Source organism: Gouania willdenowi, chromosome 1 (assembly GCF_900634775.1).
Source record: "Gouania willdenowi chromosome 1, fGouWil2.1, whole genome shotgun sequence".
NCBI lineage: Eukaryota > Metazoa > Chordata > Actinopteri > Blenniiformes > Gobiesocidae > Gouania > Gouania willdenowi.
In genome coordinates, this window is record NC_041044.1 from 14,828,682 (window position 1) to 14,972,860 (window position 144,179).

The 144,179-nt window shown below is 39.7% G+C and overlaps 7 protein-coding genes across 15 annotated transcripts in view; 1 reads left to right on the top strand and 6 right to left on the bottom strand.

Annotated features, from left to right (window-relative positions):
* Positions 1–2,327: 2,327 nt before the first annotated feature.
* On the bottom strand, positions 2,328–15,422 carry LOC114469684 (E3 ubiquitin-protein ligase RBBP6-like). The gene is made up of 15 exons (XM_028457429.1): positions 15,288–15,422; positions 14,001–14,549; positions 12,582–12,681; positions 12,009–12,048; positions 10,709–10,747; positions 10,512–10,600; positions 10,295–10,391; positions 10,069–10,202; positions 9,793–9,965; positions 8,456–8,559; positions 8,144–8,364; positions 7,596–7,916; positions 5,442–6,736; positions 5,261–5,343; positions 2,328–2,412 (listed from the first exon to the last, which is right to left on the bottom strand). Exons 2-13 carry the CDS (start codon positions 14,164–14,166, stop codon positions 6,019–6,021), a joined length of 2,202 nt encoding a protein of 733 aa, XP_028313230.1. The 5' UTR covers positions 14,167–14,549; positions 15,288–15,422; the 3' UTR covers positions 2,328–2,412; positions 5,261–5,343; positions 5,442–6,018.
* Positions 15,423–18,899: 3,477 nt separating this feature from the next.
* Positions 18,900–28,914, bottom strand: LOC114469693 (E3 ubiquitin-protein ligase RBBP6-like). Of its 3 annotated transcripts, XM_028457449.1 has the most exons (8): positions 28,704–28,914; positions 26,018–26,082; positions 25,804–25,875; positions 22,182–22,297; positions 21,830–21,963; positions 21,538–21,710; positions 21,312–21,415; positions 18,900–21,220 (listed from the first exon to the last, which is right to left on the bottom strand). In XM_028457449.1, the coding sequence occupies exons 4-8, from the start codon at positions 22,287–22,289 to the stop codon at positions 21,122–21,124; spliced, it is 618 nt and encodes a 205-aa protein (XP_028313250.1). In that variant the 5' UTR covers positions 22,290–22,297; positions 25,804–25,875; positions 26,018–26,082; positions 28,704–28,914; the 3' UTR covers positions 18,900–21,121. The 3 variants fall into 3 exon arrangements, with proteins under 3 accessions (XP_028313250.1, XP_028313258.1, XP_028313242.1); XM_028457457.1 differs by lacking the exon at positions 26,018–26,082; XM_028457441.1 differs by lacking the exons at positions 25,804–25,875; positions 26,018–26,082.
* A 32,322-nt stretch (positions 28,915–61,236) lies between these two features.
* Positions 61,237–79,556, bottom strand: LOC114471248 (cytochrome P450 3A40-like). The gene is made up of 13 exons (XM_028459932.1): positions 79,396–79,556; positions 79,039–79,132; positions 77,616–77,668; positions 68,544–68,643; positions 68,343–68,456; positions 67,996–68,084; positions 67,727–67,875; positions 67,511–67,638; positions 67,247–67,316; positions 67,005–67,165; positions 65,243–65,469; positions 61,993–62,155; positions 61,237–61,745 (listed from the first exon to the last, which is right to left on the bottom strand). Exons 1-13 carry the CDS (start codon positions 79,464–79,466, stop codon positions 61,668–61,670), a joined length of 1,497 nt encoding a protein of 498 aa, XP_028315733.1. The 5' UTR covers positions 79,467–79,556; the 3' UTR covers positions 61,237–61,667.
* Positions 75,024–101,174, top strand: LOC114471231 (cytochrome P450 3A30-like). 3 transcript variants are annotated; one of them, XM_028459912.1, is made up of 15 exons: positions 75,024–75,202; positions 79,892–80,048; positions 80,154–80,247; positions 83,159–83,211; positions 83,406–83,505; positions 96,572–96,685; positions 96,778–96,866; positions 97,321–97,463; positions 97,538–97,662; positions 98,401–98,476; positions 98,602–98,762; positions 98,864–98,931; positions 99,210–99,368; positions 100,522–100,684; positions 100,757–101,174. In XM_028459912.1, exons 2-15 carry the CDS (start codon positions 79,978–79,980, stop codon positions 100,862–100,864), a joined length of 1,524 nt encoding a protein of 507 aa, XP_028315713.1. In that variant the 5' UTR covers positions 75,024–75,202; positions 79,892–79,977; the 3' UTR covers positions 100,865–101,174. The 3 variants fall into 3 exon arrangements, with proteins under 3 accessions (XP_028315713.1, XP_028315705.1, XP_028315721.1); XM_028459904.1 differs by having other exon boundaries at positions 79,931–80,048; XM_028459920.1 differs by lacking the exon at positions 96,572–96,685 and having other exon boundaries at positions 79,931–80,048.
* A 2,772-nt stretch (positions 101,175–103,946) lies between these two features.
* On the bottom strand, positions 103,947–110,489 carry gpank1 (G patch domain and ankyrin repeats 1). 2 transcript variants are annotated; one of them, XM_028450026.1, is made up of 5 exons: positions 110,228–110,489; positions 109,228–109,665; positions 107,239–107,380; positions 107,082–107,157; positions 103,947–104,582 (listed from the first exon to the last, which is right to left on the bottom strand). In XM_028450026.1, exons 2-5 carry the CDS (start codon positions 109,648–109,650, stop codon positions 104,141–104,143), a joined length of 1,083 nt encoding a protein of 360 aa, XP_028305827.1. In that variant the 5' UTR covers positions 109,651–109,665; positions 110,228–110,489; the 3' UTR covers positions 103,947–104,140. The 2 variants fall into 2 exon arrangements, with proteins under 2 accessions (XP_028305827.1, XP_028305819.1); XM_028450018.1 differs by having other exon boundaries at positions 110,285–110,488.
* Positions 110,490–112,962: 2,473 nt separating this feature from the next.
* On the bottom strand, positions 112,963–121,343 carry LOC114472118 (zinc finger protein 585A-like). Its single transcript, XM_028461230.1, has 2 exons — positions 121,162–121,343; positions 112,963–117,426 (listed from the first exon to the last, which is right to left on the bottom strand). The coding sequence occupies exon 2, from the start codon at positions 117,315–117,317 to the stop codon at positions 114,204–114,206; it is 3,114 nt and encodes a 1,037-aa protein (XP_028317031.1). The 5' UTR covers positions 117,318–117,426; positions 121,162–121,343; the 3' UTR covers positions 112,963–114,203.
* A 4,388-nt stretch (positions 121,344–125,731) lies between these two features.
* Positions 125,732–144,179, bottom strand: part of sdk1b (sidekick cell adhesion molecule 1b) — a 410,315-nt gene continuing 391,867 nt past the window's right edge. For 3 of the 4 annotated variants that reach the window (XM_028444442.1, XM_028444426.1, XM_028444451.1), the window contains 9 exons: positions 139,185–139,371; positions 138,958–139,095; positions 138,717–138,878; positions 136,495–136,620; positions 135,887–136,051; positions 133,080–133,217; positions 127,941–128,064; positions 127,733–127,862; positions 125,732–126,100 (listed from right to left, as the gene is read on the bottom strand). In XM_028444442.1, the coding sequence (XP_028300243.1) occupies positions 125,795–126,100; positions 127,733–127,862; positions 127,941–128,064; positions 133,080–133,217; positions 135,887–136,051; positions 136,495–136,620; positions 138,717–138,878; positions 138,958–139,095; positions 139,185–139,371 (1,476 nt within the window). In that variant the 3' untranslated portion in view covers positions 125,732–125,794. The remainder of the gene's footprint in view (positions 126,101–127,732; positions 127,863–127,940; positions 128,065–133,079; positions 133,218–135,886; positions 136,052–136,494; positions 136,621–138,716; positions 138,879–138,957; positions 139,096–139,184; positions 139,372–144,179) is intronic. The other variant, XM_028444434.1, reaches the window with a different exon arrangement.

Consider the following 144,179-nt stretch of genomic DNA (forward strand, 5'->3'; position numbering starts at 1 on the left):
ACTTATCACAGACACACCTTGTTCATATTGTGATTGCTTGTTATTTTTTTTTCATTTCTGGTTCACAAACAGTATGTAAAACAACATTTAAAGGTTAAATTTAATGTCAAATGTTTTGTAAAATGTTTGTGTTTTATATGTTGTTCTTTCAAAAGTAATAAAGTGGTGAAACATTCAAAAAACTAGTGAATTACCCTAATTGAACCATTACCTGTTAGAGGTAAGGAACACCATTGCACTAAATATTGATAGAATAGTTATTAATGGAGTTAGTAATTAAATATTTATAATGTTTGTTAGGATTTTTTATGTTTTGGACCTTTTTTGGATAATTAAACATGCATCGGATCAAATTGCTGTTCCTGACAAATGAACATAACAGGAGAGTTAAATGGACTTACAGTGTTTATTGCATGTGCTGGAGCAAACACTCTTCTGTCATGTGAGCAGTCAGTGATGTGTAGTGTGGCACTGCAGCATCATCTGCCACTTGACATCCTCACAGCAAAGTATCGAGGGAGGTGTGTGTAAAAGATGTTGGGGATAAATGTTGCTTTGCTTTTACATCCCTGGTGATAACAATGCTAATATTACTTCTTTGGCTCAACAGATGTGAGATTATGTCAGACACTGTTCTGGAGAGTAACCTCACCTCCTGACTGTGATCTTGTGGGGTTTCCTGAGGACAATGGCTTTTGTCATTAGCTTTGCTGATCTTTCTCCCATTGATTGTGTTGCTCTGTTGCATAATGCTTATGTTGCACAAATGCATCTCTTCCCTGATATCATTTCAGTTTATAGAATTAAATATGCTTTCCAATCATCACACTTCTGTTTTTTCATATCCTCATACATTAATACTGACAGTGACGATGACTGACCTAGATGCTATTTCAGGATGCTTTAATACAGTGGTTCACAAACTTTTTTTGTCCCTTTTGTCTCTTTGCAATTCTGTCAAATCATGTGTAGCTCCTTTTCATATCACAAGAACTCCTTCAAACTTTCATAATCTGTTTAATTTGTGTATCAGCTGGTTCTCCTAAACTCCAACACGTGACCTAACGCTTTATCTACAAATTTAAAATACTACGTGCATTAAATGAAATAAATTAAAAAAAATCAATGCAACTTTCATGATTACTTCATTAGTAAGTAAATATTGTCTTTTTTGTAGAATGCTATAGTCTCCTATCAGAAGTGTGATTAAACGGCCTCTCTTGCATAAATTAATTATGTTTCAATAAATTACAATAAAAACAATATTTTATTGAACAAGATTAGTGTTAGTTTGGGATTAATTTGACAAAAAAGCATAAAAAGGAAATAGGAACATTTTCCTATGATTTAAAAAAAATGGATTAATAAATGTTTGAGTACTAGTAGCCCCTTCAATGTGCTCCCGTACCCCTGGTTGGGAACCACAGCTTTAATTGGCATTTGGCTTAATCTTTATTTTAGTTTTTAATCAACATAATTCTAAACTTGTATTGTTAATCAGTAAAATTTACACCAGTGATTTAAAATCAATAAAGGTCATTCATGTTATACAGTAAAAATAAATATTTTAAGAAAGTAATGTTTGATTTACATATCTCAGTTAATTTTTAAGTTGTATTTCAATTAATTTGTGATCTAGCTATGGTTATTTATGTTTTTATTACAGGTGGTTTTTCAAAAATGGATGATTGTGAATGATAGTTTTTTGGTGTACTGTGTGTCTTCTGTGACCTGAATGTGTTCTGCTCTAAGGTCTGTAGTAGATTAGCTCCTTCTGTTGTTTTTAAATACAATTCTCTGCATGTTGTCTTGTTCAGTGGTGAGTGTGTACTATATAAACTATTTATATACTGTATGTACATTTTAATATGATACACTGTACTGTAAAAATGTTTCATTTAGATTTATGAAGAATCCTTCATGTACCTCATTATTGCAAACCAAAACACAAAAAACAATGGCATTCTGTTTCTAAAACAAAGCCCCTTCAAAATAAAAGCCACAATAAATATATTCTTATCCTGGAAGGTAAGTTAGTTTTCTATTGATTAATCTACACACACCTGTTTGATCAGACCAGGGGTTCTAATGACATTTTGCTACAGATCAAGGAAGCTAGTCTAGATCTGACCACACCTGCTAAGATGTTGCTCTGATTATTCCAACATTACTCCTTTATTATTCCTCCATTAGCATCTAATATTAGACTGAAATACAAGTTCCTTTCATTACACTGAGAAAACACCAAGAAAACACAAAATGTTAATAGCATCAGCTCAAAACATTTTTATTTGATTTTTAAAAAGAAGTGAGAGACTAGTGACTGGGCTGGATGAGGGCTGCTCTGCAGTGATGGAGGAAACATTGCCCTGATCTTTTTCCAAGTCTGGCTTTGTTTCTTCAGTTGATCTTCTATTTAAAAACAAAATGAAAAAGAACACACTTTAAGAAACATAAATAGTGTTTGAGTAAAGGACACCAAAATCAATTTAAAAGGAAATTTTACAAATATGAAATTACTTCCAAGTAATTCAATAATATATTGATAGGTTTACAGCTGAAAGACATAACACTGATGAAAAAAATTACAATTAGACAAGGATATCGAGTTGTCTCAATTTTAAATTCTATTCATAAAACCTTTATTGGCATGACAAACATCTTTACGTTGCAAAAAGCAAGTGTGACATTGAACAATGTACACACAATAAGACATTGAAGAAGCATAATTTACATAGCACAAAAATAATAAATGGTAAAATAGGAACTTTATTAAGTAACATTTATGTCTGACTTTCTTAAAGCTGCAGTATGTAGAATGTGGGGACGTTTCCCCCTCCCCTCTTTGTTTTGAATCCTTGTGAATGCGCACAACTGTGGAGCCCTTAGCAACTTTTCACTCAATAGAGACGAGTGACAAATGTAGCGACGTCATCTTGTGTTATTGAAGAGTTTTCTGATGTTTTAGTGACTCTGACATGAACGCACATGTCACTCTGTAGTTACTCAGAGCCGAGTGACAACCACCACCACTTGCGCATCCAGATTGTAAATAAATTGCATCTGTTTTCTCCACTTTTGATAAGCTTCTCTTAGGTTTACACGCAATGTATCCTGTCTGTTCTCACTCTTCCTCTGAAACCAGTACGTGGGGCAGACCCTGCACAGTAGTGTTGTGGTTGTCGAGACCGGTCTCAGTCTCGAGACCAAATTTTAAAGGTCTCGTCTCGGACTCTGAAGCATTTTGACTCAGTCTTGTCTCGGACTCGGCCTTGTCACAAGACCGTTCAAGACCAGCACTAATTCCTGCTATTTTTAAACTTTTTTATAATGTGATAACACGGAGAAGAACAGGATAAAACAATATTTTATTAATTCTTTAATCCACCTCGTATAATGACGCAACCTCCCTAATGTGACTGAGTGACGTGTGTGACACACTCGTGTGTGTGTGTGTGTGTGTGTGTGTGTGTCTGGCTACGGTTTCTGTTTGGACCGCGGAGCAGAAGGAGATATGAACCAATCACCGGTAAAAATCCCAGTAAAACTCCAGAAAACAATCACCAGTAATAAATATTATCTCTCTGGTAAAGACAGTAGCTCTAACAACTGGTAAAAATGATAAACTGCTGATTTTACAGCCTGTGAATGCAGTACGGGGATGCATTTACTCCTCCTCTGGGTCCTAGTGCCAGCCGGCTGGTGAAGCATGTTCCGTTTACGGAGGTCCGTGTGTGTTTAATAAGTCCGTGTGTGTTTAATAAGTCTGTGTGTGTTTAATAGGTCCGTGTGTGTTTAATAGGTCTGTGTGTGTTTAATAAGTCTGTGTGTGTTTAATAGGTCCGTGTGTGTTTAATAAGTCTGTGTGTGTTTAATAAGTCTGTGTGTGTTTAGTAGGTCCGTGTGTGTTTAATAAGTCTGTGTGTGTTTAATAGGTCCGTGTGTGTTTAATAAGTCTGTGTGTTTAGTAGGTCCGTGTGTGTTTAGTAGGTCCGTGTGTGTTTAGTAGGTCCGTGTGTGTTTAGTAGGTCCGTGTGTGTTTAATAAGTCTGTGTGTGTTTAATAAGTCCGTGTGTGTTTAATAAGTCCGTGTGTGTTTAATAAGTCTGTGTGTGTTTAATAAGTCCGTGTGTGTCAGCATGTTTATGCCTCTGTCCATCCACTCTTTTCATTATATCCATGTCTTTTAAGGCTTTTATTACATAGTATCAGCTGTTGTCCGGGCCGCCGCCATCTTGGATTATGTCGTCACCAGTGCGTCATCACCACAAGTTGCACATGCCAGAATGACTCAAAAAACTGTAAAGAGGTCTTATATTAGTCTATTTTCTTTTTAAAGTGGTGTTTTTTGTGGCTTTAGACTCCAATTACATTTATGTATATAATATCTTTCCTACAGTATAAACAGGTTCACAATATAACTATTTTTTATAGCTTCTGTTTCCACTGTATCCAGAATAATTCACTTTCACAGTTACAGCTGGAAACCTTCGTTAATTGAATATCCTAGTTACATTACAGCAACCAAATTAAACTATATCAATAAGTGAATTAATAAAAATAACCTGTGTAAAGGCTTTTTCAAACTAAAAAATTATCTTGTGAACTCTGTGACCTGTTGACCTGCACAACTCAAAGAATCAGAATCAAGAATCATTATTACTTGGTAGAAATGTTTGTAAACACTTGCTGTACATTCAGCTGACATAAAAATCTTGTTTTCAAATATGTAGAATAATTGTGAATTTATCAGTAGCAGTTTTAATATTTTAGTTAATTTTTTGCAGGCATCTTTTTTGTCCGTCAAATGTATTTAAAAGAAACTAAAATTAAAGAGAGAATGTTATTTAACTGTTGAACCTTGTCATAATTTTATTTATTTATAGATTTTTTTAAATTGAAAAAAATAATGTTTATGGTCTTGGTCTTGACTCGGCTCCTGAAAGTCTTGGTCTTGTCTTGGTACATTCTGGTCTCGGGCAAGTCTTGGTCTCGGATAGTGTGGTCTTGAACACAACACTACTGCACAATCACGGGGATTCGCGAGGATGCAAATCAGTCCTTTCCTCCTGAGTACGTTTGTGCTTCTAGACTGTTGCTTCTCCACATTGATCTGACTTTTTCCTTTTGCTTTGCATTGTAACCATTGCGCCTAATGCCAGGATGGAGACTTCTCCTGCTGGAACGTCCACCATTTTACCTTTACTACGGAGGACGTGAGCGTTCATAGACTTTTTTTTTTTTTTTTAATTTTACTTACTTTACAAGACAATCTTTGATGTTGACTCAGTGCTGCCTCTTCCTCACAGATCTGTTTAACTTAATTCTCCTCAGAGGTTTTACCTGCAAGTAGAAACAAAAAAAGATAAGAGTGTCATGACAACTATGTAGCATAACATTTAGTTGAGAAATGTGGCAAAAGTTACAGATTAGAGTCTTACTTCAATGTTCATAAGAGCTTCAATAGGAATATGATTAGGATCACTCCAGGCCTGTCAGAAGGTGGGACTCTGTGGAAGTGAGGGTGATGAGGGGCTTGTTAGTGGGAGTTTGCTTCACTTTCCATCACAGGGCCATCAACTCTCCTCAGCTTTCCCGGAGGTGGTCCGTGCGAAGTCCGACATTCTTCTCCAATCCTCCTTCGGCTTTCAGCTGGGGATGGAGGATGGTGAACAAGTTGGAGGCCATGTTGGTTGGAGGGAGGCAGTGAATGAAAAACACCATCCTGTGGATAGTCTCTTCTGACCCTCGTGTCTTGTCCAGTGTGAGACCCATCATGAAGTGGGGAGTGTGGTGGATGGAGGCTGTGGGCGGCCAGTGGAGGGGTTTTCACTAGTGAATGTCTTGCACTAGAACTACTATTCTTTTCTTTTCTGGGTGTGGTTGAATTGGGGGCATCTTCTGATATGTGTTTATTAGGCTTTAAAGATTTTGTAGCAGCTGCAGAAGATGAAGACGACTCTTTTTTGGTATTGAATATTTCTCCAGTTCTTATCCTAATTTTATCATTCTTTAACTTTAAACCTTGGCGTTGGTCTTTCCTTTGGAGGATTTCTCTTTCTTTGCTTTGTCAGGCTGAGCTTTTGACTGCTGTAATGATTCTGATTCATCGGCCTTTCTCTTTTTCAACATCTTGGTTTGTAGGTTTTTGTTGCTGGACTTGGTAGTAGATGAGAAAGAGGATGGGGGAGGAGGGGGCACAGCTCTTCTGTCTGTTTTGTCTCCTCTGTCTCCTCTGTCATCTCTTCGTCGTTCTCTCTCATGAACTGAATCATTTCTGGGTAAAGATGTCCTTTGATCTCTTTCCTTATCTCTACTGCTGTGACCCTTGTGATGCATTGAGGGCTGTTGATTGTCATCATTTTTGAAGTACTTGCAGTCTGCGTAGTCCTTCTCCCACCGTCGATACCTTTCTCTGTCCCAGCGGTCTTGGCTTTCAGGACTCTGACCTTTTAGTTCATACGGTGGCAGTTCTCGGGGAGGTGGCTTTCGTCCACCAGGGCTGTGAGCCCTGTAGCCAACAGGTGAGCGAGAACGTGATCTAGATCTATAGGATCCCCGATTGGAGAAGGGGGACTGCGGGAACCCAGAGCGCTGGTAGGCATAAGACCTTGAACGAAATATTGTCCGTGAGCGTCCATAACTGCGCCCATTGCGTCTGGAAAATGGGGAACGTGAGTAAGACCGACCGTCTTTGTGGAAGCCTTTTGTGACCTCATCAAGTTTGGAGGTAGCTCTAAAAAAAAAAAAAAAGAAAGAAAAGGAATGGATCAACTATTTTATATGCATTGAACATTTACATTTTGCATTAGTGAATTGAGTCAGAACCAGCAGTTAAAGCATTTTATACAGAATATACCAACTTGGGATGGCCCTACCACTTTAATAAATCACCAAAACTAGCATTTTTGACCAATCACTGTCTGAATCCTCAACTACACCACTTCGTAGGTTATCATCTTTCATTCCTGCTGTTTTGCAACATTTACTGAGAAATATTACAGTGAGAGAACAGAAAAGCCACTTTGCACAGGGTCAAATATTTGAGTGAGCAGGACGTTCATCAGTGTGAATTCTAGATCTTTAGCCGTGCAGTTAGAAACCACATCCACTAAAACTACTGTTAACCTCATTTTCACATTACCCTAGAAATGACCCACAGAGAGAAAGGACATCTTTTTTTTGTGTAAAAGAACAAATAATCAACTTTTAGTCTTGAGACTTTGATATTTGTGTTGTTAGCACAATTTTACTGTTTCTGAGCTAGATCTGGGAGATATGTTCTGAAGAGAGCGTTATTTAGCACTATTTGTTCACAACAATGTGCTAAGCAGAATTACACATGAATGAGCAACCATTTATGATGAGCTAAAGTAGAAGAATGTTTAAAATGCAGGTAAATAATATATATTTTTAAATGTCTAAACGTTTGTTTTTAATGGTTTGTTTTGCAACAAGACAACAGGAACAAAGCTTTTGAAGTGAATAAAAAGGCTAAAACTGTTTTTCTGCAAAGCAACTGCAACTTGAGGTATGATTCTGCTCCTAACATTCAGTGGACTGTCTGAGGCTTCCAAAACTAACAGGTTACTCACTTTTCCATCCGGTGATGTCTCGGTTTGTACAAATCCTCCTTTGAACTGGAAGGCTGAGGGAGGGGTGGTGGAAGACAGACAAGTGGGGGCTGGAAACCAGGGGCCCACCATGGAGGATTAAACACTGGGTGTCCAGAAGCATAGACGGGCTGAGGCTGGTAACTAATTATGGGTGGTGGGATGAGGCCAGGGCCTGAGGAGTATGGTGGGAGGTATGGTTGTGGTGGGGGTCCGTAGAGGGCTGGGGAAGGGTACAGAGGAGGAACGGGTGCAGGAGGTTCCACTGGTTGGAGGTGACTGGAGAGATGCTCTTCTCTGTTCCTGTACATGCATGCAAAAAAAAGTAAAATCATCCACTCACTGTTTAGCTTTGCTCACATCTAAATACTAATATATTGGCTTTTCAAAGTAAAATGTTTTTTATGCCTAAGCTAAAATTTGCTAGTGTCAAACATCTATTAAACATTGTTAATGTTTCTGAAAGTAGAGAACAAGTGATTTCTGACTAAATGCTTTACAAACATTACAGTTAATGTACAGTGACTGACCTGCAGCTTTGAGCTGGAGAACTGGTAGTTGTTACGGTGATGGGTGGTGTGGATGTAGCTGCTTTGGCTGTAGAAGTCAGTGGGATGTTGACCTTCAGTGGATCCAGTTGTCTTGAATGTAGCCTTGATAGCTGTGGTGGTGGTGGAGGCAGAGCTGGGTGGTGCACCTGTGCACGACTGTGCACTGCGTATGTCGTCCCATTTTTATAGTTGTTCACAACCTGCATGAATCATCACAGAAGCATTTTATTATATTGAACACTGCAAAGTCAAGTAAATAACAATATGGTAGTGTGTGCGTCTCAGGTTTACCTGTCGTAGGAACTTATTGGCAATGAGATTATCAGGTGAAACATCAGACTGTTTACATGTGAAACAGACGTGATCCTCCGAGTCCAACAGGGCAGTTCGGATACCTTGAGACAAAACACTCAAAATCAACTTATGCGTTAAAGGAGACACATCATGCTTTTAAATCCTTCCTTTTTACATATAAATCATACAGTTGTGGTCTATATAAAGCAGAACTGCAATGCTTGGGTCTGAATTCCTCATTGTTATAGCTCCACAGGCCCCTTTTCTGCCACTTTTCTGACGTGCTTCTGAGAGTAACTCGTTTTGGTGCTGTCTCATTAAATGCAAATGAGACACTTCATACCCCGCCCCCTCTCCAGGTTGCAGAGGTGACACTCGGTTCAACTCCACCCTGTTTGGCCATTTTTGTAGTTTGATAGAAGAGATACATTTGTCTAGCGGTGCAGAAAATGTTTATTCACACGTTATTTACAAAATGTCAACAAAATGAAATGACTAATGAAAACTTTAGACTTAAATCAAATCACGTAGGCCATATCATCAAGGATCTAAAACGAGCACACAGCGCTAACATATGAAGACGGTGCAACTGCTAATGCTAACAAAACAATGACAGGGACGTCTTATCACACTTTTTAGCGTTATTTACAGCTTACCGAAGTGCTCTGTTCGTCGTCTCCAAAGATAGAAGGAACTGACCCCTCAATCAGACAGAGTCTTTCGGCAAATCCTTTATACTGGAGTAGCAGTCATCCTTGAAGTGCTTCACGCACACAAAAATGACCTTACCCACAGATGTGGGTACATTTCCGTGAAAAATAAAACTCAATCAGGCACTTCGAAAAGGTTCTGATGCTGGGAGACGGTGTAATGAAGTGTGTGGATTACTACATCCAACAACCGAACATTTTGACTTATCCTCTCGTAACTGCGGCATCCTTGAGCTTGGACTACAAAATTAAAACGATAAATAAAAATGGCGGATTGCTCGAAGTGTTGGGCCTGGAGTCGATGTCCTAATTTGGTAGTTCCGCTGCAAATACTGTGACGTTATTGTTCAAACAACGTAATAGAGAATAGAAAAATCGAAAACAGATTGAAAAATATGACCAAAACAGAATATAAAGATATCAACGGAGCACCTGAAGAGACTAATTTGAACTTTTCTGTACTTCTGAGCACTCTAAATATACAATAAAATGCATTTAAGGGCTAAAAAAATGGATTTAGCATGGTATGTCTCCTTTAACACTATAACATGTTCACACATTATCTCGCTCAAGGGTCAACTATGGAAATGTTATACAGTTGGTGAGAGGCAGCTTTTTACTCACATTCATCACAATAACTGTTTCCACAGCAGGGTATCAATACAGCATCTATCATGAGTTTGGTGCAGATTGGACATAAAAGGTTGTCTGGAATTGGATCAATCTCCACTTCAGATGACGACTGCTCATGTGGGACAAACGGGGGGTGCTCCTTTTTGCCTTTGGCATATGCTTCACTGTAAAAACATTTCATTATTTTAGCAACAAACATTTACGTAAGTGAAATAAACATGGTGCCATTATATTCATTATTTCTGAAGGCTTCTGTTAAAAACCTACGCATCGATAGCAGGTATTACATATTCCCCAGTCACGGTCAGCATGGCTCCTTTGGTGCCTGGCTCTGCTTTCACCATGAAGCTCTGAGGGACGCCCTTGCTAGTTTTCACTCGTGTAAGTTTCTTGTTCTGTGTCTGGGAATCATGAGGAAAATAAATAAATCATTTATTTCCCCTATAAAAGATAAAAGTTTTTCAAAAAGCACTGAAAAAATTATGATAGTTACCTGCTGGAAAGTGCAATTGTGGATGTAATGACCAGCCTTTCCACAGCGATGGCAGGTATAGTTAGCAGGTGGAGGTCCGATGGTCTTCTTGGAATAACTGGACAGAGTTGAGTTCAATTATTATCAGCATATGTTATTGTGAAGTACAATTCTGTGTGCTTACAATATGGTCACAAGATTTTAAGGCCTGCTGATGAAAAATAGGTAAATTACTAACTGTATAGGGTCATATTCATAAGATGACTGATACATCATGGCTTGAATTTTGTCCTCTTCCGATGCATTAGCATCAACCAGATTGGCAGTCTACAAAGAAAGGAAATATCCAAAAATCAGAGAGACCAGGATAAGCCCAGAAATTCAAAGACACTTCACAGTTGTGATGCAGAAAGATGTGAACACGTTAAACAGTACCTTGGTTAATTGGGCGAGAGACATAGGAGAAGAATCCATCTGCAGGAGAATCAGAATACATATATTAATGTCATTAATGTTTCTAGCAGACATTGTTGGACAGGCATTTCCCCTCCACATCTGTGTCCAGTCCAACTCTTTTTGTCTTTGCAAAAACTTTAAGGATATTCTGCAGAGTAGTCCATTTTAACACGGCACATTGAAGCAAGTAATTTAGTATATATTAGTATTAGTATATAGTATATATTTACCAATTGTTTTGTCTTGACAGATTCTTTAAAATAATAATATAAAAAAAGATTACACGTGTACAGTGTTTAACAAATATTAGTCCAACTGTCAAAAAAGAGAAAGAATTGGCTTCAAGTGGACTTTGATTGCACTTTCAATGTTTTACTGTTTGGAATGGAATATTTCAAATGATGTCTGGTTTTGTTGTTTTATATTGTTCAGGAATCCAAGTACCAGTACATAATTTAAACATCAAATAAATCTATTTTAGTCGTGCTTACAACAGGAGGAATTTTTTGAGAACAAAAGATTTTAACATAAAAAAAAATATCTATAAATTCCATAAATCTTGGTCCACCAAAGATGATTTTGAGAGAGATTGAAATTGAGAGATTTAACAATACTTGACCTCTTTAGATGATATAAAGGGACAATGAGTTTAACACACTGCTTTAAATTTTATTTTATTTTTTTTGCAAAATACCACACTTTAAAATTGATGTCAACTAATATATTTGCCTGTTATACATTGTGTCCCATCACAACCAATAGCAGACATGGTAAAACAATCAATATATTTCATCATATATTAAAATCATTAGATTAACACAATTATCACAATTAATTACAGCCAAGATGTACAGTATGTTGTCAGAGCATTAAAAATATTTTCACAGACAATATGACATCAGAAAAAACATTCCATTTACACTCTTGAAATACATTTGTTTGGCCTGAAGCAGGCTACAAACCTTTCAATATGAATTACAACCATCAACAGTTAAAAGGTTTTTCAACATTTCAACATATAAACAAAGGAGGTGTGTTTTTATTTTATTCCCATGTCATTCAACCAAAAATGTATTGAACCATAAAGAAAGTGAACCAACCTAGAATAGCATTTAGTCAACAACACACAGAACCTGGACACTAAACAAACCAAAAATATCAAACTTGATGTGTGTTAACAGGATGTTCTGTAAAATTGCCCAAGAAGCAAGAAAGAGGATGAGATAATAGAATGGATGAGGTGAGACAAAATTATTGTTTTGGAGATTGTTTTACTTACGGGTCTGAATGATTCCATCACAGCTGTTTCAGAACGATCTCTGCAGAAACAAAAGAACACATCGATGCAATCAGACAACTTCATGGTTCTACACTAATTACTGATAGCATGTTCTTGAATTTGTGGTCATTTCTGAAACATTGAAATGTGATTTGTGGGAAATGTATCATTATTTTGTATGAAAGACTTCAGGTTTTTTTTTTTTTTTTTTTAAAAATGTGTGCACTAGACAAAGAACAACCTAAAAATGATATGACGTAGAACAGCTGATTCAGTTCTTCTTTCTTACATTTTCGTTTATCTAACACAATATGAATGACTTAACCTTCTGAAATGGAAATAGCAACTGTATAAAACACAAACTAAGCCTTCAAAAGTCTACAAAACTCAAAAGTGTAAACTGACACGTAATTTACAAACTAAAACAAAACTGGGGACATTTTAAAAAGAGAATGTCAGAGGTTATAAACCTGTCATGTTGGGAGCAGCATATTTTTTTTTTTAAATCATAAGAAATGTGTGTGAACAGAAATTTCTCGATTTAATCTTTTGATGTACAAATAGTATACGTACACAATGAACGTCTTGCCAGCTGGTATCACTCCACCGATCGGCGCACGACGGACGATGACAGATGAGTGTCTTGGGATATGAACTTCATCATCTAAGTATTCTGTAAAAAGGAAAACATTACAAAATATTTAGCCTTGACATTTCTCAATATTTAGAAAGTAGTGTTTTCTTTGTGAGTAAACAGAAACCCATATTAAATAATGGGAGTCCCCTATGCTACTTTCAATCAATAAACAGCAAGATCATAACTGTGTCTTCTTAACCACTCTGTGATCTTTATTTGTAAAGACATCATTTTCTAAACAAAGCTAATGATATTTTACCAGTTTAGGAAGCTTATTAAAATAATTACACTGCATATTTACACAGTAAAAAATGCTGAAAACACAGATGATGCTACAATCAGAAGAGATTTAACAATACTTGACCTCTTTAGATGATATAAAGGGACAATGAGTTTGACACTGCTTGAAATGGTTCGACTGAACTATTGTGTAACAAAAAGTGTTTTTAATTAAATTCCTGTGATTTCTATTTAGGGGTGAGGGGGACAATTATATGATCAATGATTTGTGGAGTAAAGAAATATTTTTTATGAAACGACAACCCAGATGTAGCAATATTTATCAAATGCCAGGTAGAATTTTGAAATAGTCCAATAGTTAGTGATGGGACGTTCCGTATCGAGTATTCCATGTGGTGTGTGCATCAAGGCTCATATCGATGCCATATACCGTGACGTGCAAAGACTCGCCACTAGTCAGACTCCATCCTACTCATTTTTTTTGAATGTGTAAATGTTTTATTGAAAATTGAAATCTTACTTTGTGTTTTTAACTTGTTTTGTGACATTCCTTTTATTTTATGTGTTGTTTTTGTTTACAGATGTTCAAAAATATATCAATCAAGTGTCTGTTGTGTGTCAGGGAGTTGGGGTGACAAAATGTTTCACAATCACTTTCACTGTCTATACTCCACCTTTAAAAAATATTTCTATTTTCCATAATGCCAGCATTTTTCATTCAAACAATACTTTTCATAAACAGATATTTCTTTATTTTGCTGACATTTTTATTTCACTTTTTTTTTTTTTTTTTTGCAAAATACCACAATTGATGTAACTGATTTATTTGCCTGTTATACATTGTGTCCCATCACTACCAAAAGCAGACATGCAATATATGGTAAAACAATCAATGTGTAGTCAGATTATATTTCATCATATATTAAAATCTTTTGATTAAAAAACAAACGTAATTTCAGTTTAGAGCCTACATACTAATGTGTAAAGATGAAATTGTTAAGCCATTGCTTTAATTTTTCATATTAATTTCAAGATATTTCTGAAATTAAATCTGACGCACATTCCAAGATAAAAAACAAACAAAGCATTGCATAGCAAGGGTTAAGGTTACGTACCTTCTAGAGTCTGTGCATCTGTGATCTGTAGGTCACAGTGTCTGGACTTCAGACGTTCCTTAGTCATGATCTGTGTCTTTAACTCAGTGAGAGTGATGTGCAACCCACTGAAAGTGACAGTTTTATATTCCAGTTTGGAAGAAAACTTATAGTGAATAAACGACATTTTTACGCGTCAACCTGAATATTAAAACAGTTTCAACACTGACCACAAGGGCCAAATCTGATCACTTTAATTAGAAAAAACAAAGTCCTTATATGTTTGCTGAATACAAAGCGGACAATGGAGTCCTTGTGTGGTTCAGATAAAAATAACCGTAGAGACAGGCCAGACCACCAGTGAGTGGTACCGCGTACTCCTTCAGTCCGTCTGCAAACAAACAAACAGAACACAAAGGACAAATCTGATCACTTTAATTACAAACAAAATCCTTATAAATTTGCTGAATACAAAGCGGGCAATGGAGTCCTTGGTTTGATTCAGATAAAAAGAACCGTAGAGACAGGCCAGACCACCAGTGAGTGGTACCGCGTACTCCTTCAGTCCGTCTGCAAACAAACACAGAACACACCAGTGTCAGAACATCCAGGAAAGTGCGTAAATCTCGATAATGTACAAGCTGTACACAATCAATGGTCCGTAGTGTAGTGTCCGTGACGGAGAGCCCAGACCGCCGTCCTGTGGTAGTGAACAGCGGCTCCGGCCTTCCGTGACACTTAGTCCCACAGACAGCGACTATAGTTCGGATAATGAACCACAAAACGTCAACAGAGCTATTTCAAACGTCTACAGAGTCCGTGACCACCATTAGACACCGAAAACTAAAGCAAAAGTTAGTAAACTACACCTGGAGGTTAGCGTGCAGACCTAACAATGCTAAGCTAACGGCGTTAGCCAGGTAACCGTTAAATGTACCACACAATCCACAAGTCACGTTATGGAGTACGAATCCTCTTAAATGCACAATTATGAACATCCAGGACAAAATAGAAGCTATATTTCCAATTGAATCTTCAGTTTTAATCCGTAAATGCCACCTTGATAATCCGGAACGTTAAACCTCGCTCTCCGAATGTGAGCAAAGCTTTACAAAAATCACTGACAAGACATTAACCTCAGGAGAAAGTGGGGTCGTCAAATGATTAATTTGCACTATAGTTCACTTCGTAATATCACAAAATTAGTCGTTAAAGTTTACAATATTACAAACAAGCAGTATTTACTAACTTTATTAATTAATTTCACGGAGTTAGTCGTTAAAGTTTACAATATTACAAGAAACTCACCTTAGTCAGGAAATGAGGACACTTGTCTATATTTGTGTGTTTGCGGGATATTAAATTGTTTGCTGTCTGTTTAGTTTATTAGCACAAACTCAGTCGTTCTTGAGAGACTTCCAAGCAGTAACTGACAAAATGCTAGATTCAAACGCTGCTGCTGTCGTTTAAATTTGCGTTGTCATGACTCCGACTGGAACAACGCGTCAACGTAAACGATGACGTCATTGCAAAAAGTACATTGACTCCCCAGCTAAAGGTCTCATACATAACTTTTGTGCCTCATTAAAATATGCCTGTGTTAGATATATTAATAAGAATATTAATGTGCTTGTGTTATATATTATGTATATTAACGTGCATTGATATGACTGAATATATTCCAAAAATCAACTACAAGCAACAAAAAAAATTGCAGGATTTTATTAAATATTTGAGAATTATTTTAACAATATGAGATTAAAAATGCTGCCATTATATGATATTAGCATGGGGAAACTGTGAACCCTGTGTCATTGAATTAATGTATTTGGAGGTGAGATACCCACAAGAGAATTATTTGGTAATTTACAAAATGATTCATGTTTTCTCTGCAGTCCTGCAAGCCAAATTAGATGCTCAAATCCAGTGATTCTGAACTGGTGGGTCGGGACGGAAAAGTGGGTTGTGGACCTGTATACTGGGTGGGTTACGGACAGCCGGTCAAAAATAAATAAATACTTAATGTCTCTCATGTTAGGCTTGTATTTTATTTTTGAAATAATCTTTTGTTTTGACAGGCATGCTGTGAAATGCATGTTGTACAGGAGTATATATAGATTTATGTTTTTTAAAAAAAGCTTATACATGTGTTTTGAACAGCTATTTTTAAGAAAACTAAATTTGGATGGTTGAATTCTAAAAAAAAAAAAAAAGTGAGTCGTGATTTAATAACTGTGGCAAAATGTGGGTCCCAGAGTGAGACCATTTGAGACCCCGACCAGCTGAATATGGGCCACTGACCTTGAAACAAGTGCTTTCCAGCATTTGCACAATAGAAAATGTATTGAATGAAAATGTATTTTAACAAAGTAATGTAGAACAAAACAAAGTAAATTTAACATTTATTTTCTATAGGTAATTTCTTTTTTCTTTTTAATCCAACCAATTATTCTTCAGGAGGACGAGGTTCTGTTCCTCTTGGCTGAACATCACCAGATGATGGCGTGGGAAACTTTTAGAGGTCACGTGTTACCGTAAGGCTGTGCAGCTCCATAAAAAATGGTTGGAGCTGCCTGCAAGTGTATCAGCTGCTTATTGTGCACTTTTTGCTGCACAGTGGTCCTTTCCACCTCTGGGATATTGCTGACATATACAAACAAAACTAATAAAATAAATGTTCTTTTATTGACCTAAACTAATGGGTGTGTTTTTCTACCTGGGTTACACATGCATCCCTCATTCACATCTCAATTTAACAAAGGAATTTACACACAAAACATTGCCTTTCAATATCCTAGTAGATCTAACCCAGAGGCCAAGCTCTATTTAATTGAAAAGATGACCACATTCTCTGCTTTCAATTTTTTTTTTTATTAATGAACCTTTTTTTTTTTGTGAAACATTTGAACATCTTTTTCAAAATAAAAGTGAATTATGGGTTAAGGTTTTGTTTATTCAGACAAGGTTTTAGAGGAAGTTTTATCTCCTGACATGCTTCGACTGTCAACTGCCAGTCTTCCTCAGAGGTGATTGCTCTGATGTATTCCCATGAGTTCTCATAAGGAAAGCATCAAAGCATCTTCTGATCACTTTCATGTGTCCTGAGTTCTTGCTGGGCTTGGCCAACCTGAGAGTTCTCCCAGCCTGGCCACGCCTCCTGTCACCTGATGGTTTTTGGAGAAGAGAGTCCCGTGTGGGAGAGTAAGAACGTTCCCCTCATCCCTGTTGATGTTAAAGCTCAATTATTTTTGCATTGTCCCAATACATTACGTGATTTTCTGTTCTGCAGTGGTCTGATATTGCAGACTTGAGATTTTCCCGTTCTTGTGAGAAACAGAAAATCACATCATGGATTGGGACAATGAAAACATAATTGTGACAAAAGGAAATAAACACTGCATCAGGGAGGCCATCAGGAAGCGAAGCTTTAACATGAACAGGGAAGAGGGAACATTGTGTAACGGGGCGTGGCCAGCCTGACAGAACTCTCAGATTGCCCACGCCCAGAAATAACTCATGAGGACACATGAAAACCATCAGAATATGCTTTACTTGTGAGAGAACTCATAGGGATACATCAAAGCAATCACCTCTGAGGAAGACTGGCAGTTGACAGTCGAAACGTGTCAGGAGATAAAATTTCCTGAAACTTGTTTGAATAAAGGAAACCTAAACATACAACAATTACTAAAAGTCAATTGTCCAGAAAAGAAATATATAGAAACACTGCTCTCACTGCTCAGGAGTGTTTTGTGGCGTCAGCGTCCTGGATGCCCTTCGTCCTCCTCCGTCTCTGGCTCACATGAACCACTGTGACAGTGCCCTCTCTGTTTTCTGCTGAGTCGCCTGTGCCGTCAAAGAATTCTTCTTAAAAGGGTTAGGGTTAAAACAAATTTGGTTAATAGTATGTGCCAACATTAAAAATTTGTTCTTTTTACACCACATTTACAAATAAATTATGGTAAACTAGAGGGCCATATTTGCAAAGGACATACTTGATAATTATAGATTGGAGAATTAAAAATAGGTGATTTTCTGATGCAGAAAGTGGAAGACTGCATCGATACAGCGACATCAGAATCAGAAATGTTTTATTTGCCATGTACAGTTTTAAGGACAGTACAAGGAATTTGACTTGGTGGTTGGTGCACAAAACAAGCAACAAAACAAAAAGAAATAAAAGAAATAAAAACAAAACAACAAAGAACAACCCAGCAACAATAATAATAATAATAATGATAAATATAAAGGATGAGGGATAAATAAAGGATAGATAGAGAATAAAGGATAAATAGGATAAATATAAATATATATATACAGTGCAGCAGATATCAAGCTGGTGGAGGTGGTGATCGGGTGGGGTGGGGGTGGGGGGGGGGGGGTTCAGTGGGTGACTTGGGGTGTGTTCATGTGGATGGTGGCAGAGGGAAAGAAGCTGTTTTTGTGTCTGGAGGTTCTGGTCCTGATGGACCGAAACCTCCTACCAGAAGGGAGAGATTGAAACAGTTTATGACCGGGGTGGGAGGGGTCGGCCACAATCTTTCCTGCACGCCTCAAAATCCTGGAGGCGTACAGGTCCTGGAGGGAGGGCAGATTGCAGCCGATGACCTTCTCTGCAGAGTGGATGATACGCTGCAGTCTGGCCTTGTCCTTGGCCGTAGCTGCAGCGTACCAGATGGTGATGGAGGAGCAGAGGATGGACTGGATGATGGAGCTGTAGAAGTTCACCATCATCTTTGTTGGCAGACTGAACTTCTTCAGCTGCCGCAGAAAGTACATCCTCTGCTGAGCTTTTTTGATAAGGGAGCTGATGTTCAGCTCCCACTTGAGGTCCTGAGTGATGATGGTCCCCAGGAAGCAGAAGTACTCTACAGAGCTCACTGTAGAGTCTCCCAGGGTGAGGGGGGTGAGGGGGGCTGGGTTCTTCCTGAAGTCTGCTATCATCTCCACTGTCTTTAAAGCGTTGAGCTCCAGGTTGTTCTGGCTGCACCAGGACACCAGCCGGTCTGTCTCCCACCTGTAGTCAGACTCGTCTCCGACATGACTCGACATGACATAATTGATGGATCAAATGTAATTTTGCTTCCTTATTATGGGTTTGCAGCAAGACAATAAAGTTGTGAAGTTAAAAAAAACATGACGTCACATTGCAATGTGGGAAAGAGTCTAGCATAGTATGATGGAGGGAAGCCAAAAAAAAGAGAGAAAGTAATAAAATCCTAACTTAACAATGTGGATAACTGGACACATTTTGAATTTTATGAAAATAATGGGAGAACCCTGCATTTACTTTCCTGATACAGACGCTGGTGAATCTGTAAAAAAAACCCAAAGCCAATTATGCTGCACGTACGTGTTACCGTATTTTTTAGACTATAAGGCGCATCTAAAATCCTTTAATTTTCTCAAAAATCGACAGTGCGCATTATAATCAGGTGAGCCTTATAATCAGGTGCACCTCATGCATGTATTAATTGGTCAAAATGTTTTAGTACAACTTTGGTAAACTATGAAGCTGCACCGCTTGATGGATTTTTGGCGCTTCAGGGCTACCGTAGTCAGGTGCGTCGCGGAGTGATATGTAACGATACTGTGGATTTGTGCAAGAAGACTAAACTGAAAAAGTGAGTGTAATGTTCTATATTTTATATGTTAAACCTGACCAATGTTGAGAGTTAATGTTAATGAGTTGAATAAAGTTTGACTTATCTGTCTATTTTTGTTTCGCTTAATGCGCCTTAATAATAATAATAATAAACCGGTGCGCCTGATGTATGAAAATAGACCCGGTCAGACCCGTTCATTGATAGTGCGCCTTATAATCCGGTGCGCCTTATAATCCGAAAAATACAGTAACTGACTTCTGTCTCGACAGACTGTATTGAAGAGTGATGCTACGTTAGGTGACCTCAACGACTGAAGAAATTTTCCCCACGTCCTGCGAACGAGAGCTGCTCAGTTGATCTAACGAGGAGCAGCTGTTTCATGGGTTGCACACTGTCAGCTCATATAGTTCCTATACATTTGGATGTATATCACTACACCCATAATGCTTTGCAACAACAGGTTGCGGCTTCAAAATAAAATACAGACGAACCAATGCTGACTATGTAGAAATTATTTTAACATCTTAACCATTTATGCATTAATATTACAAATTAATTATGACATTTTAATGACTATGTAACCCGCATTTAGTCAAGGTGCATTATTTTGAAGGGTCCACTTCCTGTCTCACTGCCCTCAGCTACCATTTCCCTTAAAACATTGTCATTTTTTATTTTATGAACTCTGCTTGAGTATTTTGAAAGGATTATGAATTGGAAATGTTTGATTGTGATATTAAGTGCACTTATGAACATGATTGATTACTATAGTAATTGATTTTGATTTAAAAATGATTTGTGAGTTATGTTAATTTGAAGTTCATGGAAATGATGTTTTTGTTGTAATGTATCCTGTAACACATTTTAATCATGGACATTATCTTGCATGTGTGTTCATGCATTATTTTAAGTTTGAATGTTGGGTTACAGTAATCTATTAACCTACTTATTGTTTTGAAAGAGAAACTTATTTGTGTTTTTGGCCTTATAGGTCAGGTTTTTTTATATGGATGAAATCCTGAACGAGATCAACTCAACAACTGCTGAACGCAGAATGACAAGCCAGGATGCGGTAGGATAAATCCAGTTCCTCCCTGCAGTCCTGTCATCTTCCTAGATTTCCACAACAAAAAAACCTGCTGGATTATATTTTTTTTCCTTCCTTACCCTGTCCCCACGTGCCAACCAGCAGGGCCCGTACGGGGCAGCCGGTACTTTGCCTGGACAGCCCAGTCTGACATCTAAATACTATTATGTTGGCTTTTCAAAGTCGAATGTTCTTTATGCCAAAGCAAAATTTGCTAGTGTCAAACATCTATTAAAACATTGTTAATGTTTCTGTAAGTGGAGATTAAGTGATTTCTGACTAAATGCTTTACAAACATTACAGTTAATGTACAGTGACTGACCTGAAGCTTTGAGCTGGAGAACTGGTAGTTGTTACGGTGATGGGTGGTGTGGATGTAGCTGCTTTGGCTCGAGAAGTCTGCTGGATGTTGACCTTCAGTGGATCCTCTTGTCTTGAATGTAGAGGCCTTAACAGTTGTGGTCGTGGTGGAGGCAAAGCTGAGTGGTGCACCTGTGCACGCCTATGTGCACATGGTATCTACTGTTATTCTTATAGTCGTTCACAACCTGCATGAATCATCACAGATGCATTTTATTATATTGAACACTGCAAAGTCAAGTAAATAACAATATGGTAGTGTGCGCGTCTCAGGTTTACCTTTCGGAGGTAATAATTGGCAGTGATGCTATCAGGTGAAACATCAGACTGTTTACATGTGAAACAGACGTGATCCTCCGAGTCCAACAGGGCAGTTCGGATACCTTGAGACAAAACACTCAAAATCAACTTACGTGTTAACACTATAACATGTTCACACATTATCTCGCTCAAGGGTCAACTATGGAAATGTTATACAGTTGGTGAGAGGCAGCTTTTTACTCACATTCATCACAATAACTGTTTCCACAGCAGGGCATCAATACAGCATCTATCATCAGTTTGGTGCAGATTGGACATAAAAGGTTGTCTGGAATTGGATCAATTTCCTCTTCAGATGACGACTGCCCATGTGGGACAAACGGGGGGCGCTCCTTTTTGCCTTTGGCATATGCTTCACTGTAAAAACGTTTCATTATTTTAGCAACAAACATTTTCGTAAGTGAAATAAACATGGCAGTGCTGCTTTAATGTGCCAATATATTCATTATTTCTGATGGCTTCTGTTAAAAACCTACGCATTGATAGCAGGTATTACATATTCCCCAGTCACGGTCAGCATGGCTCCTTTGGTGCCTGGCTCTGCTTTCACCATGAAGCTCTGAGGGACGCCCTTGCTGGTTTTCACTGGCTTAAGTTCCTTGTCCTGTGTCTGGGAATCATGAGGAAAATAAATAAATCATTTATTTCCCCTATAAAAGATAAAAGTTTTTCAAAAAGCACTGAACAAATGACATTAGCATCAACCAGATTGGCAGTTCACAAAGAAAGGAAATATCCAAAAATCACAGAGAGACCAGGATAAGCCCTGAAAATTCAAAGACACTTCACAGTTGTGATGCATAAAGATGTGAATGCGTTAAACAGTACCTTGGTTATTTGGGCGAGAGACATAGAAGGAGAAGAATCCGTCTGCAGGAGAATCAGAATACACTGCTCGTGGGACAAACGGGGGGCGCTCCTTTTTGCCTTTGACATATGCTTCACTGTAAAAACATACGTTTCATTATTTTAGCAACAAACATTTACGTAAGTGAAATAAACATGGCAGTGCTGCTTTAATGTGCCATTGTATTCACTATTTCTCATTCGTATCAATACAGCATTGTTGCTCTCCCCCCCCCACCCCGAAGGAGATTGGAATCAGAGCTCCAGCAGAACTGGTGCGAAACGTACCTCTAATGACTTTGTCCTTGATAAAGACATAACTGACGTCAGATCTGTTTTCAAAAGTGTATTTTATTTTATTTCATTTCCTTTTGTTTTATTTTATTGTTTCTCGTAGACATTAAATAAAACTGGGTGTATTTACAGCAGCTGTGACTGTTAAATAATAGTTTGAATTTTTCTTTGCACAAGCAGTTGTGAAAGACCTAGACATAGAAAGAGCAGATTCCCTCACCAGGAGAATCAGAATACATATATTGGCCGCGTTTCCCAGATTCGATTGTTCTTAAAGGCTTAAAAAGTCTCTTAAGAAGGGTTCGACTAAGAAGGAGCGCCATGATACAGGTGTTTCCCAGACACGTTCTTAACTGCCTTCTTAGGAGAACCTTAAGATCAAGCCAAAGAAGCTTCTTAAGAAGCTCTTAGTGAAACTGTTCACTGCGGTGGTGCTGAAACTGAATCAATCGATGCCAGGCAAATTGATCACCCACCTCTTTATCAGCGCATAAGTCACACACAGCACCCTGTGGTCCCCCCACACAGGTGCAATTAGGCTACACATGTATCGTGTGTGTATTCTCGTTTTTCTCACTTGGTGTGGCCCAATCACCGGGAGAACACCAACAAAGTGGGGCCATATTCCCATGTGGGACCCAAAATCATGGACCCCACCCTGTTTATCACTTTAAACAGCTCAGGAACTTCCCCTGATAGTCCCTGCATTTTTTTTCACTTGGCCCAGAAGATATTAAAGTATGGGTAAGGATGTGTGCTTGCGACATCCCCCGGTGGTCGGAGTTTGCCACTGCAGCAGATATCATTTCAGCAATGAGAAGCCTCAAAAACTCAGTCGTAATCTCGCGGGATTTCATGGGATTTGGCTGTCATATTGTTTCTAAAGGCAGCACACTAGAGCCGTATAAGTTGCGACAACAGAAGTCCAAAATGCTTGACCATCACGTAATTCATGTACGACTGAATTTGTTCCCTGAAGTTAGTGGCGGGCCATAACTGGGATTTTCGGTAATTTGTCATCAATAACTGCATTGATTGACAATATGTATACAGTACACCATCATATGTATGTGTATATACAATATATGTTTATGTAGTTACATAAATATTTTTTTTTTTCTCCTAACGTAAATTTGTATTAATTAGTTTAGCGTACCTGCTTTTTTGACATAGTTAAAGCCAACATTCATTTGGTTAAAAAATGTGAGCCTCCAAACTCTGGGACCTTGATTTCCAAATGATATGCAACATCTACTTTCAGAATCCACGTGCATGAAGTCCAGTGTGAAGTCTCTGTGATGATTTGGGCTGCCTTGTCAGCTGCTGGTGTCGGTCCCAGTCAACAGTCAACGCAGCATCTACCAGGACATTTTAGAGCACTTCATGCTTCCTTCTGCTGACAAGATTTATGGAGATGATTTCATTTTCCAGCAGGACTTGGCACCTGCCCACACTGCCAAAGGTACCAAAAGCTGGTTCAATGACCATGGTGTTACTGTGCTTGATTGGCCAGCAAACTGGCCTGACCTGAACCCCATAGAGAATATATGGGGTTCAGGTCAGGCAGTCATTCATGCAAAAGGAGACTCAAGCAAGTATTGAGTGCATAGAAATGAACATACTTTTCATAAGCTTTACATTTTTGTTTAAAATATCCTTTTTTTATTGATCTTATGTAATATTCAAATTTTCTGAGACACTGAATTTTGGGTTTACATTGTCTGTAAGCCATAATCATCAAAATTTAAAGAAATAAAGGCTCTAAATATTTCACTCTGTGTGTTGTGAGCATTAATCATATGAGTTTGACTTTCTGAAATGAGTGACCAAAAATATTAAACTTTTTCACGACAATTTTTTTTCGATGTGCCTGTATGTGCTGCTTGTTAACTTGTTACACTTTCTGGATAAAACATTTTCACTAGAAAGAGAAAAAAATATGCATGTACAGTACACATTAACGTGTAGTCAGAAACACCAAAAGCACTGGACTTTAATGACATGGACAGTTCACAATAGACCCTTACTTGTAAACATGTCCACACTGGGATGCAGTTTTAAGTCAACTTTTGTTTGCGTAAAGTTTGATTAGGTGTTACTTTATGTTTACAGAGGTGCTGTACTCCGTTGTCTAGCTCGACCTACACTGGTCATAATGTTATAGTTGAGTGCAAATTCTAAACCAGGGATGTCAAACTCGTTTTAGTGGGCGGAAACAGATCTCAAGTGGGCCGCCATGTATACAATTATAGGCAGAGAAAATGAGTGATTTCAACTATATAGTGCTCTAGTTTGCACTTTCAGGTATAAATAATATATAAAGTATTTAAAGCATTACTGCCCAGTTTAATGCTGGGCAGTAATGCTCCTTGCCTTGGTTGCCAACCACCGTAAAACTACACAGATGTAGAAGAAGAGGAAGACAACCAAAAAATCACATTCACCATATCGGAATCCAGTAGGAGCCCAAAAACCATAAATAACGACAAACCTTTTTGAAAACCTGGTGCTTTTTTCTTCTTTGTTCCCTCTTGTTTAATCTGTAGAACCATTACTGATCACATCTTCTCCTAATGAACCCTCCTTCTTATGAAGAAGCTATCGCCACTACGCCACAGTTCCCCCCTCCACCCATCAGCAACAACCCAGCCACACGTTACAATGAAAAACAAGTTTGTTTTTTTATTTGTCCGTCTTTGGATGATTCATAAACCACTGATAGCAATAATAACTAGAAATATTGGTTACACCAGTGGCCACAGAGAGAGAGAACAGAAGGAAGACATATCTGTATATGTAAAACATTCTGTGTTTGTTTGACAGGTACGTTTCTTACCTTCAAAATAAAATTGCGAGGTTTCGGCATTGTTTTAATTTCATACACAGCACCCGAATGTGTGATATGGCACCTAATTAAAGCATAAAAACCACTGTACACACCTAACTGCTAATTCAGGAACCTGAACACCAAAAAAAAAGAGCTGAAAATAAAACTTTGTGCAAAACCTGATTTAGACACCCTCTAACATGTTCTGATTTTGCTTTCCAGCTTCAGCTCAGCCAGATCCTTTCACTCTCCTGTTGCTACCCTGGGTTTCATTTGTACGCTTGGATTCACAGGGAAGCCATGTTCATTCACCTACACAAAGTAATCTCATTATTTACATTTATTAACTGTCATTAAGAGGCTGCTTCATGCTGATGTCCATCTGTATCTGTGTAAATGTTAGTTCATGTCAGAGACCCTGACAGAAGAACTCAGAACAGAGACGGCAGGAGTCAGAGGCCTGTTCCTATCTTATTAAAGTACCTGAAGGACTCCCCGGTTTGGTCCAATGTCCCCGCTGTTCCCAGACCGTCAACACCAAGATCGCCTGGAAGACTAAAAGGATGGCTTGGTGTTGGTGTTGCTTGATGGCAAGTTTTGGGTAAAAGAACATGCGCACGCACGCACGCACGCACGCACGCACACACACGCACACACGCACACACGCACACACGCACACACACACACACACACTTACAGGATGTGTAGTTGTTGCTGTTTGGTAATGGTGTTTCACATGAGTTTCCAGAACGCTCATCATTCCTGTCCTCACAGTAAAAAAACAAATACATACTGGAGAGTATTTTGATAAGCGCATTGAGATTACTTTGTTGTAAATTTTGCTATACAAATAAAGTTGAATTGAATTGAATTTTGTGTCCAAAAATGGAATTAAACCAGGGTCACAATCCGTCTGTGTATTTGGTTTTGTACTTGTAAGAGAAAAGTTTGCATACAAAAGAAAATCTGCAGATACAAAATGGTTTTTACAGGTGTAAAAATTTTTCACACACGCAAAAGGTATTTTGCAGACACAAAATGTGTTGTACGAATACAAATATTTTTTTCACACATTTTTTCATGCACACTGATTTTTTTTGCAGACAATTTTTTTTAATTTTATGAATACAAATAATTTTTTCACAATGATTTTTTCCCTCACACTGATTTTTTCTTTGTGACCCTAATTTGATCTCATATGTCTGGGCCATCCAGAAATATTTTACAATATAATAAAAGAAAATGTCTATTGGTACAGTTAACGAAATACAAGTACGTAGAGTCTTAGGGTTAGGTTTGGGTATAACCCTATATCGCAAAAATTTTTAGGGTTAGGTTGAGTCTTAGTCACCTAAACTGGCCAATGAGGGGCGTTGCATATGGTTAGAATGTCGGTATGTTGATATGGCAACCGTACGGACAGCCACTGCTTTGATGAAATTGTCTGTGTTTTTCAGATAGCTTAACGCATCTTGGGGAGCACGTTAATTTAAAAGACCGTAATTCCGCTAATATTTGCTCTATCGATCGAAGAAATTCCACCAGTTTCTGAAAGCTAAGAAGTTGCTCTTTACAGTTCATTATGGTAATTTTAATCACACGTGACAGAATCATTAAAGATTCCGCTTTGCTTTCACAAAAATCATCACTCACAAGGAAAAGAGAAAGAGGACAATAGAGGAAGTGATAGAGTTTAAAAGAGATCAATTAATTACCTTTTTGATTACATTACTTGAAATGCATATTTAATGATTATTTACTGTTCTGTAAGCTTTGAGTTTTTTGTTATAGTGTTAATTTCTAGGAGGAGATATTTCTCAGTGTTAATGATTTTAAGATTTTAAGAAGGTTTAAATAGATATTTTTGAAGGACAGATTGTTAAGTCTTTGTTATGAAGAGAGAAATTAGCCGTATGGACAATAACAACGTATTTTATTTTTTTTTGTCTTTTGTCTTTACATGGTATATTCAAGAAAATATTGAGTAGTTTGCAGAGGTTGCCCCAAGTGTCCTTTTTTTTTTTAAATCCAAATATGGTCACCCTACTATATACTGTATAGTAAAATAAGATGAGTGGGTTATGCATTAGATGTCACCACCAGTGTAGGGAAAATTACTCTAAAATTGTTTATATTACTTGTTGCATAAAAACATAACTTATTTATATTACAATATTACCGCCTCCAAAATGTAACTGAGTTACACTACTTTAAGTTACTTTTAACTAATCACACATTTATGTTATGTGAAGCCATTTTAAAATACAAATCCTATTACATTGATACCATTATAGATTCATATCTACAAATGTAGCACCACAAAACACTTTCCTTTACCTTTTAAATAAAAATATGCAAATAAAAATGTATCTAGTAAAAAACACTCACACAAAAGAAAACCCTAATGTTCAGGTATCATTAGGTATGAATTAATGAATTTGAAATCGTGGGAGTAATTCCACCTTACAAATGTACACACTGTTACCATGGCCATGCGTTATGATTTGCAACAGTCCGCTCTGCAGGAAGTCGTTGTGAAGGTTCTTCTTCTATGCTGCAGAAATGGCTAAAATTTACAGTTGCCTTAACTTTTTTTTTTTTTTTCATTTCTATTGGAACATCAGTGGAATTCATTAAAGTCTCCATGTAACTGCAGTTACTGAGATTGTAACCAGTAATTTATTGCTGATTTTTGTTTCATTAGTGCTTTATAATGCTGTGTTACTTAAAAAAGGAATATATTACAGTAATTTGTTACTTTTCTAACACGTTACTCGCAACACTGATCACCACAGGTGTCTTATAGTTGTAAAATATAATCTGCTGGTGTATAAATCTGTGAATGGGTTTGGTCCAGAATACATCAGTGAGATGTTAGTCAGGTATGAAGCCAGCAGGTCTCTCATGTCTATGTACACAGGTCAGATAGTGGAGCCCAGAGCTCACAGTAAACATGGTGATGCTGCTTTTAGTTGTTATGCTGCAAAGAAGTGGACCAAATACAATTAGAACATTTTTAAATCTATGTTCAAAGCTTATCTTTTCTTCACTTCTTTTAACTGAGGAGATTTTTTTTTTTTTTTTAATGTATAGTTGTATTGATGATTTTATGTTTTTACTTTTTATATCAAACTCTGTTTAATGTTTTTAATGAATTTTAGACTCTGTTTAATGTGTTCCATTGCACATTTTAATCATGTAAAGCACATTAACTTGCCTTGTGTATGAAATGTCATGTACAAACAAAAATGTGCTATCTCTTCTATAATTATTTAAAAAAAAAAAAAAAAAAAAAAAAAAACAGAATCGACTCTAGTGAAACGCGTTATTGAACAACAGTTATATGGTTTAAACAATGGGAAACGTGTCTGAAAAAGACTCACCAGTGGCTGATGGTTTCAAATGATCTTTTCAGAAAGCTCCCGTGTCTGAGAAGCTAACGATAGCATAGCACAGGAGAAAGTGGAGTCGGCAGTGGCTCACACACACGAACATAACATTAGGCCCAATAAGTGAGACTTAAGAGCTTTGCTAGTTTATCAGTGCAAGCACAGTTGCTCAGACGCTCCTCTCTCCTCTCCGGTATAAAACTATCTTCTTCTCTCTCACTCGTGTGTTAACAGTCCGTGTCTACTTGGCTGTGTGCGCAGCGATTGGCTCTGGCTGCGCACGTGACTCTTGCTCGTGAGTGCAGTGAAATAGATATTGATGGTGCGCGAGCGCCCCCTCACACCCTGAGGTCAAAAGTTGAATAGGTTTCATTTCGGGGCCGTCCAGAAGTGAAATAATAATAAAATAAACATTTTGAAATGACCAACTTACTCCAAAATAACAGATACACACACTCGGGGTATTTTGAACCCGTTGAACGAGTTTCAAGTCGAACTGGCACCGCGTCCGGGAGATATTTGCTCCACGCACGCGCATGCGCACACACACACACACACACACACACTCCTCCCTTCCTTTTTAAGTTAGATGAGATGTAGAATCATTCATCTGCAGCTCTGATTTAATGCATCACAAACTAAAATGTTAATATTAAAGCTACATTGTATCCATGTGGGAATGAGAAAGGCTTTTCTCTTCTATTTCCTCTCATAAAGACACAGTTCATTATTGTGACGTCAGTGTGTGGCACATTCATAACTATTATATCAAATTTTTGACCACGGAACCATTTTTTCCCATTTTAAACCCAAGTTGGAATGTATTAAACGCAGTGTGTTCATTTAAACACTATAGTATTTGGAGAGAAGAGGAAATAATCCAACATCAAAGGTCTCCATCAGATCAAAGTGTTATACAGTATATGCTGCCTTCAATATAATTTTAGGAATAACAAATATACCATTTCAGATGGTTTTATTGTAAACGTTAGGACTTATATAGTGATACCAACAAAATGCTTTATAGTTGCACACAATCTGCTCATCTATTACAATCATGCAGATAAGTCATCCAATCATATGACTGTATTAAATTACTTTTATTGGAAAGCAGCTCACTCTGCCAATGAGTTCAACCATGGCTGTGAACTAATAACAACGCTGCCAACATTCCGGTGCCATCTCAGTTTTTCAGAGCCCAAAGTGAATGTGTGTGTGTGAACCTGTCACTTCTGAGTATGTGTGTTATTGCCAGGGATTAGTGGAAAACTGTGACTTTACCCCATTTACTCCATTTTATGTCCAGCTTGTTTAATTTAACTAACATTTTTATATCCAATCTAGTTTTTGTTTTAGGACTCCATTATTATTATAGGCCAAGCTGCCAAGAACAACTTCTTATTCTTGTGAAATCTTTATTCCCATGAACGAGCAATCACCAAATTTTGCACAAAGGTCCAGTCCCATGTAAGACAGCTTCTGCTGCCAAAACAGGTCAACAGTCCCAAAGGTAGTGCTAAAGAAAGCCTTTAAATTTGAAAAGTTTGAAAATTCACAACAAATTAACCATAAGTGCTACAGATATGCAACTTTCACAAAAGTGTTGCCTCAACAGTGAAGAAACCTTGTCCCTGAAAACTCATTCACCTTGTCTCCTCCCTTTTTGCTCCGTTTACACTAAACTTGCTGCAGCACACCCTACATAAACAATCCATATCAACATGTTTGACTGAAAACGGCGCCGTAAACAAATACTTGCTAATTTTAGCTAAATACATTTCCAATGTACAGAAAAAAGACAAAATTTTTGAGTCGTAGATGATGTTTGGAAAATGTCTGAATTTAATCTAAAAAAACTGAATTTTTAAAGCATTTTTGGTTTTTGCGCTCTCATGCTAACAATTGGAGTTGATGCAAAAATAGCATTTTAAAATAACATTTTTTCACTATTGTGGCCAATCATAACATAACCTAACCGCTAGAGCGGATATGGGCTTGTCAGTGAACGGTCGCATTTACAGACCTTGGAGTTGCTGTTAGCTTACCAATGAACGGGAAGAGATTTGTCACCTTTATAATAAGTGTTGACTAGGTCATTGGGAGTGAGGCTCAAGGCCAAGGCAGGCTGACTTGATAATAATGTATCATGTTTTTCTGCAGTCAGTGCCTTCTCCTCGCTCTTCTCCGTCTTTTCTATTTCAGGTGTGGTGAAGCTGATGATGTCAGTTCCTGATCTGTGGTTCATGGCTCAACTAGTCTGGGACACTATGATGTTCTATCTCTCCATCTTGTTTTGTTCCCCCTGTCCACGAACCCCAACCAGTCGAGGCAGATGGCTGCCACCTCTGAACCTGGTTCTGCTGGAGATTTCTTCCTGTTAAAAGGGAGTTGTCGCTAAATGCTTGTTCATGTGGATCTTGTTGGGTTTTTTCTTTCTTATTATGAATTTTTTTATTTTGAGAAGCGCATTGAGATAACTTTGTTGTAAATTGTGCTATACAAATAAAGTTGAATTGAATTGAATTTCGTGTAAACCAGGGTCACAATCCGTCTATGTATTTGGTTTTGTACTTGTAAGAGAAAATTTCGCACACAAAAGCAAATTTGCAGACACAAAATGGTTTTTACAGGTGTAAATATTTTTCACACTCAGAAAAGGTATTTTGCACACATAAAATGTGTTTTACGAATACAATTTTTTTTTTCACAAACAGATTTTTTTTGCAGACAGAAAAATGTCTTTTTACAAAAACAAATCATTTTTTCACACACTGATTTTTTTTCACTCACACTGATTTTTTCTTTATGACCCCAATTTGATCTCATATGTTTGGGCTGTCCAGAAATATTTTAAGAAATTAATAAAAGAAAATGTCTATTCTTATACAATGAAGTAGTTATGCTTTTGTTAAATATGGGCTTGTTAAAAACACTCATTGCATTTCACAGCATGACTGGACAAAAGTTCAGAAGTTTTGTTCAAAATAAAAGACAAGTCCAGCATAAGAGGCATAAAGTATTTATTTATTTTTGACTGGCTGTCCATAACCCACCCAGTATACAGTCCACAACCCACTTTTGGGTCCTGACCCACCAGTTCAGACTCATTGAATTTGAGCATCCAATTTGGCTTGCAGGACTGCAGAGAAAACATAAATGATTTTGTAAATTACCAAATAATTCACTTGTGGATATCACACCTCCTCCAAATACATCAATTCAATGACACTCACAGGGCTCACAGTTTCCCCATGCTGATATCACATAACGGCAGCCATTTTAATCCCATATTGTTAAAATAAATCTCAAATATTTTATAAAATCCTGCAATTTTTCAAAAACATTTTACTAAGTTTCCCTGAATTAAATAAAACTAGTGCAGTGCCTGTAGGAAGTATTTAATACAATAGAAAAGTGGAAGATTTAATATTTAGCACTGTAATATAAGCTGGCATACAACTACAGATCACTGAGAGAAAGGGAGAGAGAGAGTTGTTTCAGCTGCCCAATGACTTCCACAGATAAAATATATATTTTTAGACCTGCATATCTAATATTATTGTGCTTAAGTGTGCTATATGATACCCATTTAGTCAAAATTTGAAGCTTTTCAAAACAGCTCAATGTTTACTGGTAGTCATGGCTAGGGCTGGAATAAACAATTATTTTTTGAAACAATTAATTTAGCAATTATTTTTTCGATGCATCGATTAATCTAACAATTCATTTTTCCAGTTAGATTTGATTATTGCCATATTAATTGACAAAAAGTAATTTATACATGTTCAGTGATGTCCTGATGAAATTTTGCAAAAAAGATGCATTATGGTGGCTTTTGGTGCATTATATTAGTGTAATTGTGGCACTTTTCTTAGCATGATGTATTTTCTCACTTAGTTTTTGATGCATTTACAAGGTGAAATCTGGTATCCATGATAATGATGACAAAGAATTTAGCATCATTATCAGTTTACCTGTTTCCAGTTGTAAATGTACCAACTTATAGCATACCAGTAGTATGGGCGCTTGATCTCTTAGTAGTCCTCTGTAGAATGCTGTCTGGCACTGTAACATATCTGCATGATTAACATAATTTTTGTGTGGCTTGCTTGTAGTTAGTTTTGGTAATAAATTTAGTCATATCAATGCACATTAATATACATATTATATCTAACACAAGAACATTAATATTCTTATTAATATATGAAAAAGAGGTTCGGGGCCTCTACAGGGTGCGCGGAGTAGAGCCGGTGACACTATGGGAGTGTGACTCCGGTTAGAGAGTCACGGAGGCAGTTCAGGATTTATAAAGGCTTTACTTGGAAGAATGTGGTTCTGTAAACACAATGCAGCAGTATATAGCATATCAGTAATTTAACACACATATGAATAAAGCTGCATAAGTATTAACACACACAAAGCATCATAAAAGCACTTAACTCACAAGCAAACACTCATATAATGCAAATATAATGACGATGGGTGGCAATAATCAACACATGCAATTAGCAAGAGAAATGATAACATAAATCAGAAAATAAACGGAGGCTGCTGCGTGCACACATGAACAAACACATGGATTACACAGTTCTAGTGAAACAATTACAAATCAAACATAATGTAAATCAAGCAGCTTTAAATATCTTTCGAGCAGAAAAGTCACCAATTCCATCTTCTACTTCTCCACGCCATACACTGTAAAAAAGACTGTGCTCGAGCTCCGGGAAAAGGGCGGGGCCTGTGAGCAACAGCTGTCAGACAGTCCATCAAACACAATCCTGACTCTGATTGGTTCTTTTTGCTCGATCGCGGTGCATTCTGGCAATCTGCCAAAGGCTGCAGGAGCAGCAGGGGGGACTCAATGAGCTTGTTTTTTCACACAAACTACTAGTTTGATGTATAGCTGTCCTTACATAGTGACAGCTTCAGCAAATTAGACAAAAAGTCACTTTCATAAGGGTTGCAGACTGCACCTTTAAAGGATGTCAATGTATAAAGCACCTACAAAATGCATGAAAATATAGTTTTCACAGGGAATCAGTTCCTGTTTATTGTATTTTGTCCCCTATGGTTTATTATGTTGGAGAAGAAACATAATTGTCAAATTGTTTTTTTTTTTTTTAAAAAGAGTGAATTTGTTATCCTAAGTTTATATAGTTAAATGGGCAAAGGAAACTGAATGATTGTTTATTTTCTAACTTGTATTTGTTTTTTATTGCTTTTTTTTTTTTTATTGTGCTTATTAAGTTGTGTAATCCAGCCAGTATAGTGACAAGTGTGAAGCTTAGCTATAATGATGGTGGGTGTGGACAGGGGGAATGAGTGAGTGGTAGTACCTAAAGCAGGTGTTTGGGATTAACGTGTCTAAGGTTAAGCCCAGTATGAGTTTTATCCCACATCCCAAGGCGTGCCAGTGCATCGTATACCAGTATATGTGAAAAAAAAAACGCTACCGCAAACCCAGGAACTGCCACGGGCCCGCAGATGCAGCCAGGCAAACAGAAAGAGCGGGGGCCAGGGAGCCCCAGGCGACCCCCCCGCGGCCGAGCGACCCCCCAGACGCCCCCAAGATCCCAGGCCGAGAGGTAGCCACCGCCCCCACACACACATCCGAGGTAGCCCCAGGCAGCCGAGCACCCAGCGTATCCCGCCACCGACCCCCAACCCCAAGGCCCCCCACCAGCATCCCGCCCCCCCCACCAACCCATACCCAAGCACCCAACCCCCCGAGGGGAGGGCCCAGGAACCCCCCCGCCCGAGACCCCAGCAGAGGAGCCAAGGCCCCCGCCCAGCAGGCGGCCAGAGCCGCGCGGAACGAGCAGCCAGCAGGGTCCGGACCCCAGGCCAGAAGGACCCAGAATGGAAGCAGCACCGAGAGCAGGGCCCCCAGGGACGACGACCACGCCCATAGTCGCCGGGGGCACCAAGGGGATGCTGCAAGTTTGCCCGCCGGTCCCCAGGCACACCGACCAAGCACCCCAGAGCGCAGCCCCCCACCAAAGGGCCCAGCCACACCGCAGAGCCCGGCTCCCAGGGCGCCGAACAGGCCACAACCCAGCAAGACCGCGCAGCCCCAGACGGTACAAGAACAGCTGCCCAGGCCCCGCCCCCCACCGGACAGCGCAAGCCACAGGGCAATGCCCCCCCCGGCGCAAGAGCGACCGGCGGCCGCCACCACGGGAGAGAGGCACCCCAACGGCACACAACCGATGTGGAGCAGCAGCCCACAGCCAAAGGCGCAGAACCCACCCACCTGCCAGCCCGCAGATAGCAGTACAGACCTACCAAGTGGCCAATACCGACCTCAACCACCGGAACAGCTAGAGCCGCCCCCCAGCAAAGAGCACCACCCCGGAGCGCCAAGCAACCCCACCCCAACCCCGGTGCAGACGCTGGCACCCCCAAGCGCGCCCACCCCCCACACCGGCGCGGCAGGCCACCCCAGACCCACACCCCGCGAGGTGCGCCCCCAAGGCAACCAGGAGACGAGACAAGCGCCAAGCCCCACCCGTAGGGAAGGGGCACCCCCACGCCCCACCAGGCCGGCACCGCCCGGAGAGACCCCGCAAAGAGCCCTCAGCAACACCCCCCCAGAGACCCACCGCCCTGCCACGCCCGACCGCACCCCCCGATCCCCACACGGTAGCCCAGCCATCAACAGAGGGGCCGGGCCCCCATCCGACAGGCCCAGATGTGTGAATTTACCCACCACCCTGTTATTCCCCAATGGAGAGGCACTACCCTATCCCCTGAGTGAGTGTATGTGTTTAGTGAATGTATGAAGTGCTATTGAAATTGGGTGGATGGAGGGGAGCGGTGCTCCCCATCCAGCCTATGTGTATATATGTGTATGTGGTGGCGGCCCCCTCCACCCCAAGCTCCACCATCCAGCCCCCCAAGGGTTGGGTATGTGGGTGTGGTGCAACAAGTGGGTGAGCCAGACCAGCTGGGAGTGAGTGATGTGAAGTGACCATGTAGGAGGCTTGTCTGGTAGGGGCCCGGCCCGTCCGCACGGCGGGCCACCGGAGAGGGCAGATGGCGCAGACGGGCACGCGGCACAGCGGGCCCCAGGGACACGCCGAGCAGCACAACCGGAGACCCCCCGCGGCACCCCCCCCCCGAACCGGGCACGGCAGGACCCCCCTTTTTATGTATTTTTCCTGTAAAATACGTATATGTTTATTTGCAGTCATATTGTGTATTTGTGTTGCCATTTTGCTTTTTTGGAGTAATTTTTGTGTATTTCTATCTTTTTGTGTACGTTTGTTGTCATTTTCTGTAATGTTGTATATTTTGTGTGTATTACTGTTGTTCATTTTTGTAGTAGTCTTCTGTGTTTTTCTCTTGTTTTTTTACTGTATTTTCCTGCAATGTTGGAATTCTTTGTAATTTTTTTTATGTTATCTTTTTATTTTGTGTATTTTTTTGTACATTTCCTTTGGGGACCACATAACATTAGACCAAGGGCCGCATTTGGCCCCCAAGCCGCCAGTTGCCTGCCTGCACTAGTACATGTTGTATTAATTAGGAAACGCACCTACAATTATTTATGGGGATTAAACCATTTACTAATGTTGATGTCAAATGTATTAAGTGATGGAGTGCAGTTGGAGAATATGTCACAACAGAATTAATTAACTTTAAATTCAGAAATGGCAATAAATTTAAAAAAAATTATATTGTACTTAATGTTTTGCAAATTTTAGGTACTTTTATATCATATATATATATTGTAATTTTTCTCAAACCACAACTTAAGTGGTGTAAATAAATGTTTTTAGGCTTGAAGAAAATTGTGTATTTTGCTTTATTGTACTATTTAGAGTGTTCCAGATTGCTTAATATGTGTTAAAATCCAAAAAAATTATTTGGGGGAGGATCCCCCCAGACCCCTTTACAATGGTTTTTGTTGGCACCTTTTTCATGCCGTTGGTGTTTGCATGTCTGTAACAGGATGCAGTGAAATCTAATGGTTCTTGTGCTAATCTGTGTACAGGCCAAAGACAAACCAGTAATCCTGGCAGGTGGAGAAACACTATTGGATTACTTATCAAACTGACCAGGAACCATAGGGCCGGCAGCCATGTTATGGCTAGCCCGTCTCACAACACCTTCTCTTTTCTCATTCGGCACCCCCCGGAATGAACAGCCTGTGATCTGTTTTGTTCTCTCCAAACTCTCCAAGGACGGAATGTTGATAAAACACTCGGACCTTACCCTCACTTTTCATGCACACCTGGACCCGGCTTTGCTAACGAACTCTCGAGGTCACCTCTATGTGAGAGTCAGCAGCAGAGTCTGAGTAAACAGGCTTATCTCAACGTGGTGCAGCTCGGTCTCCACCTGGCCCTGGGTGCAGTGGGTGCACAGTCTGTCCTCTCGGGGGAGCCACGTCTGTCTGTGTCGGCTTTTCTCTATGGCCAGGCTGTGCTCGCTGAGTCTGTACCGGGTCATGATTTTCCTGAGCTGTGGGTTGATCACAGTGTTCAGGTATTCTGCCATTGTGCACTTCCTGTTTAGGGCCAAGTATACTTCCAGTTTGCTCTGGATTTGGGTTGATTCTTTCCAGTGGTTCAGGTAGTTTTCTTTTTGTTTTCTTATGATGTGGTTCAGTCTGGTTGGGGTTTTGTATGGAGGTTCTTTCTTTCTGTAAGCATGTCGACAACATTAGAGACCAACTCGTCAAGACCCGCCTTACGTTGCTTCTGATTGGTTTATTATTGTGTGATGCCTGCCGTGGTTGGTTAGATTTAGGCACAAAAAGGCATGCATTGTTCTGGGATTGGTTATCTCAGTCCATCAATCAGAGTTCCTCGAGCTACGAGGACCAAAGTTCATTATCATGAAAAAAATAAAAAGAGCACTGAATGGGAAATATAAGCAGTGTTGGTAACGTTACTTTAAAAAAGTAATTAGTTATAGTTACTCACTACTTGTTCAAAAATGTAACTGCGTTAGTAACTAAATTACTCTATAATAAAAGTAACTCATTACCAAGGAAAGTAACTATTTGCGTTACTATTAAAAAAAAAAAAAAAAAAGTTGCTATATGTCAAAGAATTCACATTTTTTAGATGCGTGTGTCGTGAGGTGCTTCATTAAATTTGAGTTGCTTACAACGGATGTCGACAAAGTCTTCTCTCCTGGATATAATGTACACTTCACATGTACGTTCTTGCCTTTGACCACAATTCATTTAAAGTAGTGTTTGTATCATCACCTTAAAAATGTCAACTTTTCATCAGATTGCTCCATGCTCACCATCTCTGCTGCTTCATCCAATCTGCTGTGTGTCGCGTGTGCTGGCACGTCGCCTTAGCCAATCATAAGCGCTCCCCTTGTTTTTAACCCACCTCCTCACAACAGCTGAGTCAGAAGCAGGGGATGCTTTCGGATAACATTTTATTCAATCAATGCATGTAACGCACCGCATTTAACGTTCAGTAACGATAACGGCGTAAAAAATTATTAGTTAGATTACCCCGTTACTGAAAAACAAACGCCGTTATTTTAAACGCCGTTATTCCAAACACTGAATATAAGCGTGAGAAATGTCAAGTGTGGCGTGTGGTGTGAGAATGCGTCAAATTGCGTCACACTCAAAGCGTCAGGCTTGGCAGTTCCGTAAACATCTCACTTCCGGGCTGGTGCGGCAGCAGCACTGTGTGAAATAATCTTACCATAAACAGCCAGCAGAGGGCGCTACATGCTAACTTCTCAGAGAACACGAGTTTCAAACCCATGCTTAGATCCAAATGAATGTTGTCCTTTAAAATATTACATAAGTAGTGTTGGGAGTAACCAGTTATTTTTTAAATATATTACAGTAATATATATTTTTTGAAGTAAATCAGTAGTGTAACTCATTACAAAAGTGAAAAGTGGTAATATATTACTAGTTACAAAGTAACTGAAGTTACAGGCATATTTAATTTAAGTGTAATATTGCTTTGTTTTCTCACTGTTTGCAATTATTTGAGGAAAAAAAGATCATCATTATCATTAAATAAATAACGTATGGGGAACAAAAAAGAGCTCTCTGCTCCTGAAACAGCAGAAGTATTTGAAACAAAACTTAGACAGATGTTGTTGGAACACTATCAGTGTGATGTAATTCGGGATGTAACGATTAATCGTAAGGCAGTTAAAAATCGATTCATAGGTATCACGGTTGATATCGATTTTCTGAAAATTGAATCGCAGTACTTTTTTTATCTATCCAGAAGTGTAGGCGGCGGGCGGAGTCTGCTAATACTTTCTTTCTGGCCGCCTTCTACTCTTAAATGTGTTAATAAATGATTCATTACCCCTTTAGCACCGAAAGAGTATCTGTAATATTATTTGAATATCTGTAAAAGTCACGTTTTTCTATTAGCTCTGTCTGCTGGCATAGCTTCTCTTCTTCACTGCAAGATATCTGCATGCCAACCGACCACTGTGTTACCAGCGCCCTCTGCTGGTCGAAACAAATATGACGTAAATCAGTGCAATCAGTTTTTTGTCCAATTGTTAAGGCACAAAATACATTTTCAGTTGCACTTTTAAAAAGAAAAAGAACTATTATGCAGTTTTGCATTGTTTATTATAGAACCAGAATTTAAATTAATAGGCTTCTTCTTCATTTGTATTATTCCTTTATTTATTTCATTCAAGATTTATTTTTAGTTAAATTGCATTGTTTTGAATAGTTTATCAAGGAATTCTTTTGACAATGAAAAATAAAAGGAAAATAGTCCCGTATCTTCTAGTTTTTTTCCTAAAAAAAATAAAGGAATATTTTTCAATCATCATTTATCTACAGTCCCATTTTGTAAATTAAATTGTGAGAGAATCGTATCGTGAACCCAGTATCGTGAATCGAATCGTATCGGGAGTTGAGTGAATCGTTACATCCCTAGATGTAATTAGTGTTCTGGACCAAAAGTAACTCATAATGTAATTCAGTTACATTTTAAAAAACTAATATTGTAATACAGTAACTAAGTTTAGAGTAATTTACCCAACACTGTACATATACTACCCAGCCAACCATTTAATGACCAATTTTAAAAGAGACATTGATGTGATTTGTTGTTTTGTGGAACCCACCTAGAAACAGTGCAACACCTCCTCTGGTACTGCTCACACTCAATGACTTTTTGATAAAATTCAGTCAATTTATCATTGTCCATCTTTACAAAAACTTTGCACTGAACCAAGCGGCGGGGTCGAGGAGCAGGATTCCGGCGGCCTCCCATGAGGCGGCGCAGGCGTGACAGCCGGCGACACCTCCGGCAGGCCAGGCGAAGAGTGCTCCGGCAAGCTGGGAGTTAGTGGCCTGGTGCGGGGAGCCGGCACTGGCGGAAGAGCTGGCGGCTGGGTGCTAGGGGACTCAGGAGAGCTAGCCTGACAGCTACGGGACTCAGGAGAGCTAGCCTGACAGCTAGGAGGCAGAGGAACTCTAGGGGAAACAGGGATGCTAGCCTGGAAGCTAGGGGATCCTGACTGGGAACTGGACTGTAACTGAGGACTGAATAAACGCTGGGTACTGGAGAGAGTTGTGTGCTGAGGAGGGACTTAGCTCTTGATGGTGCGTGGATTCAAGTGACGAGGAGGACCTGGGGGCGGAGGTCGTCTCCGGTAGTGGAGTACAGAGAGAACCCAGCAATCTCCTGATCTGCTTCTTAGCGTTTTCCAATGTCTCTGCCACGACGGGGACTCTCTCCGGAGCAGGCCGGAGACGATCGGCCACACAATCTCCCATTGGAGTGTTCACGCTCTCCTGGGGACAGACGGTCTCCGTCAGTCTGGAGAGCAGGGGCTCCAGCTCGGCCAGAAGCTCCTCCAACTCACTGCAAAATGGAAAATCCTGCATCGAGGGTCCTGCTGGGTCTGCTGAGGGCTCTGGCGAGAGACAGGATCGTCATCCAGCTGAGCAGGAACTCCTTTGGCCTGGATCTCTCCGGGTTCCACCTCGAGGAGAAAGCTCTGCCAGTAAGAAAGTCTCTCAAAAAATATCCTCTCCGCTGGGTCCGGTGTGGGTGTGGACCCAAATGCAGGGAGAGAAGGAGGCCGAATGCAGGAGTAGCGTTTCTTGAACCAATCCATGTTAATTAACCACACAAAAGTAACTTAAATCCAACGAGGCAGGAGGTGCAGGGAACAAAACGCAGCAGGACATGAGGAGGGAAGACAACATACAAAGATCCTGCAGTGGGTGGAGCCACAAGAAGGAACACCTGAAACACAGAAAAGAGTTAAACTAGAACACAGAATAAACAAAGACTCAGAACAAAAGTGATGAACCCAAACAGAACCTGGCAATAGCAAACAAAAAATCAACCTTCATTCAGAATCAGAATCAGAATTCCTTTATTAATCCCAGGGGGAAATTGCTTTTGTTCCAGCCACTTAAGAAAATTCACAAATAAAAGAAAAAAACGTTTAACAAAGAAAGGAAGAATAAACATTAAATAAGTGTATAATTAAGTAAAATACTGTTCAAAATAAGGATCAGAAACACACACATTACAGTAGTAAAAAATAAAGTAAGATTATAATAATAATGTAGGGGAGATTATGATGATAGCTCAGGCTAGGCACTGGTTCTGTTATGTACTAGATTCACACCAGGGTGTCGGCCAGAACACCACTTAATGGGGACATATCGTGCTAAATCCACTTTTTTAGCCTTTAAATGCATTTTGTTGTATATTTAGAGTGTTTAGAAGTACAGAAAAGTTCAAATTAGTCTCTTCAGGTGCTCCGTTGATATCTTTATATTCTGTTTTGGTCATATTTTTCAATCCGTTTCGATTTTGCTATTCTCTATTACGTTTTTTGAACAATGATGTCACAGTATTTGCAGCGAAACTGCCAAATTAGGACATCGACTCGAGCTATTGCCATTTTTATTACTCGCTTTTATTTTGTAGTTCAAGCTCAAAGATGCCTCGATAATCGTATCTCTTCTATCAAACTACAAAAATGGCCGAACAGGGTGGAGTTCAACCTAGCGTCACCTCTGTAACCTGGAGAGGGGGCGGGGTATGAAGTGTCTCATTTGCATTTAAAGAGACCGCACCAAAACGAGTTGCTCTCAGAAGCACATGAGAAAAGGGGAAGAAAAGGGGCCTGTGGAGCTATAATAATGAGGAATTCAGACCCAAGCATTGCAGTTCCGCTTTATATAGCCCACAACTGTATGATTTATATGTAAAAAGGAACGATTTAAAAGCATGATATGTCTCCTTTAAGGCCACCGTTCCGAAGTATAATGGAGAAAAGAGCAGAGAGAGGTTTCAGACTCAACTTCTTCTTTATTTGGTTTACGTGTGTGGTTTCTATAAAGACAGAATAACAAAATACAATTACAATAATAAAAAATAACAAACATAAATTGACTTCACCTACGTAAAATAACATGATCAACTTGATATATATATATATATATATATATATATATATATATATATATATATATATATTCACACAGATAAAGTAATTCAATTGTTAATATCAATCAATCTTTTATTTGTATAGCGCCAAATCATAACCAATGGTATCTCAAGACACTTTACAGTAGAGCAGTCTTAAGGACGGACTCTTCATTTTATGGATACACACATATGCATATATACGTATATACACATACATATGTATCCCACACCCAACAATATCAAATTTCTCCTCATTCACACCATTATGAACTAACATATAAAACACCGAATTCACAGTTACCTAAACATACCAATCTTATATCAAGTTACTGCTAACCAACTTTATGTATAATTTCCGGTTATATGAACCTCTTTAACTGCGGAAACTCACAGGCTGATTTTATTGTGAAATATCCAACATGCCACTACATCCTGTCACTGAATTCACTTAACTGACCAGCAGCCTGAATAAACACACTTAATTCACACTAACAACTTGGAACTACTGCTCAAACATAACCCATACTAACACTATGTTATAAGAGTACAAATACACATGCTCTCAATCAGACATAATACATGCAGAACGGACGCAACGAGCCAGGTGCGCCACCATGAACGCACCGCGCACACCGCGAGCACGGAGGCTCGTGCTTTCACTCACATTAACCAACCAAACTCACATGAACACAAGTAAACACCAACAATATGACAACTATACAGGGGTGGGTACTCACGCTTTCATTTTATGCACACGACTCCTGGTTAACTCGTCACTTTACCGCCAGAGCCCACTGATCAACTTGTCAACCACTTACTACGTAACACCCATTCTCCGAGCCTCGTACTGAGCACGTGAGTAAGCCCACCTCTCCCGTTAACAGCGGTGAAAACATCTTCCGCACACAAAATAGATAAAACAGACCTCCACAAACAACTGTGCTTGTTATTATTAACGTTGGAGCCTTTTCTACAAATAATAATAATATACAAAAATGATAGATATTTACAACAATCACTTTCATATTGACATAAATGGTAAATGGACTTGATTTTATGTAGCGCTTTATCACCACACTGAAGCAGTCCCAAAGCGCTTTACATATCAGCTCATTCACCCAGTCACTCTCACATTCACACACCAGTGGGACAGGACTGCCATGCAAGGCGCTAGTCGACCACTGGGAGCAATTTAGGGTTCAGTGTCTTGCCCAAGGACACTTCGACACATAGTCAGGTACTGGGATCGAACCCCCAACCTCTTGATCAGAAGACGACCCACTACCACCTGAGCCAATTATATAATTATATAAATCTCATTAAGAAATCCAAATATAAAAAGGCTCAGAAAACCATTTAAATCTGTACAGTTTTAAAAATGTTTGATTGTACGTGATGTGAACCCTCTGGGACTTTTTTTGTGTATTTGTATGTCCTTGTGTACTGTTTGTTTGCAAAATTAAAAAAAAAAACATCAAAAAAAAGATCAAAATGAATATATATATATATATATATATATATATATATATATATATATATATATATATATAAAAGCCATGAAGGCAAATTAGCAGATTTTTTATTATATAGTTTTACAGAACCATGCTTGTGGATGTGCATAAGGTGTAAATGGTTCACATCAGGTATTGATTCTCAATTTAATCCTGTATCTTGTAGGATTTGCTGTATCCTGCGTTTGGTTATTGTTGACTGTACAAAACCTAAAATCAACTTTTTCGCCCAAATGTTGTATACTTATGTCATGTGGGCACTTCTTGCATACATAATCCATAATATTGAGCCAAAACAAAACCTCAACTTGATTTTATGCTAATGTTTAATAGATGGAACAAAGTGGGATATTTTCTAACAGAATCCACTCAGTTTGTGTCTAGACTCACAGAGATTAAGCTTTAGTCCAAGGAGATTAGAATCTCAAAGCTGCTGCTATGACTAATGTTTAATCTGAACATCAAACTCAATACATGTGGACAAATAAATTGAGTTTAAAACCTGTTTGTGTTACACACATTCATAAATACGGTTTCAAACACTGATTGCTTTATTCCAGAGTTTTTCTACCATGGGTCGCCTGAAATGTCTAGTAATTGATCAAAAAAATAAAAATAAAAATAAAAATATATATAAATCTAGTTCAAATAAATGAAGTGTAATTTGGTGAGCTGGTGCATGTTGTCACTTTGAGCATTAATTCTGGCCTACTCTATATTTGTAACGCAGTATTACAAACATTATCAAATGATAATAATACTAGGGGGAAAATATGTGTCTGGGGTCACCAGAAATGTGTGATATTAAAATGGTGTTCCAACCCAATAAAGGTTGGGAATCACTGCTTTAGCCACATTAGACAAAAACAAATATGTTGCTTAAAAAAAAACAAGAGCATTATTTTAAAACACGTTTTCCATGTTTTAAAATTGTGGAATCTCTCATCCTATATAAGCGGTTAGAAAGAAAACAAACCGTTTTCCAGTAGTTGTGTCTGCAGTCTACAAGAAAAACTCTCTCTTAGGAATCGTCAGCGACCTTTTCGGAACTTCATCAGCCAGAAATTCACAGAATAACAACCTCTGCTCTTAAAATGAAGTCAGTAGAAGTTTTATTGGGTTTTATTTAACAGCAAGTAGTTCCTACTGCATTCCGCCAGGCGGCAGCACTGCTCCGAGTACATGTGGAGGTCATTCGTCACAAAGTATAAGAACAACATAAATACAGACATAACTACTAATTCACATGATATATACAGCTGATTGGAGTGTATTTATATTTATACAAAACTGACTTATTTTTAGTGATGTTCTAACTTTTTTTTGTAACATTGCTGTATTTTTATTATGATTTTATTTTATTTTTAAACCAGGAACACATTCTCTTCCTGTTTTTCCAATATGCCTTTTTTTTTTTTATACTTTATTTTTTATTTCCTTTTTTACATACAAAAGTGAAAAACACAAAAAAGCAAAAGCAAACAAAAACAGAAAAAGAACATGTTGCATTGCCGTGTCTCTACAGTTTGATCTGATGTTAGTGTCAGTGTGATAGTCTTTATCCTGTCGATGTGTGTACAGTCCATTTTTCCAGACATTTTTCTTCTTGGGTTCTTAACTTATGGGTCAAAAGCTCCATGACGTGAATCTCTTTCACCATTTTGAGCCAGTCATCTTGTGTTGGTGGGTCTGGTTTGTACCATTTTCTCGTAATTGCTTTTTTACAAGCTGCTAACAAAATTTTAAACAAATATCTGTCCTCTTTTAACACATTTCCTGTCATTCTGCCAAAGTACAGTAATAAACATGAGTTGGGTATGTCATAGTTCAGAATTCTGACAATAAACAAATGAACATCCTCCCAAAATTTTACAATTTTAGGGCAAAGCCAAAAGACATGAGAATGGTCTACATTTGTTGCCCCGCACTTTCTCCAACATGGTTGTGGTACTGACAGGTATTTGTGTTGGATTTTAGGTGTGATAAAAAATCTAATTATATTCTTCCAACAAAATAGCCTCCATGCACGTGATGATGTGCTTGACTGTTGTGTTCTCCAAATGTCTAGCCATTCATCTTCAGAGATATTCACCCCCAGCTCTCCCTCCCATTTACGTTTAACATATGAAGTTGTATTCCCTCTTGTCTCCAATAGATTTTGATACAATGTAGATATTATTCTATATTTCTTTGTATTGTATATTCCAATTATGGTTCTGATTATTCCATTATTATCCAAATTTATATTATGCTTTATTTCTTTGTCAAAGTAGTCCCTTATTTGTATATACCTGTAGTGATCCTGATTGTTTAAATTATATTTTTCTTTAATCTCCTGAAAACTCATAAAATTCCCATTTTTAATTAGCGTACACATGCTTGTTATTCCACTTGAAATCCATTGCTTAAATGTCTGGTCATGAGAACTGGGGATGAAACGCCTATCATAGGCTATCCATTGGATTAATCTCAGCTCTTTCTCCAATCTATATTTTTTAACTAACTTAAACCACATTTTTAAAGTAAATTGGGTGATAGTGTCCACATGTTTAATCATACTTAGTGCTTCTTCCCGGTCTCCAATAAGGCCCCCGATTTCTCTTCCTTGTACAAATTTCTCTAAATTTTTCCATTTCGCTACATAATTTTCATCACACCAACAAATTACAGGTCTAATTTGTGCTGCATGAAAATATTCTTTGAGGTTTGGCAGCGACATTCCTCCCTTATCTTTCCCTATCTGTAGCGTTTTGAATTTTATTCTTGGTCTGTGACCATTCCATATATACCTTGAAATTGTTTTGTCCCATAGTCTGAATTGTTTCTCAGGTATCTCCATAGGTAGCGACTGAAATAGGTAGAGGAAACGAGGCAGAATATTCATTTTTATGGTCTCTATTCGTGAACCAATGTCTAACGGAAGAACAGCCCACCTATCTATATCATTTCTAATTTGTTTATCCACTTTGTTATAGTTTTCTTTGTACATTTCGTCGATTCTTCGTGTTAGAGTGACACCGAGATATTCCATTTTTGTTGCATTCCAATCCAAATTGTATTTTAATTGTATGTGTTCAGAGGGGTGATAATTGAATGCTAAAATTTGCGTTTTAGTTAGATTTAACTTATATCCTGAGCAGAAGCCAAACGTTTCAAGCTGGTTGATTAATATGGGAATACACGTGTCTGGTTCCTCCAAAAAACAGATCACGTCGTCTGCAAAAAGTCCAATAGTGTGTACTTCTCGTCCAATCTTTATCCCTTTAAGACCTGCATTCTGTCTGATTGCTTGAGCTAATGGCTCTATGAAAATTGCAAACAAGGTCGGTGATAAGCAACAACCCTGCCTGGTGGACCGTTCTAAAGTTATGCACTCAGTCAGGCTACCGTTTATTCTTATCCTTGCAGTCGGTCTTTGGTAAAGTGCTTTAATACATTTAACAGCTTTGTCATTGAGTCCAAATTGTTTAAGAGTCAGGTAAAGAAAATTCCAATTAACGCAATCAAATGCCTTTTCCGCATCCAGGCTTACTAAGGCTGCATTGATATTTTGATTCTGGATATGATCAATAATGTGCAAAGTTCTCCTAATGTTGTCATGGGTTTGGCGTCCTTTAATAAAGCCTGTCTGGTCTTCCTCAATTATGTCGCTAATAAAATGGTCATATCTTTTTGAAATTCTAGAAGTATACAATTTATAGTCAACGTTGAGTAGTGATATAGGTCTGTAATCTGAACAAGTCTCGCTGTAATTTTTCTTAGGGATCATTGTTATTATTGCTTCCTTCCAGGATGGTGGAATTTCACTATATTCAAGTGTATAATTAAATGATAATTCAAGTAGTGGGATAAGTTGTTCGCTAAATGTTCGGTACCACTCAGATGGTAGGCCATCACTGCCGGGAGATTTACCTAATTTTAGTTTATTTACTGCCTTTTGAATTTCTTCTCTTGTAATGGGTGATGTCAAGAGATCATTCTGATTTTTCCCAATTGCTGGTAAGTCGAGTTTCTCAAGAAAAGCTTTCATTTGGTCTGTATCAGCAGATGAGGGCTGGCTGTACAAGTCTCTATAATAGTTCATAAATGTAGTTTCAATGTCCTTGGGTTCATTGATAATCTGATTTGTGTTTATATCTCTTATCTTATGAATTGTCCTGTCTGCTTGTTGTTTTTTTAGTCTTTTTGCCAATAGTTTGGTTGCCCTCGGCCCCACTTCATAGTAAGATTGTTTCAGAAATCGTGTCTTTTTTTCAATTTCTGTAACTAGTAGTCTATCTATATTATCTCTGATTTTTTTAATTTCTGGAAGCAGTGCAAAATCTTGTGTAGTTTTATGTTGTTTTTCAATTTCAAGCAGTTTGTCATTTTCCTTCTTATAAATTTCCTCTCTACTTTTTTTGATGGCTGCTCTCTTTGCAATAAGTTTTCCTCTGATAACTGCTTTTAGGGCGTCCCACAAGACAGTGGGTATGACCTCTCCATTGTCGTTTTCCTTTTGATAAGTTATGATATCTTTTCTTAGTTCTTCCACTCTTGATTTGTTATTTAGTATTCCAATATTTAACCTCCATAATGTATTTTTCTCCTGCGGTTTTAATTTGACTTCAAGGTAAACTGCACAGTGATCTGATACGTCTGCTTGTTGAATTTCACATTTTTTAACTCTGTATAATTCCTTTTTGTTCATGAAAAAATAGTCAATTCGAGCATAGCTGTTATTGGGGGCAGAGTAATGTGTGTAATCTCTTTTAAAAGGATGTAATTCCCTCCAAGTATCCACTAAACCAAATTCTTTAAATGTTTTCTTTATTAATTTGGTGACTTGATCAGGTTTTTTTTCTTGTTTGTTGTGTCTAATTTGTTATTCATCACAATATTAAAATCCCCGCCACATATTAATATCCCTTCCATTTCCAAAATGATGATGTCTAGTAAGGTTTTAAAGAATGATTTTCCACTATTGGGTGGGGCATATACATTGACCATTGTCACCATTTCATTCTCCAATTTTCCTCTTACAAGGATATATCTCCCCTCTTCATCACTAATTTCTTTAATACACTCAAATTTCACAGAGTTGGGAATAAGTATGCTCACCCCTCTTCTACATCCATGACGAAACGAGCTGTAAAATGATTTTGTGTAGCCAAATTTCTTGAGCTTCTCACTTTCCTGTCTAGACAGGTGGGTTTCCTGTAGATATATAATTTGTGATTTATCCCTCCTTAGTTTAGCCATTACCTTCTGTCGTTTCACAGGGTTATTCAGGCTGTTAACATTCAACGACAGTATCTTGGTTTTATACTCTATTATTAGTGTTTATGGATTTGTGTGGCAATACAACTCTGAACATAAAAAACACAATAGAACTCCAACTATGGAACAACAAAAACACTGTGACTTCCAAAGGAAGGGATGTGTTTTGACATCCCTTATGGTCCCTGTTGGTGGGAGGAGGGTTACGTGCCTCATTTCTGTGAGGGCCCTCCCTAGTAGTGAGTAGATACCCACAATTACTAGAAATGTCCAACATTAGGTGCTTGTTTGAACTATATACCTCCAATCGGTTTCATAAATTCAATAGAAAAAGTCATGAGTCAATTATCCTGTGTGGCCCAGGATTAACTATTTTAAACAAAACCCCTTATTCAAACAAAAATATTCATTAAAGTCAGTAAATAATATAATATAATAGTAATGTTTGGGTTTACCTGGGCCACAATTATTCCTTTATTAACTTCACTTCTCACTCGGTGCCTCGTCTGAACTCTGTCAGCCTCTCTCTCGCTCGCTGGGCTGTGCTCCCTGAAGCGGTGGCCCGTTTCCATGGTAACGCCGCCTCCAGTCGCTCCTCTGCAGCAGCCACTGCATTCACCCTCGTTGTCACCGTCACTTTGAACCCGCGCCGAATCAGGTCCTGAGCCGCATCTTCCGCTGTCCCGTAAATCCTCAATCCGGAGTCCCAGTGCACTCGCATCTTCGTATAGGGCGTCTGAAATCGGCTCCCCTTCTCCCTCAGCGCCGCTTTGACTGGTCCGTACGCCTTGCGCCTCTCCATGATGTCAGTTGCGTAATCGTTGTCAAAGTAAAGGCGTTTGCCATTCATCTCAATCTTCTGTTGCCAAACTTTCCTGAGGACCAGCTCTTTAACATGAAACTGTAAAAAGTTTACTATTATTGACCTGGGCGATGAGGAAGCAGCTGGCCTTGGGATTAATGCTCTGTGTGCCCTCTGGATCTGGAGCTCCGCCCCGTCAGGTAGAGTAATGTGACTCTTAAACAGTTCTTTTACAAACTCCACCACGGAGTTCCCCTCTTTTTCTTCTGGCACTCCGTAGATCCTAATATTATTCCTTCTTGAACGGCTCTCCAAGTCGACAATTTTATCTCGCATTTCCGCGTTCTGCTTCACCACCGTCAACAGCGTGTCTTTCATCTCCAGGCAGGCCGACTCCAGGTCAGCTATGCGGGTTTGAGCCTACGTAATATTAGCGTTTTGGACCTGTAACTCTTGCATAACTTCACCTTTAAACTCCGCAAAGTCGTCTTTCACAGCTTTCTTAATTTCGTTCCTGAATTCACTCAGGTCCCGCCTCATATCTTGTTTGAAGTCTTTTAACTCTTTTGTGAGTGACATTAGGCTATTAAGCAGAGCGTCTTGATGGAGGCTGGCCGCAGCGTTAGCTTCCCCTGTCGGTGTTTCTCCCTGGTCGCCATCTTCCTCGTGTTCAGCAGACTCGGACACCTCCATGTTTTCTTGTGTTCTATTCATTTTTCTGTCAATCCTCTGACTCCTTGGCTGTTTCCCTCCTCTCATACTTAATTTAAGACGTTTTTAAAACTATTTCTATTGATAGGAGGTACTTTATCCAGACCGATTAGTGGGAGCTCGCTGCTACACGTCCATCCTGCTGTCGCGTCGCACCGGAAGCCTCAATTTGCCTCTTTTTAGAGTGTACTTGCTGTAAAGAAGTTTTGTTGTTGTTTTTTTTGGTGTTTTCTTAGTGTAATGAAAATAACTTGTATTTCAAGGAATAATAAAGGAGTAATGTTGGAATAATCAGAGCAAGTTCAACATTTTTACAGTACAGTGTATCATATTAAAATGTACATACAGTATACAATTAGTTTATGTACTACACACTCAACACTGAACAAGACAACATCAAAGAAACAACATGCAGAGAATTGTATTTTAAGGAGCTAATCTACTACAGACCTTAGAGCAGAACACATTCAGGTCACAGAAGACACACAGTACACAAAAAACTATCATTCACAATCGTCCATTTTTGAAAAACCACCTGTAATAAAGAAAAGAAATAACCTTGTAATCTATGTAAATCAAACATTACTTTCTTAAAATATTGATTTTTACTGTATAACATGAATGACCTTTATTGATTTTAAATCACTGGTGTAAATTTTACTGATTAAGAATACAAGTTAAGAATCATGTTGATTAAAAACTACCTATAGAAATAAAGATTACCCCAACTGCCAATTAAAGCTGTGGTTCACAACCAGGGGTACGGGAGCACATTGAAGGGGCAACTAGTACCCAGAAACATTTATCAATTTTTTTTTTTTTAAATCATAGGAATATGTTCCTAGTTCCTTTTTAAGCTTCTTTTGGTCAAATTAATCACAGTCTAACACAATAAAATACAGTTTTTATTGTAATTTATTGAAACATGAATAATTTATGCAAGAGAGGCCGTTTAATCACACTTAGACACTTAGATAATAGGAGACTATAGTATTCTACAATATTTACTTACTAATGAAGTAATCATGGAAGTTATATTGATTTTTATTAGTTTATTTCATTTAATGCATGTAGTATTTTAAATTTGTAGATAAAGCGTTAGGTAACGTGTTGGAGTTTAGGAGAACCAGCTGATACACAAATTAAACGGATTATGAAAGTTTGAAGTAGTTCTTGTGATATGAAAAGGAGCTACACATGATGATAATTGTGGCTTTTCTTCTATTTGGTAGCACTTTTCTTAGCATGATGTATTTTCTCACTTAGTTTTTGTTTGCATGATGCATTTACAAGTTGAAATCTGGTAGTCATGATAATGATGACAAAGAATTGAGCATCATTATCAGTTTACCTGTTTCCAGTTGTAAATGTACCAACTTATAGCATACCAGTAGTATGCTTGATCTCTTAGTAGTCCTCTGTAGAATGCTGTCTGGCACTGTAACATATCTGTATGATTAACATCATTTTTGTGTGGTTTGCTTGTAGTTGGTTTTGGTAATATATTTAGTGTATCAATGCACGTTAATATACATAATATATCTAACACAAGCACATTAATATTTGTATTAATATATTTAACACAGGTATATTTCAATGAAAAGTTATGTATGAGACCTTTAGCTGGGGGACCATATTGAAATGGGAAACCAGGCACTCCAGGCAGCTCTGGTCTGGTTACAAATGAACTAAAAAAATATTTAAACTGAGGTAAGTATGTAGAAGTTGTATTTGTTAATTTATTTTTTATTATGTACACAGTTATGCAGTCACTTGGTATTCAGCTGGAGCCCCAAACTAATAGCAACCGTTTCCTTAAAGGGGACATATCATGCTAAATCCACTTTTTCAGCCCTTAAATGCATTTTGTTGTATATTTAGAGTGTTTAGAAGTACAGAAAAGTTCAAATTAGTCTCTTCAGGTGCTCCGTTGATATCTTTATATTCTGTTTTGGTCATATTTTTCAATCTGTTTCGATTTTTCGATTCTCTATTACATTTTTTGAACAATAATGTCACAGTATTTGCAGCGGAACTGCCAAATTAGGACATCGACTCCAGGCCCAACACTTCGAGCAATCCGCCATTTTTATTTCTCGCTTTTATTTTGTTGTCAAAGCTTAAGGATGCCGAAGTTACGAGAGATTAAGTCAAAATGTTTGGTTGTTCGATGTAGTAACCCACACGCTTCATTACACCGTCTCCCAGCATCAGAACCTTTTCATAGTGCCTGGTTGAGTTTTATTTTTCACGGAAATGTACCGCTGCTGTACCGTCGGCTGCTGAGGCCAGATGGAGGCGAGGAAGTCCTCCAGTTGTTATTGCCGGAGTGTCTGCAGGTAGAGGTGTTGCAGGAGCTGCACCAGAACCATGGTCACCAGGGGATCCAGCATACTACGGCGGTGGTGCGGCAGCGTTGTTACTGGTCAGGAATGGACCGTGACATCAAGTACTGGTGCCAGAACTATGAGCGCTGCGCTGTTGCCAAGGACACCCAGCCAAGGATCCGGGCTCCCCTTGGCCACCTACTTGAGTCCAAACCCAATCAGGTGCTCGCAATTGATTTCACGCTGCTTGAACCAGCCTGTGACGGAAGAGAGACAGTGCTGATCATGACGGACGTATTCTCCAAGTTCACACAGGCCATACCTACCCACGACCAGAAGGCAGCAACAGTTGCAAAAATGTTGGTCCAAGAGTGGTTCTACCAGTTTGGCGTCCCAACCCGAATACACTCGGACCAAGGAAGAAACTCTGAGAGTGCATTGGTCCATCAGCTGTGTGCATGATATGGGGTCCAGAAGAGCCGCACTACCACCTATCATCCGCAGGGTAACGGCCAGTGTGAGCGATTCAATCGGACCCTGCACAACCTGCTCCGCACACTTCCTCCATAAGAGAAGCAAAATTGGCCTAATCACCTTCCACAACTGGTGTTCAACTATAACGCTACCTCCCATCAGTCCACTGGTGAGTCGCCCTACTTGTTGATGTTCGGACAAGAACCCCATCTACCTGTGGATTTCCTTCTTGGCAACCTCCCTGAGCCTGAAGCCGGAAGGCTGTGTGATTGGGTGGTGGAGCATCGGAGGCGCTTGCAGGTGGCTATGGATGTTACTGGGAGTTGGATGAAGTCTGCAGCAAAGCAGAGGAAGGAGAGGCATGATGAACGAGCTTTGTGCGAGTCACTGGTGGAAGGCCAAAGAGTGTACCTCCGGGCCCCAGTCGACAGGCTTGATCAAGTAAAGCAAGTGCACCGTACTGCCTTAAAGCCTGTGCTCCCTCCTCAAGACACTAACCAGGAGGCCTGGCCACAAGGACTACCTGCAAATGAGAATGCCAGTGATGATGAGTTTGAGTTGGGGGCTTGGCTGAGGGTCAGAGAAACGGGCAGTGCTTCATCTACGCCGGTTGAACCACTCACCCACGAACTGCCTCCTATTCCAACTCCTCCTGTTCCAGTCGTGCCTTACAGCTCTGGGTCTTTACCAAGGAAGTCAACGCGAAAGACTGCAGGAAAGCACTCAAACCCTCATCGCCTCCCTGCCCCTGTCCGGAGCGAGGAAAATGGGGTTGCTGCCTCTCGGACCCAAGGTGCAAGCAGCCAAACGACTGTTATATTTCGCCCATGGTCATAAGTTGTTTAATTAATCGGTGGGCCACCGATTCATTTGGGGGGGTAGATGTAACCAGGCGGTTAAAGTGTGGTAGTTTCCCACCGTCATATAGCCCGTGAATGCATCATCCCCGTCTACCGGACGCTTCCTTAACCGTACCCTCTGATTAGAAGGGTTATAAGCAGGTGTGCACGCCGTAGCGTCTGCGTGTTCGGGGCTCCTAGGCTGTACTGTCGGGTGCTAAATGTGAGTACTAGTCTCTTCAAGTTTTTGTGTTAATGCACTCAATAACTAACGGTTGCCCTGTCCCTGGGTTAGGCTATCGATGGGAGTTTGCATAGAGGGGAAATGCTGCTCTTGTGAGGCGCCCTGAGCTAGTGTTGTGTTCAAGACCACACTATCTGAGACCAAGACTTGCCCGAGACCAGAATGCACCGAGACCGAGTCAAGACCAAGACCGAGACAAGCCGAGACCGAGACCAAGACAAAGACCATACACATTTTTTTTTTTTTCAATTTAAAAAAATCTATAAATAAATAAAATTATGACAAGGTTCAACAGTTAAATAACATTCTCTCTTTAATTTTAGTTTATTTTAAATACATTTGACGGACAAAAAAGGTGCCTGCAAAAAATTAACTAAAATATTAAAACTACTACTGCTACTGATAAATTCACAATTATTCTACATATTTGAAAACAAGATTTTTATGTCAGCTGAATGTACAGCAAGTGTTTAAAAGCATTTCTGCCAAGAAATAATGATTCTTGATTCTGATTCTTTCAGTTGTGCAGGTCAACAGGTCACAGATTTCACAAGATCATTTTTTAGTTTGAAAAAGCCTTTACACAGGCTATTTTTATTAATTCACTTAGTTGATATAATTTAATTTGGTTGCTGTAATGTAACTAGGATATTCAATAAACAAAGGTTTCCAACTGTAACTGTAAAAGTGAAACTTTCTGAGCTAAAACTACAAACAAGTTGTCAGCAGTGTAAAAAAACATAGAGCTACAGGTAGATGTGAAACTAAATAAAACAAACTCAAACCCTGGAACAGTCATGTGCCAAATCAATCAATAGTTATTGTTGAGAATTATTATTATTCTGGATACAGTGGAAACAGAAACTATAAAAAATAATTATATTGTGAACCTGTTTATATTGTGGGGAACATATTTTATACATAAATGTAATTGGAGTCTGAAGCCACAAAAAAAACACCACTTTTAAAAGAAAATAGACTAATATAAGACCTCTTTACATTTATTTGACTCATTCTGTGCTAGTGCAACTCTGCGGCGATGACGCGCTGGTGACGACATAAACCAAGATGGCGGCGGCCTGGACTCCAGCCGACATTATGTAATAAAGCCTTAAAAGACATGGATATAATGAAAAGAGTGGATGGACAGATGCATAAACATGCTGACACACACGGACTTATTAAACACACACAGACTTATTAAACACACACGGACTTATTAAACACACACGGACTTATTAAACACACACAGACTTATTAAACACACACGGACTTATTAAACACACATGGACCTCAGTAAACACGGCTTCACCGCTCGGCTGGTACTAGGACCCAGAAACAGAGTAAGTGCGTCCCCTATCCAGCCTTCACAGGCTGTAATATCATCAGTTTATCATTTTACCAGTTGTTAGAGCTACTGTCTTTACCAGGGAGATAATATTTATTACTGGTGATTGTTTTCTGGAGTTTTACTGGGATTTTTACCGGTGATTAGTTCATATCTCCCTTGCGCTCCGCGGTCCAAACTGACACCGTAGCCACACACGTCACTCACATTAAGGAAGGTTGTGGTCATTATACGGGGTGGATTAAATAATGAATAAAGGATTGTTTTATCCCGTTCTTCTCCGTGTTATTATCACATTATGAAAAAGTTTAAAAATAGCAGAAATTAGTGCTGGTCTGGAACGGTCTTGATGAAAAATCCCGAGTCCGAGACAAGACCGAGTCAAAATGCTTCAGAGTCCGAGACGAGACCAAGACCTTTAAAATTTGGTCTAGAGACCGGTCTCTGATTTATAATGACCACACAAATATTTGTCTTGAACAATTGCTTCTTATACTATTTTCTTCAGATCATGAGGAGGGTCTTGAAGAAGAAGAGTAGGACATGATGGCACCTTCATGCAGCAGCAGCATGGCAGCACAGCATTCCATCACCACCTCCACCACCCCCATGACACCACATCACCAGAACAGAAGGTACTCAAATAGTAGCAAATCACATAATATCAGATGATCTTGCGCTGTGGCTAAAAGCTATCGATGACAATGCTCGGTGTCAAATTGTGAGAAAGGAACCACTCCAAAAAACAGACATGGACTTCCCCAAAGTTCAGAAAACCCACCTTGGGAGATTCACCAAAGAAAATTACAAAATGACAATGAGAAATGGTTAGAAAATCCAATGAGAAATACTTAAAATTTTGCACATTTCAGTTGTGTTTGTTTTTCTGGCATTTACTGTATATATTGTGTGCAAAGTTTGCATTTAGTTTAGATTGCTATGTTGTTAATTTTATATGTTAATTATTTAATAAAGTATTCTTTACTGATTCGTCATCCTGGACTTCATTCATCATCATTCTGAGGCCCCATAGTCCTTCTTGCCTAGGGCTCCCAGGGGGTCGAGAAACGCCCCTGGCTGCGCGCACACATGAACAAACACATGCATTACACAGTTCTAGTGTAACAATAACAAATCAAACAAAATGTAAATCAAGCAGCAGTTTAAGAAGATACAGGATGATGGTCTACCTGCTGGGCATTGCTGCCTAACGCACCTCCACCGGTGCTTCCCTTGCATGTGTGTTAATCTGAACACCACCCTGGGCGTAAATGGGTCATCAGCTGGGGACCACCAGTCATAGATGTTTCGCTCCTTTAACCCCAGTACATCTCCTGGTGGCGGAGTGATGGCAGGGATCTCTCCCTGCCACCCCCTGCTGATGCCCTAGGTGTTATCTGCCCCCCAACTGTTATGCTTCCTCATCAGCCATAACCAAAAGCTGCCCCTTTCCGCCTCCTCCGCCAGTTCTTTATTGGCTTTTTGACACCCTTCTCCTGTGCATCCCATATTGCACAGCAGGCAAACCCCTGCATCCCACTTCGATGGGGCACATGATGGCTTTCCAGCCAGCCTCCCTGCTGTCTTCAACCAGGTCCGCGTACTTAGACCGCTTCCGCTCGTTGGCAGCCTCCATACCCTCCTCCCAAGGAACAGTTAGCTCCACCAACATAATGGTCTTACGTGGCTCTGACCACATGACCAAGTCTAGCCAGAGCAATGTTTCTACTACCTCCCTGGGGAACTGGAACTGCCTCCCCAGGTTGACTCTCATGGACCACTCGCTACCAGGTGTGATGACTTTTGACAAACTTCTCTGGCGAGGGGGATTGACATTCTCTCCTGCCCTTGCAAACAGGATGGGTTGTCTCGCTGGAGCTGAAAGACTGCCGTTAGCCTCCTGTCTGCATAACTCTGCCACCTCTGCCAACTTCCTCAACACCAGATCATGTTGCCACCTGTAGCGGCCTTGGGACAACGCTATCTTGCAGCCCGACAGGATATGCTAGAGGCTTGCATTGCTGGTACTACAAAGGGGACAGGTCTCTTCAGCACCGAACCACTGGTGGAGGTTTCTGGGACATGGTTGAGTGTCATAGGTGGATCTGATTAGGAAGCTGAGCCTGGCTTGGAGGATCTTCCACAGGTCAGACCATGACAAGGACCTGTCTGTGACGCGTTCCCATGACATCCAGCCTCCCTGCCGGCTTTGCAACACCGCTTTGATATTAAGGCACTCCTGCTCGGTCCTCGTCACTTCTGCCACCACCATGGCTCTACGCCAGGGGTGGGCAAACTTTATGGCTCAGGGGCCATATGGACTTTTAAAAATTGACAGACGGGCCGGGCCAGCAACCGATGCATACATCAAATTTGTCTAAAGTTCAAATTTATAAAACTTCATAACAAATCAACCATATGCGTTACAAATTTGCAACTTTCATCCAAATTTAGCCCCAATTCTAAAGAAACGTTTGGACATTTAATGAGAGACAGGCCCGTTCAAAGAGCAGTGCTTCTCAAAGTGTGTGGGGGATCGGAAACATGACAGGTGGACATTTTCAGTTTCATGCCAATCTTCTTAAAAACCCTTTCTTCATCGACAATAAAGATCATTACTAGGCAAGGCAAATTTAGAATCCTAAAATGTATCAGAAATTAAAAGAGCATTCTATTAAAGACTGCATTAAATATGCGACCGGGAACAAAATGTAACGTGGAATTAAAGTGCAAACATAATGATTTAAGTCGGCATGTGAAGTTTTTCTTAAGCTTTTTGGCACAGATTGCAAACAAAGTTGTTTCTTGTATATTTTGACTGCTGAACTTTTACATTTGTTTTTTAATGCAGGTAATTAGTTTAATTTAGTTTTTGATTTATTATGAAATATTATGTCACTTGTTCCCTTTTGGTTCATTACATTTTAACATGTGTTATTTGTCTGGTTAATTTGGGGGGCAATGCGCACAGATGGGGCTTGAAAGTTCATTGAAAGGGCCAATAATCTTGCTTAACTCTGGTTCAGACACAGAATAGGAGACACTTTTGCCACCAATTCAAAATTAAGTAAATTACATAATAATGAAAATAATGAAATAAATAACATAGATTATGTTATTAGGTGTGGAGTGTTAACATTATTCAGAATAAATAAAGGATAGAATAAGATTTCTCCTTCATAAATAAGAGATAGCAAAGAAAAACAAAACAAACAATTTAAATAAATAAATAACTTTGTTTATTTATTTGGTTAAACTTATTTGGCTTTTCACATCTCCATGTCTCCCAATTGTATGCATTCATCTTGGGAAGACATGTACTCACGCTCCACACTTTTCCGTCCGACTTGCATGTCCTTCTTCTTCTGACTTGGATGCCCTTGTAAACAGTGGTTCTCAAATTTTTGCTTCTCACCAGGTAGCAGCGTCCCACCGGTAGTAGACGTACCACAGTTTGAGAATCACTGAAACTCCAGCTACACTTCTCCTTGCTCCAGGAAAGGAGAATTTAATAAATACTTCCTGCTTTTCTTTCAGCCTCATATTTTCCCACTCATGTGTGAAAGGGCTTCAGACAACTTTGAGCTAGGCACGGCTAAAAACTCACTAACCCACTCCTAACCATTGTGTGATTGTGCAGCAGCACCTTTTATTGTCTGAAAAGCTCTCAGATCCTGACCTCTGACCTTCCTGGAAGCTATAACTGAGTGCCAAAGCAATACTAACTATTCATTTAGTTAGTTAACTAACCCTAATACCCCTTCTCTTTAAACTAGTTTTATTTTATTTTATTTTTATTTATCTATTTATCTATTTATCTATTTATCTATTTATTTATTTTGTTTTGGTTTTGTTTTCCCCTCTTTTCTTCTGTTCAGGTACCAACCGATCCCAAGAGAGGTTGCCAGGTGTGTGGAGACTACCCTTCCTCTGACAACAACCAATCATCTACACAATATTCGGCCTAATGACTTTGTGATCATCTACAACGCCGACCGAAGGTGGACCAACCGGAAGTGGACCGACCCTTTCCGCGTTCAGCTGACGACCCACACGGCAGTGAAGGTCGCGGAGCTGGCGACATGGATCCAAGCAGCTGATTGCCGACACCAGCTGATGCTGAGACGGAGGCTGACCGAACAACGAAGGGAGAACCGACAAGGCCACTGAGTGAGGCGGCGTAATAACAACTACACCGTCTAAGCTGGCTTCTCAGGTGCGGTGCACAAATAAGTGTTCCCTTGCCTCATGGGATCACATGAGCTGGTTTTCTTTTTCACGAGACACACGCTCTGTTGAAAAAGCGTTCTTGAACAAGAGCCTAGATCAAGCCCCGCCGACGTGGGATTTTGTTCTTCCTTTGCTTTGTTTATAAGCCACACCCATGGAAGGCTTATAGCTAGGTGGTGGGTGGACAACCTCACACCTAGCTGCAAGATGATACAGTCACAAACCCTTCTGCTGTGATTGTGGAAAACACTCAAGGTTCTTCATTCATGATGCCGCCAATCAAGTGCGGTGATTCTAACCATGGTTCCACTATTCTTCTAGCTATTGGTGACCCCAGTTACCACTGAACTCAGTCAATGAAGACGAGTGATGTCCTTGATGTAAATGATGATTTTTACTTATCTAGATGGTAATAGAGGTTGATTTTTGATGATTCATGCCTTTGATAATAATTTAGTTTTTAAGGCTTATTTCCACATTTTTCTTGATATGTCTGTGTCTCACAAAAGAAGAATATATCCAATGTATGACAATAACGATGCTAATGGTTAACCCTGACAGACAGCAAATGTGGAATATAATAATTTCGTTTCTTGATTTGGTCATTGATGGCGACCAAAAGTGTGGAATGTTATGGCAATTATTATATTCATCATATCATCAAATGTGTGTTCATGTGTACAATTTGTCATGTTTTAATACATGATGACTGCATTACTCTTTGCACTTTTGAACAGCTGAGTCATGTTAACACAGATAAGAACCCTGGCCTGAACCTTCAAGGCCAAACTCAAACTCACATGCAGATATACACGGACACACACTATCAAGGACAGATACCAGTGGCGCAGGCCTTCCTCATAACATACTGTACACGTCTTCATCATCCTCCATCCCTTGGGCATCTGACCCCCTCCTTCTCCTCCCTTCAGGGTTGGGACTTTTTCTCATATCTGTATAAAGCTCAAACTGTGAAACTGTTGGTCAGTCCTGTATACCCTGAGCCGGGTACAAGACCTTTTGGACCATCCTGCTTAGTACCTGGCCGCCTTTCCTTCCCACAGGATTGGACTCTTTTTTTTTTTGTACTCCTATTCATTTAGTTTTATAATAAATCTTTTTTTTTTATAAAATCATCAAGCTTTGACTGGACATCATCATTCAACACAGAGCATAATTCATGTCACCAAATGAGATCAACCGCACATTTGCTGTGACACTCTCTTTCTAAGCTGCCATTCCCTCAAGCCCGGAACCAGAAACCAATTTTATTATATTTCATGACAAAAAAATATCACAAATAATGCTTTCAATTTGTCAAAAGTAGCAAAAATAAATAAATCACATACTTTATTTAAATGTGGTTTGTTGCTAAATGTTGCTGTTTATTTTAGCATGCACAACTTTACAATTTTCGCCCCATACAGCTATAAGAGATACTGTATAAATCAGAAATATTGTTTACCTTTTAGGTTAAGACATTGCTCATGTTTTTACATTTCCACACACTGTTGATTGTCATTTTTATGATTTGAGAACATATAGAACATACATGTTGCATTTAAAAGAACAAAAGCCCAGCTTGAAATAAAGTAAATCCTCTTGATTGATATAGTTGCAGTAGTTTCTACCTGAAGTTCATTTAATATAAAATTATACAAAAGATTCAAACAGTTGCACTGATACATATTTTAAAACAAGCATTCAGATGTATATAATAAATTGCAGACAGCCAATTGTAAACGGTTGTGTTGTGTATATAGATGAATGTTTTTCAAAGCCGTTTTCTTTAGCTTTAACAGCGGGGCACCAGCTTCAGTTTGATTGGTCGTTTTGGAGCCATCAAACCCTGGACATCAAGCTCCAGAGGGACCTAGAGTCGTTTGTAGAAAAAAGGGGGGAAAAAAAAAAAATTTAAAAAAAAATCTCAAGATATTCAGAGATCAAATTTCCTAAATGCATAAAATCATTTTCAGTTACTTGATCAAAACAATGTGTCAGTTTATTGATTTTGATCTTTGGACAAAAGTAGGGTTTTTATCATCAACTTATCCACTGATAACAGCATTGAATAGCCAATTAAAATTAAACATTAAAATCAGTGCAAAGGTTGAACTCACCTCAGTTTCTTTGCACATAGCAAAGCTGAACTTCTGCAGGATCTCAACCATAGCAAGTTTAATGGACAGAATGGCAAAGCGCATACCAAGGCAGTTCCTTGGCCCTAATCCAAAGGGCATGTACGTGTAGGGATCAATCGTATCTTTGTTTTCCTTGCTGAACCTATAGGTGTGAAAATAAAAACTCACAATACAATCTCAAAGGGACACTTCTGTCCTGAATAAAATGTCTAACATTGACCCATAATCCTTTTATTGCTTTTTAAAGATGAGCCTTTTTACAGTTAAAGAGCCAAGGCCAAAGTTAAGTCTTATTTCACTAACTTTCACAATTCATTTCTACAGTATTAAAAATATTTTAAAATTTACACAAAACAGAAAAAATAAAGCAACCAAAATAATAGATATGAATAAAGAGTTAACTTGACAAGAAACCAAAGCCCCCATTAAATCTAATTTCTGATGTACCATTGATTTATGTTCTATTGAATGCCTTTATGTAGGTATACTTTTTTTGTATATGTTTTTGTTGGTCTGTTCCTTTCCTCTCTGTATTATGTTTATGGTTTGGTTCTTAAAATGCTACTAATTCTATGATCCTATTGATTGCTGTATATTACATTTAAGTGGCTTATTTGTACAAATTATTTGTTCAATTAAAATGAAAATAAAAAAAGAGCTGGCGGGCTGCATACTTGAATGGCACGCAACGCATTAAGAGTTGACGAGGTCATCCGGCAGAAATGCTTCTACGATATTGAGTGCCTGTATTAGCATGAACAGAACCCTCTTCTTTCAGTTCTGTCCTTGCTGGGGGAATACTCAGGGTGTACTCACACTGGCAACTGGGGCCGTTCCAAGCTCACAGCAGGAACCCCCCCCTCCCTGTCCCTTTTCTGGCACGGTAGAACGGACGTGATCACCAGCTCAACTCGGTTCCCACAGAGAAACACATCATCACGTTAATTTATGACACATGTATGGCGTTACGTCACCATTAAGCGACTCTGGGTTTGTTGTTGACAGTACATTCTGTTAATTTCATATTTTCTGTTGCGTAGGGTAACTATAAACCAAGATTTACCCAGACACGTGCTCTTTTCACGGACTGGGTTTCCCAGGGTCCCTGAACGCATCACGTTAATTTAAATGACCGTAACTCTGCTCATATTTGTTCTATCGGAGAAATTCCACCAGTTTATGAAAGATAATAAGTTACTCTTTACAGCCAGTGTCGGTACATTGCGGTAATTTTACTCACACGTAACGGAAACATTAAAGATGCTGCTTTGTTTTGACGAAATCGACACAAGGAACAGAGAGAACCAAGTGAGTGAGAAAGAAAGATTAAAACAGACCAAATAACGGTGGATTTATTAAAAATGAAAGACTCTCTCTGACGATAAAAACCACCATGAATGGAGGTTCAAATGGATTTGAAAACAAAGGAGGAAACTGAGCCTATAAAGGTAAGATCAGTTTAATTCCTGGATCAATAAATGTCGTTCTGATTTTGTGGAGCTAGTCTTTGTGTACATTAATATAAGTGTAAATAGATGCTTTTAATGTGTGAGACAATTTAGGACAGAGTATTTGTGTGTTTGTTTAAACTTTGTGTGTGTGTGTGTGTCTGTGTGTCCATTTGATCATATTTATCTCCATCACTTTCAGTTTTCCATTTGATGAACATGACATTATCTAACTCTTCTTTTATTTCTTCTTCTTTAAGTCCATGCAGAGTGGACACGCCCCTCCCTGGACATTAAAAGCATGAGCTGATCCTAGTTTCCATCATCTGGTCTAGACCCATCACTTCTACACAGAATAAAGCTCAGAGTCAACATGGGAACATGGGATGCACTTATTTATTGAAATGTATATTAAATGATTATTTAATGTTCTGTAATTTTATTTTTTAAGAGATGTTTTTAATTGTTTCAATAATGTAGAGACTTAAGGAACAGATTGTTATAATGCATAATAAAGGTGATTTACTTGAGTCATCACTAATTTCAGATTGTTTTTAAGTCTTTGTATAAAAATATTTTAACAGGACAACAATGCTGTGCAGAGCTACAGTAATGTTGGCTTCATACAATAATAATAATAACAACAACCACTGCACATGCCACCAGAGAAGCTTCCAGTGAATAATTTCCAAATAAAAAAAGTTCACTGATCAGTGAACTTTTTTTTTTTTTTTTTTGTAAATAATTCATTGGAAGCTTAGATATTGTGCGACAAAGATATCAAAGTTTGTTGTTTTGAGAAGAGTCATATTTCTGATTAAAAGTTATGATTGTATTATATTCTAAAGTTTAGAATTATCTGGCTCGTCTTCCTTTCTTTTTATATGTATATTTATACCCTCGGAAATACCCGGACCTGATGATGAGCTGCTACACTCCGTTACTGTCCGGCTGTCGGCTGAACAAAGAGAAGTCCTGACGGTCATGTTGTCCTCTTCCTCCATGAGTTCTCTGTGGTGTTGTTCATATATATCAGGTAACGCCAACTCTGAACTTTTCATCGGCTAACGAGCACTTCTGACACCGCTATCATTGCGGAATGCAGATGTTTATGTGCCGTAAAGCGTCGCGCGGTACCAACGTCATCACATTTTGCGCGCGGGTCGAGTCGAGTTGTGCGTGGCCAACCGTGCCAGTCTGGCACGCTGTTTGGACCACCTCTTCCAGCAGGACCATCGGGCCGTTAACCCCCCTGTGGTGCAGTTCACACCTACGCAGGCCAGACAATGGCCCCCCATGGTTTCACACATGCACAGAGCTGGTTAGGAACGGCCCTGGTTGCCAGTGTGAGTACACCCTCAGATTCTAACTGGTACAGAAGAATCTGTGACATTACTGTTCAACTGTTACTTCTCTTGCAGATTTAAACAACATGGCACAACACGAACCTTGAAAAAGGGAAGAAGCAGGTCAGAAAATGGATACACCCACACAATGGGTCTGGTATAGTGAAAGTAGCGGCAGTCTGCTCGCATGACATCTTCAACCCAATATGCTTTGCATGCCATTCAAGATGGCAGACCCTGGCTCTTCATCTGTAACTAAGGCTCACCTTGAAAAGGCCATAAAAGGGATATATAGAACATGTTTTTGGCACTGACCTTCACATATGTAAAAACAGTGGAGGATCCCATTAAAGCAATTGTTAAAAGCAGGAGAAATTGTCTCAACATAGGGTGGGTAAGCCTCTAGGAATATGAAACTGTATGAAAATTGTGTACCTTTCAGGCTTGAATTTCTCTGGTTCAGGCCAAATATTAGGGTCTCTATGTAGGGGCCAGGTGGGGACCATGACCACCATATCTTTGGGAATCACAAGGCCATTTATCTCTACTGATGCCTTGGCCACACGCTCCAGACGAGCAGCGATGGGATACAATCGGAGAGACTCGTTGATGGCGCAGTCCAGATACTCCATCTGCATCAGTGTCTGGTAGTCAACAGGAGCCTGCCCAAACACATGGTTCCACAATAGATACACTCATGTATGACAGTGTACAACAAAAAGATAGTTTATAGCATGACTTTATAGTGTGACCAAGAATTGTTCACTCAGATATCATCCATTTTTCTTAGAAACCGACTTATTCTTTTCTGGGTGGCACACTAGAGAATAGAGACTCCAATCAAAAATAATACTGGTAAGGGTTTTTGGCATGTGGGAGGTGACCAGATTAGCTACATACAATAAATAAGAGCTCATGAATGATACCCACTCTGCCCAGATTGATACCCTGCATAGCATTCTGTTGTATGGTGTGTATTAATCATTCATTCATTATTCTGCAAAAGAAATGCTTATTTAACCATTACAGCTATTAGCCTGTTCTGACATGTCACACCTGTTTACAGCTTTTTGTAAAGACACAGCTGCAAAGCAAATGTTGTTAAGTGATACCCAAAACAACACCTGTTTTCCACAGAAGGTGCTAAAACTATCACCTCGAGGTGTAAGAAGTCACACTTTAGGTGTAAGAAGTCACACTTTAGGTGTAAGAAGTCACACTTTACTTAACAGGAAGACAACACCTTGTTATGTATCAAGTGTTAACCACAAACAACAACAACTAGTATGGAAACCACCCTTTGTGAACACCTGTTATGCCAGCTGGGCCATGACATCTGTGTGAACTTTTGTCCTATTTTTCTATTCGCTTAGGTGGTCAGATCATGTATTATGACATATTATCACGCCATGCTTCAGGCTATATATACCATTGATATATTGTGTTCGGGAGCTTCTCTTACACGGATATTCTAGTTGTTCATGAAACCCCCTTCTTTCTCTATCGGCTGATAGTTTAAGACTTTGATATTTTGAAACTTTTTTGATTGACTTTTAATTTTTGTAAACCGATAATAAAAATTCATTAACTATTAAGAAGCCTACTTGATTAAATTAACCGCCTGCAAACACCCGCATCTGAGACGGCGCCTGAGTGGAGGACACACTTCTAGGCCTCTGGTAAGTGAGCCTGCCCTTGGTATCCTCTTAATAGGGGTGCCCGGGGTGAGCTAACTCATGCTGTTGTAAAAAAGAGTTGTTTCCAGCTTCGACCTATATTGGATGGGTCTTAATATCAATCCCAAAAAACTATAGCGAGACTACTCAGAGACCAAAAATAGGATAGACTTCCAATAGAAGGAAGTACACTTAGTCCTTTTCTTTATTAGATAACAATAATAGAGGATAGGCAGCCAGCTTCGGTGACAAGGTAGAGGGGGAATTCTTGTTTGAGTACGACAGTTTTAGATCCCCTGCCGTTATAAAGTCTCGCGGGCTAAAGACACATTCTGAGTCAGATGGGATAGACCTCAGCAACTTTGGGATGAGTGGGGATTGCAGGCATATGATTGTTTTATTGTACCGTTAGAATGTATAAACTATTCCGAACAAGGTATTTCTCTTCAAAAGTGGCCAGAAATGATGCTTGCATCCGTTCTTTATCTCTAGAGTTGCAGACTTGCGAGATTAGGACAAACCTTGTTTGGGAAGGTTCTGTCAATTTCTTCCTGCATCTTTGTCATGACCTCAGGGTTGGTTGCCAGGTTGTAGGCTAGGAAAGTGAGTGAGCTGCTGGTTGTTTCATAGCCAGCAAAGAGGAAAATCATTGCTTGGGAAAGGATCTCGTGGTCGCTCAAACCTGGAGGGACAAGCAAGGTTAATTAAATCATGGATTCAGGTTTATTGTAGATTTTTCTGCTGATTTATATTCACAATATACCTTTTTCTTTATTACTGGGATCAGTGTTTTTCTGTGAGTCAATCATCAGCTGGAGGAAGTCCACACGAGTCTGATAGTAAATCAAAAAGGAACATGCATAGGCTCAAATGTAATTACTTACAAATATGTGTATTACATTTCCATCTGTATACAAAAATAATCCTTCAGTAAAAAAGCTGAAAATAAATGAGAACTGCAAATGTTCTGCAATTACTTTGGGCATTCCACGGTTAGCACATAAAGCAATTGTTCACCATGAAGTACCTTTTTAGCACTTTCCTCACGGTTTGACTTGATCTTTTGCAGTGCAGTGTAAAAAAAGTCTGTCACTTCTGAAGGGAAAAAGGAAAACTCGAATTTTTCAAAAATGGGACCAAAAAAGGGGAAGAAGGCTGAAATTATACAACAAGAGAAAATTAAATATGGTTAGAAATGAGCTCCTAACCATATATGCATGGATTAAATATAATAATTATTTACTAATGATGAGGAAGAGAGGGCTGAGAAGGTCAAACTTGAGCATCTTTTTGATGTTGGAGACGAAAGGGTCTGAGGGGTTGTTGAGTGAGTCTATGTCCACACTGAAAGAGGTGCTGGTCACTGTATCCATACTGTAAGATCCAAAGAACCTATGAAAGCACAAAAAGACACCCCAAACCCACTTGTTAATATTAAAGGAACAATTAGGGATGGTCCTATATTTCTGGAATAACTCCTATGTAAGGTTGAGTGGTTGGAGACATTCTTACTCCTTTAAATCTAAAGGTTCATCTTTGTCTGCGGTCTTTTTCATGCTGCTCACCAGATTATCACTGTGATGTTTCATGATGCCAAACATCTGATGCACAGAAAAGAAACAGCACACACAAAAGCACAGAAACAGAAGAACGAGGTGACACATTGACTAAATCTTTCTCTAAAAAACATGCAAACTTCATCCAGAAAAACGCTGGACCACCACCACTGAAAACCTAAGCGACCCAAACAGGCACCATTCTCATCCAAACTAATGTGATCAGCTAATTCTTTAAACAATTGCTTCTTTGTATCTGAGTACAGGCCAAGTTGATAAATTAACTGCTTCCAACAGTTATACCTCCTTCAGTCTTCCCGATGTGAAAGAGGGAGTGAGGATGCTGCGTATCCTCCTCCACTGATCGTCCTCTGCGATGGACACGGCATCATACATAGGCCCGTTCAGACGGAAGTTCTGCATCAGAGTCAGACAGCAGCCAGAGGTGAGGGTCAGAGGGCATGAAAACATCTCATTTTAACAATAAGCATAGTGTGTGCTTACTCTGCGGTTGGTGAAGAAAGAGTAACACTCCTTGACCAGTACAGCTTTTATCATGGTAGGGTCTGTGATGCAAAGCACGGGCTGACGACCATCAAAGATACTGAACACAGTCACAACAAAAACAGATTTTGGTCAAGCACATGTACGGCTGATTAAATTGAATATTTTATATATGAGCCCAACCAATATCGGATTTTTAGGGCACATACCAATACCAATACTGGGGGTTTCAAAAAGCCGACATACTATCTGCCAATATCTAATTATATTAGTTGATAGCTAATATATTGGTTGATAGCCGATTTATCGGCCGATATACAAAATAAAAATAACTAAAATGGGCCCGATTATTCATATGCACCTATTAACCAGTTGGGCTCTATTTTATATCTATATATTGTTAAATTCTGTAAACCGAAATGCATGTGCAGAATCATTATTGGGGAGTTGGTAAATGTGTAAACTGTCACACACATACACAGTGTCGTATAAGGGGGACAACAGAGAGGTGAAGCAAATGCAACGAAAGAGAACAATGGTCATGTTGGTTATCACAAGACTAGTAACTGGTAAAGAAGTGGGGTTTCAAACCCCCACCCCTGGACTGAGAACTGCAGGTTGAAAAGCTCCAGAAGAGCTACACAGACACAGAGAGGAGGACAAGGGAGGCTGATTGAGTAACAGGTCTTTGTTTACATTGTAGCTTTACATGTATCAGAGTTATTGATTTGTTCACAAATCTAGTCATCTGTTTGAGGTGATGAAAGAGAAAATAACTAATGTCCAGGTAATTGGAAACTAGTCGTGTAACAATACATCGATTAAATAATTAATGATCCAATTACATCGATGCTTTAAGATACGCCTTTATTTTGAAATTCACATAGCACGTCTGTACCTCCGTACCACCATATCCTGCACGGGGATGGTGGCATAACGTAGCAAATGCCACGAGACAACAAAGCCTTGCAACCCCTGCTGCCACCAAAATTTGTACAAGGTACTATGCAGCCGCCGACCAGTAATGCCCCGCTGCCACTTCCTGAATGTGGAGCCAACCGCTATAAAACGGTTCCAGGTATAATTTTCATTCCGGCGGAATTCTGTGCCACACACACTGAGACAGACACAGATTATTCGTTTTTATAAACTTGTTTTCTCACCTGATTGCTAAGATGTCAGTATGTAGACATGTCATGTTGTTGCCAGCTTGTTTCTTTGTTTTTATGTACTACCACCAACTACCAAGTCAAATTCCTCATGCTGTCCTAAAACTGTACTTTGCAAATAAAACATATCTGATTCTGATCCTCTTTGTCCAAGGTGTCAGGTGGGATTATGTGACCACCATACATTATTACTGGTTTTTATGATTAAATAGTTCCGGGGACCATTTATTACGCCCCCTCCCTTTCTGGCTTCAATAAACCTGATCAGATTCAGTAAACCATTGAACTTTAAGGGGAGTTTGCAATTGGGTGACATTCATTCTGTTTTCATATATCTTTATATGACATATAAATAATTAAAAAGGAGCAGTCAGTATAATCCATGTCACTACAACTTATATATACCTTTTAATTGTATCTTACTTTATTTTTTACGTACATTTTTGTTAAATTATGGGTTTTTTGTTTATTACATCTATTTTTGTTTTCCCCGCAGGAGTTAAAAATGAGTATTTTATGAAATGACTGATTGTTTCTCAAAAACAGAATAAAAAATGTAGAAAACAATATACAACTACACAAAAATATATATATTTGTTTTATTATTTACTACTCTGTATGCACTCATTTTATAATAAGGCAAACTCCATCCCTAAAATTTTGTTTGAAATGATCTGTTCGTTTTACAGATAATCAAAAAACTCCCATCTCGCCATCTCAATCTCTCCTACATTGTTCACCAGTACTCTAGTCAACCTAAAGGGATTTCTTGTCACTCCTCCCTCTACGTTCATTGATTCTAATTTCAGCATTACTTTAAATCGAGTTTCTTCCTTCTTTCGCCTAACTATCCCCTACTTGTGACCATGCTGATTCTGGTGTCTCTTCTTCTTCTTCCTCCTGTGAAAAGTCACTCTCATCCATGGGGGTCCCCCAACGCGCCCCCATTTCCGCCAACCTTGCTGCCCGGTGACACGGTCTGAGTTCACATCGGTCTGTGATCGGTTATGAGCATGCGCACTACCGGAAAATGAATTTATGCTACTTCCGCTTAGCTTTTTTCTACTTCCGCCGGGCTGAGATAAGAAAAAATAATTTTAAAGCTAATGTTATTTGACGAGTGCGGAATGGCTCCTTTTCTTGTACAAAAATGTACAACTGCTCAAAATACGAGGCAGGAGAGGTTCCAACGCCAAAAGAAATGATAGACAAGTTAATCTTCTTCATGATGAAGGGACACCAACAAGAAGGAGTTCAGGAACATGATTACAATCTGCCCGGGGACCGGCCGCGGCTCGTGGCGGCGCTGCGCAGCCTTGGGTGGGGCGGGGCTGGTGGCCTGGGGCCCGCTGTCGTCCGGGGTGCGCTGGCGTCGGGGGGGTGTCTCGTGCCGGTGCGTGGGTCGTTGGGGGTCCCCTCCGTGGGGGGGGGCTCTTCTGGCGCCGTTGGTGTGGGATGGCGGTACCGGGCTGGGGGTGCTTCGGTACTCGGGCTTGCCGGTCCGTGGCTGGCGGGGTGGCCCTGCTTGGCGGTGGATGGTGTCCTCTTTCGTCGGGGGGGCCGGGGCCGCCTTCCGGTGGAGGGTGTTGTGTCGTGGCGCCGGGTGGGCCTGTGCTGGCCCTGGTGCGGGCACGGGCCTCCCCCCTGCTCGGCCGCTCTCCTTGGCGGCGGGGGGGCGTCGCTCTGGGCCGGCGTGCGGCGGGGGTCGCTCCCTGGGGCACCGGGGGACGGGGTTGGTGCCTGGCTGCGCCCGGGGGTGGGGGGTGCCGCCGTGCTCCGCGGGGCCGTCGCAGTCTGGGGGGTGCCGTGGGGGGGGTCTCCGGCTTTGCTGCTCCGGGGCCCACAGTGCCGCTTGCCCGTCTGCACCATCTACCATCTCGCGTGGCCCGCCACGCGGACGGGCCCGGCTCGCACCGGACAGTCCTCCTACATGTACACTTCACCTCACTCCCAGCTGGTCTGGCCCATTCACAATATGCACCACACACCCATACCCAACCCTTGGGGGGCTGGATGGTGGGACTGGGGGTGGAGGGGGCCGCCACCTGTGTCACTATGTAGTGGCGTGGGGGCGGCACTCCCACCTCTAGTTACCCTACTAATCCCTCCAATTTTAATCACACCTCAACATGCCACCCCCCGGAGGGTGTACCCTCACTTACACCCTCCGGCCTATTACACCACATACACATACATCCACAGAGGTAGGATGGGGAGCACCGCTCCCCTCCATCCCCCTTCTTTTAATTACACCCCATACATTCACTGAACACACACACTCACACAGGGGATAGGGAAGTGCCTCTCCATTGGGGAATGGAGAGGCACCATAACAGGGTGGTGGGTTGGCTCACATATTTGGGCCTCTCCGGTGGGGGCCTGGCCCCTCTGTTGGTGGCTGGGCCACTACATAGAGTGAAAATACATCAGGATGGTGTGGTCGGGCGTGGCGGTGGGTCTCGGGGGGGCTTTGCTGGGGTCTCTCCTTGCGGGGTCTTTCCGGGCGGTGTCGGCCTGGTGGAGCGCGGGGACGCTTCCTCCCCTTGGGTGGGGCTTGGTGCTTGTTTCGTCGGCTGGTGGCCTTGGGGGCGGGCCCCGCGGTGTGCGGGCCTGGGGCGGCCTGCCTCGCCGGTTTGGGGGGTGGGTGTGCTGGGGGTGTGCTGGTGTCCTCACCGGGGTTGGGGCGGGGTTGCTAGGTGCCTCGGAGCGATGCTGTTTACTGGGGGGCGGCGCTAGCTGTTCCGGTGGTGGAGGTTGCTGTCGGCCGCCTGGTGGGTCTGTCCTGCCATCTGCGGACTGGTGGGTGGGTCCGGGGCATCTTTGGCTCGGGGCTGCGGTTCCGCACTTGATGTGTGCCTTTGGGGTGCCTCCGTCCCCGCGGTGGGGATCGCCGGTTGCTCGCGGGCCGGTGGGGGGCGCTGCTCCGTGGCTGGCGCTGCCCGGGGGGCGGCGGGCCCTGGGCTGCTGGCCTTGGGCTGTCCGGGGCTGTGCGGTCCTGCTGGGCTGTGGCCGGGTCCTGGGCGGGGGTGGGGGGTGCGTCCCGGGGGGCTTGGCCCGGGGGCTTGCCCTTGGGGGGTCCTGGTCCCGGGGGGTGCTCCTGGGGCCCGGGATGATTGGCTGGCTGGCCGGGCCGGTCCTGGCGGGGGTCTTTCGGGGCGGGTGCCGCGTGCCGCGCCCTTGCATACCTAATGGTACGGCCCCTGCTTGAGCAGTGCCCCGTGAGGCAGGGTGCTGGGGATGCACAGGGAGCCACATCCCGGCAAGGCGGTCTGGCTTGGCCTTTGGAGGGGGCCCTGGCTTTTAAAAAAAATAAATAAATAAATAAATAAAAAAAACTAAAGCCCGTGGCGCGGGCGACATCAACAATAGGTGATTTGGGGCGCCATGGGGGGCTAGGTTGGGGTGCCTGGGGGCCGATGGGGAGACTCCCGGCGGCCCCCTGGTGCCTTATGCGGCTTGGGGTGTGGTCGTCCTCCCTAGGCGGGCTGCTCCTGGTGCTGCGTCCATTCCGGGTCCCTCTGGCCTGGGGTCGGGTCCCTGCTGGCTCTGGGCCCGGCGGCGGGTGCCCGCCGGCTGCCCGTTCGGCGTGGCTCTGGTCGTCTGCTGGGCGTGGGCTTCGGCTCCTCCGCTGGGGTCTCGGGCGGGGAGCTCTCTGGGCCCTCCCCTCGGGGGGTTGGGCGCGGGGGGGTGGGGGGGTGGGGGGGGGATGGGGTGGGGGGTCTGGGGGTTGGGGGTTGGATTGGTGGCGTGGTGCGCTGGGTCCTTGGCTCCTTGGGGCTTTCTCGGGTGTGTATGGGGGGGGCGATGGTTGCCTCTCGGTTTGGGATCTTGGGGGCGTTCGGGGGGCTGCTTGGCCGTGTGGTGGTCGCCAGGGGCCCCCGGATTGCCCGCTCTTGCTGCTGGCCTGGCTGCTTCCGGGGCCCGGGGGCGGCTCGTGGGTTTTGCAGTGGCGGTTCTTGGAAATACATTTGTCATGGATGCACTGGCCTTGGGCTGTGGGATAACACTCATACTGGGCTCAACCACAGACACGTTGTTCCCAAATACCTGTTTTATGGAATTTTCACTCACTTCTTCCTCTGCTCACAGCCACCACCATTATTCCTAAGCCGCACACTGGTCACCAAACTGGCTTGATAACTCAACAATAAGCACAATATACACAACCACAATTTCACATCGCATCACTTGAAATCTATCGACTACTCCCCACCCATTCCATTTCCTATCTTGTATCCCTCTTCCCTGTTAACTTCCCCACCCCTCTCCAACCCCTCACCTTGGTGTAACACTGCCCTCTCTTTTTTTACATCCTCCCTTTAATAAAGTATTTCTTACCCTTCCCTAGGGAGGGCTGGTGATGGTCACAATTATGCAATGAAATAAATAAATTTATTTAATTGCAATAACAAAATATGCATTGCTGTTAAAAGATTGCACTTCTTGTAGTGTTAACCTTCGACAGAATGTGCAGACAAGAGAAAAAAAAAAAAAAAGGAACATGATTACAATAAAACTCCATACGAAAATAAATATTAAATTTATTTTTAAAAAAAAACATTATAATACACTTTGCAGTAAAAAAAAACAGTTAACCTAATGTAACTTTATTTTTTAATATCAGTATAACCCAGTACGGGTATATCTCAGTACGTAGCAGTCACGTACTGAGATTTTAAGAGGAACTCAGTACGATGTCAACTCAGACCGTGACGCCGGTCCACTAAATCGATCCACATTGTACTGAGATTGTACATGTGCATATATGCGCACATGCGCACTACCGAAAAATTATTTTTGTTTAAAAAAAAAAAAAAAAAATTGTTTATTTTTGTTTTCAAAGTGAACGGAGACGTGTTTTATTTGTTTATTGGGTTATGTTAGGGTTAGGGTTATAATCTCAGAGGTAAACTCAGACCGTGACACCGGCGTTTATCCGGACCCCTATAAAATACTGTAGTGTCCCACAGAACGCTGGAAAGGACGATAACCTTCTTTCTTGTTAGCCGCTTTATTCCCGTACAGAACTGCGGTTACTGTCGGCCGTAACCACGCCAAAACAACAAAATGGGTCAAAGCTTATCAGGCTCCTCTCATTCATCAACCTCCCAGCTCCACACACACACACACACACACACACACACACACACACACACACACACACACACACACACACACACACACACACACACACACACACACACACACACACACACACACACACACACACACACACAGGGGATCACTTCCTCTCTCTCACCCGCCCCCTCGTTCACTCAGCCACTCACATCCCAGCTCCCCCAAAGGTGCATTCAAAGAACAAGCGATAATTGGAATCATCAACATTAACATTAGAACGACAACACTACAACTATAAAACATGCAGGGATGTTACACTACCAACGGAGAAGGCGCTGAAGTATCGGCACGGAACCTGCGTTGTTTACACGTAGCAAGGAGTCAAGGAAGAAAAGCCACGCGATAAAAGAGGTAAAAATGATGAACTGTACATAAGGAAATGAAATAATAATGAAAGCGCAGCACTATAGTAGTGATGCTGATTTTAAGACGATAAGAATTGGGTTGAAGAATGTTGTTTTGCTAGGGATTTAGCACGCACGTGAGTGCACAGACACGCAAACTGAGCTCAGAGGGGTATTCCATAAAGGAGGGTTAACAAACTCTGAGTCTATCCATAAACTCTAGGTCAACATACCCCGCGATGGGAAACTCTGGGTATCGGATTCCATTACAGCTGGTATGAAGTGGGTCAATCAACCCTGAGTATGTAAACCTTGGGTTACTTACGTGCACGCGCGATAAAAAGCCGTCATCAATGGATCAGAGATTTCCTCGAGCTGCCATGACAACCAAACGGAATGGAGTGATTTATCCACCCTAATGGGTGAATTAAGCCGGTGTTTGAGGAATATGAGCCTGTTCTAAAGGTGCGTTCAGTCTTCAGTGACTATAGTGGCTTAAATCACCCGTAATTAATCACACTTTTTGCTCCCTTCATCACTTTATTGCTTCAGTGACGTGAGGAGCAGGGAATATTATGAATAAAATGTGTCTGAGGAGGCGTGGCAGCAGCATAGGATGGCTGCATAAAGAGCCCTCCCGTTACACTGGCTATAAAGACAGTAAATGCCTCTTGATATCGAATCAATTATATTGATTTTTAATGTAATATTGTCGCCAGAGTCATCTCAATGTCCTAAAAATTGTCATAAAGAAACACCGTAGCTGAACGCGAACCCCGCGACCCATCACTTCCAAGAGCAGCGTCACAACTCACTGCGCCATCATACCTTCAAAGATGCATGACCATATTTAACTGTATAATAATATAAAACAACAAGCAAGCCTTAAAAGTGGATTCATTTACATTTTCATCTCCTTTATATTATCCACAGGTTTGTATTCAGTGAACTTTACTACAGACGTCAGTAGATGTTTTAATGCAGATCAACCTCTCAGTGACTTTCACTTAAGTATCCACAGTGTTATAAAGAAAACTACCGTTTGCACAAAAAAAAAAGTAAAGCAACACAACACTAGTAATGATGTGAACACGTCTGTGGTGCGTGTGATGTTACTAATGTGTTTCAGAGAAAAGTTAAGGTTCATTAAAGTGTTCAGAAACGGTGTTCAGGTGGGCGGAGCCAGGTTGAAACCCAGGGTTTCTTTGATAAAACCTGCCAGTGACCAGGTTTAGTTCACGGACAATGTTGCCATGGTAACATACTCAGAGAAGAACATACCTCGCGTTTAGGAATGGGATACTCAGAGTTTCCCTCATTTGAGCCTGAACATACTCAGAGTTTGAACATAACCTGCTTTATTGAATACCCCTCTGATACTTTTGTTATTCACTGCGGTCAAGCCAGCCGTGATTCCCGTTTGCCTGGTCAAATCAGCCGCACGTTGTTCTCTATTGCGCGACTATACTAACAATTACGGTAATGATAATGAGAGCGCCCCCTGAAGAGCTACTGGAAGAGACTGGGGGTCAGACTACAGTCTCACAATTAGACCCTTGAACATTATCATAATTTTACAGTAATTATTATTATTATTATTATTATTATTATTATTATTATAAGAAGTACTAAGTTCAGCGAAATATGAATCATGGACAACTTATGGGAATTTTTTTTTTCTCTCTCACGTTGTCCTTTGGAATCCAGACGCATACCTTTGTGATATCTTCAGTTTATTTCTGAAGATAATAATAATTATTACTGTAAAAGTATTATAATGTCCAAGGGTCTGATTGTGAGACTGTTGTCTGACCCCCAGTCTCTTCCAGCAGCTCTTCAGGGTGCTCTCATTATCAAGTGATAGTATAGTCGCGCATTGGAAAACAACGTGTGGCTGATTTGACCAGGCAAACGGGAATCACGGCTGGCTTGACCGCAGTCAGTATTCGGTCAGTGCATGTAAATGGGTTGATTATGTATACTAACGCCCCACAACAAACAGCGTCTGTTCATGTAAATAAACAGGACTACTGAATAACAAGTGTCTGGAAGTCCACTTGAGAATTTTATTTAATATTAAAGAAGAAAAAATTGTATCAAAACCATATATGTAGCAATATTATCTGTGTACCCTTTGTTCTTTGGCTATTCCGTTTTAAAACCAAATCAAAACAACTAAACCATGTGGTTATTTTGGTTTTACACGAACTCATCATATGCCTCTTAAATTATAACAGTGTGGCATCATTAACTTCAGACTTTGTGATAACGGCAAACATCGTATTGTCATCCAAACATATCAACATTGTATCATATCGTGATGAAGCTGGTGATTTACACCTTATTGGAAACACCAGCATTAAAAGATCCACGCTGACAATATCAAACTGAAACATGGCTGTAAGATCAGGCCTACTCACCCCCATGTTTTCCCATACTTTCTAAAGTTGTCTTGATCAAAATTCAAGAATCCCTGCACATAAACAAAACACATTGAAAGAGACAGTTAGTGATCCAAAAAAGGACAAATGATAACATGTACATATTAGGGATGTAAAGATTAATCGTGAGGCAGTTAAAAATCGATTCAAAGGTGTCACGGTTCATATCAATACTCTGAAACTTAATTGCAGTACTTTTTTTTTTTTTTACTTTTTACCTTACTTTTTTGACTTTTATCTATTTAGAATTTGAAATTCAGGATGCACCACTGTGTTTTAAATCAGAAGTGTGGAACCATATGAGAGAGAGAGAGAGAGAGAGAGAGAGAGAGAGAGAGATTATTTCTTTGATATGGGATTTGTTTTAAATACCAATTGTTAAGGCACAAAATACATTTTCAGTTGCACCTTTAAAAAGGAACAATTTTGCAGTTTTGCATTGTTTTTTGGAAAGCCAGAATTTAGATGAATAGGCTTCTTCATTTGTACTATTTCTTTATTTTTCATTCAGGATTTTTTGTTTAATTTTTAATTAAATTGCATTGTTTTGCATAGTTTATCAAGGGATTCTTTTGACAATGAAAGATAAAAGAAAATAGCACAGTATTTTTTTAAGTAAAATACAATATTTTTCAGTCATCAGTTTCATTTTGTAAAAAAAAAAAAAAAAAAATGTGAGCGAATCGTATCGGGAGTTGAGTGAATCGTTACTTCACTAGTACATATCCATACCCGTTATCTTGTCTTCTCAATAATTGAGATAATTTGGATTTATACAGCACAAATCTAAATTAAGGTCAGTAAATATTTTTATCAGTGATTTTATAGTTTATTTATTTTAAAAAAAAATTTTCAGGCATGTGACATTTGATACATTTTGTGCAATCACATACATATTGAATATTCCTATACACATCCAAAAATATATACACCATTTGATGTTAATAAATAAAATGAATTATATCTTATGAAAATATAGTTTACACAAAAAAAATAGTAAACTATGTTTATTTAGACCCACACATATTTATCAACATACATACATGTATATCTTATATCTGATTAGCATGCCTGAAAAGAGGTAGGAAAAAGTTTTCCCACTAATAGAAGCAACTTGGGACTTTGACACATGTTTAGTCACTAAAATAATATCTTCAAATCTTGTTTAGAAGTTTCTACTTTGCTGAGTCATTGGCTGCTTGAGTCCATGAGCCTTTATGTTGACTTGGTTGTTAGTGGATACATTAAATATTTGTCTGTGCCTTTTACATTATTATGTCAATCTTACATCTATCTTTAATAACCTTCATGATTTTGTCAAAATCACACAATCTGCTAGTAATTCTGAGCGAGAATTTTTTTTTTATTAAAATACCACAAACATGTAGCTTTTGAAACAAACCTGTCGGTAAGCCAGCATATTCCCAAAAAGAGGCACTGGCTTTGGACCGGGAATGCCCATTTTCTTAAATGTCCCATATGTCCAATAAGCATAACTGTAAAAAGAAGATAAAACAGATGAGTTTGGTTTAAGGAGGAAAAAACAAATATGTTAGCATAATCTAAACCCAGGGGTGGGAACTCCGGTCCTCAATGGCTGGATCCCTGAGACTTTTAGATGTCATGTCAAGCATGATAATGAACCATTCATTTGATTAATGTGTGTTGGAGCATGGAGACATCTAAAAGTCTCAGGGATTTGGTCCTTGAGGACTGTAGTTCTTGCCCCTGATCCAAACACTTCTGTTCAAATACTCACACAAAGAACAGAGTGATGAGGGCAACAACAAGGGTCCAAGTCTCAGCTGATAAATAAAGGAAGTGCCCCATGTCTAAAACTGTGTCGTCCCTCTCTGGCAACACGATCCTCTGCAAAGTCTCTGACCCGTTCACAGGCTTTTATGTGCTATTGCGCAAACTTGTTACGTAAATGAGTGAAATGTGTGGGAGTTCAGCCAAGGGGAAGTAAATCACTGTTGAGGAGTGGCTGTACAGGACCATTGATTCTAGTGAACTTTGGAATATTTAAAATCATTTTGTTTGGAAAGATAAATGTTTTTGGGACTGTTTATAACTGCTGTTTGGTCAGATGTATGAAATAATTGAGTTACATGAAGACATCATGATTTAAACATTTCAGTATCATGACTTCTGTACACACAAACATGTCCTGCCATATTCCTTTTTACAATGGCATTAAAGACAGATTGCTGGTTGTTATTCGCTGACGTATTACACGTGATCTTGTGTAACAGTGTTTGTCCTCCTCTTGGCTCTTGCTCGACTGAATCCAGGAAACAGCTGGAGAGAGCAGAGCGTCAGCGCCATAAAGGAGAGAACCATGAGCTTCCTTCCTTTCTTCTCCTTAGAAACATGGATTCTGCTCATCTCATTTCTCTTTTTGTTCGTCATGTAAGGGATTTGCTTTGAAAGTAAACACATTTGCAGATTAAGAAGTAAAAAGTGCCTGACACACAGCTTTATTGACATGTTGTGATGCTTCCTTGTTCCATGCAGGTACGGCACATGGACCTTTGGAGTGTTTGAGAAGTTGGGAATCCCTTGTAGCAAACCATTGATGTACTGGGGAACAACAGGCAGGGACCACCAGGTATTACAAACTTTTTCATCATCATTTCCGTTTCTATCATTTAAAAGTGGATTTTCACCATCTCTTATTTGAATGCAATCCGTGTACCCTTCGTTCTTTGGTTATTCCGTTTGAAAAACAAATCAAAATAACAAATATACGGTGTGTTTATTTTATTTTATTGACTTAAAACCTAAACAGAATTTCAGAAAAATTAAAAACCAGACAAGCAGCATTTTTCTGTTTTAGAATTAAATCTTCTGTTTGTGTGTTTTTTGGATATTTACGGGGAAACTATGGACGAGAGTTTCATGTTTTAAGCTCACCACACAGAGGGCACCCACCGACAGGGGGGACTTTTACTACCGGACAAAAAAAGGAGCAAGGCATAAGTCACCAGCCTGATGAACTGGTGAATTGAAACTTTATTAATACATAAATAAATCAAAACAAAAAATGGATGTTTATGAAAAGCACACAATAATGTGATTTAAGGAACCAGAGGTGGTGCTCTTGGTTTTTTGTGATCAACTTCAGTGTGTGTTGATGGCTGCCGTTGATGGCTGCCGTTAGTGGCTCGCGGTATTATAACGTGCAAAATAAATAATTTTACTGCACTCAAACAAGCTGTAATTGTTTTTGCAAAAGTGTCAAATCGTAGAAGTTCTAACATCTATTCTTCTTCACACCTGCCTCAGTCGATAGTCAGTCACCTGTTTATTTGGACCGTAACACCACAAAACAAAACATAAACATGAGCAGCTTGTTCCGAGCTGAAACATCCACAGACGGAGAAGGACCAGAAAACTGGGGGGTATTTCATCAAAGTGTTCTTAAGAAAGCCAGGCCTACGGTTAAAACCTGGTTTACCCAAGCCGTCCGTGACCAGGCTGGCTTTTCCCATTTCATCAAACTCTTCTCAGCTTGGAGCTCCCCAGCTGAGCCAAGCCAGCTGAGAGTGTTAAGCTTAATTGCACGTCTTCATAAGACCCACAAGGTCTATCACAGATTTAATGATTAGAGACTTGAGGGCGCATGCGCTCCAGTTTTGACTCTGATTAGACAGCCAATAGAAACCACTACTGAGACCAACAGGACGTGACATCATCTGTTACTGAGCAGTGAGAATAAAGGACAGACAAGTTTAAGAAGTTTCTGTGATTTGAACCTTTTAAAAGTAGTAATGGGTTAAACATGGTATTATTTAGTCAATGGATCACAGAAAACAACTGAAGCATGTGGGTTTGATAAGTTTTAACACCTTTCTGTGTTTAATAAAAGATGATGCTGTAACTCACAATTAAATAATGTGTAATTTATGAGACTTGTTAGTATTTGTTGAACTTAGCACTAAACATTAAATTCAAATGAACAGAGGGAGCAGCTCAGCGGACGCTGCAGGTACACCTCGTTCACAACCCGTAAAGTGATGGTGTATTTTTGACATTGGGGAGCCTTAGTGCTCTGCCCCGTGACTGTCCCTGAACAGCCTCTCTCTCTGTATATTTGGAGCTTTCTCATTATTAATCTCTGATCAATGAATTAACACATTTATATCGTGCGGTAAAATGAGGCGATGAATACGCACGTATCTTTAGACATATTATCACTGATGGTTTAAACACATGGAGACTGTGATCATCTCATTAAAAAGTACAGGACACAATAAACACTCAATAAGATAATGATTCTATTGTCATTTGTATCAATTTAAAATCATATCTAATAATTTACCATGATATTCTGTTTAATTTTATTTTGAAATACCTCTTTAAAGTGTGGGTTTTTTTTTTTTAAATTTTTTTTTAAGTATAAACTTTTTCCTTTTGTAGATCTTTGTTAAGTGTTTTAAAGCATCACTAAATGACTTCTTTCAAAATAATGACGTGATTTCATGAGAGTGCATCTGCAGCTTAAGCCAAGCCTGCTGCCCAAAGCTGGTCGTGAGCAGGTTTGCCCCACGGGCTGTGTTACGTGTGTTATGGTAACTAAGGTGTTTTCTCATTGATGAAGACTTCTGTTCTTGCTCTAATTTCCCACAGGTGAGGGTTGGACTTTTACTTTGCTGCGTTTGATAAAATTGATCTTGTAGCATGTTGTCCACCTTACACCGATGGCAAAGAGGCTTAATTTGTGAGTCGATAACGATTCGTTAAAGAGTTATTGATGCTAGAAGTTCGAATCAGTGAATATTGTGCTAACTTTACCGAACAGTGTTATGGTCCAAATAGTATCCAAATGAACTGGTGACTGACTATCGACTGTGAGGCTGGTGTGAGAATCAGATGTTAGAACTAGTAACTAACTAGTACGATTTGACACTTCTGCAAAAACAATTACTGCTTTTTATAGGGCAGTAAAAATTATATATATTTGCATGTTTTATTACCGCTAGCCACTAAATAAACGAAAGTTGATCATAAGAAACAAGGAGCACCAGTAGATTAATTACACCACATCTGGTTCCTTTAATCAAATATCATGTCCATGTTTTACGTAACATCCTTTTTAAAAAAAAAAAATTATGTATTAACAATGTTTCATTCCACCAGTTCATCAGTAATGTGACTTAATGTATGTGTTGCTACTTTTTTGTCCAGTAGTAAAAGTCCACCAGCGACTGTGGGTCCTCTGTGTGGCGAGAATAAAAACATGAAGCTCTCGTTTCCCGTAAATATATAAATATCACACAAATAGAAGATTTAATTTTAAAACAGAAAAACACTGCTTATCTGGTTTTTGATATTTCTGTATTTGTGTTTTGGTTTTAAGTCAGCAAAACAAAATAACTACATTGTTTATTTGGTTTTAAAATGGAATAACTAAAAAACAAAGGGTACACGGATTCAATGCAAACAGCCTGTGTTTTGAGTAAGATTATTGGAGGAGTTTGAACAACTGTAAAGTACTTTCTCTTTGATTTTTGCTTCAGGTTTATTACCTGGCTGACGCTGTGTGTGCTCAGAAATATGGGAAAATATGGGGGTGAGTTGCAGTGTTTAAACATTACAATTAGCTGTAAGAACCGTATAGATCCGCTGTATTATCACCTTGACTTTTAACACCTTACCTTTTGTTCCTTGTGTCCACACTAGCAGATGCAACTGTACCTTCTTTTACACAGGAGAAGTTGTTACATGAAGTCCTAATGAAAACTTGTATTTTCTGCTATTTTTCAGCATGTATGAGCTGAGGAAACCCATACTGGCTGTGATGGATCCAGACATGATAAAAACTATCCTGGTGAAAGAGTGCTTCACCTACTTCACCAACAGGAGGGTGAGATTGATAAGACATGATTAATGGAGCATGTAAACCATGAAGCGATGACCCCTGGTTAAGGGGTTAATTAGATCGTTAAGGATTAAAACATGACGTCAATCGTAGAACCATCTGTAGCTCACATTTTAACCCTTGCAGCGCCGTGTCTGCGTCATGTCTATGGTCCATACACAGCACATCCAAAGATTTTTTTTTTCTGCCAAATCACACCGTTTGCTAGTCAGCATGTCAGCATTACAGACACTGAAGACTTATTAAGCACTTAAACAGGGCAGAAGTCCGCTCCACTCGCCTGTTTTCTAGAGTTTTAGCCTCTGAAAAGTCACTTTCTGAGCAACTCTACACAAACAGGCTGATTTGCAGCCTACTTATGCATATTCATGAGTGGGGGCGTGTTTATAGACAGACCACTGACTTACTCCTCCCCACGTCCTCCTCCCACTCACTCCATAGCCTCTAACTAATGATTGAGGGAATCAATGAAACACTTTGGGCATGTGTATGAAGCTCAAATAGCACATTTATGATATTTAAAGCACAGAAAACTTGATTTAGCTTAACATGGGCCATTTAAAGTGACAGTGTCCCGAATGTGATTTACTTTAAAAAGTAATTTCAACAACTCAGAGCTGCCCTAAAAAAAAGCAACACTACAGAATATAATCACACATTTCAACTTTAATGAAGGAAAAAGTCAAAAGTGGCACAAAAGGTTGATATTGTGCTGGTAGTGATTAATAAAAAGGTCTTTGTGGCATTTTTCTCCACTGACATTATTGCTTTTCTTGTAAAGCTATTGAAAAACATAAATGGGGTTTATATCGCCTATAACCATTTTGAGGAGATGAATATTGATCCATATCACCCAGGCCCAATGTAACCAAAGTAGTAACGTTTTATCTTGTAAAGGATATGATTGTCTAATCTGTGTGAAATGAGGCGTTCAAACACTGCTTGAAGTAGGATTTTATTAACATAAGCGTGTTACCTCAAAAAGAAATGGACATCACTAGACTGATTTGCTGCCTTGTTGTGTTGCTAATGCTACACCACTTTAGTTAAATAAAGTAAAAAGACTGTGTGATTGAAATAATTTGTCAGCCTTTTTGTTTGATGTTAATTGTTCTTGGAACCAGTTTGATAAAAGGCTTACATACATTTTTGAAAATTATCTTTTCAAATGATTGTTTTATTCTTTTTTTCCATTTAGGGCAGTGATTTTAGGAAGGTGAATTGGTTTGTTTTGTTAGTAAATACAGTAACTTTAAAATAGTCTAAATGTTTTGAATGAAAAAAAGTGTGATAAACACATGATCGTGATTTTACAAAAAAAAATTGTGATATTATATTTTTCCCATATCACCCACCCCTACCCCTGGTTGGTAAGTGAAAGTCATTATTAGTGCAATAGCAGTTATTAAATTATGTTTGTGATGAGATAATACAGATTCAAAAAACTCAATTCTTATGCACATGGTGAGGCATTGCCTTGAAAACAAGAGCTCCTCATACATCTTTTGTTGTCCCATACTTTTTCTCACATATGCATTTTGTTGTGTATGTGTATATAGGTATATACTGTATATACCTTTTGATTTAGAAGTGAGACCTGGCAGTGTAGAAATTTGTGAAATTTCACTTTCAAAGAAACACATAGACCTACACATCGGAGGATTGTGTGTGATAATATTTCCCAATAGTCCAGGAATAGCAAAAAGGTTGCAGCACCTAAAAAACACGACTTGCTTGAATTAGAAAAATCCCAGTTTTATTCATTCTTTTGTATGCATGTACATCCCTGTGTGAAGCCTTTGTGTGGAAGAAATCTAAAGTTGTTAAATCCCAACCCCTCTCCGTGTTCTGTTAGTTTATTTAACCATACTGATTTTACCATAATGCTACTACTACTTACAACAACAATAATAATAATGGCAATATTAATGAACCAAAACATGACACGAGATATACACATCAGCATTATAAATGGTCATAAAAGTATCAAAAGCCATTGACGAATCAAAAAAGGACGCACAAGGCTGTTTTCTGTCTTTAATTTTACATAAGTAGTTACATCACCACCCTTTTTGTCCAACTTGAGAAGCTTATCTTACAGTATTATGTATTTTTTAGTAATGAACTTGGTTTACTATGTTTGTAAAATTGCAACAATATCTGCACCTGGCACAAATCTTGACCATTTACATGTAAGAAAGCACCGACCATTAAGATGAACAATCTTTAATACAGATTTTTTCTGAAGACGTCACATTTCAGGGTCAGGATTCGATAAAATATAATTAGATAAGAGTAAAAATGAAGCAATCAACAGTCTTGGGGACATTACATTTAGATGGTTCCAGCAGAGCTTCTTACAGAAGATGAGGCAATTATGTTAAGATAAAAGGCTTTGTAGATGTGTTAGGTCTCTTGGCAGAGGACTTGGTACACCCATTAGCAAAGTACAACCTGATAAAGACATTATTATTTTTTATTTTTTTTGTAATTAAAGTTTTTTTTTTTTATTGAACATTTTCTTGGTACATTACAAAATCACATTCCACACTCAATAAGGCGGCTGTACGTATCCATAGATAAATTCATGGATGGGGGCTTTCTCACAAGGTAAAAATAATAATAAATCACTATACTAATGGGCGGAATTAGGCAGATATGGAATCACGTCTCATCCTGACTTGTATTTATAGTACTGTAGGACCAAAATGTGTCCCAAGCTGATGTGCTGTCCTTATTTTTTAATCTATTTAGCATGCATTCACATGAGGCCATTTTTGTTATCATGTTTGCCCATTCCTTAATATGTGGGGCGATTGGAGTTTTCCAATGTTTAAGGATAACCCTGGCTGCCACTGATACCCCAACCATAATAATTGAAAATTTCCCTATTGATATATTAGTTATCCTCCCTTTATCACCCAGTAAACACAATCCAGGACAAAATGGTACAGGCTTTCCCGACCATTCACTAAGGACATGGATGACCTCCACCCAAAAGTGTTGAATAATTGGGCATTCCCACAAACAATGCATAAGGTTAGCAGCATCATTCTGACATTTCCAACACATAAGACTTGCCCCATGTAATCTAACTGGAGTCCAATAATACCTTTGCAATATCTTATATTGTGTAAGTTTACTTTTACATTCTCTCACAAATTTTCCATTTTCTGATAGAAATGTCCATTCCCACACAGGTTATATCTGTTCATTATATCATTATATGACTTACATATACCATCCAATGAACATATTTTATGATCATACCAACTTTTCCAGTAGACCGGTGCTTTTTCAACACAAATCGCAGGGTTCTGCCACAAGGAGGAGTAAGATTGTTTACAATGTTGTAATTTAAACATCTTGTGGACCTTCATCCAGATTTCCTTTGAATGCAATATAATAGGATTGGAATTTTTATTCGAAATCTGGGAGAGACACTCTATACTTGTGAAGGGGTGGGATAACGATTTCTCAATAATTTCCCAGTCGAATTGATCATGTCCTGTGTTTAGATAACTTGATTCTTGGCCTTTTCCCTTCCCCTGGAAAATGTTTAACCATCACATCATATTGGTTAAATATAGACGATGGTACAGTGATCAGCAGCATCATAAGGGGATAATTGAACTGTGGTGAAACAACCATTTTGATCACATTCACTTTTCGCCAAACTGTCAGCTTGAGTCTTTCTCATTTGTCAAGGTTAACTTTAATCTTTTGCAAAATTGGCTCTAAATTTAGTGTTGGCATTTTTTCCAGCTCCCTACTCAATTTAATACCATCCATCCATCCATCCATCCATTTTCATACCCGCTTGTTCCCGTTTAACAGGGTCGCGGGGGTCTGCCGGTGCCAATCTCCGGCTCTCATAGGGCGCTTGGCGGGGGTACACCCTGGACAGGGCGCCAGTCCATCACAGGGCAACAGAGACACAGACACAGACAATTCACATTCACTCTCTCATTCACTCCTATGGGCAATTTAGAGACTCCAATCAACCTTACAGTCATGTTTTTGGATTGTGGGAGGAAGCCGGAGTACCCGGAGGAAACCCACGCAGCACGGGGAGAACATGCAAACTCCACACAGAAAGGACCCAAGTGTCCACCCCAGGGCTTGAACCCAGGACCTTCTTGCTGTGAGGCGGACGTGCTAACCACTAAGCCACCGTGCGCCTTCAATTTAATACCCAGATAATTAATTCCATTCGGAATCCATTTAAACCCAAATTTTCCCGTAACATTTCCACTATAAATTCCTGATATAGGCATTGCCTCTGATTTGGCCCAATTGATTTTGTATCTTGAAACTTTGGAATAAGATTGTATTACATCCATTAAATGAGGTATTGAGTAACTTTCCTCCAATAGGACTAAAATATCATCTGCGTAAAGCAGCAGCTTGTGTTGTTTACCACCTTCTTCTAATCCCTTTATATCTAATTTTCCTCTTATGACGATAGCCAGTGGTTCCAGCGAGATATTAACCAATAAAGGTGAAAGAGGGCACCCCTGTCTCATAGCTCTCCTTAAAGGCGACCGTGGATCACGTGGTAGAGGGTTGTCTTCTGATCGAGAGGTTGGGGGTTCGATCCCAGTACCTGGCTATGTGTCGAAGTGTCCTTGGGCAAGACACTGAACCCTAAGTTGCTCCCAGTGGTCGACTAGCGCCTTGCATGGCAGTCCTGTCCCACTGGTGTGTGAATGTGAGAGTGATTGGGTGAATGAGCTGATATGTAAAGCGCTTTGAGACTGCTTCAGTGTGGTGATAAAGCGCTATATAAAATCTAGTCCAGTCCAAAGCAAAGAAAGGTGACACAATGCCATTAGTTATAATTGATGCTTTAGGACTTTTATACAACATTTTGACCCAAGTGATGAATGAAGTTGAGAATCCAAAATTGAGCAAGGCAGCAAATAAAAAGTCCCACTGAACACGGTCAAAAGCCTTCTTCGCATCAAGGGAGAGGGCGACTATCGGACTACTTTTCTCACAATTGAGACTTATTAAATGCAGTAGTCTTCTCATATTATCTGTTGAAGATCTGTTTTTCATGAATCCTACTTGATCTGTGTATGTGATATTTGCTAAAACTTTCTCCAAACGGGTTGCTAATATTTTGGTCAGGATCTTAAAACCTACATTTAGTAGGCTAATAGGCCGATATTTGGAGGGCTGTAACGGGTCTCTATCCTTCTTTGGTATAACTGTAATTAAAGCCTCATCAAAAGTTGGGGGAAGACATTGCAATCCAAAGGCGTCATTAAATACCTATTTTAATACTGGAGCTAAGACATCTATAAGTCTTTTATAGTATTGTATAGAAAATCCGTCAAGCCCTGGTGACTTTCCATTCTTCATACCGTAACCGGACCATCCAAGAGTTTAGCCTCATCAGGTGACAACTTGGTCATATCAACATGAGTAAAGAAGTTCGCCGGTTCTTTGTTATCAGGGTAAGACTCTGGAGTATATAAGGCTTGATAATAGTCAAATAAAACCCCATTAATTTCTTTAGAGTCAGTGACAATTGCGTCCCTCTTTTTAATGGCAGGTATCAAATTTCCCTGTTTTTTCACCCCCTTCAAAAAAGGATGTCCCCAACCTAAATAAGGCATATTGAACTTTATTATTATATATTTCCTGAGGTTAAAATTTAAATTTACAAATGTCCTGATATTTTTTATTTGAAAAGCAACCAGCCAACTCCCTCTCACGTACTATAATTATACTCTCTAATTCCTTTATTCTTCTCAGATCTTCCTTCTTTTTCTTGGATGTGTATGCTATAATTTTACCCCGAATATATGCTTTTGAGGCTTCCCATTCAATTGCCCTTTTGGAGGTGCTACCTATATTGATTTCCAAAAAGGATTTTAAATCTTCCTCCAAAGACAAACAAAACGTTTCATTAAGCATCAGGGATATATTCAATCTCCATCTGCCCCTCTTTTCTGAATCATCGTTTATATAAATTCCCAATTCTACAGGCGCGTGATCAGACAGAGCAATAGCATTCATTTTACAATTCAGTACTTGTTTGGTTGTATTATTTGACATCAAAAACATATCAATTCTTGAGTACGACTTATGAAAATGTGAGAAAAACGTATATTCTCTTTAAGAGGGATTTGTCAAGCGCCAGATGTCAACCAAATTATTGTCTTCACTTAACATATGAATAGCAGCTCTGTCTTTCGGCATTGTTGGGCCAGTAAGGGTACTTCAATCTATAAATCTATCCCATACTTGATTAAAATCCCCTGCCAAAACAATATCCCCTTCCATTTATCCCACTGTTTTGTTCACAACATGGAAAAAGTTGGGATCACTTATAGTTGGTGCATAAATATTACACAAAATAAAATTTTTGCCATTCATTTTAGCCTATAAGCAGATCATCCTACCCTCACTATCTTTTGCTTGTTTAACTAGAGTGAATATGTTTACTAAAATAGCCACCCCATTGCCCTTACTCGAAAATGAACTATGAAAAACATGTCCCACCCATCCAAACTTTAGCTTCAAGGCTTCCTCTCCATTAAAATGTGACTCCTGGATAAATACACTATCTGCTTTATTGTGTTTGACGTATGTCATCACTTTTCCTCTTTTTGCAGGATTTCCACACCCCTTTACATTCCAACTTATAAGCTTCATGTAGTTTTGCGCCATCTAGAATAAAATCAAATAAGACATCAGAACAAAATAACCCCCAATCCATGCAACAATATTTTTCTCTCACAGGTCGCTCCATAACAGCCAAGTATGTGTTTGTATAAAACATTAATCATGAACTTAGAATGTCCCCCTAAAACTGAAACAGGGAGACCTGGTCATCTCCTGGCCTGGTAGAAGAACACAAAAAACAAATGAAAAAGTATAAACATAACTAGTTAAGGTCCGCGGGATATTCCTCCCAGCCGAGTGTCCTCTCGGCTGCTGGTTGCTAGGCGACAGCCTAGCACCGAGCACCGAGTCCCTGGATTAGTGATGGTATTCGTGATTTGAAGAGACTATGTCGAAAAACTGAGCGTCTGTGGAAGTCTTCCAAACTTGAGGTTCATAGGTTGCATCTGAGGGAACTTATGTCTTCTTTAAACGAAATTATAAAAATGCCAGATCTGACTACTTTCGTCAGCTGATCACTTTGAACAAGAAAAAACCTCAAGTATTGTTTGATACTATCAACTCTATTGTATGTCCTGCTGCTCCTCTTACACCTGTGTTCTGTAAAGCTGACAGCAATGATTTCCTAAACTATTTTATCGATAAACTCCAGGATATCAATGATAATCTTCCTTTGCTCTCGTTCTGCACACCTGGTGCTGTTGAGCTTGTTTCCCACGAGTGGTCCTCTTTTAGCCTTGTAACACAGGCCGATGTCTCATCTATGGTAACCAAAATGAAGCCCTCTTTCTGTGTGTCTGATGTTCTGCCCTGTAGATTTTTTGTAAAAGTCTTTGATGTCATTGGCCCGTGGGATACCGATCTGATCAACCTTTCCCTGTCAACTGGTGTTTTCCCCAGTTCTTTCAAACACGCAACTGTAGAACCACTTCTCAAAAAGCCCAATCTGGACCCAGCAGATTTAAAAAACTTCAGGCCCATTTCTAAACTTCCGTTTTTGTCCAAAGTGTTGGAGAAGGTGGTCTCTGATCAGTTAGTACCCTTCTTGGAGAAACACAACATTTTCGACACTTTTCAGTCCGGTTTCCGTAAGAATCACTCCACGGAAACCGCCCTGCTTAAAGTGTCCAGTGATATTATGATGTCCGCGGACTCTGGAAAATGTGCTGTTCTTGTGTTGTTAGATCTCTCGTCAGCATTTGACACTGTGAATCATCAAACCATGTTGACAAGACTGCGTGACCTGGTTGGAATGTCTGGACCAGTCTTGGAGTGGTTCTCCTCGTATTTGTCGGGGAGGAGTTTTAGTGTCTATGCAAATGAGTTCCTGTCTGACCCTGCTGATTTGCTGTGTGGGGTTCCCCAGGGCTCTGTTTTGGGCCCGATTTTGTTTTTACTCTATATCCTTCCATTAGGGAAAATGATCCAGACCTTTGATGATGTTTCCTACCATTTGTTTGCGGATGATATTCACCTTTACTGCTCTTTTAAGCCCTCTGAGATCCAGAAATTAAGCTCTCTGCTGAAATGTCTTGCGCAAGTTAAACAATGGCTCGGTGCAAATTCCCTACAACTAAACCCAGACAAAACGGAGGTACTGGTGTTTGCCCCTGATGACGCTATACCAGGGATTCACCAGTATTTGGGCGACCTGAGTTTGTCTGCTAAAACAAGCCTTAGAAATCTTGGCATTATCTTTGACAAAGCAATGTCATTAGAGCACCACTCTAAACTGTTGACAAGGAACTGTTTTTACCAACTGAGGAAAATCTCTAAACTACGTTCACTTGTGTCCAGAGATGATCTTGAGATGATTATCCACGCCTTTGTGTCTTCCCGTTTAGACTATTGTAACAGCTTATTTTCCTGTCTAAACAAAAAGGCGCTGTCTCGTCTTCAGCAGGTACAAAACTCTGCGGCGAGGTTACTGACTCGCACAAACAAAAGGGCCCATATTACTCCCATTCTAAAAGCCCTTCATTGGCTCCCAGTCACTTTTCGTTTCAATTTTAAAATTCTGGTGCTGACCTTCAGAGCCTTGCATGGTCAGGCTCCCTCCTACATTAGAGACTTGTTGTGTCCTTATACTCCCTCCCGGAGGCTGAGGTCCCAGGATCAGAACCTGCTCATGGTCCCCCGTACCTGTTACAAGACCAGAGGAGATCGCTCCTTCCAGGCGGTCGCGCCAACGCTCTGGAACGATCTTCCGTTTTCCTTGCGTTTGCTTGATTCCGTTGATGCTTTTAAGAGCCAACTGAAAACCTATTTGTTTCAGAAAGCATTTTAAAATTCCAGTGATAAAGGGTTGTTTTATGACCATCATATTTTTGTGACTGTAACTGTAATTTGTATTGTATTGTATGCGCTGTATGTATTGTGAAGCATTTTGTGACTCCTGTCTGTAAAAGGTGCTATATAAATAAATATTACTTACTTACTTACTTACTGTGTCAGCCCCCACCCCCGCGTAAGTTTCTCTCATTTTCCACTTTTAAACAGTCAATATCGTCCCGTACCTCTCATTACTTGTTGCAGTGTCGGCTGATGAAGCATTCAGCCTCCTCACCTCGGCTGACCCTCGTTGGGCACAGGGGCCAGAACTCTGTGTAGTCGCTCGATCTCCAACTCCGCTTCGGGGATGATGCCCAGTCTCTCACTCAGTACTCTTTTAACACACACCTCAAGCGTACCATCAGTGCCGTAGGTCTCTTTGAGGCCAACCAAGCGAACATTATTCCTTTTGCTGTGATTTTCAAGCGCCAGTACATGGTCCCACAGTGCGCTCACCTTCTTCCCCACATACTCGCTGCCTGTTTCAAGGCCCCCCATCTTATCTTCCAGCTGGGAGATTTGCGCATGTAAAGTTCGAGTAGTAATACAAAAAAGTCACACCTGTGACCCGGGATGATGCCCCGGAAGCAATATATCCCTGCGTCCCCCGTGACTCTGTTCCTACAGAATCTTCTCGCGGAAACACAAGGATTCTGAGTGACAGAGAAACTCTTGTGGTCATCTGGGATTCATAGAACTTTAGTTACTTACGTAACTTTCATTCTATTTGATCCCTACTGACCGCCAGAGGGCGGTGCCGAAAGCACTGAATGACTAATATTAACGGTCACAAAGAATCCTGAGTACACACCTCACTGAGATGACCCAGGAGATTATTGCAGAAGAACTCAGCCAAGAGGAGAAGGAGTGGCTACATTGAAATTGTAGTATCTGGTGAATGTGCATGGCAAAGCCCACGATGCAGCAGCACAGATATCCTCCAAAGAAACCGCTCTCAAAACCGGCCATAAAGTGGAGACGCTCCTGGTAGAATGGGCCTTAAGACTGGACTACCTCCCAACCGATAGGCGTTGCGAATGATCTCCACAATCCAATTAGACAGACGTTGTTTGCAAAGAGGACATCCAGTCTCAGGGCCACCATAACATAAAAAAGCTGGTCCAAGCAGCGCATACCTCTCGTGGCCTCAACCTATGCCTGCAGCGTCCGCACAGGACACAATGCCAGCCTGTCCCCATGCTCTACTGGAGGAGACCGTGCTAAGTGCAATAGCAGATTATTGTGAGATTGGGATGACACCTGGGGCACAAATGCTGTGTTAGGCCACAAAGTGACATGAAGGCATGTAACTCACAGACCCTTCTGGCAGAAACAATAGCCAGCAAAAAAGCAGTCTTGCATGAAAGCCACTTAAGCTCTGTGCCAAAGGCTCAAAAGGGGGGCTTCATAGGGACTCGAAAACCAAAGACAAGTCCCACACTGGAGCCTGTGTTGCCGTCTGCGGATGCAACCGACAAGCATCCCGCAAAAAGAGACCAAATTTTGGCTTCCAACAGAACAATTGTTGACCATATTATGAGAACATGATATAGCGGCAACATACACTTTTAGGGAAGAGGGAGATCGACCATCATCCAGGAGAGACTGAAGGAACTCCAGAACAACGGGAATTGAACAGGAGACTGAATCTTCACTGTGGGCAGAGCACCCCTGAGAAAACAGTTTCCACCAATTCTCATATTGGCGGCGAGTAGAGATTGCCCTCACATTCAAGATGGTCCGACTAACAGAATCAGTCAACCACAGTGCGGGCCGTCCAACGGCCAGAGCTACAGCTGAAGGTGGTGGGATGCCAAATCTGAACCCTTAATTGCAACGGCACATCTGTCCTGGCTGGGAGCTGCCATGGCGTGCCGCGGCAGAGACTGTGCAGCAACGGGAACCATATCTGCCCCGGCCAGTACGGGGCCACCATCAACAACCGGTGACCCTCCTGGAAAACCTTCTGAAGTGTTGGCCAAATCAGAGAAAAAGGGGAAAAAGCATACAAGAGTCACTGAGGCCACGGATGTGCCAACGCATCCCAACCCAGGGGACCTGGTACCCCCTTGAAAGAGAACCACAGAGGCAATGAGTGGATTCCACTGAGGCAAACAAATCCACCTCTGCCCGACCAAACAGGTACCAAATATTGTGCACCAACGTTGGGTGGAGGATCACTCCCCTGGCAGGAGCTTCCAGTGGGAAAGGGAGTCTGCAATCTGATTGCAGTCTCCTGGTAGATACACCATTCACATGGTGGAGAGACACCCATAGAAGTTGTGCTGACCGGGTGCCCCCTTGGTGATCGATGTGGTAGACGGTCGAGGTGTTGTCTGACTGAACAAGGACGTGTTTTCCTCTTAGGTAAGGCGAAAATGCTGCAGGGCCAAATGAACCGCACGCAACTCCAGTAGATTTATATGTTCGGAGCAGTCTCTCAGAGGGCTATTGGTACATGAAAGTAGGCATTCTTCAAGTCTAATGACGTAAACCACTCTCCCTCTTTGAGTGACTGAAGGACCTCCGCATTGGTGAGCATGTGAAATGGCAGAACTTTCATGTAACGATTGAGCCCCCGTAGGTCCAGAATGGGACGTAATCAGCCAGTTTTCTTGGGGACGTGGAATAGCAGCCTCTGGGTTGCAGCAGAGGATCTACTGCCTCAATTGCACCCTTAGCCAGGAGAGCAGACGGCTCCTGGTCCAGTGCTAGAACCTTCGCTGGGTCTTGAATGACTGTCATTTTAAACCGGCTGGAGTTGTGTGGCAGGTGTTGGAATTGCACTCCGCTGTAATCGTGAGTCAGAGTGGCAACCACAGATAGATAGATAAATACTTTATTGATCCGAAGGAAATTGTGCAGCAGTCTGTTGCTCACATTCACTCAAACAGAGCAGGATCTATAGAATTAAGAATTTAAAGTTAAAAACACATAAAAAAGCAATAAATACATAACATTCCAATAAAAGTTAAGGCACTGTAAGACAATGTTCAAGACATTTCCCTCTCTCCTCCTCTGCTCTTCCTTGAAGTGGCTCTGTTATAAAGCCTGATGGCACAAGGGACAAATTCGTTTTTCAGTCTGTCCTTGGAGCATGCCAGAGAGAGGAATCTGGAGCTCACGGCGCTTCTCTAGCGGGAGAACAACGAGTTAAGGGTGTGGCTCTGATTGGACAGGATAGCCCTATTCTTGGAGAGCGTCCTCTGCTCCACCGCCTTCTCCAATCCAGGCCCAGTCTAACCACCAAACCCGCCTCTTTAATGAGTCGGTTCAGCCTCTGAGTGTCCCTTTGTCTTGCACTGCCTTGCATTGCTTCCGGGGCGTCATCCCGGGTCACAGGTGTGACTTTTTTTGTATTACTACTCGAAATGCTCATGCGCGAAGGGAACATTCAGTGCTTTCAGTACCTCCCTCTGGCGGTCAGTAGGGATGAAATACAACAGAAACTAAAAAATATATAAGAAAAGTACAATTAAAAGATTAACAAAAAAATCTGACCAAACTTGTGAAAGAACAAAATGACTGAACAAGCTAAACTTACTTCCAAAACCTAACATGATGGTTGGGGAGAGGCAAAACGTGAACAAACCCTTACTCAGTGCTCAGACAATCCCTAAGTAGTAGAGGTGTTGTGGCGGTTTTGAATCGAATGAGATGGGCACTCTAATCTAATCATACTCGCTCAGACCTTAGGCTGAACAAAACCTACTTTCGATCAGGTTAGCTGTTCAGCCTAAGTTACCGTGGTGATTTAGCCCCATACGAATTTACCCAGAGTCGTAGTACAGGACATACGGTATAAATCCAGGAAGTTAGAGCGATAAGTGGAAATCCAGCTTTGTAGTACAGGCCCTAAAAGTAAAAGAACACCCAGACAAACAAAGTGGACAAGAGACATGAAGCCAGTTTTTGTACTGTGCTGTTTCTTTAATAAAAAAAGAAGTGCCCGCCTGGTGTTTCATGTGTGTATGTGTAAGAGAGTCATTGTATAAAGCTGAACGATATTTCCATTGTCATATTCACTGCAACTATGGAATTATGGATTCCAGACACAAATGACCAAGTCCATTATATCTTGTAGAACTTCCGTCTGAATGGGGAACTTTATGACGCAGTGTCTATTGCTGAGGACAATCAGTGGAGACGGATTCGTTCCCTCATCACTCCCTCCTTCACTTCTGGGCGTGTAAAAGAGGTGTTGACATTATATCTGCACAGTGGAGCCAGCATCTAGTCTTTACAAAGTATTTAATTCCCTCTCTCTCCCTCTCTCTCTCTTTCTCTAAGATGTTCGTCCTCATGAAGCATCATTCCGCCAGACTTACAGAGAACCTGCAGACCAAGGCGGAACAAGATGAAGTTATTTGCATTAAAGAGTGAGTGGTTTCACACAAGCGCATGACCAATATTTAACATAAAAACTATACAAAAGATAGGGATTTTATCAGGTAATGTGTCCATCTGTTGTAGATCCTACCTTGTAACCCTTTTAATTCAACACAATTAAAAAAAAAAAAAGCAGAATTGTTAGACAAAAAGATGAGCTGCAAGCTCGCCATCAAGTTTAAATTACCATACAACATTTTGATAGACGAGTAAACACACTGAAGGTTCCAATGTGTGTCAAGATCAAGGTCATTTTCTATAATAAAATGGAAAAACTGTGTTGATGATGTGTTAGAAACTGGTGAAAACAATACAGTAGGTGATAGAAAGTCCCAACGGTAAAATCCAGCAAAACATAGACTTAACAGCTGGGCAAATTTTTTTTTAAACAGAGACACATTAGCCTTCCAATTATACCTGCTGGTTGTGACGTGTGTATTCCAGCTACTTTGGAGCGTACAGTTTGGATGTGATGGCCAGCTGTGCTTTAAGCGTGGATCTGGACTCCTTCAAAGACCCTTCAGGTCCTTTCAGCACTCATGCTGGAAAGCTGTTCCAGTTCTCCGTTCTTCTTTTCTTGTTTCAAGGTGCTGCTTGGCATATCATGTCTTGATTGGCCAACTTTGTTATAAAATTAAATACAAAGTTTTATCCTTTTCAGGATTCTTTCCTTTCTTCATTCCTCTGTTGAACTTACTGGGCGCCTCGCTGTTCAACAAGTCGGCAAGTGCCTTCTTTAAGACAGTTGTGGAGAACATGCGAGCTGAACGCAACAACTCGTCCAAGGTATGAGAACAGAGAGCTGATATTGTTGTCATCAAACAGGGAATGCCATGGTCACTACTCCTTTAACATGACAACCAGAGAAAGACGGACTCTCATTTACATGCTTTTAAACCTATAGTCAAATAAGGGCTCATATAAAACGACCATGTTGTTAGTAGCTGTGATGTTTCTTAAGTTATACAACCGTTCATTCCGACTAAGTGATTTGATTGGAAAACAGACATTCCAAGTATGTTGGAACTTCTTGCGGATCATATCACTCCGCTGTACAGCTGATCTAAATACTGTTAATTACCATTACATTTTGGGCTACACACCACAGTAGACTGTCACTACTTAATCGTCTTCACAGAGGGGTCATTTATCTTTAATGTGCGTTTTCACACCACACAGTGACTCGAGTCACACCCTACTAAAGGAACTGTCTGCTTTGATTTGCACTCTGACTTCAGTCTTTGAGATCATTCGTTTTTGTTTTTCCACCAACACCTACAGTGAATGCTCACAACTAGGGCTGGGATGATACACTGAGTTCTTGTTAATGATACAAAAAGGAAAAAAATATCCCAAAAAATGCAGTTGGAAAAATAGTTACTCTGGGTATGACCTTTTCCAACACAATTGGAATTTTAAAAAGAACAGAACCATCTGGTGTGTTGGAGATTGTGAATTTTTTAAAAATTATTATCCGACTTTGCCTTTGAAGATTTGTATTTCATGGTTTTTTTTTTATTTCAGCATTCAAGAGATGTTTTTCAGTATATGATCAACACCCAAACTGCCAGTCACTACAAAAAAGACAGCCAGAACAGCGGTAACTACACTCATTGGTTACTCATTCACCTATCTACATTGTTGATTATGTATGTGCATATATTTAGATGTAATACTCACTACTTTCCAAATGCCTTTCCTCTCACGGTTTGTTCATTGTAACAGGTCTCACAGATCATGAGATAATTTCTCAAGCTACAATGTTTGTGTTTGCTGGTTACGAAACGAGTTCTGCTACACTGTGTTTCCTTGTCTACTGTTTGGCAAGAAACCCTAAAATTATGAAATGCCTACAGAAAGAGATAGATGCCACTTTTCCAAACAAGGTTAAATAATAATTCTCTGAAAATTTCAATGAATTCTTTTGATTTCAGTGTTTCAGTTTCTGACTTTGCTCACACTAGCTACATGATGTGCTACATCGTAGGATCCAGTTACGTATGAGGCTCTTATGCAGATGGAATACCTGGACAGTGTGGTTAATGAGGGCCTGAGGTAAGGAGCATTAATCTGTGTCACTGCTGGTTTACAAATGCAGATGATCCTTTACTTAGAAACATCTGCGGAGCTCCTCTCAGCATTACCCTGTTCACACTTGCGGCCACTTATAATTGCACAAAAAGTTGATTTGTATTGTTTTTCTATTCCCTGAAACTATTAACACTTAACATTTGGTATAAGCAACACAATTTAAGCAAGATCAACACAATATGAAGGCTTTTGCTCATTGACTGAAGACAACAAATAATATAAGACCCTTGTTTTGTTCATAGACTGTATCCCCCATTGGCACGTCTGGAGCGAATGGCCAAGGAAACTGTTAAGATAAATGGAACGACCATCCCAAAGGGCATGCTTGTTATGGTGCCAGTCTACGCTTTGCATCGCGACTCCGACCTGTGGCCGGAGCCTGAAGAGTTCAAACCTGAAAGGTAGATGCTCTCTCAATTTGACCATAATCTGGTAATCAAGACAAATTTAAAAAGCTAGAGGTTCCAAAATCTCAGTATAATTAGATGTATTATTATTAGTTAGTAATTGCCATTTGCTAACTTGTAACGCTGCCATTCTGCAGGTCTGTGAAGGAATATGCTTCTCAGCTAAAAGTTGTGTTCTGCTGGTGTGGTTTTGACGAGTGTTGCTTCCTCCTACATTGCAACTACCATATTTTTAACAGATAGGACGCTAAAAGTTGAGGGTGCGGGCAATGTGATGGTGCTCTCTGTGTGCATTTTTCAGTCAGTTGGGAGGCAGAATATTACTGACAGTCCCCCCTACAGCTGAATGAATGAACTATAACACGGTGAACTGAACATTCAGAACCGAGCTTCGGATAATGTGGGGAAAGTGAAAACACTCAGGTTTAATAACTCAGGACGGAGGCCGATTGTGGAAGTAAATTGCGTGGGAGCGAATGACAGCAGAAGTACTACCGTTATAGAATATTTGTTTTTATTCATATTAGGTTGAGATTGTATTAAAAATCAAATACCGGTAATAAATTGAAGTTTGTGGAGCGGTGCTAGCTCATATGCATTTACGGTGGGAAGAGCAAATAAAAAGTACAATAAGGTTTAAAATGTAAAATATCTCGACCAGTTTTTAATAGTAGTTAATAACAAATGGCATGAAGTTGTTCAATCACTGCGTTAGGTTTATCAGGACAATAAAAAGCTGTAAATGGACTGATATGTAGACACGGGGCAGTGAGGAGACTACACGTGGAGATGGAAACTTGTCCATTAAAACTGGTCAGAATACGCGTAAATACATGGAAACCTCTGTTAACAGTGGTACAGCAGCCTGCCTACCTGCCCATTCTGATTGGCCGAGTCATTTGAAGGGCACCCTCATCAGCCAATAGGGTGCGGCCAATACAGCGGTGCATTCAATAGCCCGGAAAATACAGTATATGTGAGATGTGTTGAGGACCCTAATTTGTTAAACATCAGGCCATTTCCTATAATCCAACTGACAAAGAGACTTGCTTTTTAAGATTTAGGAACAATCAGAAAAGTATTCGACACTGATTTATAAAATACGCATTTTTCTTTTAAATGCTTTCTCTCTACCCTTATGTTGTAGATTCAGTAAGGAGAACAAGCAGAGCATCAATCCCTACACATACCTGCCATTTGGGATCGGACCAAGGAATTGCTTGGGGATGCGGTTCGCCATGGCATTGGTTAAACTGGCTTTGGTTGAAGTTTTACAGACTTACAGCTTTGAAGTCTGCCAGGAGACAGAGGTAACAGTAATTACACACGATTCTGCTGAAAAACGACATTCCATAGCACTGATCAGTCTGAACCCTTTGCAGATCCCGTTGCAGATGGACCCTCAGGGACTTGTCAAACCTCTTCGACCAATCAAACTAAAGGTTGCTAAAAGATGCACTGAAGCAGCAAACTTGGGCAACTTTGACTAAGACGCTCCGTTCAACATATGTGATGAGAGGTGTATATAAACGGTTTCATTACACTGCATCTACCTAATGAAATAAAATTGAAAAAAATATATATTTTTGACAAACTGCTTTAAAATAAAGAATAGTTGCATTATTAAAATATTTTTTAAACATTATTACCAGAAACAAAACACAAATAAATTAAATATGCTGTTCTTGATTTATCATAGTAGTTACATGATTAAAAGCTCAAAAAGTGCTGTTCATCACTTTTTGATAAAAAAAAAAAAGTGATTATAAGTATAATCTTGCAGTAATAAGATTACTATTGCAACAACCAGGGCTGGAGACTGTGAGTAAAATGGTCGCATATGCAACTATTTTTTTTCAGTGTGTGTGAGTAAAAATTTCATGTCAGTGAAAATCCAAAAGGAGGAAACTTCCTCGTCCTGTTGAGTCTTCCTCCTGTGAATCAGGGTCCAACATAGACACTACATGCGTTGCCATGTCTCCAGACACACATCTGCTGGATCACCAACACTAGAGAGAGACACGGTCCGTGTGGAGTTCACGTACGCTGGGACAAACACACAGCTGCTGCGTCACCAAACACTGGGGACAGACATCTGGGCACGCAGAGCATCAGAGCACATGGGGGGCGCAACGAGCGGATATGGGCACACCAAAGAGGTGGACCTCATCAAAACCAGCATGGAGGGACCAGAACTGATGGACTATGATGCTAGGCCAGATGTTCAGCTGTGATTCTCCCAGGGCAGTGGTTGTGGTTCTGGGGCCTAATGTTGCTCTTTGACTCTCATACAATGGCTCCCTTTGTAAAAAAAAAAACTATTATTTCGATAGTTTATTTTTAAAACCAGAGGCTATTAATGACAAAATCAAGATATAACAATTTGTTAACCTAAAATCAGTAACGGTTGTGTAATGACTCAGCCCCTTCCTACTTCACCTCCTGCAACATCTACAAGCCATCAACTTTCCTTAAGTTTTAAATCCTTGGTAAGCAGTGACGTGCATCAGGATTGGCAAAGTAGGCAGTGCCTGCCCAAGGGTGAATTGATATTTTGATTATTTGTTTTAATTATAATATCATTACAAATTATTTATTTTTCCATTTCCGATAGCCTACAGTACCTATAAGTTTGAAAGTGTCCGCATTTTGTTCGTTTCACAGCCCAAATTACTAAACAGCGCTATTTCCTGTAACAGCTGCAGTCTCACTCCGCTGTAAGGCAGGAGGAGGCCACACCCTCTCCCAAGAGCACATTGTGTTTGCGCATGCCCAGTCAGTTCCCCCAAAATGGAAACCATTTACGTAAAAAGGCAGATCTCTACGCAGCCTTTAGACGTAACCGTGCTATGCTAAATGCTATACGTAAGTTCACAGTGCATTAGTGAATTGATATCACGTGACCGCTGCTGTTGCGTTCTCTCTCGCTCTAGCGAGTGGGCGGGATAACGCTACAGGCAGGATGACAGCGCTAGAGACGATAGAGAAACTTTCTTTAGAGGAAAAACAACAGCTTTTAAAAGATGGGAGACCAACACCTGAGCTACTAGACCTTCAGCAAAGGAAAGGTCAGAAAATTGTTCTTATTTTCTACAGTGAAAGGAAGGATTGACTTTGTGGATGCACCTCACTGAGGCTGTTCCGAGTTGTTGTAATTTTCTCCGTGTTTCCAACACAAACAACGGATGCGCTGCCGTGTCATGAGATATATCTTGTTGGGAGAGTATGGAGGCTATATTAAATAATTGTTTATGTTTCTGTAATGGTGTTTATGTTGTTGATTTTGTTAGATGGCTAAATGCTTGTTCATGTGGATCTTGTTGGGGTTTTTTTTCTTTCTTATTATGAATTTTATATCTTGATAAGTGTATTGAAATGACTGTTGTAAATTGCTTTATACAAATAAAGTTGAATTGAATTAACACTTGCCAGCAGAAACTCATGAAATTGTCATTGGTGGTCTGGATTTGCAACGTGAATACCCAACCCTAGTGGTCACGGCACATCACTGCTGGTAAGATAATTAAACCAACAAAAACACTTCTGGAAGAAAATAGATTTGAATTGTGTGGGAACAGATTAATTTAACCACCAATGAGCCGGTTAAATATACTTGCTTTATGTGTGGCAAGAAATAAACAATTATCATGTGTTACCAAATTCAAGTTACTTTTTGTAAATTTTCAAATGCATAAACTAAAAAAAATGTCTTTATATAACATTGTGTTCATATAAACTGAGATGTGTAAGAATTTGAACATGCAAGATACTGTTTTATTTCTTGATGTCAATTTATAAAGTCAATTAAATCAAACATTATTATATAATGTATAGAATTTATTTCACTGTATTGTCTTTATTGAGAAGGTATTTTTTCGGCTCCAGGAGGACTTTAATCCAGGTGAGATGAGGCAAAATGGCTCCTTTGAGAGTAAAGGTTGCAGACCCCTGACCAGGGGAAGCAGGAGACCCCACTATAAGAGCTGGACCCTCTGAATTGAATTTCATGGAGTGAAGCAATGCAGATGCTAAGTTGGTTATGCTACTGTTAACTTAATTCAAGTACAGCCAGTTAAGTCAACTATTCATCAGCATGCATGGCTTGAAAAAAAAAAAAGGGTGCAACCAAATTCTGTGCTGGTGTGACCAACTGAGAGTTAGTCGCGCCAATGACAATGACATCACTGGAAAGGTTAGTGTAGAGCCCTGACAACACATCATCAGTAGAGTAAAACTATTGTTAATCTAATAAATTGAAGCTTGCTGTAGAATCATTCATTGTAGTTGCTGGGCCCCCCTTTGTTCATTTGATGAATAACAACTCAGATTACTGGCTTTAATCATGACCTTACCTCTACTCCCATTTGAGGCCACAAATAAGTGAGGTGTGCCATAACAAATAAAACCTCTCAAAGCAAAGGTAGACTACCTTATTACGTAACCTGCTCAGCAAGTCCAGGAAAAATGTGACAGAACAGATCACGTGTGAATGTGTGGTAAATCAGATGAGAAGGTGTTTTCACTGGTAAATATTGTGTAACTTTGAAAAGCCAAAGAGAAAATGCTCAGGGAAAGATTTATCTGTGTTTTTATTGAATGTGACTAATGACTTTGGAGGTCAACAGTTAATGTTGCAATCAACTCCATAAACGGTCATGAGTCATTCATTGAAACAGGGCCAAGGCTGTACAGAGGCTGTTTGTCACAAATTTGCAGGCTGTGATTATCTGCATTCTATATTTTAACGAGTCTGAAGAAAAAAGGTGTTACAGATAAAAAGAAGTGCGAAAATCTCGTTCCCAGTTCTTATCGCTATTCTCTTTCCTTTGGAATTCTTCCTTCACTTGTCTTTTCTGTTTTCTCTCCTCTTTCCTTCTGAACCGTGATTTTACTGCTTCTTGGTTTCTGGCTGCGAAGTGAGTAACTCTGGCTCTTCGTGTCTGTCCGTATCCTAGACCAGCCTGGTCCCTCTTTAACACAGTAGCCACTGGTTGTTTGGTCCCCTCTCCCTCTGGCCCCAGGCCAGTCCCTGGTTTCCACCCACAGCGCAGCATCATCTGGTAGCTGTTGCTGGAGGATGGGAGGCAGTAGTTGGGGGTGGGCGGGGCACGCCGCAGACTGAACTGGTGCACGGTGGAAGAGATGTGAGACGAAAGGCCAGTGGTGAGCTCACAGCGACATACGTTGCACCACTGAGGCTGGTGGGAGCTAAAGATGAAAATAAAAAAGGAAATCAGAAGTCCTGCAATAACAACAGACTATTCTGTCAATATCTAGTTCTAACCTTTTGAAGCCAGTATGACACTGAAATTGGGCTGCATGATTTATCATCTTCAAATCAAATCCAAATTTTAAAATCTGCAAAAGCCTTTTTTCAACTTGAATCTACTTCACTTGGAGGTTTTTTTTTCTTCAAAACACTCCATGTAAAGAGTTTCTCTAAGAACACTTTACAGAAAATGATTGGACAAGCACAAAGTTCATACCAGCTGTAGCTTTACGGCCTAACGTTTATCTAATTGTAGAAAATGATTAATCAATATTGCACAGTCAAGTCCAGCTATTGCTATAATTACTGCTGAACTTGACTTTTAGACCAGTCCTTCCCAAACTTTATTGCCCCGTGTACCCCTTAGCTCATGTTATACATTATTTATTTATTTGTCTGCAGACTCTTCGAAACTTTTTCCTGTGTCTAGTCCAACATTAACCTTGAATTCAGGCCTTTTTATTCATTTATTTCTGATGTTTTGCTCATTTTAGTTGAATTCACCAAAAACTAATACTTAAAGAGTAACTAAACCCTAAAACCACTTTTTCTGCTGAACACAAATGTATTTGGGTATGAAGTAGCATTGTTAATTAATCCAACTCTCAACATTTTAGTTCAAGTATTTAAATTTGGCATATTTTGCTGTAAAATGTCAGTGACTGCCCTCTATGGGTTGAAATTTAAATTACAATTAATTTTTGCTATTGGCTGAGAACAAGATCATGTGACATTTTGAGACCTCTTGCTTCACAAACAAGCACTGTTAGCCCCGCCCCTTTTATAAAAACTAGCACCTGTGGGCTCTACAATCTGTGGTGAGTAGGTTGGACTGAGCGATAGTGTTGTGTTCAAGACCACACTATCCGAGACCAGAATGCACCGAGACCAAGACTCCGGGAGCCAAGACCAAGACCATAAACATTTTTTTAATGTAAAAAAATATATAAATAAATAAAAATTATGACAAGGATCGACAGTTAAATAACATTCTCTCTTTAGTTTTAGTTTCTTTTAAATACATTTGACGGACAAGAAAGGTGCCAGCAAAAAAATGACTAAAATATTGAAACTACTACTGATAAATTCACAATTATTCTACATATTTGAAAACAAGATTTTTATGTCAGCTGAATGTACAGCAAGTGTTTAAAAGTATTTCTGCCAAGAAATAACATGGCTGGTCACCTACACACTGCAGAGTGTTTCCTCTTTGCTGTCCTTTTACAAATGTGGTTCGTGAAATCAAATTTCACAACCAACAAGTCAGCGGACATGTTTAACTCCCGCCTCTCTCTCCTGCTTGTGTGTGTGTGTGTGTCACACACGTCACTCAGTCACATTAAGGAAGGTTGCGGTCATTAAACGGGGTGGATTAAAGAATGAATAAAAGATTGTTTTATCCCGTTCTTCTCTGTGTTATTATCACATTATAAAAAAGTTTAAAAATAGCAGGAATTAGTGCTGGTCTCGAACGGTCTTGAGGGAAAATCCCGAGTCTGGGCAGCCTGAGTCCGAGACAAGACCGAGTCAAAATGCTTCCGAGACGAGACCGAGACCTTTAAAATGTGGTCTCACGACTGGTCTCGACTACTACAACACTATTGAGAGAAGAGGCAATACAGAGGTATATTGAGTAATGAGTAGTAATTAGTTAGCATAGCATAGATTGTTCATTGGAGATTTTATAGTACAAACTGGGCGTGTCTTAACTGCTCCAGGAGCCCCGCCCATAGTCAAGGCATTTTTTTTTTTTAAATTTCCCTCCTAGTGGCAGATCAGGAGAAAGCAGGGGTTTAGTTACTCTAATGAAATACTACATTTTCTTGTAATTTTTGAAGCAGGAATATTTCATGCCGTAGAGGCCATTTTATCACACCTCTGACAATAGGAGACAACAGTTAGCCATTTGTTTGATCTTGAGGTAATCATAAAAATTCCACTTTAAATTACATTCATTGTCTTGATTTTGGAGATCGAGCCTTATCGAACCCATGTTCGAGACACAGTTAGAGGTTTAGGAGAACCCACTGTTCCACAAATTAAAAAGCATATGAAATTATGGAGAGGGTACACATGACTTGACAAAAATACAAAGGGGTTACACTGTACACTACACAAGACAGAAAAGATTGGGAACCACTGTCATACAGCAACTGATCCTTTGGTCACACTGAGAGGTGATGCAGAGAAACTGCTGATAATGTGAAACTAATTAGTTTTCAGAGATGTTTAAAACTGCTGGAGACGAACAGTTGTTATTATATAAAGACATGTATAGGCCTTCTAGATTAATAAATCAAACATCATTTGTTAAGTAAAAATGTGTAAAAAGTTGCTGATGCAAAGATTTGTGCCAAGCAGAAATTAATTTTATGATGCGAGAAGGAATTTTTGTTACACCGTGAATAATGTCAAAGTGTTCTTCAGGTACCAACCTGCTCTCACAATGTGAGATCCTCTGTGTATTTCTCCCGAAGCTGAACAACTCCTCCAACACCTCACTGTGGCCCGCTAGGAGAAAATAGGACCAAACAAAGGTAAATGAGCAACTTCATTTACCAAACAAAAACAAACCCACTGAGAGCTACATACCCTCTTGTGCCAAGTCTTTAGCATCTCTGCCCTGCATGTCAACCACTCCCACCCAGGCAGCTCCATGGTGAAGCAGCAGCCGCACAGCCGCCGTCTGTCCCGACCAGCACGCGCACATCATGGCCGTCCACAAGAAACTGTCCTGTTTTCATAACAGATTTTGTAAGATGTAGACAAGGAAGGGAAGAACAGAACATTTTGGTTGTCAATGAGCAATAGAGTGGTTGCTGTGTTGCTCATGTTTTCTGTAATAAACTCACAAAAGGAATAGAGTAGAGGGATGATGTGACATGTACGTTTATTTAAGCTGAAAGTGTAAATGTGAATAGAAACAGTACAACTAAATATTTGTAAAGCCTCACAGAATGAGGTTTTCTGATGAAATGACTGAAAAATGACAGATTTAATGTTCTGTTATCCTTCAGAATGTCATCATCCTCATCACTCGACCGTGGGCGACCGTGGCTCAGGTGGTAGTGGGTCGTCTTCTGATCGAGAGGTTGGGGGTTCGATCCCAGTACCTGACTATGCGTCGAAGTGTCCTTGGGCAAGACACTGAACCCTAAGTTGCTCCCAGTGGTCGACTAGCACCTTGCATGGCAGTCCTGTCCCACTGGTGTGTGAATGTGAGAGTGATTGGGTGAATGAGCTGATATGTAAAGCGCTTTGAGACTGCTTCAGTGTGGTGATAAAGCGCTATATAAAATCAAGTCCAATCAAGTCCATTTAGTCCATCACTCTCCTCCTGCCTCCATTTCAAAACGGTAGAAAATTATGAGGTAGTATGAGCTACCTCATGCATTAGTAGCTTGCATTAATTATTACTGGATTATCTCTAAAAAAAAAAAAGAGATGTATCTTAAGAAACTTCCTGGTAAAATAAAGGTTGAACATCCTCATTTATCATTAATAGGGTTTAATGTGTCTACTTAATATTCAACAGGGTGCTACAGTCCAAAATGTGCAGTAAATGTCATTGATCTCATTTGTCTGTGCAGGTGATTTGTATGATAATAAATGTTTAGATTTCTCAGTCTACGCTCTGCTCGGAACTTTCATCACATTAAAGATTGTCCAAAGATTGCTCTGTTTTCATTTAACTCATTCTTCTTACCTCTCCCTCATAGTTTCTGTCTAAATAATATTCTGGTCTTTCCTGTGTCACTCCCACTGAGCAGAGCTGCTGAGCTCGCTGTGCTGAAGCCCCGCCCCTCTCCACTCAGACGTAACCAGGCAGAGTCACACACGTATGACTGAAAACCTAAATTAGTTCTCGATTAGGTGCAGACTCCCGTCATTCACTTCAATCCATTCCCAAATATTAGGTGCACAAGTCCGCGTTGGTTATATTGGACCATGCATGCACAGCACTTTCATGCAGCCCTGGCTATAACCATGTTTTACACTTCTGTCTGTGTACATATAGGATGTAGAAACAAACTTGTATTTAATCTATTGTTGTTACTTTATCATGTGCAATGCAAAAAATAGAAGAAGAAAAGAAGTGGCTTGTTTAGAATTGGCCGTGGCTATGGATACGTTAAACGGATCAATGGACTGCCACTCTATGCATACGCAGCGACCCCATTGGCCAGTTTAGATCACGTGATAGTTACACCATGTGACTTAAAGTTCCGTCAGTTGTAATTTGGTCATATTTATTTTTACCTACCCCGCTAATAACCCTTTTATTTTAGCCCTAACCCTACAATGTTTATTTTTTTTGGATATGTATATTTAAAGGTGGAATTAGCCGTGTTAAATATGTTAAAGTGAAAAAATATATTAGACAAAAGTGGGTTTAAAACCCACGTTTGCGGAAGGAAAAATCCTTCAGTACGGCGCCTTAGACCACACGGCCATCCTGACACGGTGAAAACACAGGCACATTACGCTTATGTAGAAAAGGTCCGGAAACTTACCCATAGTCCCAGGGGCTATGGCTACGTTTATTGTATCTCTAGACACTTTATCATTTTAAAACTTTACCTGAAAGTTGATGTCAACGCCCCTTGAAAGAAGCTCTCTGAGTTCAGGGATGTTGCCCTCATGTGCATAGCGCAGCAGCCTGAGCCCCTGCAGCATCGAGGACCGTGCTGAGATGCTCCTCTCTCCCATCTGTCTGTCTTCTGTTGGACCACCGATTCGTCTTTGAGCTGGAGATTCAGGTTGACCAGGCTGCCTTCCTGCAGTCCTGAGCCTCCTCCCCTGTCTGACACTGGGAACTCTGGTCCTTGGTCTGATCTCATGGCCATCACGGTGCCTGGACCCAGTTCCATCGTTCAATAAACTCTCATAGAAAAGACGGGCTTCTTCTCCACTAAATGTGGTGTTGGTTTTAGTAATGGAAGGCTTTGGTTCAAAGCTGAATGCATCTGCACCACTGGCAGGAGTGAAGCCTATCACAGCCATGCAAAGAGGGTGGAGCTGTAGGAGGAACAGGAAACATTAGTAACTTACAGTCAACACAAACATGCAGAGCATTTACAGCTACAGCTGTGTCAATGTAATGTTTAGTTTTTCTCTTTGGGGTAGGTAAACCCCATCCTGTTAAAGCATTTATAATAAGTACACATATCTAGGCAAAGCTGGTACACAACACACAAAAAGGCTGGAAATCACTGTCCTTGTTTACAAGGCCGCATCCAAATAAAAACAAGGCAGTGGCTATCCGTACGGTTGCCGTATCAATACATAACTAAGACTAAGCATAACTCTAAAAATTGTTGCGATATAAGGTTATAACCTAACCCTAAGACGCTAAGTACTTGTACTTCGGTAAACGTACAGCGCAGTCAATCATTAAATACATTATTATTACCACGAGGAGTGTAAATGAATGTGTTGTTGACCGACTGGCGGATACTAGCTAACAGCTAACAGCTAACAGCTAACAACAGTCATTTTGCTAACATTAGCTTTAGACGTTCTAAACCCGGCTAATGAAAATCACTTTGTTATGAAGAGTTTGACATTATTGTTCACTTACGATAAACGGAAACGCAGGATAGCAGAGGTTAAAAAGAAACACAACAACAACCCTTACACAAGATTCTTTTCTTTTCTTCTTCTTCTTCGGAGTTTTACAGCATTTGGCACCTTTATGTTGTATTACTGCCTCCTTCAGGTTTTAAACGGTCTAAAAAATATATCTATATATATCGAAAGATCACCTTCCTCCTCTCATCTTGCCTTTGATCTTTATTTCTGTTCGCCAGTGCATTCATATTCCTTTCTATTTCCTACTTCCTGTTCCTGCTTTCGGTTAATACATGGTTCACAGTTTCCTTCTCCCCACACTGACAATTTCCTACTGAATGTTACATTGTTTTTCCATTATGAATATGGGTGCTTAGTTTGTCACAAACAACACAAAAATAAAAATTGAATTCCAACAATTATCATAACTTTTGACAGTTTAAGATGTATTTTTCTGAAAACGTTTTTGAGATAATTGATGTTTATTTCCGCTAAATTTGCATTGAGACAACATTTTATTTAAAAAAATCTATGACAGGTGACAAAGAATTTTTGTTTCTTGTCTTTTTGTGTTTTTTGTTATTATTTTTCATTGTGAGTTTAGTGATGTTGTTCATAATATATATGGTTGTTGTGTTAAAATTACACTAACTTTGAGGTTTTTACTGTAAAGATTAATGCAATAGTAATAGATTTAAAGGCTACCAAACACAGAAGATTAAATCAAACATAACCATTTCACTCATACGCATACGCAAAAATGCTCTGATATAAACAGAGTATAAACTTGTCTGTTTTGTCATTATTCCGGTGTGAGCTAGAACACCATATAAATACATTTTCCTATCCTTGTTCTGTTATTCCATTTAACATAATGTATCATACAATATATCTTTATGTGTTTTGGCTGCTCCTGACTTGACAGTTGATAATGTTAATACTAAATCACTACAGATGAGAATAAGATAGGACAAAAGACCTTTATTATATAATATCTATGATAGGACCATTATCTTATTTATTGAGTCATTAATACTATAGTAAGCAAAGAGGTGAAAATAATGAATTACAACTACTCACTGTAATTGAGTTGCTTTTATGGGTACTTGTACTTTTTTGAGTATATTTGTAAATCAGTAATTTTACTTGTATGTTTTAAAAGTAATATGTTACATTTAGCCAACTAACCGTCACTGAGTGAATTATTATTATTTTATTTCCGTTTCATGGTGTGTTCATTACAGAAGCGTAGAGCTGCCACAGGGAAAATATATATTGGATCACAATATTGTATGAACAATATCATTTTATACAATATAGTGATGCAATATAATATATTTTCCCTGTGGCAGCTCTACGCTTCTGTAATTTATGAAGGCACATAATCCATATGTTCTTAGTCATGTCATTTCTGATAAACACCCAAACGTGCACTTTCTTGGGTTCGGGTTGTGGTTTCTACCTATTATGATGTGACCCACATGGCACATAAGCATGGCACTGTTTTAGAGTTCATATTTTTTCTTTTAAATTAAATTCATTGGTCATTTTATTTAAAAAAAAAAAAAACAATAATTGTACATTGTGAAATATAAATAAAGTTCCAATTACGCAAGATTTTGTCTCTTCGTTTTTAAGTTTATAAATGAGATGTTTACTGTATGCAAGGAAATCATGGCAAGATTTATGACCAAAAATAACAGTGGAGGGTGAAAGTAACTTTTACTTTGAGTATATAGTATGGCCTCTTAAATTATTTCCTTACAGCTTCAACAAATCCTTCCTTTAATCATTTTACTAAAAAAAAACACAGAATTTAAAAGACCATTTATTTCCACAGATCTTAATTATCTTGCTTCATCCATTCTTGTAACATGATCAATGTATCCATATCTACCTTGCATATCGCCCCACACTACTGTATAAATAATGATCTTTCCATATCTCCTAATATATTTACGCGTCATTTATCACAATTGCGTATTTTGTAGGACTAAAGGTTTTTTTCTTTCTTTTCATGCTAATGCTGTACTTGTGCAGCTGCTCAGTCCCTACTCATCTCTACTACTGTACCAGAACAGTAATATTTATCAAGACTTGATCACTTCAATACTCAAATTCTAAATTGTTTTTCTTTTTAATCATTACGACGAAGAAAACAAACAAATACATTTTTCACCCTACCAGGTGTAACAAACTTAAGATATTTTGTGACAGTGATCCTTCAATGTCCTGTTGTACAGGAATGAATGAATGAGTGCCTTTATATTTTACCTTTCATTTGTGTGAACTCCCTACATAATGCAGCATTTGATCAATGTAAAATACAACTACTTGTTTACAGTACGAAGAAGAAAAAACAGACACTTAATACATAGAGTAAATGTGATTTTTAATATGGCACCTTTTCAACAGAATTGTTACAAAATATTTTCTCAAAGCATTTAGAAATGATTAAGGAATACAATAAAAGTCTGTCAATATGAATCCAGAAATGTTCCGCTTGAGAAAATGCCAACAAAATTTTCACCAAAGGACAATATTGTTATTTTTTTTTTAAAAAAAATAAAGTTACACACAAATTTCTCAATTGTGTAAAAGTTTGATAAAAGAAGAAACAACTTTTTCAAAGACAGAAATCACAATAAGAACAAATCAAAAACAACTGTTTTAAAGAGTTTTACTTACATTTTCAAAAAAGTATGTCAAAAAGCAGCACATAGAAATTATAAAATAGATGTGGTCACTTCCTGGAACGTTTAAAGTTGAGGTGAACAGTTTAGGGCTGTCTGTTCAGCAATGTAGCATTATAAAATCTAAATCAATGATAAATAATTCAACTAAGAAGGCATATGCAGCCTATTTAAGTACAATTATTCTATATACAAAACTATTAGGACTGTAATTTGCTTTTGGCTTGGTGTGATTGATAAGAGGCTGTGGTTCAGGGTTGCTTTATATAATGGCTTTCTTACAACTTCACATTCTGTTATAAAATTATTTAAATCACATTCACACAGTGGTGGCAGATTGGGACTTGCTCTGTGACGTTAGCATGTTCTTCTCGTGCTTCCGTAGGTTTTTTTTTTTCCAGGTACCATAGATTATTTGCACAGTTTAAATATTCGTTGGAATTTGAAAGATTACACTGCAAAAAACCAATTTCAAGGAAGTTAAAAAAAGAGCTTTGTATCAAGGAAATAAGTCTTACTATTAGTCATAAACGAAGATTAATCTTATCAACCATGTTTTGCCTTGGAAAAACAGTATTTTTAAGGTCCCATATCATGCATTATCCACCCATCTCCATTTGTTTAAAGAATCCCAAAAACATAGAGGTTTATTTTCCCAAACTTGTCTGTTTTCCAGAGTTTTAGCCTCTGAAAAGTCACTTTCTGACTGTTTGGTACATGTATATGCATATTCATGAGTGTCTATAGACGCGTGCCTCGCTCTGAGTGCAGCAGGCACTTCCTGGAGGAGGCGGTTCAGACTCTATTGACGTCCCAAAAGTTGGAACCGGAGGGACCGTTCGTTTTTCAGAAGAGGGCAGAGCAGCAGCTCAGAGAGCAAGATTAGTGAGGATTGCTCAGAGATGCAGGAAGGAAGCCCAATAATACTTTGGAGGTGTTTTTGATAAGGAATTAACATTGTAACAAAGCTAAAGCTCAAAAAAGTTGATTTGCATGATATAGGACCTTTAAGAAATTACAGCTAACATTTTCCAGATTAGATAATACCAGCTAAATATTGAACTAAAATGAACCAAAAACTAAAAATAAAATGATTTTATAATAACACCCAGTGGAGCAGTAAGATTATTTGTCTTATTTTAAAAGTAAAACCACGTTAACAAAAATCTAACTTTAAACTTGTTATGAAACTATAACTGTACATCACCAGAGTTCTCTTTAAAACCATTTTCATGCAAAATGAGTAAACAGCAATGTTTCGAAGTACAACCATCTTCACTGTGTTCTGCTTTCCTACTGGTGGTGTTTTCGAATGTGTCTGTTTCGGTCTCCAGTCTGAGTGAAGGTCTGTCCACAGTGGAAACAGGAGTAGGGTCTCTCTCCTGTGTGGATCCTCATGTGGACGTTGAGTTTGTCTTTGCTGATGAAGCGTTTGTTACAGCAGGAGCAGGTGTACGGTTTGTCCCCGGTGTGATAGCGTTGGTGCATCCTCAGCTCCGTCATTCGGCCGTACGTTCGGCCACATTCCGGGCACTCGTAGCTGGGCGGCGCGTCCATGTGCAGACGGTTGTGCAGGCGCAGTCCGCTGGATGTTCGGAAGCTTTTGTCGCATTGTGAGCACTGGAAGATCTTGTCTCCTGTGTGGACGTGGAAGTGTAAGTTGAGGCTGGCTGCCGATGGGAAACCGTTACCACAGATGGAGCAGAGATGAGGTCTCTCTCCTGTGTGGATCGTCAGATGCTTCTCAAACTTGCTTTTGTTGAGGAACGTCCGACTGCAGATGGAACAGGCCAGCGGCTGCTCTCCCTCATGTATCGTCATGTGCTTGGTTAATTCCTCAAGCAAGGCGAAGGCGTTATCACAGCGTGAACATAAATAGGGCCGCTCCTTTTTGAACTTCCTGTGTTTGAGGCAGTGTTTCTCCAGGTCTTCCCTCACCTCGAAGGTTTCGATGCAGCAGCTGCATTGGTAGGGCCTTTCCTCGGTGTGAGTGCGAAGGTGATACTTGAACGCAGTTAACTGTAAGAAGACAGTCGGGCAGTGTGGACATCGGGATTCACGTTTTTTGTGAACAATTAAGTGTCTCTTATAGTGAGACAGCTTGAGGAAGTGTTTGCAGCACAGGGAGCAGTAGTACTGCGCATGCTCATGGGCTTGCTCGTGCTTCTTTAATGCATACTCAACCTTAAACTTTTTCCCACAGGTGCTGCAGCTGTAAGTCTTCTGATGAACCACCATATGTTCCTCCAGCTTAACTAGGCTGCCAAAGTCTTCATTACACTTTGGACATGTTCCCTTGTTTTCCTTCACGTGGATCTCTAGGTGTTTGTTGAGATCCTCCGGGAAGGCGAAACTCTTCTGACAATCAGGGCATATGTAAAATTCGCCAAGTGTATCTTTGCGATGTGTCAATATGTGTCTTTTCAAATGATATAAACGACCAAATTCTCTCCCGCAATCGCTGCACGTTAGGCTGCGAGTGCCCTTCTCGATGCTCTTGTGTGTCTTCAGATGAGTTGTGAGGGCCGACTTCTCCTTAAAACTTGTGTCGCACGCTAAACAGGTGAGGCCTTCGACAGCATGAGTCTTCCTGTGTGTTTTGAGCTCCAGCCAACTGCTGTAACTTATCCCACATTTTGTGCAGATATACTGACCAAGGTTATGCTGTTTCCGCACATGTCGGGTCATGTGATAAGACTGGCTGAACGTCAGCGCACACACAGGGCAGGTGAATGGTTTCTCCTTTGTGTGTGTCCTCATATGTCGGGCGAGCTTGTTTGAGCCTGTGAACCGTTTGTTGACACAGATGGGACAAAAATAATCTTTTTTAGATCTTCGGGAATATTTTTCTTTGATTGTGTCCTGGTCCGTTTCATTAGCGTCTGAGTTCTGAGCACTTTCTTCTTCTGCTTCCTTGCGAGAATCTCCATTACTACACTCTCCATCGTCCTTTAAAAGACCTTCAAGTTTCACTTCAGTTGCATCACAAGTCTGAAAACTTTGCTTGGGGGTCGACTGGCTTTGAATGTGTGAGGCTACGTGCAAGGAAAAGGCGTGACTATCTGCAAACACTTCAAGACAATCACTACATGTCAGAATTCGCACTTTGTGTGTAATTTTGTGTTTCTGTAGTTCTGCTAAAGTCTCCAGACATTTCCCACAAGTGGGGCACACATGTGGGTTCATGGCGTGCTGGTTCCTCAGGTGTCGAGTCATGTGATAGGACTGGCTAAAGGTGGTGGAGCAAAGTGGGCAGCTGAACGGTTTCTCCTTTGTGTGCATCCTCATGTGTCGGGCAAGCTTGTTTGCATCTCTAAAGCGCCTGTTGACACAAATGGGGCAGTAGGGACCTGTAGGCTTCGAAGGAGGAGGCAAAAACTCGTCATCATCGTCATCATCATCATCATCGTCGTCCCCCACAATGGCCTCCGCTTCTTTCATTTTAAGTGACGCTGAGGCTCCAGTATCATCGTCATCACTGCCATCGTGAAGAGAGTCAGAAGGCTTTACCTGCTCACTATCTCTGTCGCAGGATACGTTATTTTTGGGTCTAATGGGTCTTGTTCTGGTTTCAGTCAAGCATGGTGTTGGTTTTACCTTCTCCTCCCCACGCCGAGGCCTCCCCCTCTTTCTTTTGACCAGAGGTGTAACCACAGGCTCTAATTCCTCTCCAATGCTGACATTGACATCCTGCGTGTCATACACTTCAGATTTATCCAAAACACGCCGAGGCCTCCCCCTCTTTCTTTTAACCTGAGGTGTAACAACAGGCTCTAATTCCTCTCCAATGATGACACTGACCTCTTGTGTGTCATACACTTGAGATTTATTTAAAACATCTTCCATCTCTTTGCTCAATAACAACGCTGCAGGAAGGGACAGCGTTTCCTTGTCAAGCTGAAGTCTTGTTCTCAGTTGTGGGTAAAAGGTTTTCCTAATCAGCTGATTCAGAACGAGCTCATCTCTCAGGTTCCCACAGTTGCAAGGCTTCAGTAGTTCATCCAATGCAGAGGCGAATTGACCCACCGTTTCCTGAGGCAGTTGAGCTCGTTGGTGGAATTTCAGGAGGTGCATTTGAGCATTGTTGTCAGAGTTGAAGTAGACTGTCAGAATGGAAATAGCTTCAGCGTAGGTGACTTCATCCAGCATCAACATTGTGCAGATCCTCTGCCCTTCAGCACCCATGCAGTTTTGTAAAAGCACACACTTGGTAGAGTCCATAAGGTCTTTTTCACCCAGGGCTTCTATGTAGTTTTCAAAAGCTTTCAGCCATTTAGACCAGAGCATTGTTGGCTGACCTGGAGCAGACAACAAAGGAGGAGGCGGGGCCCAGATGATGAGCTTAAGCTCAGGGAGTGACTCCTGTTTCATCACTTCCTCTTCAACATTCGCTGTCACCTCAGTCATTGTTGCTTTTAAAAGGTGGGTTTCAATGTTGAAAGTCCAAGTTAAAACTCACTGATGAAACATCGCTGCCCTCTAGGGTCCATTTCCACAGTCTGACCTTTAGAACCATCTGGGAAAACATTCACAAGACAGTTTTAGGCATAAAGATTTCTACTAAACAGATATATCAAACCTACACTCGGTTTACCTCACACTGTGATGTGAATGGTTTAATAAAAGTATTTCAGAGTTAAAAAAAGTGTCACAATGTATGTACACAGCAAAGAGTTTTAAACAGTTGCTAAAAAAAAGCTTTTAAACAATGAGTGCATAACACACCCTTTATAAACGTACATGTATAGTGAGTAAATAAAATAAAAAAACAATGAAATGAAACAAATATTTGGCATTACTACAAGCTTAAAACCTAATTTGTAGAATATGAAAATTAGACTAGGTTATACTAGAGCTGGGCGATATATTGAAATTAAAGATATATCAAGTTTTCTATTTTGGCAATATGAAAAATTACAATATCGATTATTTTGTTTGAAAATACTTTGAGGAGTCGCTGCTTTCACTTCTTCACAGAACAGCATAAAAAGCACAGTTAGATGGATTTCTGAAATCCATATCGGTCGATCCCTACTAATAATTTAATAATATACAACTCCTAAAACTCTGTGATGTGCTTTTCTTAACATGACTGTAGCTAGGTCAATTATATTCTAAAGCCTTTAGAATAACCAGTGCAGGAGTGTTTGAAGCAAGAGCAAAACACATTTCTATCCAGGGTTAGAGTCAATTACATTTTTCAGTTACAATTACATTTTCAATTATCCATGTTCAAATACAATTAAATTACGATTACAGTGACCAACATTTTTTCCAATTACAATTAAATTACAATAATTTTTTATCCTCAGAAAATCATTTGCAATTACGTTCTCAATTACTGAGCCTAAATATCCTAATAAAAGTTAACCTTCCTCTTGTGTTAGCTTTCTGTTAGCATCTTTTATGATAACGCGTCATAAATCAGCTGTAAAATAAAAACAAATATCTATCATCTAATTTATTTCCTATCTATTGGTTACCTTGGTAAGCTTCCTAATCAATGAATATAGGTTTTAATATTTTTGGTGTGGCCTTATTTGAGTCAGTATAGCCCTCGATTTCAATTACTTATTTATTTTAAATGGTAAAATGTGGGAAAGCTTGATATGAAACATATCTTAATAATTGTTAAGTACATATATGTAGAACTGTACATAGAACTGTAACATGGTTTCCCAGTTTTGTGTTAAATTATAATTGACAATATTTATAAAATTTTCAGGATAATTATAAAGTCAATTACAATTTAATAATGATAATGACAGCAACACATTTTTAAAATTACAATTACAATTATAATTGACACCAACCCTGTTTCTAGCACATCTCGTCAGATTTTCTGTTGCCTTTGAAATAATCAGCCAATAAGTATTCGTACAGTGTTTACATCAATTGTGTTTTAATGTTTTATGTAAACAAAAGATAGACGGGTTTCTTAAAAAAAGAAAAAAAAGCTTTAAAAAGATCAAGTTGTACTTGGTTGTAGTCCACCTGTTTTTAAGTGAACCACCGTCCATTTGCTTCCCAGGACTGATTTAAATGTGCAGTTAAAGTCTGCGTAAAGCAAATTCAGCCATTTTCTTTTAGACACATTAAATAGGTCATAAATGTATTCCATAAAAGTTGTAAAAAGCCCTTTAAGCATTTATAATGTAATTATGGAGCTATGGTTTCACAAAGTGTGTTTCAAATTTCTGTGTTTAGGATTTAATGGGTGGGTCAAAAATCATAGCCACGTTACGTAACGAAGCCATCATTAGCATGAACCCGACCCTGCTGCTGAAGCACGCCAAACTTCCGAGGCCTCCAGTGGGAGGTAGGTATCGACTGATATGGGTTTTTTAGGGCCTATAGCGATAACGATTTTTTTCCCCAACAGCCTTAGCCGATGACCAATAGAAAGTGCTGATTTTCTTCAGCCGATACTTCTTTTTCTCCCTCAATTTACATCATAAAAATTACACAATGATGATAACAAATGGTACTCAATTTAAAGTCTCAATTTAACATTTATTGAAATTAACAATGGTGAGGTAGAACGACACCAAGTAAAAAATATTTAACAAATAATAAAAACAGGGGATGTAGAACAAGAACAAGTAAAAAATAGAGTGAGATATTTCTCATGAAATATTCTGAAAAAGAACCGTTTGTCCTTGTCCTGAAATTACCTTTGACTAGTGTTGTCAAAAAACTTGATACTGAATAAAGCATCGATACAAAAAAGTGGGTATCGGATACGATACTCACTAACAAAAGTATCGATACTCAGCGCCGTATTCATCTCTTAATTCATCTACGGTTCATCTCCTGTTTCTTTTCCTCGCCTGTTTCAACTGACAACTTTATTTGCTGCTGCAGACACAAACAGACACATGTGCAGCCCCTACCCTCTGCGGGGATCGTTGATAAGGTGCACCGCCCTCCCCCTCCTGCCCTGGCTGCATTTAACTAACACCGCCTAAAACACATCAAACACTGTCTAAAATTGCCACAAAAAAAAAAAACTGCGCAAATCATCACTGACTCTTAAACACTGAGCCATCAGTGCCCGTTTAACTTTGCTGTGCCTTTGAAACTCCGTCCGTTTCTCATCAAGAGCAGCGGCGCTCCGTGAAAACATGAGTCAGCTTTAATCAATTTCACCTGCGTTTGATCAACATCTCATCAGAGCTACAGAAGATCTGTGGCTAAAGTTGTTCTGTTGTTGTGGACGAGACCATTGATGCCAGGGATTGTAGAGTCTGAAACATTGTAGTTTAACTTCTGATACTGTCAAATATTCTGGCCCCTAGTGGTGAAATAACTGATGCATCCTTGCGTCAATTTGTTTTTGTGTAATCATTATGGTGTGGAATGATGTAATCAGGATCATTTAAGTTAAGTTTTGATAAACTTAATTTAAATTAACCTAAACCTGATCAGATTCAGTAAACCATTGATCCCTGAGGGGAAATTGGGTGACTAATATTCATGCTGTTCCCATACATTTTTACAGTGGGGCAAAAAAGTATTTAGTCAGCCACCAACTGTGCAAGTACTCCCACTTAAAAAGAAAATACATATTTTCCACCATAATTTGCAAACAAATTCATTAAAAATCCTACAATGTGATTTCTTTTCCCATTTTGTCTCTCATAGTTGAGGTATAGTTGAGATATACCTATAATGAAAATTACAGGCCTCATCTTTTTAAGTGGGAGAACTTGCACAGTTCTCCCACTTAACTGTGCAAGTTTAGTGGGATATATATACATATACGTAAATATGTAGGTATTTACCCTTGCCCCCCCCCCCCCCCCCCCCGCGCCCCCCGAGTCCGACGCCCCTGCACACACGCACGGAAAAAACCAGCTGTAATGACTTAATGAGCGTTTCTTTGAGCTTGACCTGACTAACTGAACCCTTTGTGAAACATTCCTACTAAGGATAAATATGTTGAAACAATGAAATATCCGTGATAGTAATAACATTATAATAAAGCCTGAAAAATCAGGAATTATTATTAAAATGTCCTCACGTGCCTGAATGGTGCTCAGGGCGTGGTTTTAGAGGCTGGGAGGTTTGGGAAAGGACAAACTCAGCGAGGCAATGAGCTGCCATTAAACACACACACACACACACACACACACACACACACACACACACACACACACACACACACACACACACACACACACACACACACACACACACACACACACACACACACACACACACAAGGCTGAGAGAGAGAGAGAAAACTCACCGAAACAAAGTGAGCCACAGATCCAGAAGCAGCAGCTCAGAACAACACGTCTGTGGTTAATATGTCACACCAAACTACACGTTCATAGTCTGACGAACGGAACAAAACCCTAAACACAGAAATGAAACGATGGAAAAAATAACACCCGCCATACTGACTGTTCTTCCTTCCGACGCTGCAACATTTCTTTAGAGGTTTCATAGGATGAGCCACACCGCCCCTAGTGGCCCGGAGACACATTACACCCAGCCAGGGTTGGGGTCAATTACATTTTTCAGTTACGATTACGTTTTCAATTGCCTATGTTCAATTGCAATTCAATTACAATTAGTGTTGCCAGCATTTTTTTCAATTAAAATTAAATTACAATTATTTTTATCCTCAGAAAGTCAATTACTATTACAATCAAATCCTAAAGTTCAGTTACAATTAATCACAATTACTGAACCTGAAATAAATAACCTAATAAAAGTTAACTTTCTCTTATGATAACGGGTCATAAATTAGCTGTAAAATACACAAAAAAACAAATATCTATCATCTAATTTATTTCTCATCTATTGGTTACCTTGTTCGGATTCCTAATACATTAAAATATAGGTTTTGACATTTTTTGTGTGGGCATCTGGGCCTTTTTTGTGTCAGTATACCCCTAGATCTATTCATTTAAATGGTAAAATGTGGGAAATCTTGATATGAAACATATTTTAATAATTGCTAACTAAATATGTATAGAAATATACATAGAAACATAATTAAACAAGATATAATACAGTCCAAAGTTATCCCTAAATTAAGACAGCTTTATGTTTATGATGTGGAATTTTGTAACCATAAATGTAATAACACATCTATAAGAAACAGTTTTTTGAGTTCCTGTTCCACTAATTAATATTACACCCGTCATCCACAAAGATTTCAAAATTGGTGGTTAGCACGTCCGCCTCACAGCAAGAAGGTCCTGGGTTCAAGCCCTGAGGTGGACACCTGGGTCCTTTCTGTGTGGAGTTTACATGTTCTCCCCGTGCTGCGTGTGTTTCCTCCAGGTACTCTGGTTTCTCCCTACAACCCAAAAACATGACCGTAAGGTAAGGTTATACTGTATTTTGTGAGTATTTGTGTCACCTTTTCTTTTTGTGTGAGTTTCTGGATTTATGTTCAGAGTTGGTTTCTATCTAAAAGGCTTCAACTTCATATGTTCACTGTATCAGATGTGAAACCTGGCTTGTTTGTTAATGATAAGATGATTGATTTTGGTGTGAATAATATTGTTTTGTTAAGTAAATATTATATTTATAATTGTTGTTTCTTTAAATCTAAGCCCAGTTTTACCCACTGGAGGAACAAGCTTAAACTTTTTGCCACTTCTTTATATTTTCCTAAAGGCAGAAATGACTCTTGACTTGTTTCCTTTCGGAAAAAACTTGATTTATTTCAATAGCTCAATCTGTTGGTTGATTGTTAGTACATAGTTTAGCACCTTGGATCGTTTTTGTTTTGTCTTTTAAAATTGTCTATAATTCGCATTATATTGAGCATGTGAGCACAAAGCAGTGCCTCCTGAATAGAATTATTTCTATAGTTTTAATAATTTCTGGTCTCCTGCCTGGTGTGGGACCAAGACTGACTTGTATTTTCAGTTCATGTTCCAATCAAAATCATTTCCATTATCATTATTATGATAACCAAGTTTAACTGAAAATAAACATTTTAATGTTTTCATTTGTTAATTATCACTCTTTCTCTCTCACGTACCCCCTGTAGTGCCATCACGTACCCCCATCCGAGAAACACTGTCATATACATTGTAGCTCTACAGTGAAATTTGTCTCTGAATGTTACCAATCATGTTGAGGAATAATATATAGTGAAAAAAGAACAATAATCAATAAAACAGGTTATTCAGAATTAGTACTTGATTTATTTATTAGATAATAATAATAATAATGGATTGATTTTATATAGTACTTCTTATAGACACTCAAATGCACATTGATGTGCATTATTCTTTCACTCCACACACAGTGGTGGTAAGCTACTATTGTAGCCACAGCTGCTCTGGGGCAGACTGACAGTGTGCCATCGGCCCCTCTGACCACCACCAACACCCACTACATTCCTACATTGGCAATGTGGGTGATGTGTCTTGCCAAAGGACACAATGACAGACAACCACCTGGAATTCTCAGTACTAACCAGGACCAGTCCTGCTTAACTTCAGACGAGATCAGGCATTGACAAGCACATGTCCACATGATCATAATCAATAATACTGGAATTTTCAGTGAGAAACAATCTTTTTTTTTGTGAAGGACATCTACCAAACATTTTTATTAACCACCCTGAAAGTGTGAAATACAACTCATTATAACTTTAATGAGAAGCGTGAGGTTGAGAGGATGAACAGATGTTTGCTGAATTTGAGAGAGTCTGAGTCTTAAATCATCAAAGTCTTTTGTTTTCATGTTTGTCAAAGCTGAAAATCCACTTTTACACAAGCACATTGTGGCAAAGAGCATCAAAGTCTTGACATTACGTTTGACTAGCAAAAAACAATGTTGTTCTCATCATATTTGCGCTTTTTTGATGAGATTGTTTCTCCGTCACCACGAGAGGATAGTCTTACAGAAGCCAATGTGTGATTTGTGGCAATGCATGGAGGCTCCTGACTGCTGCTCTCTTTATATTCTAGTTTTCAATGTTGTCACATTGTTTTTAATTTGTATTCACGTACCCCCAGTGACAATTTGAGTACCCTACTTTGGGGACAGTAGAAATAGTTGGTGTTACTATAGTTTCCTCAGCCGCACCATCATCATCCTTCTACATCCTGAGACACATGGACCAGGACGGCTGCACCTTTTACTCCTGTTCAGCCCGCACACCCAAAACCTTCAGCTCATTCATCTACCCAATGTTCTGCCCTGGACTGTCGCCCAACACCAGAAAGAAACGCGTACAGAGAGTGAAACTGTGTCAGTGTATGACCGTGGACATGGATTAGATTGGAGATCAGGGCCTGTTTACCCGTGCATGCAGTAATGTCTGTAGGGTTGTGTGCGCGCGTGGGTGAGCGTCAGGTCGGGATTGTGTGTGAGTGTGTTTGTAGGTGTTGAGCACAGTTCAGGTGTCTTAACTGCTCCAGGAGCAACGTCCATAATAAAGGCTTTTTAAAATAGAATTTTCCCCTAAGTAGCAGGTCAGCAAAAACCTAGTTACACTTTAAACAAACATAAAAAAAAAAAATTATTGTAACTCAGCATTTATGTGTTTGATTGTCAGTGTTCAAAAGCTACAACAAACCACTAAAGCACACAATTAAACAATTTCCATTTATTCACACACATTTTGGGGCTTGAAACAAGTGTGATAATGTGTGACTGATAGGTGGGGACCCCTAAATTCAAAAGAACGAAAACCTTACGCAGGGTTTTTGTCAGCACTCTAAGAGAAGTACACAGTGTGGCACATCTCCTGGAGGTGAAGGTTGTGGGTCTTAAAGGTATGATCGCACACATCAAAGCAGAAGCCTGGAACATCCCGTGGTCCCCGTTCTGCACTTTCTCCTGCGCTCCTTTTCTTTTTCACATGGATAACACAAAGTGGCCAAATTACATACAACAGTACACAAGTAAAAAGAGCTTCGCTGTACAAACTTCATCCTAAAAATACAAACACACACACACACTCGATGGCACATTTTGTTTAGCAGTGACTTCCCACTGAGGAGCAGGATAATCAAATGAGCTGTTTCACATTCGTGCTTAAAAACACAGACGTCACCTTCAGACTGCAAACAAAAAAGATGAAATAGGTGTGTGCGTGTGGTTCAGTGCAAGCAGTTTGGCTGTGGGATGAGAGGGACTGGCAGTAGACAATGAAGAAAACACAGTTTTCAAATATTCAAACTCAAACATCACAAATAAAATTCTTCAGTCGACACTTTGTGAGGACGCTGTAAGTGCTGACGAACCCACGCTCACTCTCAGTCCTTTTCAAGTTCACAAACTCCAGGTATTGATTGAATTATTTTGTTTTCCTTTGTGAGGAGGCTTTTGAAAGCTGACAGCTCTGTGTCTGTAGATCCACCAGGCTGTCAACAAAAGTCGCCCCTCTTCGCTGCCTATTATAACTCTCCTCAATCTTAAAGTTTGTTTGGAAGATGGAAGGATGGGGGGATCACAATGTCTGTGTATTTGTGCACTTATGTGTAAAACACAGAAATCAGGGGAGAGGGTTTGTGCGTCACGTTCAGGATCCACCAGCTCAACATGGGCGCTCTGTCAGAGAGTCTTTGGAGTTGCTGTGAATATTCTATATCATCTCTGTGTGTGGGAAACATGAACAGTAACAACTGTGTGTGCAAGAACAATGACACAGGAGCAACACACACTTGTCAACGTTGGGGCCTTTGTATACAAGGGAAGAAAAATATGGACAAGCATATGTGAGGATCTTTGGGGCTGTTTGGACAGCAGTCTGTCCCTCGCGTTGTCCACTCAGCGACTCTCCATCCCCCACCGTGGCTTTCCTTCAGTCCAAACACACACCGGTTCCCTCCTTGCCTTCATTTTGTGCACGTGTGTGTGTGTGTGTGTGTGTGTATAACTTTGTGCAGGTTCTGTCTCTACAGTCAAACAAACGACGAGAATCCTGTGACGGGGGTGCGTGACCCTGGTGGGTTGGTGTTGGCGTTAACAGGTGTATGTGCAGGTTGTCCCGTGGGTGTGTATGTGCCACCCGTGCTGTGCTGGGTGACCACGGTCTGGTAGTACGGCTCGGAGTCTGCTGTGGCGCATTCCTCGTAACCGAAGGACCCTCCGATACCTTTGAGGCCTTTGGGCTGTCGCTTCCAGGAGTTGTAGTAGGTGGGGTCACTCATGTAGTGGTTGACGAAGGAATGCTTTGGCTGCTCGTCCTCATAGTCGCTGTCTGTTAACTGGACACACGCAAACAGAAGAGGGAAAAATAAGGCAAGGCAAATTTATTTGTATAGCAGATTTCATACACAAGGCAATTCAATCTGCTTTACATGATTGAAAAGTGCAACAAAAAACATTTAGAACATTAAAATCAGCACTAAAAACTGTAAATCACTGGGTTCAGTGATAGATATACTGTAGTTGTGTGTCGTATGCGTAGCTCAGATAATCAACTTTACAGTTCTGTAGAATTTGTCCTAAAGGAAACATATAAAGGCAAAACAGAAGGGGTCCAAGAACAAAGCCCTGAGGAACCCCACAAGACATTGGTAATCTGTCAGATTCAAAGTTTCCAATGCTTACAAAATAATTTCTCACCATTTAGCTACAACTACATCCTTTTTCAGTTATTAACATTATTTAATACATAAAGCAGTCATCACAGTGTAATACTCAACTGTTAAGGATGTAGGTTTAAGCAGGAGCAGAATCACATTTACTTTCTCTATTAAATGACAGTCTTAGATACTGTAGCTTGGTTGGGTGGGTGCGATCGCTCGTAGTGGGCGCAAGAAAATTTCCCTTATTTTCAAATCCAAAACTTGACAGGTATGCTTGTGAACTGTGGTCAGAGGTGTAATAGCATTGTTTGCAGGTTGTACATGTGCATAAGTGGTAAGTAAGAAGTGTGTTTGGACTTGGGAGCCCAATGTGTGTGCGCACTCTAGTTTTTGGTGAAATTTGATGAGGGCATCATTTATATGGGTATGGAGGTGTAGTCTGTACACATGGGTGGTAGATCAGTGATTATGAGCCTTTATCAGTCCGCGTTTGACAGGCGGAGGTGTAACGCGTTGGTTCGTTTTCAGTGTTGTGGCCAGTTCTTAGTCGGAAGTTTAAGTTCCCGTCAGTTATTCAGCCTTCTTGTTTAACCTGTTGTGTGTGGAGGAGTGTGTGTCTCAGGAGTGATATCAGATGCCCCATGTGAGTGCATCAAGGACGCACATTTAGTGTCATGTTAACTTACGTCTGGATGACTACACGGAAAATTCGGGGCCCAGAATGCATCACACAGTATGTTCAAGGTAATAGGAAGATACAGTATGTGTGTGGGCTCATTCTCTTTGGTTTTGAACACTTCATCATCCATTTGTGGTAAAAGTCTTAAAATAAATGTTTATTTTTTCACAAATCCTGCCCTATGCTCCTTTAATATAGCACTTCATCTAAGGTTAGGGTTATGGTTAAGGTGATAACTCCCATTCAAATGCATTTCTTTGCAAGTCTTACATGAACAAAACACGTCATGCAGCACGAATAAATATTTTGCCCTGCAGCAGGTAAGATATGAAGAAAATGAGCTGCCATGCATGGAAAATTAATCAAAGTCCATTTCATGAGATGGTCAAAAACATTTTGAGACTGGGCTGGAATGGGTGTGAGAAATGGATCAGATGTCTATACATTGGCCTTCCCAGGATGTCAGCTGAGCAAAGACTCCAGAACACCCTGACCATCTTGTTTCATGACAGAGTGCTATAGGGTCTCTACTGTATAGGGACCAGAATAACCTAAAAGCACTGGCTTGATTTACTTGTGTCAGTATTGCAGAGATTTTCTCAGAATGACGGACAGGTAGGAAGTGATACCTCAGATTCAGAGACCTCAGTGGGTTTCTCAGTGAGCGTGGTGCTCTCAGTGAGAACAGCTCCATTGTAGTTGTTGCAGATGTCTTCATCAGAGTAGTGAAGCACTCCTGGACTGGGCCGAGGAGGAGACCTGGTGTAGATACAGAGGTTTAGGTTTAGTATCCCATCCAAGGTTTCACATGCAGATACTGTACATTTTATTTCTCACCTGGTTCCGTTCTTTTTCAAAAAAGTGTTTTTGGTGTTGATAAGTGTCCTGCTGTTGAGCTCCAGAGCTGTGAAACCTCCATTGTCCAGTGTTACCGTCTCCTCAGCAGTGGAGACGTGCTTCCCTGCAGGAGGGAAATAAAACAGATGCACCAGGTTCACATAAATGCTTTCAGAATGAGGCGGGTCAGCCCTCTGGGTTACACTGATTCCCTCAAGCTATTTTGCATGCTGCATTGTTTATGAGCTATTTCCTCCTTATTTATTGTGGATTCATCACACATTTATCTGCATAATTTGGCAGTCAGGCAGTAACAACAGAGCAGCCTAATCATTCATCACGCAGCTATCATAAATACTGAAACACAAAAGGGAGACAATGTCATCTTTGAAATTGGGAGAAAAATGCTTTCATTTAAATCGCAGCTCGGCACCAGGAAAAAACCCAAAAGCCCAATTTGCCGCCACTCAGTGACTCCTGCTCTGTTCTTATTGTTGTTCATGTTTGTGTGTTTATGCTGGCGTACAGACCCCTCCCACCACCACACCACTAAACAGAGGTTGTGCCAAGGTTACTGTGGCATCTTTCGCACACATGCACAAGCACTCGCACACATACACACGCATACACACAAAAGCCTGGAGCGGTCAGGGACAGCAGCTGTTAGCGTATAAAGGCAGATATTAAACAGTTACTAAAACAATCTTGACAGTGGATATGTTAATAACTTGTTTTTTTACAATGATTCATTGGCTCCATAAGTAAAAAAGTGATGTTTAAAAGGCCGTTTTTGCATTGAATCCAATTGTTTGCATGAAAGTGAAAATCAGATTCAGTTTTTGAGATAAAAGTCATTTACAATGACTTAATAATTATCTTATTTTTTTAATGAACATGGAAATGTATTTGGTAATAATTTACAAGTCTATGTTTACCTTATTTACGGTCAAACAGTTTTATGCACTATAGGCTTAATTTCTGATATTTCCAAAATCTGTGTGGATTATTTGTGTAGAACAGTCTGAAGATCAGATCTAACAAGCTTGGTGTAAAATGTGCAAAAATTGTGTGAAGATATAGGTTTGATTTAAAAAAAAAAAAAAAAACAGTGACCATCATTTGCAGTAGGGTTAAATGTACAACATTTTCTTTGGTATTGAGGCCACATTTTGCTGAAAGTTGCAAATCTGTAGCACATATGGTAGATTGACCTTGAGGATTGGCCCTTTTTTTTGTAGCAGAGGCAACCTGGCTGAAAGAAAGAAAGAAAGAAAGAAAGAAAGAAAGAAAGAAAGAAACAACATGTTGCCCCTAATAATCTCAGATTACGTTAAAGAAAGGTCTTAATGACAACAAAGTGAGCTCTTCAATAAATGTGTTTGTGTAATTCTGATTAAAGTCACTGATTGATTAGTGAAGACGCTGTGCACCAGGGGTTAATTACATTTTTCAGTTACAATTATGTTTTCAATTACCCATGTTTAATTTCAATTCAATTACGATTACATTTACCAGCAAATTCTCCAATTACAATTATTTCTTAACCTCAAATAGTCAATTACAATTATGTTTTCAATAACTAAAGTTAAATTAAATTACAATTAATCGCTATTACTGAACCTGAAATAAATAACCTAATAAAAGTAAACTTTCCTCTTGTGTTAGCTTTCTGTTAGCATCTCTTATGATAACGGGTCCTAAATCAGTTGTAAAACACACTAAAAATAATTATCTAATTTCTTTCCTATCTATTGGAATTAGGCTTCCTAATCAATACAAATATAGGTTTTGATATTTTCAAAATGTAAAAATGTGGGAAAGCTTGATATGAAACATTTGAATACAACTACAGATGTGTAGAACTGTACATAGAACTGTGGTTCCCCAGTTTAGCGTCACATTTTAATTGACAATTTTTAAGGAATATTAAAAATTATGATTATGTCATAATGGAAATGAATGATCAATTATGCAATTACAATTATAATTGACCCCAACCCTGCTGTGGACTGACATATATAATTATATCAGAACATAAATGCCTAACGTACTGCTTTCAAACACAGAGAACACGTATACACAGTAAACCAGTGATGGTAACATTGTGTTTTGTTTGTTCTTAAGATATTTTGAGACACATTTTGCACAACATTAATGACACATTTAAATCAAGTTTCCTCAGAAGCCTCAGATATAATGAGAAATAATTCATAACCAGCAGGTCTCGATGGCCTTGAACATTGTTGACAAATATGCTAATTTTATTGCTTCACCCACTTAGAAATCTGTCGATCAATAGAAACATTCATTTCATCCTTCCTTCATATCTCAAAACATTGATTGATATGTCAAAGAGGTTGAGTTTAATATATTCTTTAATCAGATGTTATTTTTATTTGCTGTATACAGAGACTGAAAAAAACCTATTTTATAAAAGCTTCTTCTTTCTGCTTCAGCTTCAGCAAAAAGATAAATTGATCTAATGGATTATATTTAAGGAGATGTTAAATGACGTGAAAAAAAACATTCTGCGGGCTGTGAATACTTTGGGTTTTATTAACTGTGGCTGATGTGATTTCATGTGTCCATGTTTGTCTATGGATTGTTTTTAACTGTAACTCTAAAGCCTTGTTTACATACAAACAAATGCGGCTCTAAAGCAACATTTCTCGTACCAGTTTTATGGGATATATTTTAACTCATAAAACAAATCCCTTTAGGCCACTAAACACTACTCAGTCCCTTCATAAACCGCTAGGGGGCACTCACAGACCACCAGGTGTGCACACATGTCTGGGATTATCATTCACTGCTAAAATAACATCTCACATCTTTGAAACCACAGAAAACATTTACATCAGTGGTTAAAATAGTAAATATATAAAAAGAAAATGTTACAATTGTTGAAAAATAAAATAAATAAAATAAATACATCTTAATTCCTTTTATTCTTTAGGTGCAAAAGTCCAACTGTTAAAACTCCAACGACAGGACTTTTACTTGTGTTGTACTTTATTGTCACTTTAATGGTTTCTCCTTGGGAGTAAATGTAGGTTCACAATGTGCCACATGGACATCGACAGACACTAAAAGTTGTCCTTGGCTCTTAATGAAAGCTTAAGAAACATGTGAGAGGAATAAAAACGATGGCACATCTTGTACGAATAAACATTATCGCTCTTTCTTGGGGAAAATGAACAGTCTTTGTTAATTATCTCTGTGGCGGCGTTAAATCATGGTGTGTTTAGGTGTGTGGTAAATGGACCTGCCTTATGGCGGGCATACACTGTGTGATTTTTTCAATCGTTGCACTCAGCTCCAGCTCAAACTGTGCGACTCAGACGCAGAGCCCCAATGTGCGCAGCTCACGATTCATGTTCTCACACTGTACGGACCAACAATCTGATACGATCTGACTGCTCACACTGTACGCTCAGACATGACACGTCGGGGTCTTGTTTCTGGAAATGCAACGTACAAATTAGAAGAAGAAGAAGAAGAAGAACACTGAAGCGTTGCCATTAAAACTGACGAAGACGAAAAACCCGGAAGTGGAGAGACACTCGCAAATCTCAGCAAAAAGAGCTTTAAAAAAGAAAAGATGGCGACGTGGTCCTACGGTGTTCGCGCATGCGCAGTGTGAGCGTTTACGGTAAGTCGGTCTGTGGCACTGCTTCAACTGTGAGATACCCTCACAAGGAGCGACTGCTGATCGGGAGCTGGTCGTGAGGTGTTACTCGCTTCTCGTGACCCCATGTATACTACACGATGCACGACACACGATCTAGCTGAGACTCGCACGATCCCAAAAATAGTCGCACGAGCAAAAATCGCACAGTGTACACCTGCCTTTACACAACTACACACCTGATCTGTAAAGGAAGACGACATAAAATAAAATAAGATGAAAGAAGGATGGTCTACTATGGCACCACTGCCATTAACGGTTACAAAGCTTACACAAGCACAACTTAACACGTGCTGTTATGTGTTGACCTGATGCTAACGTGGTTCTGCTGGGAGATTGTTGTTGTATGCCTCAGGGTTGTGTTTGTTGTGAAAGCTGCCTCCTACACACCTCAGTCGAGCAGCAACAGCACCGCTGCAGGCAGTTTACCGTACCTTATAAAATGCTCATGGACATCTGAACCAACACAACTTAAAAAAAACCCCACAGTGCTCTGTAATGTTAGAATAAAGGCTGAACATCAACAGTGAAGATATCAAAGTAACATTAATGCATCTGCCAGAAAAAAAATCCCCCCAGTGTCTGTTTTCAATCATAGCTGAAACATTCAGGGGGGACCAGACACAGGGTGGGGGTAGGGCTGCACCATTATTTAGATCAATATTTGAATCGTGATTATTTATCATTTTAGGGAAAACGTCTGCGTTTTCATTTAACTACTTTTTAACAAACAATATGTAAACAGTTTAGAGTTGGATTGTAATGATTCAGTCAACTCCTGATACAATTCTCTCACAATTTATTTTACAAAATGACAATGTAGACAAATGACGACTGAAAAATATATTTTTAAAGAATTCTTTAAAAAAAAAGAACTGTACTATTCTCTTCTATTTTTCATTGTCAAAAGAATCCCTTGATAAACTATGCAAAACAATGCAATTTAATGAAAAATAAATCCTGAATGAAATAAATAAAGAAATAGTACAAATGAAGAAGAAGCCCACACATTTAAATTCTGGCTCTACAATAAACTATGCTAAACTGCATAATAGTTCCTTTTTTTTTTTAAAGTGCAACTGAAAATTTATTTTGTCCCTTAACAATTGGACTTTAAAACAAATCTCATACCAAAGAAATAATATAAATAAACAAACCATGGCTTTCTTTCTCTCTCGTGTTTCTCCCTTTCCTCTCTGTGTCCCTTTTACTTTAGATTTCACATGTTCTTTCTTTCTCACATCAACATTTTCTGGCTTGAGTGTCCGCTGGATTAATTCATTCATAAAAATGAATTAGGTACTTATGTCAATCAACTCATGGGAGCGTGTCGACACGTTCAAAACGAGCGCCCCATCTAAAAAAACCCCCCTAAAATTCCAGTGAAAATGTGATTCATTGTGCAGCCTTAGGTGGGGATGGGGGTGGGAGTGGGGGGTTCCTGTACGCACCTGAGCCGCAGGCTTTGTACTTGTTGTTGTGTCCGTGCAGCAGCAGCGTGAAGACCAGGACCAGAATGAGGATGAGTCCCACCAAGGCGATGACCAGCAGGAACCACCACTCCTCATAGAAGGGTCGGTCTGTCAGTGCTGCACACAGACCAGCATTCACACTCACACTGTGTTTTATACTGATGTCACCACATCTGCTCTTTGTCAGATATCAGCAGTTGTGTGGATCACTGACCCTGATCATGGTTCAATGATCAATCACACTTTAATCAAGCACATTCTTTAGTTACAATTACATTTTGAATTACCCATGTTCAACTACAACTAAATTACGATTACAGTGACCTTAATTTTTTACAAACACAATTGAATTACAATTATTTTTTTTATCCATTTTTACAATTAATCACAATTACTGAGCCTGAAATAAATAACCTAATAAAAGTTAATAACGGGTCCTAAATCAGCTGTAAATTGTAAAATATAGGTTTAATATTTTGAGTGTGGGCATCTGAGCCTTTTCTGTGTCAGTGTACCCCTCAATTTATTTATCTATTTTAAATGGTAAAATGTGGGAAAGCTTGATATTTTAATAATATTTAATAATTAACTACATATTGTGTAGAACTGTACATAGAACTGTAACATGGTTCTCCCGTTTTGCGTTAAATTATAATTGACGTTTTTTTTATAGAATTTTCATGGCAAATACAATTACGAAGTAAATTATCTAAACTCAATTACAATTTCAGTATGATTACGACAGCAACACATTTTTTAAATTTCAATTACAATTATGGTCACGCCATAGTTGTAATTAATGATCAATTACACAATTACAATTAAAATTGACCCCAACCCTGATCCCCATTAATAATGATACAGTAGGTCCAAATATATGGAAATCCCCTTTTTTTTTTTTTGAGAAATAGTGAAGAAATGCAAAATCCAGGTCCAATCCGGAAAAAACTTGGTGGATTAATTGAGGAACCAAACCGACATAAAAATCAGTCAATTATGAACCAAGATATGAATTTTGGGAAATTTCTCCAATGATGATGGATAGGGATTTTTCAAACTGATGCAGAATCAGTAAATTGATGCTGATCTGCCCCAAAATTTAATAAAATCTTCTAGGACAAAAGATCTACTGTATCTTTGCTTAAAATGTTGTCAAAATTTGTTGAAGTAATCCTGAAACAAAAAAAGTCATAAAATGTCAGTGAAAGTGTGCTTCCTTGGGAAAGGAGAACAACGTCATATGTACAGTATATAAGGTTGGTGATGTATGAACTTCATGCTTGGAATAAAATGTGAACATTAAACAATATACTGTAGCTTTGGAAACATAATGATATTGTAATGTGTTTGTGTGAACAGATTCGTCATATAAATACAATGTAAAGATGTTAAAACATAATAATAATAATAATAATAATAATGGTGTTTTTTACAGTTTTTCTCAGTCACTTTGGTGCTTTTCTCACATCAGAATGAAAATTCTCATAACTATTAGTTCAACCTCCACAACATTAAGTCACTTGTGCACATCATAGTAGCAATGTATCCTTCCTCTGAACAAACGTGTATCAGTCGCTTTCATACAATTATCTGCTGTTTTATAACATTATCATTTGCTTATGACATGTCAGTCAAAATGAACTATACTTATGGATGCTGAATAGTCATTCCCAATAAAACTAATCGTCTTCATTTCATATGTGGCCAGACAGACAGCAACGTCTGGATGTGCCAGAATGATTTACCTATGTTCAGTTACAATATGTACTGTTACAGTATATTGTTCATATTTGTGCACAGCTCTATCAAAAGGGTGTTTCTTGTGTTTGTTCTAAATAAGTGACTATAGTGTATTTTTCTTTTGCACAATGCTGTAGAACTGCAAAGAGCATATACAGTAAAAATGTCACTTACTACCCTAACTACAGCAGTGTGTTTCTTTACTGTAGTTTTCAAATGGCTGTATAAGTAGTGTATAGTGCTGTCTTGAACATTTTCAGGTAATTTAAATTGCAATAACACATTATCAGTAGGATGAAACTAACCTGTCTCACGACGGTCTAATCCCAGCTCACGTTCCCTATTAGTGGGTGAACAATCCAACGCTTGGTGAATTCTGCTTCACAATGATAGGAAGAGCCGACACCGAAGGATCAAAAAGCTACGTCGCTATGAACGCTTAGCCGCCACAAGCCAGTTATCCCTGTGGTAACTTTTCTGACACCTCCTGTTTAAAACCCAAAAGTCAGAAGGATCGTGAGGCCCCGCTTTCACGGTCTGAGTTCTGACATTTTTGTTTTCATTGGAAAACACAGAGAATAAACTGTCATAATAAAACATGACAAAGCCATTTGACTACCTTGTTCATAAACCATGGTGTCAAGACTTGTCATTTTGATGACACTGGCAGTTTCATTGACATGAATGCTTGATTTTGAGGAATGGATTATCCATTTTGAACAAGTGACGTGCCTTTGCAGGTTATCCACCAGGTTTTGCAGTTTGCACTAATTGTTTTAAGAAATGCACTGACTGCTGTGCAAATGTTAATGGTAATAAAAGTGAGAAAAGCACCAAAGCGACTGAGAAAACCATGCTGATGTTCCAGTTGCAGTTGCCTCGTGCTGCCTTTAGATGGCAGGCTCAGCAAACAATCCCACCCCCACACCCTGAATCCAGCAGCTGTCCATCAGACCCCTGTCAGAGAAGGTGACTGCATTCATTACAATCACCTCCTGCAGTGTGTGTGTGTGTGTGTGTGTGTGTGTTTGTGTGTGTGTGCTCACCAGCCAGCGCAGCAGAGGGTGTGCTCGGCTGGCCGTAACCGTAGCGATTGACCGCGATGACCCTGAACTCGTAGCTGATCCCTGACCTGAGACGCTCCAGTGGCACTGAGACAGACCTGCTGCTGGGCGGGAGGAGTCGGATGAAGGAATCCCACACGCCCTCATCTGCAGACGGAGATCCAGGCACGTTTGATTGGCAGGTGGATGAGACACCAGATAATTAGCAGCAAACCAGGAAATTTGTGTTAGAAAGCAGCACAAGATTACTAAAGATTTCTGATTCTGTAAGAAGTATATAATTAAAGTTAAAATTAAACCAGATTCCTAAAACAATACTCCACCACCACTCCTTTAATGCATTACACCTCTGGTAGTCTTTATTAGAAAATGAAGCCTGACTTGATTGGCACAGCAGGTCCTAATGAAGCCAAAGCAATCTCTGCTTTTTTTCCTGCAGGTATTAGTGCTTAAGCTCTCTCTTGATTAATGAAGGAAATTATTACTCATGATGAAAAAGAGCACAATGACTGAGAGAAAGAAGGTCTGTGTGTGTGTGTATGTGTGTGTGTGTGTGTGTGTGTGTGTGCTAAGCTTCTTTTGGAGCTCACCTGAAGGACGAGCTTCAATAACGTATCCGGTCGCAGGGGCTGCACCCAGATCTCCCTCTGACCAGTGGATGGTGAGGGCAGCCGACGTCTTAGAGATGGACGTCTCCATCGGGGAACCAGGGGAGCCTGTAGCATCATCACAGGGAAGCAAGCACACTTTAACTGTGGAGCAGCTTTAGTGCTAAGAAACCAAATGATTTATGAATCCGCAAGATGAAGAACAATGCACTACAGCAATGATTCCCAAACTTTCCACAGTCCCGTACCCAGGGGGGGGTTCAAAAGAAAAAATAGAATTACATATATAGACCGTCTGGAGTATCACGCCAAACTGATTAGTAACATAATTAATAAAGTTTACATTCATTTAATGTTGTAAATTCATAATAAAATTAGGCCGGTGGCCTAATTTTTTGCTGCAGTACCATACATGAACTGCTGGGCACAGTGTTGCTTCACCATTTACATTGTGAAGAAGAATTGTGCAACAGAAGAAGACAATAGTCGACTCGAGCGACTTCCTAAAAGAACAAATTAATTCATATGTATTTTATACAGTCACTGTGTTTTATGGCATTTAAAATAATTGTATTGTATGTACATTATATAGAGAATTGTATTTTTTCAAATGAATTTGGGAAAAATGTAATGAAAACTTTTGACCACTGGGGGGGCAATGCCCCCACCCACCTTCCGTAAACTCTGCCTAGGCCGTAACCCTTTAGACATTTAACCCCCTACTCCTGCACACTTAAAAAAACATAATAATGTAATGTCATATACAATACATTGTATCCCTACAGTGAATCTTGTCCCTGAATTTTACCTATCCTGTAGAAGATTAATACATAATAAAAAAAAAAGGATAATAATCTGTAAGCAGAATTATGACTTGATGTATTTAATTTTTTAGCCTTCTGGTATTTTCAGTGGTAAACAATGTCTTTTATTTTGGAAAACACCATTTGATTGAACGTATAGCAGTAGCACTTACATACATACACTCATCACCCTGAAACTGTGAAATACAACTCCCAACCACTTCAGTGAGAAGGCTGAGGTTGAGAGGATGAACACCAATCTGCAATGTTTGAGAGAGTCTGAGACTTAAATCTTTCTCCAGGCAAACACTCGTTCTGTATTTTGTTTTCATGTTTGTCAAAGCTGAAAATCCACTTTCACACAAGTACATGGTGGCGAAGAGCATCGAAGACTTTACAGCATGTTTCACCACTAGGGGGCAGTCTCACAGAGGCCAATGTGTCATTTGTGGCAATGCATGGAGGCTCCTGACTGCTGCTCTATTTATATTTGAGTTTACAATGTTGTCACACAATTTTTCTCGTACCCCCATTACAATATGCATACCCCTGGGAGGTGTGTCAAACTCATGGTCCGGGGCCAAATACGGCCCTTTAGAGCGTCAAATTCGGCCCACTCTAAAAAGTAAAAAAAAAGCTTGACAAAAAAAACATGAAATTCAGTTGTAGATATCTCAGCCCCTCAAAATACAAAAAATAAATTAAAATCCACAATATTTGCAGAGCTCAGTTTTCCAGTTCTTAAATGACGTAACGGCAGTAATTTTTAATCTCAAACTGGTGAAAGAACTCTCAATTTTTCCAAAATCTGGCAAATCTTTCTCAAAATATTCCACAAAATTCTCAATATCAGGGAAATGTAAGTGAAGATCCTGCAGGGACTGATATACTCACATTCGATATCATCATTTACACGTGGAAGAGCAAACCAGGGAACATTAATGTTGAATTTGCTCTTTTTTCACCTAAAATCTGTGGCCCATTTAAGCTCAAACTGGTCTGAACTAAAATCAGTTTGACACCCCTACTTTGGGGTACCCGTACCCCGCTTTGGGAACCTAGGCACTATAGCATCTATTCTCAACTGGTGGGTCGGGACCCAAAAGTGGGTCACGAACCTGTACTGGGTGGGTCGCGGACATCTGGTTGGACTTGTCTTTTATTTTGAAAGAAGCTTCTTTTGACAGGCATGTTGTGAAATGCTTGTTGCACAGGCAAATATATAGATTGATGTTTTAAAAAAAAGACCATATGGATTAATAAGATTAAATTTAATGTTGCGATTTAATGATGATGGCAAAATTTGGTCGCAGGGTGAGACCAGTTGAGAATCCCTGCATTATACGATGCCATAAAGGCACATTTGGCACTTTGTATTTGAACATTGAGGATTGATCATACCTTTGACAGGCTGAGAGGTGATGTTAGCCTGTAGAGGAGGTCCATAGCTGACCGTGAGGGCCTGGACACTGAAAGTGTACGTCGTGCCTTTGATCAGGTCTCGGACCTTAAGCCAACGCTGCCAGCTGCCTTTAACATCCACGGTCACCACTTTACTCACACCTGTAGGACACGTCCAGGAAATGTGAGCATGACAATCACGGTGTGCATACGTGAGCATGTGCAGTGGTGTCATTTGCACCTTGAACTGGTGCGGTTGGCTGGTACATGACCCTGTAGCCCTCGAGCTGTCCGTTAGGGGTCAGCGGAGCTCCCCACGACACGTTGAGACTTTCTCCTGTCACCTCAGAGAAGGACAGGAAGCTTGGCTGGCTGGGAGCTGCAGAAACATACATACAAAGGTAAATGTACAGGGATATATATTCACAATATGTGATTTCAGGGAACTAAAGTGTCACCGCTTCGTACCGGACTGCTGGGTGCGGGCTCCACGGGGGTCGCTGGGTGGTCCATCCCCAGCCGTGTTAAAGGCAGTGAGGGTGACCATGTAGGGTGTGTAGCTGGTTAAGTTAGTGAGGACGACGCGGGTGTCTGGCACAAAAATCATTTTCACCTTTTCACTCTGGTTTTGTTTGTCCTTCTCCCAGTAGTGAATCTGAAACCCAGGAGACACACACTGTCAGAAAAGCTGGCTCTGTTACTTCTGATTATGTTTTCATCTCCCTCTCTTCATTTCTGCCAGCTTCAGGAATTAATTTGTCTCCTGGTGGCTTCAAATAAACAAGCTGTTTTCATTTGGGTTTGTTTTTTTTTTTGGCTGGTTGGAATGTGATTTGTGTCTGTGTTGACAATAGACTGAGGGGAAAAGTAGGTGTAATTTCTGGCAGCAGATATCACTGATTGGTTGGAGAAGTAAATATCAGACTTTAGTTTTGCATTAAAAAACAACGTACATTTGCCAAAATCAAAATGGAAAAGCTCTCCTTTAAAATCCCTTTAAACACATACAGTACATGATGCCTGATTGATGATGTAGTGATGTTCCTCTTTGAATACTGTGAACAGTTTTGCAGCAGGAAATAATCTGTCAGTCAAAATGATAAAAATCTGAGGAAAAGCTGCCAGAAAAAAACTTTCCCTATACGTGCATCGCTCTGCCTGCAGCCTCCCCTGATCAATTCATGGGTCAGTTCTGTGTGTAACGTGCACTAAAGCAATCAGAAACAAAGCACTCTTGCTTAAGTGGTGCTTGGCGTTTTGATATTTCAAGGGTAAAAATGCAGGGCTTTCCAGGCTCTCTCTTAACCAAGGCTTCTCCCTCTGGGACTCACATAGTCCTGCATGTGGTGAAGGGAAGTGATACCCAGCCCACAATAATCAAAAATGTAATTAATCCCTGGGAGAATTCGGAATACAAAATGTATTTATTTATTTATTTTTTATCAATTACGATTACAGTGACCAGCATTTTTTCCAAATTACAAATAAATTACAATTTTTTATTCTCACAAAGTCAATTACAATTACGTTCTCAATTACTAAATTTCAATTACAATTAATCACAATTACTGAGCCTGAAATAAATAACCTGATAAAAGATAACCTTCTTCCTCTTCTACTTCTAGCTTTCTGTTAGCATCTCTTATGATAACGGGTCAGCTGTAAAATACATTAAAAACAAATATATCATCTCATTTATTTTCTTGTTAGGCGTCCTAATCAATGAAAATACAGGTTTTTATATATTTGGTGGGGGCGTCCCCTTTTTTCTGTCAGTATACCCCTCGATTAACTTTTTTTTTTTTCTAATGGTGAAATGTATGAAAGTTTATATAAAACATATTTTAATAATTGTTAACTACACATTTGTAGAACTGTACATAGAGCTGCAACATGGTTCAACAGTTTTGGGTTAAATTATAATTCACAATTTTATAGAATTTTCATGGCAATTACAACTACAGTCAATTATCTGAACGCAATTATAATTTAATTACGATTACGATAGCAACAGATTTTTTTTAAAATGGTCAATTATGCAATTACAATTGTAATTGACCCCACGCCTGCACAGGATATAGACTCTACATGTACACAATTATTATGATACCCAAAATACAATACAAGACAAAAAAGCAAAACACTACTAGATTAAAATAAGACTTTATTAATATTTAATTAGTAACAGTGTCAACATAAAGACTGTAAAGCCACTGTTAAATAACAAAAGGCAAACTTGTGCAAATTGTATTTCCAGAATACAATGTAAAATTCCCAACAGTAAACATGGATTAATTAAAAAAAAAAAAGAAGGCTAAATGTAACTGTAAACAATGACTTCTCCCAGTGTTACCACTGTAATCATTACTGCTGAGTCAAGTGGCAGCTCATAAAACAGAAAGGGCAGCACAGAGCCGCACAATTTCCATGCAGCAAAAAAGTAAATACATCAATTGCATATTATAGCCGGACCAATTAATTGGCTTGGCTATTGACCGATGACGATTAATTGGTGATGGCTGATATCTCCCAGATTAATTAGGGGTCGGGCTCTCGAAAAAAACATAACTTTTTTACAATAGCCTACATAATATTGATTTTCCACTAAAACCTGTTGTTTGGTCAATATCAAAGTATTCATGTTGGCTCCTGAACAATGACACATCACACTTTTACAGTCTCATCTTTAGGTGGTCAATACCTGAGCTTGGTATTTATAAGCTGTGTTTGAATGCATACTAATGTACTACTCATACTAAGTCTGACGTCAAAATGAGTATGTAGTGCGTCCACATTAGATAGTATGAAAAGATTAAGTAAATGCAGAGAACACATTGCATGTATGTAGTTTTATTGTATATGACAATAAAGTATAATGTATACTCTATATTAAACTGCAGTGTTTGTTTTAACTGTGAGGTAGTTTGAGGATTGGGAGGAGCTCACATTCTTATAGAGTAGGAGGAGCCAGGATTGTCAGGAGGCGGAACTTCCGTTCTCACCTGGCGAGAACAACCAAACTCGCCTGGTTGGAGCTGACTTTTTGTGAAATGTGGAATAACAAGGGAGGGAGGAAAGAACTTTTTCAACTTAGTCCCTCTGAAAGAGGCTAAAGAAATGTATACTACTGTAGCAAAACCATTATATAGTGATTTTTTCATGTTACTGTTAAACAGAAGTTTTGTCAATAGCACAATGGCGGGTCTCCGAAATGTTTCCGAGAGTTTTATGGATCATATGACCACATGTTGATATGTTTTCAGAACTTTCAAAGGTGGCAAATCAAAATATATTGATATTATATTAAATATTTAGCCTCAGTGTGCTTCCTCTTTTAGTCATTGTAGGTTCAAAATGCATCTTGGGAAACTTGGAAGTATACTTCAGTGGGAACACTCATCATCCTAATTCTCCTAACCACACTAATAGTATATAGTGGACAGTATATACTCGTTGAGTAAGTAGTGTATAGTAAGTAGTTAGTATGTGATTTGGAACACAGCCATAGTATCTAAATATGTTCAACAGTTTTGTGACACCAGTCACCCTGAGCTACTGAGGAATTGTCCAACCTGAACTATGGGTCACAATATGAGATATGATTCTGTTTGATCCTTTTTTCTTAGCTTTTCCTTAATACTGGACTATAACCCATGAACATACCCAATAACTGCATTAGATCACTTGTGTGTGAGATACTTTGCAGTATGAAGAGAATCTCTGCCTTTAGTTTGCACACAGTGAAATGAATCAATACACACTGATGGGACAATTAACTGATCTAATATTGATCACTAATGGAGACGTATGGGCTTCTCAGGTTGATCTTCATAAGGTGAAATGAACAAAGGTGACCTGATAATTGCACCCATTATGAGATATTAACATGACAATTGAGACTTCACAGCCCGTAGCTTACAGTGTGTGGAGAATCACTACCTAATGATGTCATTGGTTTTACAAAACGGCAGTCATTTAGAAAATCTGCAACCTGACCTTTGAGAAAACAGACCAATCAACCAACCATCAGGGATGGTAGCCAGACTCAATTTGTTTAGAAGCATCGTCATTAACACTGCTACTTTCCACATCAACTAACCCATGCTTACTAGGTAACAACAATAACTGTGTAAGATGTATCTGTTTAAGGGTGCAGATGAATCATTGTTACAATCACACATTTTTTCAATTACTCAGTAAAATTATGACTGACCTACAGTTCTACATTTTGCACTATTATCTAAGTTTTTTTTTGTTTCTACTGTCTGCTCTTGCATTGTGTTGCTGCAAAAGTGAATTTCCCCTCTGGGGATCAATAAAGGCATATTCTATTCTAAAAAAAGTCAGAAATATTGAATCTACAAATCAAATCTGTAACGGGACCGATAAAACAATGACAGGTGAAATGACCAAATGAAGATTTAGTGCATTGAATATCAGGGGTGGAACAATCCATCAATCTGGATCAATATATAGATTTGTTAAGCAAAAATTGAGTAAAATAGAGGGAAACTCAAACATTGACCAACACAGCACAGGTGTTTTTCATTTTGATGAAAAAAAAATATTTTATTTAAACGTCTGAAACATTTCTGCAAAAAAATTGTCAAAACATCTGAATTTGCTTGGTGTTTTTTTCTAGCTTTAGGTGCAATGTAACTGATTGTATTCAAAGTATATGTTATTATTGTCTTAAATCAACCACTGAACTAAAACAGTCTGAAATCGAATTGTAGCAGACTTTGTGATATATATCATTTATATCATACCGCTGTCCAAAGAATACATAATGTATGGTATTGTCATTAAAATGAGCCTAACCTGACTCAGTTTCCCTGTGCTAAGCAGAACCATCCCAGACAGGTTGTCACTCCACTGCAGAGTCAAAAATAGCCAAGCCTATACTCAACAACCATATATTCTTAGTGTGAACGTTCTCTTAAAAGCTCTCCTGCTTCCACACGTACCTGATACAGGTAAAAGTCCCTCACTTATTACATTTCTAATCAATCCACATTGATGTTCTTTCCCCCCCTCAGACGGACCCATTACCTGCAGTTTTCTGAGTGTTATTCAGTAGTCAGTGAGCAGCGAGGGATCATCATGATGCATATAATGGGAGAGGCTGACAGGCAACTTGGTTATATGAGAGATTTGACAGCTGACATGCAGCGGTGACATGAAGGGTTAAAAACCTTATCATCACAACAAGGTGGCTGGTTGATAACCGTATAAACAGATGGATTGGAATCCTCATAAAAATCCCTATGTTATTATGATGTAGTTATAGTACAGGTGTTTCATAAGCAGGACTGAAATGGATTTAAAACTGTGTTTAACAAATCTACTGGCTCTGCTTTATCTTTAGCCTGTTTGTGGCATTAAATGCCTCAGGCCACACCATGTTGGCTGTTGTTAGTCGCACTAGATTTAATTACTTCAGTCCGTCTTTTAACTTCCCTC

Bases quoted from the DNA above. Each gene is read 5' to 3' on its own strand.
- LOC114469684 (XM_028457429.1), bottom strand. From the start codon at position 14,166: ATGTCGTTTATTCACTATAAGTTTTCTTCCAAACTGGAATATAAAACT. The intron at 12,049-12,581 runs GTACGTATACTA...TTGTTTCTGCAG, and splicing joins GCTGGCAAGACGTTCATTGT to AGATCGTTCTGAAACAGCTG. The intron at 8,365-8,455 runs GTAAACCTGAGA...TGATTCATGCAG, and splicing joins CCAATAAGTTCCTACGACAG to GTTGTGAACAACTATAAAAA.
- LOC114472118 (XM_028461230.1), bottom strand. From the start codon at position 117,317: ATGACTGAGGTGACAGCGAATGTTGAAGAGGAAGTGATGAAACAGGAG.
- gpank1 (XM_028450026.1), bottom strand. From the start codon at position 109,650: ATGGCTGTGATAGGCTTCACTCCTGCCAGTGGTGCAGATGCATTCAGC. The intron at 107,381-109,227 runs GTAAAGTTTTAA...TTATGAAAACAG, and splicing joins GCGTTGACATCAACTTTCAG to GACAGTTTCTTGTGGACGGC. The intron at 107,158-107,238 runs GTATGTAGCTCT...ATTTTCTCCTAG, and splicing joins TAAAGACTTGGCACAAGAGG to CGGGCCACAGTGAGGTGTTG.
- LOC114471248 (XM_028459932.1), bottom strand. From the start codon at position 79,466: ATGGGGCACTTCCTTTATTTATCAGCTGAGACTTGGACCCTTGTTGTT. The intron at 77,669-79,038 runs GTTTGTTTCAAA...GTTTATGTGCAG, and splicing joins ATATGCTGGCTTACCGACAG to GGATTCTTGAATTTTGATCA. The intron at 68,085-68,342 runs GTATAACTGTTG...TCTGTGCATCAG, and splicing joins CATCGGGAAGACTGAAGGAG to ATGTTTGGCATCATGAAACA.
- LOC114471231 (XM_028459912.1), top strand. From the start codon at position 79,978: ATGAGCTTCCTTCCTTTCTTCTCCTTAGAAACATGGATTCTGCTCATC. The intron at 80,049-80,153 runs GTAAGGGATTTG...TGTTCCATGCAG, and splicing joins TTTCTCTTTTTGTTCGTCAT to GTACGGCACATGGACCTTTG. The intron at 98,477-98,601 runs GTAACTACACTC...TCATTGTAACAG, and splicing joins AAAAGACAGCCAGAACAGCG to GTCTCACAGATCATGAGATA.
- LOC114469693 (XM_028457441.1), bottom strand. From the start codon at position 22,289: ATGTCAAAGGCAAAAAGGAGCGCCCCCCGTTTGTCCCACGAGCAGTGT. The intron at 21,416-21,537 runs GTGAGTAAAAAG...TTTTGTCTCAAG, and splicing joins AAACAGTTATTGTGATGAAT to GTATCCGAACTGCCCTGTTG. The intron at 21,221-21,311 runs GTAAACCTGAGA...TGATTCATGCAG, and splicing joins CCAATTATTACCTCCGAAAG to GTTGTGAACGACTATAAGAA.